At 36.0% G+C, this 118,849-nt stretch overlaps 4 protein-coding genes and 1 long non-coding RNA gene across 6 annotated transcripts; 1 reads left to right on the forward strand and 4 right to left on the reverse strand.

Moving 5' to 3' along the window:
- Positions 1-2,324: 2,324 nt before the first annotated feature.
- On the reverse strand, positions 2,325-17,108 carry LOC136261229 (uncharacterized). Its single transcript, XM_066055207.1, has 9 exons — positions 17,001-17,108; positions 12,734-13,057; positions 12,006-12,266; positions 8,142-8,219; positions 6,037-6,180; positions 5,878-5,920; positions 5,415-5,649; positions 4,810-4,920; positions 2,325-2,724 (listed from the first exon to the last, which is right to left on the reverse strand). Exons 1-9 carry the CDS (start codon positions 17,104-17,106, stop codon positions 2,545-2,547), a joined length of 1,482 nt encoding a protein of 493 aa, XP_065911279.1. The 5' UTR covers positions 17,107-17,108; the 3' UTR covers positions 2,325-2,544.
- An 11,044-nt stretch (positions 17,109-28,152) lies between these two features.
- Positions 28,153-41,338, reverse strand: LOC136261237 (uncharacterized). Of its 2 annotated transcripts, XM_066055213.1 has the most exons (9): positions 41,230-41,338; positions 38,440-38,754; positions 36,757-37,014; positions 33,496-33,573; positions 32,673-32,816; positions 32,517-32,559; positions 32,096-32,339; positions 31,432-31,542; positions 28,153-28,497 (listed from the first exon to the last, which is right to left on the reverse strand). In XM_066055213.1, exons 1-9 carry the CDS (start codon positions 41,297-41,299, stop codon positions 28,321-28,323), a joined length of 1,440 nt encoding a protein of 479 aa, XP_065911285.1. In that variant the 5' UTR covers positions 41,300-41,338; the 3' UTR covers positions 28,153-28,320. The 2 variants fall into 2 exon arrangements, with proteins under 2 accessions (XP_065911285.1, XP_065911289.1); XM_066055217.1 differs by lacking the exon at positions 33,496-33,573.
- Positions 41,339-46,162: 4,824 nt separating this feature from the next.
- Positions 46,163-66,315, reverse strand: LOC136261219 (uncharacterized). The gene is made up of 10 exons (XM_066055196.1): positions 66,228-66,315; positions 62,505-62,819; positions 61,430-61,690; positions 60,108-60,440; positions 59,958-60,044; positions 59,136-59,282; positions 58,973-59,015; positions 57,249-57,492; positions 53,801-53,920; positions 46,163-46,571 (listed from the first exon to the last, which is right to left on the reverse strand). The coding sequence occupies exons 1-10, from the start codon at positions 66,295-66,297 to the stop codon at positions 46,392-46,394; spliced, it is 1,800 nt and encodes a 599-aa protein (XP_065911268.1). The 5' UTR covers positions 66,298-66,315; the 3' UTR covers positions 46,163-46,391.
- Positions 66,316-75,530: 9,215 nt separating this feature from the next.
- On the reverse strand, positions 75,531-83,867 carry LOC136244109 (uncharacterized). The gene is made up of 9 exons (XM_066035646.1): positions 83,519-83,867; positions 82,863-83,120; positions 81,536-81,868; positions 81,400-81,474; positions 79,800-79,943; positions 79,644-79,686; positions 79,227-79,470; positions 78,558-78,668; positions 75,531-75,938 (listed from the first exon to the last, which is right to left on the reverse strand). Exons 1-9 carry the CDS (start codon positions 83,865-83,867, stop codon positions 75,753-75,755), a joined length of 1,743 nt encoding a protein of 580 aa, XP_065891718.1. The 3' UTR covers positions 75,531-75,752.
- Positions 83,868-87,811: 3,944 nt separating this feature from the next.
- LOC136261252 (uncharacterized) lies at positions 87,812-89,454 on the forward strand. The gene is made up of 3 exons (XR_010703825.1): positions 87,812-88,053; positions 88,098-88,219; positions 89,100-89,454. It is a non-coding gene; the product is annotated as an uncharacterized lncRNA (long non-coding RNA).
- The last annotated feature ends 29,395 nt before the right edge of the window (positions 89,455-118,849 follow it).

Below are 118,849 nucleotides of genomic sequence, written 5' to 3' on the forward strand. Positions count from 1 at the left end.
GCATTGTATTGAATGTATACTTTGTACTATACAGTTTACATATCCAAGTATAGGCAGCGATAGCATGCTGTGTTCAGCTATGGTATGGCTTCTGATTTATCTATTATAGGCATGCACACTTGTGCAGCTATGTGATTACAGCAAGTCAAGTACACAGTGGTACAGTTGCTCTTGTGTGAACTTATCATGATATAGAGACTGCCTATGTTTTGTTCTTTTTGCCAAAATCCTAATAGAACATACACCTCAATACCACTCTAGGAAGCTCCCCAACCACAAAAGAAGCCTTAGAAGTTCATTTATATAGGAAGTATAGGCCTACTGGAAAACATGATGTAAAAAAGAACCAGGAAAAGTATTTATTTAAAAAACTGAAATATGCCATTTTGTTCATCATCTTTTTTTTTTTCTCACAGGGCTAGAGCAAAATGTGAGTACTTTTTAGCCTAAAAACTACATAACAATGAGAAGGTAACTTTATAAAACTTTATGGCTAATATAGATGATCATATCTCTGGAACGAAATTACTGATTGAAAACCTAGTTATTTTTTTCAACAAGTCAGACCTTTAATTTGAAACCATGTTTTAATGGTGTAGAACAATGCCTGAGGGAGGAAAAGACAAAAAATGATGAATTTTCAATAGCCATAAAGGTCACCGAAGGTCAAATATGCAATGGTACTATATCCAAAAAGGAATACCACTGGAAGCACATACTATGTTCTATGTTTGATGCTTTTCTCATGAAGTGCACAAAATCATCATACGACATTCTACTATAAATTTTAGGGTGTTTTCAAGCCTTTAAATTGCAAAAATTCTGCAGCTTCTAGGGGTTGCACCTCAGACTCCCTGAAATTCTACTTAATATTACAGTCATACAACAATAGTGCTATGCCCTGTTTGGCCTCTCTGTAGGTCAGGTCTAGTGGCTACAAGCAGAAAAAAATTGGGGCAGTAAAGGATAATAATATTCTATTAATGATTTCATGACAGGAATAAGATTATTCATTTGTGCATAAAAGAATAGGAATGGAAATTTAATGTCAACTTGTATAACAAGATCCTTTATGGAAATTTCTAGCTTTTTGCTAAGAAGTTACAGAACTGATAGAAATTTATATAGACAAAACACTTTTCATACACTACAAAAAAAATTTTCAATTAGATGCAATGTATAAGAAAATAGATGCTCGGAGTTATTAGCTAAGCATGCTAAAAAAAACAATGATGAACACACTGTACTGTATATTGCTACTAATAGGAATTCATATGTTTATTACTTCTTGGTTGATTGTTTACATTTTAGAGAAATGCTGTCAGACCAATTACACAATAGTCACTCTAAAACAACAGACTGATAATACTAATGCAATTTAATAATCAGTCAGTTCTTAGCATAATGATTATAATTATCATAGGTAATAGATACTCAATAGCATAATTTTATCCAGTCTTCTTATTCAGCATGACTTCTTGTACAGCCCAATTAAGTTATAAATGATTATCCCACTGAGGGGGGGGGGGGGGGGGGGACTTTTAGTAGGCCTGCATTAAATGTACCAGCATAAAAAAAGCATAATAAGCTGGAGTGCTATGGCATATTAGGTAATATTTCAAAGTATGGAGTTTAATTCCATGAAAATAGATCGATATTCCCTAATAGAGCAGTCAGTGGAAACTGCAATATATATATAGAACATTCAAATGCATTGTACATAGCTCCTTAGATCGATGCTCTCTAATAGAGTATATAGTCACTTAATAGTGAAATACTGTAATAGAACATTCACCAATTAAAATGTTTCAAGGTAATTATTATATTGTAACAATGTTGCCAATTCAGGAGCATAATGCAAGCATAATAATATAGGAATGCTGTAAAAGCAAAATGGGTGAAAATTTTGGGAAAATTTATGAAACAAAAATTTTCAAAACATAGAAATATTTTCACCCATCAAGAAATATCACAGTAGGAAACATTTTCACTAAAACTGACACTACATATATGCTTTAAATGTTTAAATCATACAGTTATGGTTTGAAAGAATCAGAATGTACATGGTACAGGTATATTTTAGCAGCAGCATATATATACCATTCAATTTTACTAATGGCAACATACTTATGAATGACCCTATATCTTACAGAGAACAGAAACAATACGTACTACAGGCACTGTATTCTTACTGGTACATATATAACCAATAATACTTAAATATTCAATAATGTTGCAATAACAACAGTCACAATGTTAACTTTTTAAAACTATATATTATATTGTACCATAAGTTTCATAGCTTTACGTAAAACAATTAAACTTTTAAAATCACAAATTATTCATTGTAAAGTTTAGACTCAAACTGTACACATCAATGACAATTTTAGTGCTCCTTAAGGCACTATGCCTACTACAGTCACATACACAGACACATACAAATTATAAAATATTAAAACACTATACTGATCATTGGTGGACATGACTACTACAAACTATACGTAATGGCTATATATGCAATTCTAATCATGGGGGCCAATGGATCTATACAACTTGTTCATATGCCATGGATGAACTAATTTTGTTAGTAGTAAGATGTCCATTTCCAGATGTGGCTGTCTGCTGTTGTTGTGCATTGTTGGAAGTGGTAAGGTGTCCATTTCCTGTTGTGTTAGTCTGTTGCTTTTGTACATCATCCGTCTGTTGCTGTTGTACACCATCAACCTAAAGAAATGTATGTTAACATTAATTTTTATGTTTAATTCAATGAAAAAGCTTGACAATATTATTCAGCACACTAAGATTGTCCAAAAATTATTCAATCCATTTCAATACCTTTTGCATTCATGCATCCATACATTACAGTACAGTCCACTTATAACTTCACACATTCGTGGCATTTTGCTCATAGTCCCATGCATTGTTTGTGAGGGTAAAGCAAATGCCACATATGAATAAAACTAAGACCAGGCATGGGTGCACCTAAAGCTACACGTAAAAAGTTAAATGTCACAGCCACACACATGACCATTCCCCCATGCAAGCATGTGCATGTGGTGGTGTGATTGTTACAGTATATATTATTAATTAACATCAAAGAACATATAGACTGGGGAGGTGGCAGCTAATAAATGGCTGCAATGATGTTTATTATTTATTCCCACTATGGACGTTGCGCTGTTTTTGTACCCCAACAAGAAGGAACGGCTTTTGCCGAAATCAATCAATCAATCAATCAATCAATCAATCAACCAACCAATCAACCAATCATGCTATTGATGCAAATTAGAATTTGCAGCCATTTCTTAGCTGCCACCTTTGATGTCACAACTTAAAGGCCACACCTTTTTCACACCTTGGCTGTTCATGTATTTATGGCCCCAAAGCCAGCCACAGACTGGATCACAGGCTGGATTTGGAGTTTGTTTTTACCCACTTTCTTCTTGATTCAGACAAAAATTAATGATGATTGTCTAAGACAGAATAATTAATTGTATTGTTTTATTTGACTTTGGTAATACTATTATAATACTCTAATAGAGTGCACATTTTTTTGAGGAACTCTAATGGAATGCACATAGAATGTTCTAGGATTTTCTTTGATAGATATTTGAAGGTATAAGCTTACACTATTGAGTAGCATTTATAAAGTAGAAATTAAGTGAGGTGAACAGCCATGATAGCAGTGGCTCAGAGGTTAAGACTTTGGGTGGTCAGTATGGAGGTCCCTAGTTTATAAACTCTGGTAAGTTTTCAACCTGGTGATCTACAATTGTCTGATTTTTGCTTTTAAACTCTGTAGCTGCTACTTCTTTGCCTTTCTAACCAATAAAAGGCACTGCTACAGTGGCTAGTCTATGTACATAAACAAAAAATTTTAAGTTATTCCAACTTGTGGTTTACCCTTTAGCTGGGACAAAAGAGTACATTTTATAACAAAAAAAATTTGCAAAGTGTGCAAAAAGAATAATCTAAGCCCCTGTAGACCCCTTAAGAAAGAAAATTAAAGAAAAAATGAAACTTTGGCCACCCATATCTCACAAATGGCTGAATCAAATTTGCTGTGTCACCTACCTTACCTGGTGGACAGCTAAAATACAAAAATGGTATGATTTAGAGAAGGAACCATGGAGTTATGCAGTCATGAAAATTACATTTTCAATTTCTTCCTGTCAAACAACACACTGTGTAATGGGCCAACTTTCTTTGCCGCACAACACACTTCTGTGAGTCTTGATTATTTTAGTCTAGACATTTTTATGACAGTACTTCCCAGACAAAGATTCCAGTACTATGAAGATAAATTCAAGCAGAATGATACATTGCTGATCAACACATACATGTATTACAGAAATGCTCAAATTTATATCCTTTACCAAAATGCCAGAGTCAATTCTGGTTGTTTTATTAGAGTATTAGAGTATGATTGTGATTATACAGCGTGGTTTGATCGTATTGTCATGAGTATTCAGTTATGCTGCAGAAGTCTCCAACATGTTGCTTAGCATTGCTTTGACACTCTTCAAATCAATTCTTGATTATTTTAAAATGAGTCTAAATACTGCAGTTTATGTTTACTTGAGTAGGAGATACTGTAATTGCACATGTTGTGTTAACATGATGTTAGTAGCAATTTAATGCTCTATATGTTGAGTTTTCATCAGTTTCACAGAAAGAGTAAGATTGGATGACTGTACTACAAAGCAATGTTTGAAGATATTACTACACCTTTTAGAAACATTAATTTCCCGGCACGTGTGATTACTGTGTTACATAAACATTAGAGAAAAATGATTCTCTTTGTGTTACCTTTTTTGGCTCACTGTAGGTCCGAGCAACATTAGCTGGTGTCATTCTAGTAGAAAGAGCATATTCAGTTCCGTTAGCAATGGCTTGGTGGGGAACACTTGAGTTACCATTCTATATGGATAAACAACAGGAAAACTACAGTTAGCACAGGACATTTTGGAGTCTTTTGTTAATGCATAGTGTATGTACTTCATTATTGCCCACTTGATTGCACAACTGTACCCAGCCAACAGACTATTATTTTACTGTATGCCAATGTTCCCAAAATAACCACAGTTTGCTGTGGAATATGACACTCCAAGAGTATATATGTGAATTTGACAGTGTTGTACAGTACAGTGGAACCTTGATTATCCAAACACTGATTAACCGAACAGTCAATTATCTGAATGCCAAATTGACTGCTCAATTAGAGTATTTTGTCAACAAGTGTATGCTTTATTACAGTAGTTGAGCAAAGCTCTGTACATAAATGTATGGATGTTCAATTTTTTTGCACTATTCAATAATATGAACACCCTTTCCCCCTAATTAGTTTCCACTGTGCACAGTAATATATGAACAACTGTTAGTCAAAATCCACTTGTAACTACAGAATCACTCACCATAGTTACTGTTTCATATGAACCCAGTGGTACTGGTGTTTCCTCAGGCTTTTCTTTAACAGAGTCACTATTAGACTTGGATGATGATTTGTGGCGGACAGCTTTAAGTGGTTGGGCACAGTTAAAAACTTCACTGTAGTCTTCAATTACACGAGATGTCATTTGTGGCTTTAATACTGGAAGATCAATACTATCTTTTGAAATGCTATCCTTTGAAATGCTATCATGATGAGTACTAAAGTGCACAAGAGATATGTGAATTATTATTAGCACTACGTATTGTTATTGTTATATGTACTAAGTAACTTGTTCACAGTAAGATATATTTATACATTACAAACATTTTGTAACTGATGGAGTAGCAATGCCAAAAAAATCAATGCTTGTACAGTAGTCATGCATGCATCAGCATCATACGATGATATTGAAATATTGATTTAATGCACATAGCGAAGTAACTAACTTGTTTACAACATTATATATCATTTGATCATTTCTAGGGTCACCTGAAACAAACAATAACATCACTAAAACATAACTGTATAATGTGTTACTGTACACACAAGTGTAACACAATGGAAAATTGTCATAAATAAGAAAGTGAACTACATAAATACTGTACCTTTCTTTTTATTATAATAGCTCCAGTACACTAGAAGAATTATAATCAACATGATCATTATCATGGCTATTCCTCCAATAAACCCTGCAATGACACCTCCAACTAGACTAGTACAACTGCATTTGTCATTATCTACTACCCTCCCTAAAGTATTGCAAAATATATTTATCGTGAATAAATAAGTCTATAATACTACATGAGTATTGCTATATACCATCTAAAGTTTTAACTAATAAATAATATCTAATCAAAAACAGCCAAGCTGTAAAAAAAGGTGCGGCCCCCAAAAAGGCCATGGTGAAAAAAGATGTGAAATCCAAGGTGGCCGCCAAGAAATGGCTGTGATGGTAGGTTAATGGTAAAAATTTTAATAACGACAATTCAGGTGAATTTTGTGCCGCTTGGTCTTGGCACCAAATTCACCTGAATTGTTGTTATTAAAATGTAACCATTAACCTACCATCACAGCCATTTCTTGGCCGCCACCTTGGATTTCACATCTTTTTTCACCATAGCCTTTCTGAGGGCCGCACACTTTTTTACAGCTTAGCTGTTTTGGATTAAACTTCATTTCTTTTTGTATTTAGGCCAGCTTTGGGACTTTTTTAACCTATATAGCTGAACTCTCTTCAGTGTGACTTGCAATGTTATGAATCACTACAGCGATAGATTTGTAGCTGAACTCTCTATAGGGTGACTTGCTTCTTGCTGAACTGTCTATAAGATTAACTGTTTGCAGCTGAACTCCTCACAGAATATGGTAATAGAATTCTATAATGGAGTAAATAAATTAGCTGAATGCTCTATTAGGGTGACTGTTCTATTAGAGTATCTCGATCTCGCATTTGCTACACGGAGTTGGCTTTTGAATCATAACTCAGTGCTTTGTAATCCAATTCTTCTATACTACTGCAAGGACTTTCTATGAAGATTATTCCAGCTATACACCGATTTTCAGCTCATTGCTCTAAGCGGTTTGCCTAGTAGGCGTGAAAACTAATATTTTTTTATTCCTAAAAATCGATCGCGTAATTGTGACACAGGTTGGGTTTTGTGTCATATCGCCGTGGTCTTTATCTCGATTCCTTTCAAACCACCAAAAGGCACTCCTACGATGGTTACTCCATCTACATAGCAATTTTCAACTCATTCCATGAAGCGGTTTACCCTGTAGGCGTGACAACAAATCGATCTTGTTTTACGCGAATAATCGGTAATAACTCCTGAATCATTCACCGGATTTGCACCAAATTTGATGCTAGGATTTGCCTTTGTACTCCCCTTCTGTGTGCCATATTTCAAGGCGATCGGAGTACGCGTTTGCGTTTTATAGCAATTTTTGCAAGTGTGCGAAAAGACGAAGAAGAAAAAAAAAACGAAGAAAAAAAACGAAACTTTGGCCACTCCTATCTCGGAAATGGCTACAGTGATTTCCTTCAAAGTTGGAATGGAGACTCCCCTAGCTGGCGGGCAACTCTGCAGCAAATTTGGTTCCAATCGGATGAGTTATCACCGAGATACAAATGTGTGAAAATGACGTTCTCTTTCTTCCTGTCAATATACCCACGGTGTGGCACGCCGGCTTCTTGGGCCGCACGACACACTATCGTGTGTCTTGATAAGTACAATAATTGTACAATACTAAATTAATGTGAGTTGCTTTACTCCTGCTATAAGTACAACCAATATTTTCAACTGTTTTTAGGTTTTTTTTGCAAGTCCATGAAGGTATATATGTGACTTCATTTTAAACTAGTGATACATACAGTACTGCTTGTGTTTTTACACATACATACAACTCGTTAGATGTATTACGTGCAACCATGCAACTTCAAGTGAAAATTCTTGTAATTTTATCTCATAAGTGTCTAGTAAGCAATTCTGCAATCGGGTTTTCAAAGAAAAGCATATGCCAGCATTCCATTTGTACCTTCAGTACCATATATGAGTTAGATACAGTACATTGTAAAGTCATGAATATTATGACCAAAAAACTAATAAATGAATCTACATATTTAAATAAAAGTCTTGCTATAAGAGCCAACATCATATTATACTACTGTAACAGTGTGTGCAGATGATAGTTTTATACTAACAACAATCACCTGTTGGTTGTATCACAGTTGTCATTGGGACATGTACAGTTTTAGTAGTAGTGGAAGTAGTAGTAGTAGTTTTGTGGTCTGTGTATATCATACAGTACGATAGTATCATGCAGTATGATAGTACTGTACAGTAGGGACCACAAAGGAGTAGGCGTGGCCAATGAAATAACATCACCCAAAAACCAGTAGAGATGCGGCGATTATGCCAGCATGATTTCAAGCATAATGGGAATCAAGAATTATGCTAGCATTTTGAGGTGATTATAAAGCTTTAACAGTAGGAAAATCTGCAGATGGCACAATTCTGTTTAAAAAGATCGAGATACTTTAATAGAGCAGTCAGAAACTCTAATAGAACAGTCACTGAATATTATTTATTCTGAAATGAAATACTCTAATGCAGCAACCAGCTAAACAATTCAAGACTATTTGAAGCATGAAAATGGTGATACAGCAATAAACTGATATTATTAGCCAATTATGGTGGCATAATTTTGGGAATAATGGGCAATTCTCAAAAGCATAATAGGTGATTTTTTTAGCACTGCTCAAAAGCATAATGCTCAATTTTTGGAGCATAATAGCCTCATGTCTAAAAACCAGCCTCAATTTTTCCAAACAATGATGAGGCAGTATTGGTTAAGTAAAACTACAATAAGCCCAAACAAGCTTTCAGATCGACCTGAAATGCTTTCAATAAGTTGCTACGGAATTTTAAAATAAAAATTATTTAACGGAATTTTCTATTGACTGACTGTATGACTACCTGACTGCCTGACTGACTGATGCCTTCAGACAAGCGTAACTTGATAATGGCTAAGGCTACGGGCTTGATTTTTTCACTGTTTGATGTCACTTCAGCCTTTTGGCATACCGCAGTACGTAGGATGCATTATTCATGGATTTACTGGTGTCCTCCTTTGTGTCCCATTCATCTTTGCTGACAGCAAAGTGTGGATTTGGTGGTAGCACATGATGGCTTCTCTTCAAAACCGAAATCATCCATATTTTTCATAGTGACTATTTTGATTGTAGAGGTGCTTTTTGAACAGTTCTTGACTTGTACTGCCGTGTAATGGGTTGAATATAGCTAACAACGAAGTGTAATGGATACTTCACTTTTCAGACGATAATTGATATAACTGGGGCATGCAGCGCCATTTCTTTTAGGATGTGTGGATTGCAGAGGTGCTTTTCGAACAGTTGTTGATTCATGATGCTGTGTAACAGGTTGAACATAGCTGACAATGAAGCATAATGGATACTTCACTTTTCAGATGATAATTTATATAGCTGGGGTGAACGGTGCCATTTCAGATGCGGTATGCATGGCTTCACCAGTCATAATAATTATTTACAAAAAGTTAACAAACAAGTGAACAAATATTTTGGAATTTTCAACTAGATTAGGGACCATAGCACATCGATAAAAAGTACTGAAACACTAGCGCACGATATTAGATCACAATAAAACAATAAGAAGTGTTATATCCCTACTGTGCATTTTTATTATGGTATCTTGAGCACAGTAGGGATATAACACTTCTTATTGTTTTAATGTGATTTAATATCATGTACGTACTACTTCAGCTTGTATCGGTACTTTTTATTGATGTGCTATGGTCCCTACTCTAGTTGAAATTCCTAATTATTTTGTGCGCTTGTACACATACAAAAACACACACACAAAGCAAAAGCAAAGCCTATGGCAGCCGTACAAAGCACAGCTATTACCACCTAGTGAATCAGCACTGGAATGCCTGTGCACCACTCCAGCACTTGAGCCTTGTGCAGGCAAATCCTCCCAGGGCAGGGCTAGTAACCTGCAGGAGGACTGTCCAGGTCTCACGGAGGGTGGTCACAGAACCCAAGGTTCCGCAGCAACCTCAATACTGCTAAGCGAGACAAGGACAGTTTGGCATTTGCTTCTCCAGTTAATACCAGGTACCCATTAATGTTACAGCTGGCCCAGGGTGGGCTGCTTCCCCAGTTGACACCAGGCCACTAGGTCCCCATTAACTGCTGGATACACTGGAATAGTGTGAGTAAAGCTTCATGCTCAAGGAAACAACAACAACACCAAAGCGGCATCGAACCTGGGACCTTTTGATCACCAGGAAGATGCCCTAACCACTTGGCTATGCTGCCTCACACACGCATGCGCGCGTGCACGCACACATAATAAATGGAATATATTTGTTAATCCTCACCAATAGGAGGTAATGTGATGGTGACAGTTTTGGTTGGTTGTATAGGAGCCATAGGCATAGATGTATTAGTTGTTAGTACAGTATAACTGGTTTGTCCAGCTCCACAACAAGTATTAATGGCTACAACAGTTACATTGTAGGTTGAGTCATAGGTCTCCATTAATAGTATATGATGTCTGGTCGGTAGTAATTGTTTCACTGTCACCATTTCCATCAGACCAGCTAACTTCGTAAGTTACTGAAAACATGTCCACCACCTCATCCCATTGTACCATAAAAGATGCACATGCTCTTTGTGAAAGTCTGATGTTCGTTGGTTTATCAGGTGTATCTGTATACATGCAACATTTCTTACATTTAGGCCATAACAAAATTTTTTAAACAAGACAGGTCAGTGTTTTAGCAAACCTCCAAATGGACAAACAAAGGATCATGTGACGTCTTCTAATATGGCTGTTGACTCACAAATATAGTGTAAGCAGTACTAATAGAAATCACGATATTGTATAAGTGCAAGCCTACATATATTACAGTGCATGTGTACACATAGTAGCGTAAATCTCAATCATCATCCATAGTTTGTCCTTATCGCTCTAGTTCCCACATGGTGCAACCTATCATCACTCCACTCACTTGGGACACTGGTTTGGTTTTCCTTTAGCTGTGTTGAAAACATCAGGTCTCTAGGAGCATCCTACTGGGTGTAGGAATCTTGAATAGCAGGTGGTGTGTGACCTCAACTATTGTCCAGGTACATATTATTATCGTGACATGTTGCATGCCCATACATTAATTATTCTTCGAATTCAAAGTACGTACTTCAAAAATGAATTCAAACATTTCCACAGTACTGTTGTATTTGGCCTTATTTAACCTAACTTATGTCAAGATTTCATGTAATTCTTATAATATTATGCGAACTTTTAAGCTACATGAAATTGCTTATTGATGCCAATTTATATACGTATTAAACGAAAGACAACAAGAAGCATCTACAACCTTTTTACAACCTAAACTGTTCGGGTAAGATGTGCAGAATTACTTCTAAGTATTTCTTTGTTTCGTTTGACTGCTGATACTGAACCAGGGGGAATAGTGATGGGTGACTTTCAAGCCATTTGTATCTGTTCATGTCCATTCATGTCCTTCCCTTGCTTTAACCTATCTAGGCTCTTTTAAAGATCAATTGGATTGATTAACACTACCTTTCCATTCACAGGCTTTGTTCTCAAAGAGAGGTTCATAGGTTGGGGTAAATTTTGGGCTTTTGTTTTAGATTACAGCCCAATTGTTTCTTCTTTGTCTTTTTGGTTGCTTTTACACAACGTAAAGGAAATACAGTAGAGGTAGGGCTTGTTAACCATAACAGTAACCAATTTAGGCTTAAACAAACACATCCAAGGATATTTTCAGTGAAGCTGCTTAGTACGAATACCTGAGGAATAGCAGTTTCATTCCATAAAATATTCGGCCGATAATGGACGTACGATGATAATTGAGGGTTTACGATACTCCTTATGATTTGTATCATTATATAGTTAGTTTCCTTAGTTACCTAAACAATAATGATCAATGTGTTTCATTTATTTACTGAGCAACTAAAGGGAAGTAGTCTGGATATATTATATACTGTAGTGCACACTTCTGTACTCACCATACACAGTGACAGGATCACTAGTTTCCATCATTCCACACTTGTTAACAGTAGCTACACTCACATTATAATTTACATCACCACTCAATCCTGTTACAGTGTAACTGTTTGTATTCCCTGGAACTGTCCTGTTGTACATCACACCAGTATGTAGGTTAGTCCATATTACTGTATAGTTGTCATTGACAACTGATGATTTCCAGTTAACAGTGAACATTGAAGAATTAATAGAGATCACCTCAAAGATGACTGGTACAATATCTGGAGATGATCAATAGCACTACTATACATTATACAGTGTGCTTCTGTTGTACAGTATATGGTATTAGTACATGTATCTGCATGATTGGGAATGCTTTAAAATTTATCCATTATGCATTGGCATCAAGCCTACTATATTATATTGTATGTATGTTACCACCACTAGAGTGTTTTTTGTTTGCACAATTTTCAGTTAATAAACCTGTTCATAGCCAAATTCTCAGGGACCACTGACCAAATTGTCGAATTGCATCAAGTCAAGCCCATAGCGCTTGTAACTACATGGGTGCAGCAGCAGTTAGAGCATTAGCTTGATAAGTGGTATTCTGATTACAGAATAAATATGAGGGCTACAATCGTGGAATCATTTACAGATAATTGAACACAAATAAAAAGGGTACATGAAATTTGGAAGGGAACTGATACAAGTACTGTAATTATCACATTCTACACTGTATACACTGTACCTGCAGCTGTTACGACATTCATGTATGCTCCATTGCTCATCACATCACTGCCTACTTCAAGCACATACCATCCTTCATCATCAGTTGTGACATTTTTTATTTTCAATGCATGGGTCAATGAACCAAACTGATCATCGAAACTTTCAAACAATGAATACTTTGGTCCTGTTACTAAACGTTCATAAGCACCACTCTGTGTTAATCTCTTCCACAGTACTACATTCTGAGATGAAATAGTGGAGAAATTTCCTTCTGCTTCACAAATGAATGCAGCAGTTTCTCCAGTACATTTTGTGGTATTGCTTGGGTGAGCTGTTACTGTCACTGAAATAAATATTTACAGTGTATTTACTTTGCTAATACCATGAAAACATGCACACACATCTTTACATACTGACTAATTCTTGAGAAACAATACTATTGTAATTCACAGCACTTCATCTGTGCTAAGAGCTCAAAAGCATACACTAAGATAGCACAAACATGCAATTTGTATACTTAACTATATAACAGATATGCGTACATACAGTCAGAAGCTTAAGAGGCTCTTATGAGCCTCTGGTACAGTACATGCCTTTTGGAGTTTGATTTGGTTTTTACACATGTACAATGTACAGTGATTATTTTATTTTTGTGCTAATTTACAGTGTAAATTGATTAATGAACTACTCTATTGGATCTCCTTCCCATCACGTATACTGCATACTGTAGTGGACTGATGTACAGCGTATAGTATCATTTTAACTCACTCAAAAGTGGTAACTAGCTCTGTGTTATTTATTCTACTAAAGTTTTTTTTTTAAATAAGTACTTTTCATTGATATTTTACACTCAAATTACAACCTTAGTACAGCACATAATCGACTGTTAGAACAAACAAATATTTACCACTCTACCTTAACTATGGTAATCAACATAACATGTCAGATATGTAATACCCTGTACATGTCTATTCATTGCTGGATAAAGAAAATTATTGCTACTATACAAACACTCTTCCTGTTTAATAGCTCTGGAAAAATAACTCCCACTAATTGCATTATATTTAGTTACTTAACAACAAAGCTATGCCAATTATGGGTTATCATAACCATCCACTGATGCTTGACAACCACACTCCACATTATATACACATACTAACTACATGTACAAAGATTGAAGGAAACTGGACATTGTGTTCTCATTAATTTGATGTTATTGTGAAACCTATTCAGTAATTATCATGAGGCAATGTATTAAATTTATTTTTATGTAAATCCACTTAGGAAGCCTTTAAACTGAAGCAGTAAGTTTGTTAGTCTCATTCATGGAAATGTTTCCATGGCTATGTTTTGATTCTTGTCCATTCTATGTACATACATATGTATGTACGTCTACCCTACATGTATACACAGTTAGCTGTTCTTTAAGCTATAAATTTAGTGCTTCACTTCAAGGAATTTAACTTATTGGAGTGAACTACCCATTCACTGTACAGTATGTCCCAAAACTTTTGAAAAGTATCAACACCTATTGAGTGTAGCAAACATCACAAGCTAGTCAACAACATGTTACATTCGTTGACCAGGTTTTAATTTAAATTCATTAACAGGTATATACCCAAGTTTATTTTAGTGACATGTAGAAAATTATTCAGTTTGAATTAAGTATAAAAACATTTAAATTTGTGCATGATGAAGCAATAATATTCATACAGCAATTAAATGCAAGATGGACATAACTCTGTGGTATAATGTGTGTATGAACCGGGCAATTTGAAACAGTGGAAATGGAAACTGGAAACGGAAAGTGGAAATGGTCAAATCATCATATAAATGTACTCTAGAGTAAAAACCCTTATTTAGTGGCCACCTCTTAAAGACCACCTTTTTATAAAGACCACTTTGTAATTAGATCTCAAAGATGGCTAATTAAGGCACACTGACCTTACAAGACCACTTCATGGTCACCTTTTATAAAGACCACCTCTCCACATTGTAGTAATACCTAGGTTCCAATCATCGGTTCCATGACTTATCAAAACAGCTAGGTCAGCTAAAAAAATACTACACTCTTAAGGTCATCATCTCTTTATGAGACCTCATTTTTTGTTGATACAATATATAGGCTGTAGTGTACTAGCCACATTTCACTTGCATAGACTAAGGACTTGGCACATTCTGGTACAAACTAAGCAATAATGGTAGATGACTTGAGTGAAGTATGGACCAAAATATGGGAGATGACATTGACATCTTTCTATGAGTCATGAAATACATGTTTGAAGCTTATCAAATATTACCATGTAAAGAGGTGGCCTTTATAAAAGGTGACCACGAAGTGGCCTTACCTATCTATAGAACCTAATTACAATATAATATTTGTATAGAAGTGGTCTTTAAAAGTGACGGTTTTACCGTAAGAGCCTAGCTGTTTTGATAAAGTCATGGAATACATACTTGGAATCGTAGCTATTATTACGAGGTGGTCTTTTTCAGCGGACCATGAAATGGTCTTATAAGGTCATCTATTTTTGAGAACTAATTACAATGTGGCCTTTGTATGGAGATGATCTTTATAAGAAGGTAGTCTTTAAGAGGTGGCCACTAAACAAAGGTTCACTCTAGGGTACGCTTATATGATGATTTGACCATTTCCGTTTTCCATTCCCACTTTCCATTTCCGGTTTTCATTTCCACTGTTTCCAATTGCCCGTATGAACCTGGTAAACACATTATCAAAGAGCTAGTTGGCATCCTATTATTATTGTGGCCAAGCAATATTCATTTTTACAACCTGAGGATAGCTTTCTCTCATTTCAAAACAAACCCATAAAAGTAATGTGAGACACCTATTTGTCAGGTGAATATTTGAAATTTGATGAAGCATATCTAGCAGCTGACCAACAAGTTATGGTACACTACACTGATGAACTGATAATGGTTACCAATAGCTTTATACAACATCTGGCAACAGTACAAATTCACTACATGTATACACATATACGTACATGTTAACAGATAAGCAATGCTACACTTTACAGAGAGGAAACATGACATATTAGTACATGTGTTGTGAATTAAATTGCTAGCCTGTGGTAAAGTTAGAAAAAATAGTACGGGCGACATACGAACATGTGACAAAATACTGTAATTTTACAGTGGTAGCCAGGAGTATAAATATGGTCATGGAGTCGGCGTACATTACAACTTTACCAATCACTAATACGTACTACAAATATAAAATGCACATAATATTCCAACACAAATTACCATGGTCATGTTAGTTTGAATAAAGCCAGTCAAGTGTGCACTGAAACTAATAGCTACATCATCACTATCAAATGAATGCAGAAAATGATTCAATTTAATTTACCTTTTCAATCTGATTTTTTATTGCCATTGAGTTAATAATTATAGTGGTACCACTATTAATTCTCAATCATGCAAAAGCCTTACACTGAAGTACTGTACTTAAAATGTATATACCACAACCAAAATTACACCATACTGATATTATATGAGTGTCCTTGATGATGGTATACACATTGTGTGCAGCATACATACCTCCAGGGGACATACTGTATAAACTATGAATATTCCCAACACTTTTGTACTAATTCCCATACTAGCATATAAAATATTATACTGCATACGGTTTGCACATAGCCAAAACAGTATTTAGCTACGTACTAAAAGATCTCTCCGATATCCCATTGTTTTAACATTCTTCCAAACATTGACTGGTAGTTATACGATATTGCTGAGTAGCTAAGCAAGCAATCAAGCTTTATATAAGTTGGACACATCCAACACATCAATGCGTCGTAATCATCGTGATCAATGCGTCAATGCGGCATTATACAATGTTACAGTCACGAGTCAATTGGAGTATTAAAACTACGTAGCTTGCTATATACAAGTTAATATTTTCCTCGCGTTACCATAGTTTTAATAACAATTACTATAATTTAGAAGGTAGCTAGCAACTTTAACAGTTGTAGCTATAGCTGCCAGGGTTCACAGTGAAATTTGAATTTGAATTCACAAGCTGAGCAATCATGCATTGCCGTTCACCGCAAAATTAGCTCGTGGCTATATCACGCTCTCGAAGAAGCATGTTTGCCTATCAGGTGTGTCGCATCACTGTGTATCTAACAGATGAACGCGCCTTCCCACGAAAATGCATCGTCCGTACACACATGAAAGGATCGTCTCCGAATGACCAAACAGCTCAGGTATTGGACATTCGTCACAAGGTAAAATGCGCCTAAAGAAAAACTAATTACCTTCCCCATTACAGTATCCTATCAGCAAGTATAGGAGGACAACACAGCCTGCTCTGCTCTCGAGAGACATTTCTACGATCGTACTCACAAAGCCGCATATGCGCATGCGCTTTTATGTCATATGATCCGGAAGCACGCAGGTAATTGACCTCAGTGTATAGTCATGTAGTCATGGCGTTGTGACATGTGAACACCATAATTATATGGTCCCACACAATATACGTACGTTGCTAAGCATGTAGCTAAAAACTGTTACCAATGAGCTACAGTATGTATCCACTCTTGCAGCTTACAGTTATAATGGCGGATCCAGGATGGGGCATTTGGGGCAAATGCCCCCCCCCCCCCTTCAAGAAATTGCATACAAGATCGAGATATTCTAATAGAGCAGTCAATTACTCTAATAAAGCAGTCACAATGTTCATGAGGCAGTGTAGCTTACCTATGAAGCTATAAATAGGATTTTATTTTACATAACAGACGTGATATATTTGGTAAAGGATAACTAGCTATTATTGTTGTGACCTTTTTTTTTTTTTTTTTTGGTCTTCATCTGTTTTTCAGCAAGGTGCCCCCCCTTTTTCCAAACTCTGGATCCGTCCCTGAGTTACCTGTGTGTACATGTAGCTAACGATGAGCTGACATTCCTTAGCTACTGTAGCTATACTGTATGTAGGTAGTTTTGGAATTTACTTTGGAGTGTATGTGAAGTCACCGATCATAAGGTAATGACGAACATGGACTCCAGTAACACGTGCCAGTTGTTATGCATCACTACTGACATGATCAACATGGTCACGTAACATTCTTTGTTTTGTACAAGTACATGTACTAAATGATGCGTGACAATTGTTTCTGCCTATTACACTGGTCATACTCAGTCATCTGTTCAAACTTGAAAACATTTTAACTCTTCGGTTAATACCTTAGTACATAGCTAGCTACATACATACATACATCTTCCACTAGGTATTGTAGTACAGAAAATACACTTGAGCATGCAGTGCTATGTGATAAAATAAATACAGTGTATACTGAGTGACTTGGTTATTTGACTTGATCATGATGATTGTGTTGTCATGACTTACTTGAAACCTGGCATTGCTTAACAACCAGTATGTTGGATATATCAACTACTTCATGTAAGGATAACTATGGGATGGATTTTAAAAGTACGCAGTTATAAGCACACTTACAGTGCAGTATTAAAAGTTCATGATGTATTAATGCATTAAAATGTACAGCCATCATGATGGCATGTACCAGATCAATGTAGATTGTCCCACAAGAGACATGCATGCTTCAAATACTACACTACGATACATGTACATACATACTGTGTGTCGTCATTACTTTACATACTATCAGTGGTGATCTGTGTATGTAAAATACCATACGTCATTTAAAGTGCCATACATCGTGTAAAGTACCAGTACAAGAGATTGGTCAACACAAGGTTACCCTTGTATTGCAATGAATGTCACAGTCAACCAAGCATGCTACCTGAGCATGCAACACAAAAGGAAAGGTAATTTACTATCTTTACTGTTTAATCATTCCCTAAACAAAAGTTAGAAATGAAAGTAAGCATATTGTCTATTGGCTAAAAGGTATGTAATCATCCTTAGCTAATTGTTTTGTTGCACACCACAAATGCTGTCCACACTCCAGCATACAGTAGCTACAATATAAATTTGTTTGAAGATTTTTTGGGGGGAAAATGAATAACAACAGTATTATGTGGCATATAGTTTCAGTTCAGTTCAGTTAGCTACATGTAACAGCATCTTCACAGATGTCCACTATGTAACCTTTAGTAACACCGGCATCTTTGAGATTATGATAGTTAATAATATTGCTATGGATTCTAATTGAATAAGAATCACTTCAGTGCCATACAAATGTGAAATAATATCATGTATTCTTGTAAACCACTCCCTTACCTTAGTGTAGGACACTACAACAATGTTTGTTAAGCCAATGTACTACGTACCAATGTCAACAGTTATGATGTGTGAATTAATGTTACTATATCAACATTTGCATTAAATACAGGTAACAGGAATGGATACAGAATCCAAAGAAGAATAGTGTACAGAAGAGTGGTTAAACACTGTAGAAGATTCTATGTAGTACATGAGATATACACAATTATTATGTAGCCACTGAATGTTAGCATTGCAGCCCTGACACGTTTTTAAATAATAATCACTTTGACTACAAAAGTGGAGCTGAAGCAGTACATGTGTTCTCTTTTGCCGGATACTCAACTCGTATAATCCTGGAGTGAGCCTGCATTCATAAACATAGTACAACATCTAGTACTGACTGTATGTAAGTATCCAGCCATTTGAGGGTATTTTAGGAGTATCACCATGGCCAACTGTACTTCCTAACTGTATATAGCTACTTCTCTAGTCCTGTTAGCCCTCATACCACTGTCTTCAGGCTTTTGTTGCCAAATTCAAGACACACCTGGATAGTAATCCATTATGTAAGTATACTTAATAATTGTGATGATTTGATTTCCAAAGTATTTAAAAGTTATTCATTTTATGTTGCAGCTGCCCTTACTGAATAAGCACTTGCAGCTGAAACAACTATCAGATTTAATGGTTTATCTATATTTAACCCATGTGTAATAATATCTAATCCAAACAGCCAAGTTGTAAAAAAAGAGTGCGGCCCTCAAAAAGGCTATGGTGAAATCCAAGGTGGCGGCCAAGAAATGGCTGTGATGGTAGGTTAATGGCAAAAATTTTAATTACGACAATTTAGGTGAATCTGCGTTGCCTCCTCGACTAGGATTCTGAATTGTCATAATTAAAATTTTTGCAATTAACCTACCATCACAGCCATTTCTTGGCCGCCACATTGGATTTCACATCTTTTTTCACTATAACCTTTTTGAGGGGCGCCTCTTTTTTTACAGCTTGGCTGTTTTGGATTAGATTTCACTTCTTTTTGTATTTGTATACCCCAAATCCGGCCTATGGCCGGCTTTAGGGTTTCCTTCTAACTTTTTTTTCTGCAGGAATTGTGGAACAAAGGAAGAAATGTTGTGTACAGTTTTTGTCTGATTAAAAATATTTGTATATTTAACAATGAAAGATAATCATACTGTAGGTAATAAGGTGACTTCTTATACATAACTGAACTGTAGCTGAAAATCCCATTGTTTCTAACTGAACTCTTTTCAGAGTGACTTGTTTCTAGCTGAATTCTCTACATGGTGATTTTTTTCCAACACATATTTCTACAGGGTGATTTGTTTGTAGCTGATCCCCATGAAGTATACTAACTTGTATCTAGCTGGTATCTCTACAAGGTGACTTGTTTGTAGCTGATCTCTCTACAGGATGATTTGTTTGCAGCTGAATTCTCTACATGATGGTTTCTTTGTAGCTGAACTCTCTACAAGGTAACTTCTTCTAGCTGATATCTCTACAGGGTGTCTTGTTTGTAGCTGAACTTTCAACTTGATGGTTTCATTGTAGCTGAATTCTCTACAAGGTAACTTCTTCTAGCTGATCTTTCTACAGGGTGACTTGTTTGTAGCTGAACTCTCTACATGATGGCTTCTTTGTAGCTGAATTCTCTACAAGGTAACTTCTTCTAGCTAATCTCTCTACAGGGTGACTTGTTTGTAGTCGAACTTTCTACATGATGGTTTCTTTTGTAGCTGAACTCTCTACAAGGTAACTTCTTCTAGCTGATTTATCTACAGGGCGATTTATTTGTAGCTGAATTCTCTACAGGGTGGTTTGTTTGCAGCTGAACTCTCTACATGGTGGTTTCTTTGTAGCTGAACTCTCTACAAGGTTACTTCTTATAGCTGAACAGTGATCTTTTCGTAGCTGAACTCTCTACAGGGTGATTTGTTTGTAGCTGAATTCTCTACAATATGATTTGTTTCTAGCTGATCTCTCTATAGGGTAACTTGTTTGTAGCTGAACTCTCTACAGAATGGTTTCTTTGTAGCTGATCTCTCTACAGGGTGTCTTGTTTATAGCTGAACTCTCTGCAAGGTGATTTGTTTGCAGCTGAACTCTCTACAAGGTGACTTCTTCTAGCTGATCTCTACAGGGCGATTTGTTTGTAGCTGAATTCTCTTCAGGGTGGTTTGTTTGCAGCTGAACTCTCTACATGATGGTTTCTTTGTAGCCAAACTCTATGCAGGGTGATGAAGTTGTAGCTGAACTCTCTACAGGGTGATTTGTTTGTAGCTGAACTCTTTACAGGATAGTTTCTTTGTAGCTGAACTCTCTGCAAGGTAATTTCTTCTACATACAGTAGCTGATCTCTCTACTGGGTGACTCATGTCTAGTTGTACACTCTACAAGGTGATTTGTTTGCAGCTGAATACTCTACAGGGTGATTTTTTGTAGCCAAACTCTCTGCAGGGTGATTTGTTTGTAGCTGAACTCTCTACAGGATGGTTTCTTTGTAGCTGATGTCACTACAGGTGACTTGTTTCTAGCTGATCTCTCTACAGAATGGTTTCTTTGTTGCTGAACTCTCTACAAGGTGAAGTTTTCTAGCTGAGCTCTCTCTTATTTCTAACTGATTTCTCTACAGAGTAACTTAGTTCTATTAAACTTTTCGCTGATGACAGTATAATATATAAGGCTATCCGTACCCCTGAAGGTGCTGAGAGGTTACAAGAAGATTTATGTGCATTACAAGAATGGCAGCAGAGATGGCTGATGAGACTAAATGTATCAAAGTGCTTTACCATGACTGCTTTACATCCTAGAAGAAATAAAATGATTACTCCCTACAGACTACACAATCATCTCCTCTCACCTGCTGAACATTACAAATATTTAGGCATCATTATTCAGAGTGATCTGAAGTGGCACCTACATATTCAATCTATCACCTCCAAAGCAAATCAGATGCTTGGTCTGCTTAAGCGTAACTTGAGGACATCATCGATTCACCTTAGAGAGAGAGCCTACCTTAGCTTAGTATGCCCTAAACTTGAATATGCAACTACAGTCTGGAACCCTCATTTAACAACTGACAAGATCGCTTTAGAAAAGGTTCAGAGGCATGCTGCACGATATGTCAAAAGTATATACTCCTATCATGCCAGTATAACACAGATGGTTAACGAACTTAAGTGGGAATCACTTGAGTGTCGAAGAGAACAGCTCTCCTTAACTATATACTATACAACATTCTTAAACAAAATGTCTATTTACCACTTGTACATACCTGAGTTTCATCTGCAGACATCACAGTACCAGCTACAGACCAGATCATGCCATATGTTAAGACTCATTGAACCATTTTGTAACACTGACACCTACAAGTACTCCTTTATACCATCAACATAAAAGCAATGGAACGCACTATCTCGCTACATCTTTGAAGCAGAAAACACTGGCATATTCAAATCTCTGCTACGTAACTATTATTTTGCAATCAATAGCTAACATTATTTATTATATTATATCTGTGTATATTCTTCTGTTTGTGAAGTATTCACAGCAAAATTAAATAATAATAATAATAAAAATTAAAAAAACTAGTTAGTCTAGCCATAGATATTAGAGTAATATCTATGGTCTAGCTGAAGTCTTTACATGGTGGATTTTGGTTGTTAAACTCTCTGAATGAAGCCTTGTTTGTAGCAGTACTTCTACAGAGTAAATTGTTTGTAGCTGAACTCTCTATAGGGTGACCTGCTTCTTGTTGAACTGTCTATAAGATTAACTGTTTGCAGCTGAACTCCCTACAGAATAACTTGTAATGCAATAGAATTCTATAATGGAGTAAATAAATTAGCTGAATGTTCTATTAGGGTGACTGTTCTATTAGAGTATCTCGATCTCGCATTTGCCACACGGAGTTGGCTTTCGAATCATAACTCAGTGGTTTGTAATCAGATTCTTCTGTACTACTGCAAGGATTTTCTATTAAGATTATTCCAGTTATACACCGATTTTCAGCTCATTGCTCTAAGCGGTTTGCCTAGTAGGCGTAAAAACTAATACTTTTTTATTCATAAAAATCGATCGCGTAATTGTGACACAGGTTGGGTTTTGTGTCATATCTCCATGGTTTTTATCTCGATTCCTTTCAAAAGGCACTCCTACGATGGTTACTCCATCTACATAGCAATTTTCAACTCATTCCATGAAGCGGTTTACCCTGTAGGCGTGACAACAAATCGATCTTGTTTTAGGCGAATAATCGGTCATACCTCCTGAACCATTCATCGGATTTGTACCAAATTTGATGCTAGGATTCGCCTTTGGACTCCCTTTCTGTGTGCCAAATTTCAAGGCGATCGGAGGCTGAGTTTGCGTTTTATAGCAATTTTTGCAAGTGTGCGAAAACACGAAGAAAAAAAATCGAAACTTTGGCAGCTCGTATCTCGGAAATGGCTAGAGCGATTTCCTTCAAATTTGGTATATGGACTTCCCTGGCTGGCGGGCAACTCTGTAGCAAATTTGGTTCCAATCAGATAAGGGATCACCGAGATACATAAGTGTGAAAATGACGTTTTCTTTCTTCCTGTCAATATACCCACGGTGTGGCGCGCCGGTTTCTTGGGCCGCACAACACACTATCGTGTGTCTTGATCCCAGTGTGTGGGAAGGAAAATGGAGCAGATCATGATATTCATCAGTCACCACCCATACATTATTTTATATTGTGAGTATCACAATTACATATTATTAAAAGAACAAGAGCATTGTGGAACTTATAACTGTGCATAATTCATACTCAGTTAAATGTACCATATGCTCCTTCCATTGATGTACTATACATACACTATGTATTTGCCTTTCACCTATTGTTTGGTGAGTATACATTGTAGCTAGCTATGAAAAAAAATCTCATTGTTGAAGCTGTAAGCATATCAAATCCTTTTGATGGAAATTTCAATTAGCCTCAACCCTGTACATACCATAGACAATTATTACTATTATACTGTTGTATAAGTTTAAAGTTTTGGCCTTTATTTCATACAGGGAGCATAAAATTTCCTTAAGTTGTCACAGCAAATTATTCTAGTAATATACTGACTTAGACCAACTTTATCATTTCCCAAATACTGTCCTGTCTCAGTCCGTCTTGGTCCCAAGATGGACTAAGACCAACCAAAACAGGGAAGTATAGATCTGTGAAAAGGGGTCTTGCGTATAGCCTTTTCAAATTCCCAACTTTGATTAATCATAACTCCTTATGTTTTTACCCTGTCATCCATGCAATAGTTCTATGTTAAGGGTATGTGACCAAATTTCAGGGTAGTATCATATTCACAAGTGACATTATGGGTAGCCAAGTATATTGTAATTGAAAAGGCTAGAAGACCCTTTTCACAGATCAGGTCATATATTTAGATAATGACAGAGCAGTATTAGTAGGGTATTTTGCTCTGTTGTGGTCAGTGTTACAGCCAACAATCATTACATAATTACATTCATCAATAAAAGGGTGAAATGTTACAGAATCTGTATGGTGAGGCAAATGCTGGCATGTGTAATCTACCCACTGCAATGTTAAGAGCTTACACAATATGAAATAAATTATTACACTCTAACATAATTATTTTAGAAATACAGTAGCTACTACCTATTTTACATTGCCAATTTGTTGCTGACTGATTGAGCTTGGCAAGAGCTACACAAGCTATAAAACTGTACAAAGTTAATTTCACAAATGCTGCGTGTGTACACAAATCATTTTAGAAGCTATTAAGATTAGTTTATTTATTTACACTACACAAGTATAGAGTTAATGACTCCATTAAGTATTTGAATGTAATTTATTGGTCCATAATGATCATCTTTTTTTATGTACAAATATATAGCTATAGTTGAGTTGAGCCATATGATCTTGTAACGATTACACACAATGTGCACACATGCACGCTATTATAATGTGACTGTATACTACACATGCATACTACATATGTATACATATACGATCTACATACTTGTACTGTTCATATGAGAACCACTCTTTAAAGCCATCAGGACAGTATGTGTAATTATAGCATATGGTTACAATCATGGAAAATGTACTTACTGCATGGAACTATGCAATCACTTAACTGATGTTATTTAATTGTCACTTAATGTTAACTTAAATTTATTGACAATATCAAGTATACCGAAGTCATTAAATGCATACAATGTTGTCAAGTCGTTGTGAGGTAGGTGAAGTTGGGTTTGCAAAGCTAGGTTTAAAAGATTTTGGCAGGAACATGCATGCAAATCTTATGTTGCTGTACTGCACCATTTTGTGAAATGAATTATAAAATGTGACCATTTTTACAGGAACATTTTGCATAATTGTTTTTAAACAAAATGTATTAAGCTATCATGATACATGATTCAGAAACACTTTCCCAATGAACTGCTTCATTACCCAGTACAGAAATATCAAATCAATAATAGAATTTGTCTGTCTGTACAAAGAGTTAATACTAATTTTTTTGCAGTTAACTAAAACATGGCTGTTATTATTTTAGCATGAAATGCCATCCTTCATCCTTCACTTGTACATGTACTGTGTAAATGATTCATAGCTAAACTGTACATCTGTACGTAGCTAATATTTAGGTGGATTATAAATGAAATTACATGGCATATTAATACACTGGTATCACATAGATGTATGAATGTTCTAGGAACACTGCACAAGATATTGATGTGCCTCAGCCTACAAACCCACTGCAATGTTTATACCATAAAGTGCATAATTATCATGAGATGACCATGGTGATTGCTTAGTATTTCCTGCATAACCTGTACTGACACTCTGCTAAATGCAATGCAAAAAACCAGCTTGTTACTTTATCCTCACTTGCAAGCTTGGGAAGTGTTTAAGTGTCATACAACCCAGGATCTGGATATCTCTATGTGTTTAATCGGCAGTGTTGGGAGTAACGCGTTACTTATGTAACGCGTTACATAATATTATTACTTTTGTGGTAACAAAGTAATATAACGAAATACTGTACGCTATAAAATAGGTAATATAATGCAAGATACAAATTTAACGCGTTACCTAAGTAATATAGGTACTGTAACGAATCTAATATTACGTAATATTATTACTAAAAGTAACGAAGTTACTAATCTCGTTAGTAATCCGCTGAGTAACGCCTAACCACAACGAAGTAACGCGGCCTACTGAATGAAGCTTATTCACTAGCTTCTTACTTATAACCAAGAATTGCACATTGTCCAACAACCCAATCATGTCACGTGATAAGGTGGTAGTTTCACACCTGACAGCTTAAGGCTGTGGACACAAAGTAATATAATATGTAATATTATTACAGTTACTTTATTTTATGGGTAATATGTAACTGTAACTAAATAGTTCAGTTGCAAGTAATATGTGACCGAATTTGTGAAAATGTACCTTTTTCACACATTTGACATACCAGCAAATAAAATGATGCAACACTTGACTCCTTATACTGATTAACTTACTCTTAGTATCAAAATGTAGCCAGATACTGTAGCTACATTCATTGAAAATTTCAAGCAATTATATGCTATAATCAAAAAGATATGAAGCTATAAACTTCAAAAAATGGGTCAAATTTTGTGTGTGAAAAAGGTACCTTTTCGCAAATCTGGTCACATATGTAATATGTAACTAGTTACTTTTACAAAGTAACTTGCCCAACACTGTTAATCGGTATACATACATAGGCTTGTTTCATTATACTGCCAGTATAATTCAAGCATGCATGATAGGCAAACAAACGTGTAACCACAAACTAAAAGATGAAATTATTTTCAAGGTTTTAAATTGATATACCTGTGTAGAGTGACTGCTGCTCAAGCATGCTACAAAACACAAATAATGCACACAACTGGAAATTTATATCAAAATAATAATTATTATATATTTACTGTTTCTTGGCTGATTATTTACACTTTACACAACCAACTACACAGCAGTCACTCTACACAACAGTCACTCTACACAGCAGTCACTCTACACAGCAGTCACTCTAAAGCAACTACACAGCAGTCACTCTAAAGCAACGTTAACAGACAAAAAATTCTAATGCACTTTAATAAACAGCCAGCTCTTAGTATAATGATTATTATAGATAAAAACCATAATTTTATCCACTTGTCTTATTCAGCATGACTTCTTGTACAGCACAATTAAGGTTTCTTTATAAAAGACTATCCCACTAGGGACTTTTAGCATAAGATGAATTCACAAAATTTTAAAAAATTCATCCATTAAAATTTTATGAAACAATAGTTTTCACAAACGTTGCAAATAATATATTCACCCATTGAATATATCACAGTGGGAAACATTTTCACTAAAGCTGATGCTACATTGTATGCCTTCAATCTTTAATACATACAGCTATGTACGGTTTGGAAGAATCAGAATGTCAGTACAAGGTACAGGAATATTTCAGTAGCATTTAATTTTGCTAATGGCAACATACTTATGAATGACCCTACATCGCACAGAGAACAGAAACGACACCACTGTGTCCTTACTAGTACACATATTAACCATTGATACAGCAAAATAGTATTCCAATACTACCTATTCTAACCCCGTCTTTATTCAGTATTGGAACAGCTATTTTTAAAAAGTCCCTATAACGAGACAAAACGAACCTCAAATCTATGAATGACTCTAATATTATTCACTATTTGGGGCTGTGGTCTGTTTTTTGTTTGAACCAAGGTAGAATTTTGGACTATTAGTTCCAACACCTAAACATAGACAAAATAAATACAGTCAGTATTTGTGTATGAAATATGCTGTTTAATATGCTGCACTTATATTGCTTAAATATTTAATGTGTTGCAATAATGTGTCACAATTTTAACTTTTTGGAACTACATACAGTGGAACCTCAGTTATCTGAACCCCTTGGGACCACGGGTGGTCTATAAGTCTGAAAAGTCCATATCTCTGAAACCATATATAAAATAGCATAAAGAACATTTTTAAAATTTCAGTATTATAAATTACCCTAATAGAACATTCACTACTCTAATAGAGCAGTCATTTCTGTAGTTTGTTAACTGGATAAGTGGGGTCTGGATAACTGAGGTTCCACTGTATACTGTACCATAAGTTCTATGGCTTTACACAAAACATTGTTTAAAATCATATTATTATTATTATTCATTGTAAAGTTTAGAATCATGCAATTTTAGTGCTCCTTGAAGCACTATGCCTACTACAATCACATACACGGACACATACAAATTATAAACACTATACTGACCATTGGTGGATTTGACTACTACAAACTACATATGTACATAATGACTACATATGATCATGGGGGCTAATGGATTTATGCAACTTGTTCATATGCCATGGATGAACTAATTTTGTTGGTTGTAAGATGTCCATTTCCAGATGTGACTGTCTGCTGTTGTTGTGTATTGTTGGAAGTGGTAAGGTGTCCATTCCCTGTCGTGGTTACCTGTTGTTGTACATCATCTGTCTGTTGCTGTTGTACACCATCAACCTAAAGAAATGTATGTTGACATTAATTTTTATGTTTAATTCAATGTCAAAGCTTGACAATATCATTCAGCACACTAAGATTATTCAAACATTATCAATCCATTTCAATACTTTTTATATTCATGCATCCATACATTACAGTACAGTCCACTTATAACTTACACATTCGTGGCATTTTGTTCATAGTTCCATGCATTGTTTGTGTGGGTAAAGCAAATGCCACACATGGATAACGATAAGACCAAGCATGAGTGCACCTAAATATGGGTGTACCTAAAGCTACACATGTATACATGTAAATAATGGAGAATGCCACAACCACACATGTGGGCAATTCCCCAAAGCATGTGTGGTGGCGTGATTATTACAGTATATAAATAATTAATTAACATCAAAGAGCACAATAGCCTGGGGAGGTGGCAGCCAAGAAATGGCTGCAATGATGTTTATTTTTTATTCCCACTAGGGATGTCATGCTTTTTGCACTCTGACAAGGAGGAACGGCTTTAGCAGAATCAACCAATCAATCAATCAACCAACCAATCATGCTATTAATGCTAATTAGCATTTGCAGCCATTTCTTAGCTGCCACCTTTGATTTCACAACTTGAAGGCTGAACCTTTTTTCACAGCTTGGCTGTTCATGGATTTCATTTCTATTTACACACTGTATGGCCCCAAAGTCAATCACAGACTGGATCACAGGTTGGATTTGGAGTTTGTTTTTACCCACTTTCTTCTTGATTCAGACAAAATGATGATTGCCTAAGACAGAATAATTAATTGTATTGTTTTATTGGACTTTGATAATACTATTGTAATGCTCTAATAGAGTGTACATTTTTTTCAAGGAACTCTAATGGAATGCACATAGAATGTTCTAAGGATTTTCATTGGTAGATTTAGGAAGGTATAAGCTTTCACTATTGAGTAGTATTTATAAAGTAGAAATTAAACAGTCATATTAGCAGTGGCTCAGAGGTTAAGGATTTGGGTATTCAGTATGGAGGTCCCTAGTTTAAACTCTGGTAAGTTTTCTTTTCAACATTTTTATCCCACTGTGACTGTTTTATTAGAGTATCTCGACCCTGTGATTTAACAATTGTCTGATTTTTGCTTTGAAACTCTGTAGTTAGTTGCTACTTCTTTACCTTTCTAACCATTAAAACACACTGCTTCAGTGGCTAGTCTACATACGTAAACACAAAATTTAAAGTTATTCCCATTTGTGGTATACCTTTAGCTGCAACAAAGTTCAATGTTTTAACGTGAATAAACATTGCTAAGGACACTTATCAGATGCTTTGCAAACTTAGTACATGAATTCACCTTTATATGTTCTGTATCAACTTTCAAGGTAATTGGAGTATGTTTTATAAAAATGTTTGCAAGGTGTGCAAAAGGAATAATCTAAGTCCCTGTAGACCTTAAAAAAATTAAGGAAAAAATGAAACTTTGGCCACCCATATCTCACACCAAGGAGCTATGCAGTCATGAAAATCACATTTTCTTACTTCCTGTCAAAAAACACATGGTGTGTGTGTCTTGATTATTTTAGTCCAGACATTTTTATGACAGATGTTCAACTTTATAATTTATTATACAGCAGTACTTCATTATCTGAACACCTGTGTGCCAGCTGAATCACAAAAGTGTTCAGATAAGTGAATTTGTTCAGATAAATGAAGCCCATTGATTTATATACAGAGCTGTTGAACTACTCTAATAGAACATACACTGTGACAAAATACTCTAATAGAACATATAAATGTTGACAAAATATCCTAATAGAACAGTCACCGCTGATGTTCAGATAATCGAGGTACTACTGTACTGCCCAGACAAAGATTCCAGTACCATGAAGACAGTGTTGGGCAAGTTACTTTGTAAAAGTAACTAGTTACATATTACATATTACTTGCAACTGAACTATTTAGTTACAGTTACATATTACCCATAAAATAAAGTAACTGTAATAATATTACATATTATATTACTTTGTGTCCACAGCCTTAAGCTGTCAGGTGTGAAACTACCACCTTATCACGTGACATGATTGCATTGTTGGACAATGTGCAATTCTTGGTTATAAGTAAGAAGCTAGTGAATAAGCTTCATTCAGTAGGCCGCGTTACTTCGTTGTGGTTAGGCGTTACTCAGCGGATTACCAACGAGATTAGTAACTTCGTTACTTTTAGTAATAATCTTATGTAATATTAGATTCGTTACAGTAACTATATTACTTAGGTAACACGTTAAATTTGTAAGCAAAGTATCTTGCATTATATTACCTATTTTTATAGCGTATTTCGTTATATTACTTTGTTACCACAAAAGTAATAATATTATGTAACGCGTTACATAAGTAACGCGTTACTCCCAACACTGCATGAAGATAACTTCAAGCAGAATGATGCATTGCTGATCAACATATGTGTATTACAGAAAAGCTCAAATTAAAAAACAAAATCCTTTACCACGTTACCACGTTAAATTCCAGAGTCAATTCTGGTTGTTTTATTAGAGTATTTTCTAATAGAGTACATTGTGACTATACAACGTGGTCTGATTGTATTGTCATGAGTCCTCATTTATGCTGCACAAGTCAACCAAAATGTTGCTTAGCATTGCTTTGAAGCTCTTAAAATACAATTCCTAAAATGAGTATAAATACAGTAAATTCTGTAGTTGATGTTTACTTGGGTAGGAAATACTGTAAATTGCACATGTTGTGTTAACATGATGTTAGTAGCAATTTATATAATGCTCTATATGTTGAGTTTTCATCAGTTTTACAGAAAGAGTAAGATTGGATGACTGTACTACAAAGCAATGTTTGAAGATATTACTACACCTTTTAGAAACATTAATTTCCCGGCACGTGTGAGTACTGTGTTACATAAACATTAGAGAAAAATGATTCTCTTTGTGTTACCTTTTTTGGCTCACTGTAGGTCCGAGCAACATTAGCTGGTGTCATTCTAGTAGAAAGAGCATATTCAGTTCCGTTAGCAATGGCTTGGTGGGGAACACTTGAGTTACCATTCTATATGAACAAAGAACAGTAAAACTATAGTTAGCACAGATCATCTTGGTGTCTTGTTCATGCATAGTGTATGTACTTCACTATTGCTCAAACAGGTTTAGGAATGCAGTATGCTTGATACAACAAACATAAGGGTTATGGTAGAGCAGTCGCTTGAGTGTACAACTGTTCCCAGCCAACAGACCATTATTTTAATGTATGCCGATAATGGACTTGTTCCCAACATAACCACAGTTTGCTAGGGTATATGACACTCCAAGAGTATACATGGGAATTTGACAGTGTTGTACAGTGCATTAAGTATCTAAATACTGATTAACCCAACAGTCAATTATCTGAATTCCAAATTGACTACTCAATTAGGGTTTTTGTCAACAAGTGTATGCATTATTAGAGTAGTTGTATATAAATGTATGGATGTTCAATTTTATGTATTATTCGATTGTATGAACACCCTTTCCCCCATTTAGTTCAGATAATCAAGTTCTACTGTACATGATAATATATGAACAACTGTTAGTCAAAATCCACTTGTAACTACAGAATCACTCACCATTGTTACTGTTTCATATGAACCCGGTGGTACCGGTGTTTCCTCAAGCTTTTCTTTAATAGAGTCACTATTAGACTTTGTCCTACTGGATGCTGATTTGTGGCAGACAGCTTTAGGTAGTCGGGCACAGTTAACAACTTCACTGTAGTCTTCAATTACATGAGATGTCATTTGTGGCTTGAATACTGGAAGATCAATGTTGTTTTTTGAAATACTATCCTTTGAAATGTTATCACGATGAGTACTAAAGTGCACAAGAGATACATGAATTATTATTATTATAAGTCATGTACTAAGTAACTTGTTTACAGTATGATATATCATTACAAACATTTTGTTGCTAAGTAGCAAATACCACATAGTCATGCAAGGATCATACACTCATAAAATGACATGTATTGTACACAGTTAAGTAACTAACTTGTTTACAGCATTATATACTATTTGATCATTTCCAGGTTCACCTGAAACAAACAATAATATCACTAAAATATTACTGTATGTGTTACTGTACACACAAGTGTAACACAATGGAAAATTGTCATAAGTAAGAAAGTGAACTACATAAATACTGTACCTTTCTTTTTATTATAATAGCTCCAGTACACTATAAGAATTATAATCACTATGATCATTATCACAGCCATTCCTCCAATAAACCCTGCAATGACACCTCCAACTAGACTAGTGCAACTGCACTCATCATCATCTACTAGCTTCTCTAAAGTATTGTAAGATATATTTATCATGAATGAAAAGTCTACATATACAATACTACATGAGTAGTGCTATATGCCATTTTAACTACTCAATAATATAAGGGCAACACTAATTAACATGAGTTGCTTTTAATTTCAACATGAACATAACTTACTCCTGCTAAAAGTACAACCATTATTTTCAACCATCTATAGCTTTCCTCAAGCTTTTTTGCTAGTCCATGAAGGTACATATGTAGCTTCACTTGAAACCAGTGACACATACATACACATGATGAAAGGATATAGCAAGTACTACCTGTATTTTTTACACGTACAGCTCACTAGGTGTATTACGTGCAACTCTGTGCAACTTAAAGTGAAGATTCTGGTAATTTTCTTTTACCAATGTCTATAGTTAGCAATTCTGAAATCGGTGTTTCAAAGCAAATTACGTGCCAGCATTCTATTTGTACCTTTAGTATCATATATGAATTAGATACAGTACATTGTAAAGTCACGTGATAACACGAATATTATCATCGCCAAAAAACTAATAAATGAATCTCGTATCTAAATAAAAGTCTTATTACACTACTGTAGCAGTGTATGCAGATGTTCATGTAGTTACAGTTTTATAGCAATTTAGTATATACTGCAACTGAACATCATAATAATTAAGTAATGGATAAAAACAATCACCTGTTGGTTTTATCACAGTTGTCATTGTGATCTGTACAGTTTTAGTTACAGTAGTTGAAGTTGTAGTAGTTGTGTGTTCTGTGTACATATACAACATACATACTGTAGATACAATAGACTGGTACTTGTTAATATTCACCAATAGGAGGTACAGGGGCGGATCCAGGGGGGGGGGGGGGGGGGGGGACTTTGGGGGCTGAAGCCCCCCCTTCATATTTAGGTTTTACTTGATCAATATGCTGAGTATTATAATGAAATTTTGTCTTAGAATAATTATATGATCACTAATAATACAAATACTCATAAAACCACCTTATAAACATCTTTCCAAGGTATTATCAGTAGATTTATGCTACAGTTTATGCAACAAAGACCCGGATCAGCATTGGAGGTGTACAAGATCGAGATACTCTAATAGAGCAGTCAGCTAACTACTCTAATAGAACATTCGCTGGAAACATGTAGTTGGTTCTGTTATGGAATTTTTCCAAATCTGCCTGCACCTATACATAGAATGAAGTGCATTGGTTTGTTTAAAGGGCTTCATTCATCCACTTGTGTAGTTAATATATATGGCAATACTTAATTCAGGTACACAATTTCCATTGAAAATGCTCTCAGATTCAATCTTGTATTGTTCAAATTTCAAAATTTTCCACGTTCAACATTATTATTCTAACATGCACCTATTCAGTGTTGCACAATTGTGAGAGGGGTGCATCATGTACTTGGTTGTCTATACCTACCCAAACTTTTCCATTAGCAAAATGCTTTAGAGAGCCATACCTATAATCTAAAGGCAGTATATGAAATATCTACAGGCAGAAAATATTATGAATTTTATGTGGAAATGTCTCCAAATTGCAGTATTTTAGCATCTATTTTTCAAAAATTTCCTGGGGGGCATGCCCCTAGATCTCCCTAGTTCCAGCATGCTGGGAAGTGTGCTTTGCACACCTCTACCCAAGAGATTAGTATCTTGAGTTAGCCCCCCCCCCTCCCCCCCCCCCTTTATAAATCCTAGATCCACCCCTGAGGTAATGTAATGGTAACAGTTTTGGTTGGTTGTATAAGAGCCATTGACATAGATGTATTAGTTGTTAGTAGAGTATAACTGGTTGGTCCAGCTCCACAAACAAGTATTAATGGCTACAATAGTTACATTGTAAGTTGTGTCATAGGTCAATCCGGTAATAGTGTATGATGTCTGGTTGGTAGTGATTGTTCCATTGTCACCATTTCCATCAGACCAGCTAACTTCATAAGTTACTGGAAACATGTCCACTACCTCATCCCATTGTACCATAAAGGACGTACATGCTCTTTGTGAGAATCTGATATTTGTTGGTTTATCAGGTGTGTCTGTATACATGGCAAACATGTACAGCATGTTATTGTTTTAGCAAGCCTCCAAATAAATAGAGATCGTGTGATCTCTTTCATAAAAGTGCTGTAAACTACTAAATATTGTGCAAGAAGTCACAAGTTAAGAAAATGGGAGAAAAAATGGTGCTTCTTCACTTTTAGCAAAAGTCAGGTACAACTGAAACAATTATTTTTGACCTGCTGGGTCTTCATGGAGGTTACAATAACGTATGGTATTATAATATTGAATATTAAGCCCGAAGCCCAAAGATGGCATTCTCTATAATATATGGTATGTATTATTGTTTAATATTTGCCTGAACAATGTGATAAATATGTAAGAAAACCAGAGTGCCACACCATTGACTGAAAGAAAGAAAACACAATTTTCATGCATGCAAAGTTCCGTGGTCCCTTCTCCAAAGCATATATTATTATAGCTGTCTGCCAGGTAGAGCAGGCCACATTCTAAACTTTGATTGACATTGCTCCAGCTATTCCAGAGTTATGGGTAGCCAAAGTTTGATTTTTTTTCTTCCCTTCTTAAGGTGTTCAGGGGCTTCTCCTTCTTTTTGTACACTTTACAAAAATTATTATAAACACACACTCTTTACTACCCAAATTCCTTCAAAGTGGGTGTATAAATTAAGGTGAGTTCAGGCATCACATTTGAAGCTAATCTGACTAATATACACAGCATTATGCAGTAGTGTTATGGAAGATTATAATTTTTATGTAAGAGTTTCTGTCATAGCTATAGGGAAAACCAGATGTAACTAAAATGTAGAACAGACTGGAAAACGGACTTACAAACAAACTGGCTCATAAAAACCTAAAACATGGATTTTCCAGCATATAACAGTATAGCATCCCAAAATCAGTTCAGAAACCTTTGAATGTGACACTGGAGATGATATGAAGCCCTGCACATAAAACTAAGTCTTATGCAAGTGATAAGTAAACTTGTCACTAGTGCTGTAAACAAGATTAAAATCTGTAGCAACCATCCTTTGCCAGCTGGTAGTATGACCTTGAAGCCTGACCATTACCAGCCGTCACCTGTTAACAAGTTTTGAAGCTTATATCTTGGCTTGTTTACAGTCTTAACTTGAAGAGTACTCTTTATTGTGTACATAAAGAATGAAATTCGTATGTGCAGAGCTTAATGTCAGCTCAAGCAGGCTTTGAAGTGGTGTTCAGAGGTTTATTTTCTGTCATTGTAATGCTTGATATTGTTTCCAAGTGGCTAATTGTGGTAAATAGACAAGTTACTGCCAGTCCGTTTGCAAGTTTGTTTTCCAGTCCATTCTGTGTCTTAGTCACATCCTACAAAACCACTTCAGGAAATAATTTTAAAATAGTGTGTACATAGACTAACTATTGGAATGCAATTCTTTTAAATCAAAGTAACAGCTACAGAGTTACAAAGCAAAAACCAAACAAAAGTATGATCATGGGACAGAAGTACTCTAATAGAACAGTCACAATGGGTAAAAAGCGTAAAAGGAAATGTTGAAAAAGTTGCCCAGAGTTTGAACTAGGGACCTCCACACCTAACACCCAAATCCTTTAACTACTCAACCACTCTATCATGGCAGTTCACCTAACTTTATTTCTACCTTATAAACAAAAAGTCGGGTTAGATCTACTTGCACTGATCTAAATCTGGAACATTCTATGAGCATTGTATCATAAAGCGTGCATTCACAGCTATTGTTAGCATTAACATCATTTCAACCGTTTCTTGGCTGCCCTCTTTGGTTTCACATCTTTTCCACACAGGCTTTTAAAGGCCGCAGTCTTTTTACAGCTTGGTTGTTTTTGAGTGTATCTACTTACTGGACAGACAGATACTCAGTCTGGAGTATGTTACATAGTACGCATTTCTTTACTCACCATATACAGTGACAGGATCACTAGTCATCATTCCACACCTGTTCACAGCAGCTACACTCACATTATAGTTTACATCACCACTCAATCCTGTTACAGTGTAACTGTTTGTATTCCCTGGAACTGTCCTGTTGTACATCACACCAGTATGTAGGTTAGTCCATATTACTGTATAGTTGGCATTGACAACTGATGATGTCCAGTAAATAGTGAACATTGAAGAATTAATAGAGGTCACTTCAATTATAACTGGTACAACATCTGGAGATGAACAATAACTGTCACCATTATAAATCAACACCATAATGTGCATCTGTTGTATATGGCATTAGTGAATGTGTCTACATCTAAGCTACAGTACAGGGTGCACCACTGATACATAAAACGAACAATAATAATACATTCTCTTCTGACGATATGCATCACTCAATTGCAATAAAGGACAGTATACACATACAACATATTTGATATCTCAAATCCAATATTAAAACTTTAGTAATAGTAATGATCATAGCAGTTATGTCGTAACTCTATTCTGTGATGTGCTGCATGGTTCAAATAAGAGATTAATATCTGTCTCTACTCTGATATTATACTAGAAATTATGCTGGCATATTATACTCAAATTCACTGGGATTGGGTGTGTATTGTATGTAAATGTACATGCATATAGTATATGTGTATACAGGGTCGGACCCCAGAGATTTTGAGTGGTCAGGCCATTCATGGACTGCAGTGGAGGTCATAGTCATGCACACTACTTCTTTTTAATCTGATGTGATATTATATCTACTATCATGTGATCCTCACTTGCATGTATTAGCTACAGCGTGCATCAGCATGCTAAGCTAGTGATGTCTGGGGGGATGCTCCCAGAAAATTTTTTGAAAATGCCTGTTCTGAAATGGTAATTGGAAGCTATTTTACATACACAGTTTCTTTCTGCTTTTCTGTCAACACCAAGAATATATCAAGATAATTTTGTGCTACTATATACCAATTAATTCAATTTCATATATAGCTAGTAGCTAAGTTTACCTTCATGATACAAAGTGAGTTTAGTTATTTTGAGATACAGCATCATTTTGATTGTAATTGTTAATGTATGTATGACATCCATTATCAATTAGCCTATTATGCAATGCTATGTAGATGGCTCACTAGAAAGTAATTTGAAGACAATTAAACATGGACGTAATGGCTTAGTCCAACCAGTGTAATAAGAAAATTAAAATTGTAGACTGAATGCTCTATTAGAGTATCGTGATGACTGTTCTGTTAGAGTATATTGCAATGACTGCTACAGAGTATCTTGATCTTTTTGCAATCCAAGTGGCTGAAAAGTGGTCCGGTCCCATGTGTAAGTGCTTTCATGAGTGTAGCAATGCATACATGCAGAGTCTGTGTGTGTGCGTGCATGCATTTTTATCATGCTCTAACCACATGGATTAGAGCATTAGCCTGATTAAGCAAAATTCTGATTGCAGATGAGCTAGAGGTGCATACGTATAGTAAAGTATAGAGGGAACCATCATGGCTAAACATGAAATAAATAATTATATGATTGAACACACATGACAATTAATGTTAGTTACAGTATGTATATGTTAATAACATACAACTGCAAACAGCAAGCGCGATTAAAAGAGAACTGAAACAAGAATTATATCACATTCTACACTGTACCTGCAGTCGTTATGACATTAAGGTATGCTCTGTTGCTCATCACATCACTGCCTATCTCAAACACATACCATCCTTCATCATCGGTTGTGACGTTTTCTATTCTCAATGCACCTTGCACTATAGTACGCTCAACATCAAAACTGTCAAATACTTTATACCTAGACCCTGTTGCTAGCTGTTTGTAAACACCACTCTGTGTTATAAATTTCTTCCATACTAAATCGTGAGAGGACAAATTTCCTTCAGCACGACATTGGAATACAGCAATTCCTTCAGTACATTTTGTAATATTGACTGGGTGAGCTGTTATTGTCACTGAAAAACAGTATGTTTTCTACATATAATATACAGTACAAATCATGCACACACATTTTATAGTGACAAAATTCTTCACACCTTCACAATGTTCTATGGCTGTACATTTAGAACCAAGCCACTCTATCTTAACTAATTATGGCAATCAATATAACATGTCAGATATGTAATACATGTCTATTCATTGCTAGATAAAGAAATCATTACTACAAAACAAGCACTCTTCCTATTTAATAGCTCAGGAAAAATAATTCCCACTAATTGCATTACATTTAGTCACCTAGCAGCAAGGCTATAACTATTATGGGCTATCATAACCATCAACCAGTGATGCTTGACAACCACACTATGCATACATATGCTAACTACACATGTAATGATTGAAGGAAACTGAACATTGTGTTCTCTATATATTGTTATTCTTGTAAATCCTTTGATATCATTGTGAAGCCTATTCAGGAATAATCATGAGACAATGTTATTTCTATGTAAATCCACTTAGGAAACTTTTACACTGACATAGTAAACAGTAGTTTGCATCATCATTCATGGAAATGTTTCTGTTGCTATGTTTTGATTCTTGTCCATTCCATGTACATACGTATGTACGTAACTATGTATGAGCTTGTCTAATGCAACTACCCTACATGTATACACAGTTAACTGTTCTTCGTGCTATAAATTTAGTACTTCACTGCAAGGAATGTAGTCTATTGGAGTGAACTACCCATTCACTGTATGTCCCAAAACTTTGAAAAGTGTCAACACCTTTTGAGGGTAGTGAACATCACAAGCTACAGGTAGTAAATAATGTGTTATATTCGCTAACCAGGTTTTAGTTTAAATTAGTTATATACCCAAGTTTATGTTAGCAACATGTAGACACACACACACACACACACACACACACACACACACACACACACACACACACACACACACACACACACACACACACACACACACACACACACACACACACACACACACACACACACACACACACACACACACACACACAAAGCCGTTCGCATCCTACTGTAGTGGTCAGGTAATATACATTTTTATCACTCAAGGATACAAAACAACCCATATAAGTAATGTGAGACACTTATTTGTCAGCTGAACTTGATGAAGCATTTCTATCAACTGACCAACAAGTTATGGTACACTACACAGATGAACTGATAATGGTTACCAATAGCTTTATACAACATCTGGCAACAGTACAAATTCACTACATATATGCACATATACGTACATGTTAGATATGTAGTGCTACACTCAAAATCCAAGAAGAAAACATGACATATTAGTACATGTTTTGTGAATTAAATAGCTAGCCTGCGGTGAATGCTAAAATAATAGTACGGGTGACATATGAACATGTAACAAAATACTGTAATTTTACAGTGGTAGCCAGGAGTTTAAATATGGTCATGGAGTAGGCGTGCATTACAAATTTACCAATCACTAATTAAAATTACTACAAATATAAATATCCAACACAAATTACCATGGTCATGTTCATTTGAATAAAGCCAGTCTAGTGTGCACTGAAATTAATACATCTCATTATCAAATGAATACAGAAACTAAAGGATAGGAATTGCAGGGTTTCCCAAATAGGTTTTAATTGTATAGCAAATAATACATTACAGAATGGCATATAATCGTATTTCTGTGGTGTATGGAAGTACCATACAATGACTAGTGTTTCAATGTGTCATCACACACACACACACATACACATTTACACTTGTGTGGCTGCCTGATTAACTAATTATTCGGTTTAAGTTAGCAATACCTTTAGCTACTCTCCGATTTTTTGTTGTCATTGAGTTAATAATAGTGGTACCACTATTAACTCTCAATCATGCAAAAGCCTAGCATTGAAGTGCTGTACTTAAAATGTACCACAACCAAAATCGCACCATGCATATTGTATATGACTGGTGTCCTTAATAATGGCCATTGTGTGCAGCATAGTGACATACCTGCAGACATACTGTATAAACTATGAATATATTCCCTATACTTTTACCCATATTTGTGGGGAGATCTTTTAGTGCCGCTAAATACTGTTTTGGCTATGCCTGTGTGCAAACTGGTTTTTCTGTATGCAGTAACTCGGTTCTTCCTGAGGCCTATTTAAATTAGACATTTGCTATTAGAATTTTGAAGTAGCTACAGTTGAATAGCTGCCAGGGTTCACAGTGCAATTTGAATTCTCAAGCTGAGTGATCATCGTTCACCGCAAAATTGATTAATTGTTCCGTCGCTACTACCCTCTCGAAGAAGCATGTTCACCTACTCAGTTCTAGAGGTGTGTCGCATCATCGTGTATTTAACAGATGGACGCGCCTTCCGAAACGCACCGTCCACCGTACACACATGAAAGGATTGAATGACCAAACAGCTCAGGTATTGGACATTCGCCACAAAGTAAAATGCGCCTAAAGAAAAACTGATTACCTTCCCCGTTACAGCATCCTATCAGCAAAAGTAGGAGGACAGCACAGCCTGCTCTGCTCTCGAGAGACATTCCTACTGAGTACGATCGTACTCAGGCTCACAAAGCCGGATATGCGCATGCGCCGGATTTTATGTCATAATCACGCAGGTATTAAATTGGCCTCAGTGTACAGACGTTTTCAGGTTGGTTGTCAGCGAATGGCAACGAATAACCGTAAATTCATTTACGAATTACTGTAATTCTACAGGAATTCGTTGCACGTGCGCAGACAACCAACGTGAAAACCTTTGTACCCCAGTATAGTCATGGCGTTGTGACATGTGAATACCATAATATTATTCCACACAATAAATACGACTTATACGTTGCTAAACATGTAGCTAAACTGTTACCAATGCGCCACAGTATGTAGCCACTCTTGCAGCGTATGGTTACCTGTATGTAGCTAATGAGCTGACATTTCATAGCTATACTGTATAAACCTAGCTGTAGGTAGTTTTGGAATTTGATTTGGAGTGCATGCAGTGTGAAGTCAGGTAATGACCAACATGAACTGCAGCGACGTGTGCCAGAACATATGAGTTGTTATGCATCACTACTGACATGATCAATGTGGTCATGTAACATTCATTGTCTTGTACAAGTACATGTAAATGATGTGTGACAATTGTCTCTGCCTATTAGCTACACTGGTCACACTCAGTCATCTGTTCAAATATGAAAACATTTTAACTCTTCAGTTATTACCTTAGTACATACATACATGGCTACATACATACGTTCATCCTCCATTAGGTATAGTATATATACACTTGAGCAGTGCTATAAACTATTGATTGACTTGGTTATTTGACTTGATGATTGTGTTGTCGTGACATACTTGAAACCTGACATTGCTTTACAACCAGTATGTTGGATATATCAACTACTTTGTATAAATGAGATGGGTTTTAAATGTATGTAGCTATAAGCACACTTACAGTGCAGTGTTAAGAGTTCATGATGTAAGAATGAATTAAAATGCCATCATGATGGCATGTATAACGCTGGAGATCAATGTATGCTGATTGTCCACAAAGAGTCATGTCATGCTTCAAATACTGCACTATGATACATGTGCACACATACTGTATGCTGTCATTAGTTACATGCTGTCAGTGGTGATCTGTGTACGTACATCATTTAAAGTACATCATTTAAAGTACAGGAGATTGGTCAACACAAGGCTACCCTTGTACTGCAAGCCAAGCATGCTACCTGTGAGTGAGTATGCAACACAGAAGGAATGGAAATTTACTATTTTACTGTTTAATCATTTCCTTAAACAAACAAAGGTTAGAAATGAAAGTATGTATTGTCTATTGGGTAAACACTACACAGTATGTAATTATCCCTTACCTAATTGCTTTGTTGCACACCACATGCTGTCCACACTCCAGCACAATATAAATTTGTTTGAAGATTTGTTTTGTTTGGGAAAATGAATAACAACAATATTATGTGGCATTATAGTTTCAGTTCAGTTAGCTACATGTAACAGCATCTTCACAGACATCTTCACAGATGTCCACTATGTAACTTTTAGTAATTATTATACCAGCATCTTTGTGATTAATACTGCTATGGATTCTAATTAAATAAGAATCACTTTAGTGACTTTCACCCATACAAATGTGAAACAATATCACTATTCTTGTAAACTACATACTCCCTTACCTTATAATTAGTGTAGGTCACTACAACAATGTTTGTTAAGCTGGTGTGTTACCAATGTCAACAGTTATGATGTGTAAATTAATGTTACTATCAACATTTGCATTAAATACCAGTAACAGGAATGGATACAGAATCCAAAGAAGAATAGTGTACAGAAGAGAGGTTAAACACTGTAGAAGATTCTTTCTATGCAGTACATATGAGAAATTCACAATTGTTATGTAGCCACTGAATGTTAGCATTGTGATTTACAGCCATGACACAGTTTTAAATAATAATCACTTTGACTACAAAAGTGAAGCTGAAGGAGTACATGTGTTCTCTTGTCAGATACTCAACTCGTGTAATCCTGGAGTGAGCTTGCCTTTGCAAACATAGTACAACATGTACTGACTGTACGTAAGTATTCGGGCAGTGGGTGTAGCCAGCCATTTGAGGAGTATCACCATGGCTAACTGTATATAGCTACTTCTCTAGTCCTGTTAGCTGACATACCGCTTCTTCAGGCATTAGTTGCCAAATTCAAGACCCATCTGAATAGTGATACATTATGTAAGTATGCTTAATAATTGCAATGATTTGATTTCTAAAGTATTTAAAGGTTATTCTTTTAAAGTTGCAGCTGCCCTTACTGAATTGCAGCTGAAAAACAACTATCAGATTTAATGGTTTATCTATATTTATACATGTGTACCCAGTGTGTGGGAAGGCTAATGGAGCAGATCATGATATTCATCAGTGACCACCCATATTTCATTGTGAGTCTAGGCTAGTATCACTATTAACAAAAAAATAAAGAACAAAAACTTTGGGGAATTTATAACTGTGCATAATTCATACTCAGTTAATTGCACCATATGCTCGACCCATTGATGTATTTACCTTTCACCTATTATTTGGTCAGAGTACATTGTTGCTAGCTGTGTATATAGAATATTATTGTTGAAGCTGTAAGCATATCAAATCCTTTCGATGAACATTTCAATTAGCTTCAACCCTTTACATACAGTAGACAATTATTACTATTATACTGTTGTATAAGTTTAAAGTTTTGGCCTTTATTTCATACAGGGAGCATAAAGTTTCCTTAAGTGTCACAGCAAATTATCCTTGTAATATACATACTGAACTCCACCATTTCCCAAATACTGCCCTGTCTCAGTCCATCTTGCTGACCAAAACAGGGAAGCATAATTGTGACTGAATCTGTAAAAAGAGGTCTTACATATAGCCTTTTCAAATTCCCAACTTTGATTAATCATACTTTAACTCCTTGTGGTTTTATTCTATCACTTTCAAAATACACCATGCAATAGTGCTATGTTAGAGGTATAATGTGACTAAATTTCAGGCTAGTACCATATTCAGAAGTGAACTTATGGGTAGCCAAGTACATGTTGATCTGGTCATATATTTAGATAATGACAGAGCAGTATGTTTTTCTCTGTTGTGGTCAGTGTTACAGCCAACAATCAAAATGCATATTATACATACAGTACGTGCTGTGTACAGTCATCAATAAAAGGGTAAAATGTTACAGAATATGTATGGTAAGGCAAATGCCAGCATGTGTAATATACCCACTGCAATGTGAAGAGCGACATGAATTATTACACTCTAACACACGTTAGAAATACAGTAGCTAGCTACTACATTGCCAATTTGTTGCTGACTGATTGAGCTTGGAAAGAGCTACACAAGCCATAAAACTGTACAAAGTTAATTTTACAAATGCTCTCTGTGTGTACACAAATCACTTTAGAAGCTATAAGATCAGTATATTTATTATAGACTTAATGGAATTTGAATATAATCTATTGGTCCTAATAATCATCATTTGTATGTACAAATATATAGCTATAGTTGAGTTGAGCCATCTGGTCTTGTAACCATTACACACAATGTGCACACATGCTATTATATAATGTGACTGTGTACTACACACACTACTTATATGATATACGTACATACGATCTACACACTTGTACTGTTCATATGAGAACCACTCTTTGAAACCAGCAGAACAGTATGCATAATCATATGGTTACCAAAACAATCATGGAAAATGTACTTACTGCATGGAACTATGCAATCACTTAATGCCATTTAATTATCACTTGCTGTCACTTTAATTTATTGGCAATATCAAGTATACCAGAGTCATTAAACAAGTACAATGCTGCCAAATCATTGGAAAGGAGGTGAAGTTGGTTTTGCAAAGCTATTATAGGTTTATATGATTTTTGCAGGAACATGCATGCAAATCTTATGTTGCTGTACTGCACCACTGACATTTGCGAAATGAATTATAAAATGTGACCATTTGTACAGGAATATTTAGCATCATTGCTAAACAAAATGCTTTAAGCTATTATGATACATGAATCAGAAACACTTTCCCAATGAACTGCTTCATTACTCAGTAAAAAAAACCTAATCAATAATAACATTTGTCAGCATGTTTGTACATAGAGTTAATACTAATTTTTTTTTGCAGTTAACTAAAACTTAGCTCTTATTATTTTAGCATGAAATTCCTTCCTTCACTTGTACATGTACTGTGTAAATGATTCATAGCTAAACTGTACATCTGTACAAAGCTAGTATGGTGAAATAAAAATGAAATTACATGGCATATTAATATACTGGTATCACATAGAAGTATGAATGTTCTAGTGACACTGCATGTACAAGACTTTGATGTGTCTCAGCAGCCTATAAACCCATTGCAATGTTTATACCATAAAGTGCATAAATATCATGAAATAGCTATGGTGATTGCTTAGTATTTCCTGCAAATATATTTAACCTGTACTGAAACTCTGCTAAATGCAATTCAAAAACCCAGCTTGTTACTTTATCCTCACTTGCAATATTGGGAAGTGTTTAAGTGTCACACTTAAATATTTAATGTGTTACAATAACATGTCACAATTTTAACTTTTTGAAACTATAAACAGTGGAACCTCAGTTATCCGAACCCCTTAAGACCAGGGGTGGTCCATTAAGTTTGAAAAGTCCATATCTCTGAAACTGTGTACAAAATAGCATAAAGAACATTAAATGTCAGTATTATAAACTACCCTAATAGAACAGTCTCTATTCTAATAGAACAATCATTTCTGTAGTTCAGTTAACTGGATAAGTGCACGTGGGGTCTGGATAACTGAGGTTCCACTGTATACTCCATAAATTCTATGGATTTACACAAAAACAATCTTTAAAATCATCATTCATTGTGAAGTTTAGAATCATACATATCAATGACAAATATAGTACTTCTTAAAGCACTATGCCTATACCACAGTCACATACTGTACATGGACACATACAATAATTATACAAAATACTAAAGCATTATACTGATCATTGGTCGATATGACTACTACAAACTACATATACATAATGGCTATATGTGCAATTCTGATCATGGGGACTAATGGATTTATGCAACTTGTTCATATGCCATGGATGAACTAATTTTGTTGGTAGTAAGATGTCCATTTCCAGATGTGACTGTCTGCTGTTGTTGTGCATTGTTGGAAGTGGTAAGGTGTCCATTCCCTGTTGAGGTTGCCTGTTGCTGTTGTACATCATCCGTCTGTTGCTGCCGTACACCATCAACCTAAAGAAATGTATGTTTAATTCAATGTCAAAGCTTGACAATACTATTCAGCACACTAAGATTGTCCAAACATTACCAATCCATTTCAGTACTTATTATATTCATGTATCCATACCTTACAGTCCAGTCTACTTATAACTTCACACATGCATGGTATTTTGCTCATAGTGCCATGGTTTATAAAGCTAAGGCCAAGCATGGATGCACTTAAATATGGGTGTGCCTAATGTGTACACACGTATAATTACACATGGAGAATACCTGTCACACGTGGGCCATTCCCCCAAGTATGTGTGATTGCATGATTGTTAAAGCATATTATAATTAATTAACATAAAAGCAGCTAAATGGTGTAAAAGGATGCGGCCTCCAATTGCCTGGGTGAAAAAAAAGTTGCAAAATCAAAGGTGGCAGCCAAGAAATGGATGCTATGATGTTAATGCTAATTAGAAATTTGCAGCCATTTCTTAGCTGCCACCACCTTTGATTTCATAACCTTTTTCACTGAAGGCCACGCCTTTTTTACAGCTTGGCTGTTTTTGTGTGCATGGATTTCATTTCTAGTTGTACTCTATAATATTATAGCCACAAAACCAGCTATTTGGAGATGGAGGATTTGGAATTTATTTTACCCACTTTCTTCTTAATTTAGACAATATGATGATTATTTAAGAGGAGGAATTCTAATAGAACACACATAGAATGTTCTAGGATTTCCATTGGTAGATTAATGAAGTTATAAGTTTTTACTATTAAGTGAAATTTACAAAGTAGAAATTAAGTGAAGTGAACAGCCATGATAGCAGTGGCTCAGAGGTTAAGGATTTGGGTGTTCAGTATAATATAATGGAAGTTTGTGGTTTTAACGCTGGTAATTTTTTTCAACATTTTTCATCCCACTTAACTGTTTTATTAGAGTATCTCAACCCTGAGATTTAGAATTGTTTGGTTTTTGCTTTGAGACTCTGTAGCTGTTACTTCTTTACCTATGTAACCATTAAAAGGCACTGCTATAATGGCTAGCCGACATATGTACACACCAAAATTAAAGTTACTTCAATTAGTGGCTTATCCTTTAAAGTTCAATGTTTGTTTTGCGTAGGTAAATGTTCACAGCATCATGGACACTTATCAGATTCCTTGCAAACTTATTACATGAATTCACCTGTATTATGCTCATTATCTGTACCAAATTTCAAGGTAATCAAAGTATATGTTTACATTTTATAACAATTTTTGCAAATTGTGCAAAAAAATCTAGGCCCCAATGGACTCCTTAAGAAAAAAATTAAGAAAAAAAGAAATTGTGGCCACCCATATCTCACAAATGGCTGAAGCAAACTCAATCAAATTCGCTGTGTGATGTACCCTACCTGGCATACAATTATATGCAAAAATGGTGTGCTTTGGAGAAAGGGGCCATGGAGCTATGCAGTAGTGAAAATCACATTTTCTACACATACATGTAGTGTGATGCGTCAACTATCTTGGCCACATAACACACTACCGTGTGTGTCTTGATTATTTTAGTCCAGACATTTCTATGACAGATGTTCAGCTTTATAATTGAATGAGGTCAGTGGAAAAAGGGCATTTTAGTCTTTCCGTTTTCTAAAAAATTAGAATGGCTTGTTTTAGTGATGTGAATAATGCCACCACATACATAACAGAATTTTAAAGTTTATGGCAGTCTCAAATTAATTTTTAGTGGATTTACAATAATTCAACCCAAAATTCTGTTTAATGCCCACTACGTGGTTAACTAAATAGTTGTTTTTCAAATGGCATTTATTCCCTGTTGCCGCTGGCCCCTTCAATTTATATAGTGCTGCCCAGACAATGACTCCAGTATCATCAGATGAAGTCAAGCAGTGGCATAGCCAAGCCAGGGCATTGCCCGGGCATCAGACTTCTTTGCCCCACCATCAGTTCCTAGAGTAATTATAAAGACGTGGGCTGGATAGCTCGAGATTTTGCTAAAGTTACTTAACTAGTCACTGCACAACTTATACAACATTCACCGTGCCATTTTCGCCGATGGTTTCCTTCTTTTTGGCTAAACAGAGATGGGGTTATCCAAGGGATTTTCCCTACGAGTAACTTGATTGTGCACAAATAGAGGAGGCAATAAATAGAAGCAAGATCACGTGATTACAAAAAACCGCGCAGCATTGTGGCAAGGAGTGAAGGACAAAGAATTGGTTTCACTATAGTGGGCTGGACGGTTTACATTTGGATTAAGTGATCACACGGAAGCTATTGGTATGGTCAAAACTTGAGAGGCAAAGCAGTCTAGAGGTATTTGCTGTTAAATTAGCACCCATCTATCCCTGTGGATATTGCTCAGTTCAAACGGTATGGAGTACTTGTTCAGTCAGCAATTCTTTTCTTTTTGTTTCCACTTTTCTAGGCTAACAACTAGTGGCAGAGCATAGTCATCACGTGATAGAGCGCCTCGTGCTTTAATTCAAGAATCTTTGTAGTCTGGTATTAAGACACATGTAGCTAGATGTATGTAATATGTTAGAAGGCCAATAGCTAGCTAGGCATTCGCTTCTATTAGGTTGATATTAGTCATCTTGCATACAGTAGTGTAGGATGATACATAATGCATTAAAAATGTTATATTGATGTCCATATGAAGATGGGCATGTGTACGTGTGTTACATAGGAAATGGCTTGCCCACCCATTGCCCAGGCATGGCGAAAAGTCTGGCTACGCCACTGAAGTCAAGCAGAATGATGCACTGCTGATCAACATACGTATTTAACAGAAAAGCTCAAATTTAAAAGAAAAACCTTTACCAAATTTGCATTTTTCTATTGGAGTATATTGTGACTATACAACATGGTCTGATCAAGACACACGGTAGTGTGTCGTGCGGCCCAAGAAGCCAGCGCGCCACACCGTGAGTATATTTACAGGAAGAAAGTAAACGCGATTTTCACACCTTTGTAGCTCCGTGATTCCTTATCCTATTAAAACCAAAGTTTCTACAGAAATGCCGGCGAGGTAGGGGAGTCCACATACCAAATTTGAAGAAAATCGCTCCAGCCATTTCCGAGATACGAGCGCCCACAGTTTGGGTTTTTTCTTCGTTTTCTTCTTCTTTTTGCACACTTTGCAAAATCCGCAATAAAACACGAATGCGTGCTTGGATCGGGCTGAAATTTGGTACACCTAAAGGGCTCATTAAGGCGAATCTCAGTACCAAGTTTGGTAGGAATCCGATGAACATTCACGGAGTTATGACCGATAATTTGTGTAAAATAAGGTCGAAGGTCTGTCACACCCACAGGGTAAACCGCTTGAAGGAATGAGCTGAAAATTGCTATGTAGATGGAGTAACTATCGTAGGAGTGCCTTTTTGTGGTTTGAAAGAAATCCAGTTAAAGGCCATCGAGATATGACACAAAACCCAACCTATGTCACAATTACGCGATCAACTTTTATGAATAAAAAACTATTAGTTTTCACGCCTACCAGGCAAACCGCTTAGAACAGTGGGCTGAAAATCGGTGTGTAGCTGGAATAATTATCATAGAAAGTCCTTGCAGTAGTACAGAAGAATCGGATTACAAACCACTGAGTTATGATTCCAAAGCCAACTACGTGTAGCATATGTGAGATCGAGATACTCTAATAGAACAGTCACCCTAATAAAGCATTCAGCTACGTTTATAACTTACTCCATTATAGAATTATATGGCATTGCAAGTTATTCTGTAGGGAGTTCAGCTACAAACAGTTAATCTTATAGACAATTCAGCTACAAATATGTTGCTGTAGAGATTCAGAACATTATAAGTCACACTGAAGAGAATTCAACTATAAACAAGTCACCTTGTAGAGGAGTTCAGCTACAACAAGTCACCCTGTAGAGAATTCAGCTACAAACAAGTCACTGTGTAAAGGGTTCAGCTACAAAAAAGTTAACTAGTAGAGAGTTCATCTAGATCAGCTACAAACAAGTTACTTTATGCAATGTTCAGCTACGAGTAAGTCACTCTGTAGAGAGTTCAGCTACAAACAAGTCACTCTGTAGTACAAACAAGTCACCGTTGAGAGAGCGTTCAGCAACCAATCAAAAAACCACCATGTAAAAGAGTTCAGCTATACAAACAAGATATAACTCTATAGAGAGATCAGGTAGAAACTTAACAGATCACACTGTAGAGAGTTCAGCTAGAAAAAAGTCATTCAGACTGAGTAGAGAGATAAACTAGAAAACATCACCTTGTAGAGAGTTCAAATCACGCTGCAGATAGTTCAGCTACAAACAAATCACCTAATAGAGAGATCAGCTAGAAGAAGTCACCTTGTAAAGAGTTTAGCTAGAAAGAAACTACCATGTAGAGAATTCAGCTATGAACAGATCATCCTGTCGAGAATTCAGCTAGAAACAAGTCATCCTGTAGAGAGATCAACTAGAAGAAGTTACCTTGTAGAGAGTTCAGCTACAAAGAAACAACCATGTAGAAAGTTCAGCTGCAAACAAATCAAACTGTACAGAGTTCAGCTACAAACAAATCACGCTGTAGAGAGATCAGCTAGAAACAAGTCACCCTGTAGAGAAATCAACTAGGAGAAGTTACTTTGTAGAGAGTTCAGCTCCAAACAAACCATCTTGTAGAGACTTCAGCTGCAAACAAATCACCCTGTAGTGAGTTCAGCTACGAAAGGATCACCCTGTAGAGAGTTCAGCTAGAAACAAGTCATCCTGTAGAGAGATCAGCTAGAAGAAGCTACCTTGTAGAGCGTTCAGCTACGAGAAGATCACCCTATAGAGAGTTCAGCTAGAAGAAGTCACCTTGTAGAGAATTCAGCTGCAAAGAAACCACCATGTAGATAGTTCAGCTGTAAACAAATCATCCTGTAGAGAGTTCAGCTATGAACAGATCACCCGGTAGAGTTCAGCTAGAAACAAGTCACCCTGCAGAGAGATCAGCTAGAAACAAGTCATCCTGTAGAGAGATCAGCTAGAACAAGTCACTTTGTATGTAGAAAGTTCAGCTACAAAAAAATCACCCTGTAGAGAGGTCAGCTACAAACAAACCTCTCTGTAGAGAGATCAGCTAGAAGAAGTTACCTTGTAGAGAGTTCAGCTACAAAGAAACCATCATGTAGAGAGTTCAGCTGCAAACAAATCACCTGTAGAAAGTTCAGCTACAAACAAATCACCCTCTAGAAAGATCAGATAAAAGAAGTCACCCTGTAGAGAGTTCAGTTACAAAGAAACCACCACGTAGAGAGTTCAGCTACAAACTAGTGACCTTGTAGAGACATCAGTTACCTTGTAGAGAGTTCAGCTACAAAGAAACCATCATGTAGAGAGTTCAGCTGCAAACAAATCACCTGTAGAGAGTTCAGCTACAAACAAATCACCCTCTAGAAAGATCAGCTAAAAGAAGTCACCCTGTAGAGAGTTCAGTTACAAAGAAACCACCACGTAGAGAGTTCAGCTACAAACTAGTGACCTTGTAGAGACATCAGTTACCTTGTAGAGAGTTCAGCTACAAAGAAACCATCATGTAGAGAGTCAGCTGCAAACAAATCACCTGTAGAGAGTTTAGCTACAAACAAATCTCCCTGTAAAGAGATCAGCTAGAAGAAATTTCCTTGTAGAGAGTTCAGCTACAAACAAATCACCCTGTAGAAAGATCAGCTAGAAGAAGTTACCTTGTGGAAAGTTCAGCTACAAAGAAACCATCATGTAGAGAGTTCAGCTACAAACAAATCTCTCTGTAGAGAGATCAGTTAGAAGAAATTACCTTGTAGAGAGTTCAGCTACAAAGAAACCATCATGTAGAGAGTTCAACTGCAAACAAATCACCTGTAGAGAGTTCAGCTACAAACAAATCTCTCTGTAGAGAGATCAGCTAGAAGAAATTACCTTGTAGAGAGTTCAGCTACAAAGAAACCATCATGTAGAGAGTTCAGCTGCAAACAAATCACCTGTAGAGAGTTCAGCTACAAACAAATCTCCCTGTAGAGAGATCAGCTAGAAGAAATTACCTTGTAGAGAGTTCAGTTACAAAGAAACCACCATGTAGAGAGTTCAGCTACAAAGAAATCACCCTGTAGAAAATTCAGCCACAAACAAATTGCCCTGTAGAGAGATCAGTTAGTAGAAGTTACCTTGTAGAGCGTTCAGCTACAAAGAAATCATTGTGTAAAGAGCTCAGCTGCAAACAAATCACCTGCACTGAATTCAGCTACAAACAAACCACCCTGTAGAGAGATCAGCTAGAAGAAGTTACTTGTAGATTGTTCAGCTACAAACAATTCACCCTGTAGAGAGAGCAGCAAGAAGAAGTCACTTTGTAGAGTGTTCAGTTACAAAGAAACCACCATGGAGAGTTCTGTAATAAGTATATGTATTATATATATAATTTGTACATTTACTGATAAAATCAGAAATATTTTAAGTACATCTGCTTCATCTTTTCTTCTTCCTGTGGAAAAGAAAAAAAGACAGGTTAAAAAAGTCCCAAAGCCAGCCTATGGCAAGCTTTGGGGTATACAAATACAAAAAGAAGTGAAATCTAATCCAAAACAGCCAAGCTGTAAAAAAAGTGTGCTGCCCTCAAAAAGGCTATGGTGAAAAAAGATGTGAAATCCAAGGTGGTGGCCAAGAAATGGCTGTGATGGTAGGTTAATGGTTAAAATTTTAATAACGGCAATTTAGGTGAATTTTTTGCCAAGACCAAGCGGCACAAAAATTCACCTGAATTGTCGTTATTAAAATTTTTTAAAAAAATCTACCATCACAGCCATTTCTTGGCCGTCACCTTGGATTTCACATCTTTTTTCACCATAGCCTTTTTGAGGGCCGCACACTTTTTTTACAGCTTGACTGTTTTGGATTAGATTGTAATGTCACGAGTCTTCATTTATGCTACACAAGTCAACCAACATGTTGCTTAGCATTGCTTTGAGGCTCTTCAAAAACACAACTCCTAATTATCTTTTTAAAATGCTTTGATATGAGTAGTTACTGGGTAGGAAATACTGTAAATTGCACATGTTGCGTTAACATGATGTAGCAATTTATACAGAGAGAGCTGAAGCTCTTTATGTTCAGTTTTACAGAAAGAGTAAGATTGGATGATTGTACTACAAAACAATGTTTGAAGATATTACTACACCTTTTAGAAACATCTCACAGCATGTGTAAGTACTGTGTTAGTAGCATAAATTGATTCTCTTTGCAATATATGATATATACCTTTTCTTTTTCTTTTGGCTCACTGTAGGTCCGAACAACATTAGCTGGTGTCATTCTAGTAGAAAGAGCATATTCAGTTCCATTAGCAATGGCTTGGCGGGGAACACTTGAGTTACCATTCTGTATGGATAAAGCTACAGTCAGCACAGAGCACCTTGGTGTCTTGTTAATGTATAGTGTATGTGTTTCAATACTGTTGATAAAGTTAGGAATACATTATGCTTGATCCAACAAATAAAAGGATTATAGTAGAGCCATCACCTGATTGCACAATCATACCCAGTCAACAATCTATCTGTCATACAGTACGATAGTACTGTACTGTATAAGGCCACATAAAGTTAAGTTTTAGTTTCTCATCCCCGCCCGCATCATATTTTCACAGCCGCATTAACATTCTTTGCTTTCACACATGATCCAAAACCACAAACTACACGTGCTTTATAGAAACTCAAAATGGCGTTTGTGTTAGTGCAAATCAAATGTTCAACGAAAGTTTTAAAATCGTGGTATGGATGTTCATTTCTGGAGTCATCTACTCTAGCTAATTTGTATACACATTATTCTGCTGGACAACTCGACAATAGTCAACCTCTGTCGGAACAGTACACCAATGCAATGGTGAAATGCCAAGCTGGCAAGGACAGAGAAGAACTAAGATGTGTTAGTAGTGATATATGTGTTGGACAAATAGTATCTTCTGTTGGAAAATACATTGAATTTAATCCGCAAGTTGAGTATTTACTACTGTATTTACAACATATGTATTGTCACTACAGGTGTACTTGTAATTGGTTTCATCACGTTTTAGTTTTTTCAAAGTAAAAACAGTTCATTCATATTTTTAAAAAAAATTTACATAATTGAAATACCCCCTGCCCTCGTCAAACTTTTGTGGGCAGGTGGATGAGAAAGTAAAAATTAACTTTATGTGGCCTAATAGGGACCACAAAGGAGTAGGTGTGGCCCACAAAATAACATCACCCAAAAACCAGCCTCAATTTCCCTTGATGACAATGAGGCAGTATTGGTTAGGTAAAACTAAGCCCAAACAAGCTTTTAGATTGACCCGAAATGCTTTCAGCAAATTGCTATGGAATTTAAAACAAAAAATTTAATGGAATTTTTTCTGACTGAGTAACTGACTGACTGACTGATGCCTTCAGACAAGTGTAACTCGATAACAGCTAAGGCTATCAGTTTGATTTTTTCACTGTTCGACGTTGCTTTGGCCTGACAGGTGCCTTTTGGCATACCGCAGTACATACAATGCATTCTTCATGGACTTACCAGTGTCCTCCTTTGTGTTCCATTCATCTTTGCTGACAGCGAAATATATCGATTTGGCGATAGCATGTGATGGCTTCCCTTTGTAATGGAAATCATTAGGCCTGTGCCTAATATGCCAGCATAATTGTGAGAATAATAAGTCACTAATTTCGTGAGAATAATTCTGGAATAATAGGATGGATACAGGAATAATTTTAGAATTAAGAGGCATGCCTATTCTTGATTAGCTAGATGAAAGTACTAAACTACTAAGAATGATAGATAGCTGGCATTATTATACAAGTGCTGGCTGAAAGGAGCTGAAAAACCTCTAAAAGATTGATATTCTCTAATAGAACGTTCAAATACTCTAATAGAGCAGTCAGATCTTTTCATGTTAACAATCTGCAGACAGTATCAGGGATTTGACTGCATGATTATCTGAAATTCTGAACCTTGTACATCTTATACCAGTGTATCTTCTTTAAGTCTTTCAACGAACATAATGATATCATTATCCACTAAACATAGCGTGTAGTTATAGCTACAGCGTTAATGCACTGATACTTGAAAACTCTTTTTTATACTCCCAATAGCTATTTTATGTCTGTTATAATGGCTATAACAATTATGTGTAAGGTGGAATGCTTCATTAATTCTGACAAAACTACTTATATCAGCATCTTGAGAATTAAGCGACTATAGCTACAGAAACTAAGTGAGCATTATTATGGAATAATAGCCTAGATAAAAGAATAAAAATAGAATAATAGGAGAAAATTTTGGGAAATTCTGGAAAGGATAGCTAATAGGTAAATTTTTGAGCATATTAGGCTCAGACCTAGAAATCATCCGTATTTTCATAGTGGCTATTTTGATTGCAGAGATGTTTTTTGAATAGTTCTTGATTCGTACTGCTGTGTAACGGGTTGAACATAGCCGACAATGAAGCATAATGGATACTTCACTTTTCAGATGATAATTGATATAGTTGTGCATGAATTGCAGAGGTGCTTTTCAAACAGTTCTTGATTTGTGCTGCTGTGTAATGGGTTGAACATAGCTGACAATGAAGCGTAATGGTGCTTCATTTTCAGACGATAATTTATATAGTTGGGGCGCATGGTACCATTTATTTCTTTTGGTATGCGTGGATTGCTGAAGTGCTTTTCAAACAGTTCTTTATTTGAACTGCTGTGTAACGGCTTGAACATGATACTTTGCTTATCAGACATAACTGGGGTGTGCAGCACCATTTCCTTCTTTTGGTATACATATATTGCAGAGGTGCTTTTCAAATAGTTCTTGATCCGAAATGCTGTTTAACGAGTTGAAAATAGCTGACAATGAAGCGAAACAGATACTTCACTTATCAGACGATAATTGATATAGCTGGGGCACATGACATCATTTCAGATGCAGTGCACATATGCGTGGGTTCACCACTCAAAATAATTATTTACAATAAAAAGTTAACAAACAAGTACGCAAAAAATGAAATTTTCAACTAGAGTAGGGACCATAGCAAATCAATAAAAAGCACTGAAACAAGCTGGAGTAGTGTACAATATTAAATAACAATAAAACAGTTAGAAGTGTTATATCCCTACTGTGCTCAAGATACCGGACCATAATGGGAATGCACAGTAGGGATATAACACTTCTTATTGTACTGTTATTTAATATATATCATGGACTACTCCAACTTGTTTCAGTACTTTTTATAGATGTGCTATGGTCCCTACTCTAGTCGAAAATTCCAATATTTTTGTGCATTTGTTTTAATATTAGTGTTGTATGTTGATAATGGCACTGTTTCCAACATAACCACAGTTGATTTGGGTATATGACACTTGAAGAGTATGTGAATTTGATAGGGTTGTGCAGTACAGTGGAACCTCCATTATCTGACCACTGATTAACTGAACAGTCGATTATCCAAATGCCAAATTGACTGCTCAATTAGAGTATTTTTGTCAACAAGTGTATGCTTTATTAGAGTAGTTCAGCAAAGCTCTGTATATACTGTAAATGTATGGATGTTCAAGCTTTATATAATATTTGATTATATGAACACCCTTTTCCCTTAATTAGTTTTTGGATAACCGAGGTTCCACTGTACATGATAATAATGAATAACTGTTGAATAAAATTCACTTGTAACTACAGAATCACTCACCATAGTTACTGTTTCATATAAACCCAGTGGTACTGGTGTTTCCTCAGGCTTTTCTTTAATAGAGTCACTATTAGACTTTGCCCTACTAGATGATGATTTGTGGCGGACAGCTTTAGGTGGTAGGGCACAGTTAACAACTTCACTGTAGTCTTCAATTACACGAGATGTCATTTGTGGCTTGAATACTGGAAGATCAATGCTGTCTTTTGAAATGCTATCCTTTGAAATGCTATCCTTTGAAATGCTATAATGATGAGTACTAAAGTGCATAAGAGTACATGAATTATTATTATTATTATATGTACTAAGTAACTTGTTTACAGTACGATACACTTTACAAACATTTTGTAACTAGTGGAGTTGCAATACCAATAAATCAATGCTTATACAGTAATCATGTGAGCATCATTATGCTATATTACATATGCTGAAATTGCAATAAAGATCTATACTTATTGAAATAACTAGCACTGCTACCTGCAGGACTATTTCATATTCAACCTTCACCACAGTAACCTGAATCTTTGCATTGGGAATGAAGCATTAAAGATCACGTCCTAAAGTAGCATGCATGGTGATATCTTTTGCATGAACCTTATTCCACAATCATGCAAGCCTAATTGTTAAAATGATGTAAACATGCAGGTTAACTAAACAGCAGAATTGCAACATGACATGTGTTATGTGGTGCTGTCCTATCTGCAGGCACTGTGATAACATGATCAACAAAGAGTATTTAAAGCAGTACTGTTTATTGTAGCTATACTGCAAGCAAAGGTTTGAGTTAACATACAGGTGAACACTTCCTGGCTAATCGTGTTTATAATGTAGGCAAGTAGTTAACATTGCAAAGAATTGGAGTTAAAAAGAGAAGGCACTTACTCTAATAGACCACATGAGACAAACACACAGACAAACAAACATGCACCCAATTGGCCTTCCCATGCCTGCATCACATGTAGAGTCCATATGCTGTAAAGCAATACCCGGATGCTATGAACTCACTATGAGAAATAAAAGTTGATTTATAAAAACTAGTGTATGCATCAAAAAGGTACATAAAATGAAAAAAAGAAACGTGGTGGGATTTGAACCCTCACCCTACACAGCAGTAACTGCAACAACTTCAGGGAAGTGCATTATCAGCTGAGCTGTTTATCATATGGCTAGCAATGGAATGCAGCTGAAATTTTCTCTACATCATGGTCTTCAATGTTCTGTAGCAGACAAAGCAATGCATTTAGAAGTTTGCAATAAACTTTGTGACATAGCCAGATGGTGAGTATTTCATGTGAATATTGTGTTGATACATGCACAGATTGCCACGTAAGCATCATCAATAGTTGACATATGGAAAAGTGTGTCATGGAAAGGTGGCACTGAGAAGAAAAAAAGTTGTAATGTGTAGGAATCGAGCCCTGGACCTTTGGGTTAACAGTTCTATGAGCTAACGCTTTTGCTTGTTGTTCGTGGTTTTGACAGGAATGTAGTTCAAGTTTTCCTCTACACCATCACCTTCAACACTTTATAGAGAACAAACGAAAACATGTTTTGTAACAACAAACTTGGAGTTGCCAGACGATGAGTGCTTAATTTCGATAAAGTCCCATGTCAATACATGGTTTGGTGGTTGAGTTAGCAGCGTCACAAAGCAGATGGACAGACAGACAGACAGACAACTTTTCAGCTTTATATGTACAGATGTACACAGTGAAGTAACTAACCTGTTTACAGCATTATATACCATTTGATCATTTCCAGGTTCACCTGAAACAAACAATAATATCACTGCATAATGTGTTACTATGTAATACAGCATCGTAGCAATGTATGCACAATGGGAAGAGCATAATATAAGTATCACAGAGAACTACATAAATACTGTACCTTTCTTTTTGTTATAATAGCTCCAGTACACTAGAAAAATTATAATCACTATGATCGTTATCATACCCATTCCTCCAATAAACCCTGCAATGACACCTCCAACTAGACTAGTACATCTGCACTCGTCATCATCTACTACTAGCTTCCCTAAAGTATTGCAAAATATATTTATCATGAATAATACTACACCCGCACATGAGTAGTGCTGTACACCATCCGAAGTTTTATATAATTAATTAATATAAGGGCAACACTAATTAAAGTGAGCTGTTCTTTATCTCAACATGAACATAACTTACTCCTGCTACAGCACAAACACAACCAATAATTATTTTCAAGTTTTCTGTTGGTCCATATGTGGCTTTTCATTTTAAACCAGTAGCACATGCATATGATGCAGGGACGTAGCAAGTACTGCTTGTATTTTGTTACACATTAAACTCATTAAGTAGATTGCTATGTGCAACTTGAAGTGAAGATTCTGTTATATTTCACCAGTGCTTAGTGAGCAATTCTGCAATCGCTTTTTTGCATTTCCCAATATTAATTTGCATCATCTTATACCTATCCAGGGTACTTACAGGGTAGTAATGCACCACTCAACAACATGATAGTAAAGTCATGTAATGATATGAATATTATCATGACACAAAAAAAAAACTAGTAAATGAATCTAAATGAAGGTCTTGCTAAAGGAACCGACATCATATACTACTGTAACAGTATGTGCAAATTAATGTCCATGCAATTGCAGTTTTACTCTAATTTAGCATATAATATACAACTTAACAACTTATGAAATACTTGGACAACAACAATCACCTGTTGGTCGTATCACAGTTGTCATTGTAACATGTACTGTTTTAGTAGTAGTGGAAGTAGTAGTAGAAATTGTAGTAGTTGTGTGTTCTGTGTACATACAGTATACAAACATATTATCAATACAATGTATTGGTACCTGTTAATACTCACCAATAGGAGGTAATGTGATGGTAACAGTTGTGGTTGGCTGTATGGGAGCCATTGACATAGATGTATTAGTTGTTAGTAGAGTATAACTGGTTGGTCCAGCTCCACAACAAGTATTAATAGCTACAACAGTTACATTGTAAGTTGAGTCATAGGTCAGTCCATTAATAGTGTATGATGTGTGGTTGGTAGTAATTGTTCCATTGTCACCATTTCCATCAGACCAGCTAACTTCATAAGTTACCAGAAACATGTCAATCACTTCATTCCACTGCACCATAAAGGACGTACAGGCTCTTTGTGAAAATGTGATGTTCGTTGGTTTATCAGGTGTATCTGTACACATTGTAAACATGTAACATTTCTTACATTTCCTTCTTACACAGCTTTACATCAACCATTATAAAATGCAAATGTGTAACTTGATTTTCTTGAATTTTAGTACACGTTAAGAATGTATTACAGCAAATCACATACCAACAAATCTGATAAAGATCTATGGATGATTATTTGCATTAAGAAAGACTAACTTGCTATGATGCTTACAGGGTAAACCGTGTATGGGAATAATCTAAAAATCTGTAAATTGTGGGGTTAAGATACTCTAATAGAACAGTCACTGCTATTGCAAATAAATACAGACATTCCTTATATAGCCATAATCATGAACAAGCAAGTACAAAATTAGAAAACAACTAAAATTTAGTTACTGTATGTAATTGGTTATTGCATAGCTAGATCCTGGTATCGGATATCCTGGTATCCTGGCACAGTCACCAAGGGGGGAATGTGAGCAGAAATGTTGAAAGTAAGTTGCCCAGGGATTGAACAAGGGACCTTCACTCCTAACACCCACATCCACAACTACACATCATAGTTGCTCATTTGCACTTTAAATTAATCATATTATTAGTAATGATCTGAAAAATAAATTACAAAATTATTTTGGAATCAGTTTCAGCTACACCTGTTGTCAGAATATATGACTGCTCCAATAGCGTATCTTGATGCAGGAGGAGCTAAAGCTGTTGTTGCTATTCTGAGATGAGTGGGGAACTATAAATCACTTACTGAACAAATAGATCTAAATCTAGAACATTCTATGAACATTGTAATAGAACCCCTTAAAAAGTTTGCATTCACAGCCAATGGTATTAGTCTTAACATCATTTCTTGGCCGCCCCTTTGATTTCACATCTTTTCCACCCAGGTTTTTTAAAGGCTACAGTCCTTTTATAACCTGGTTGTATGTGAGTGGATTTACTTACTGGACAGACAGATACTCAGCCTGGGGCATGTTACATAGTACACATTTCTGTACTCACCATATACAGTGACAGGATTACTAGTTGCCATTATTCCACATCTATTCACAGCAGCTATACTCACATTATAGTTTACAACACCACTCAATCCTGTTACAGTGTAACTGTTTGTATTCCCTGGAACTGTCCTGTTGTACATCACACCAGTATGTAGGTTAGTCCATATTACTGTATAGTTGTCATTGACAACTGACGATGTCCAGTTCACAATGAACATTGAAGAATTAATAGTGGTCATCTCAGTGATGACTGGTACAATATCTGGAGATGATCAATACCACCATTATAAATCAACACCATAATGTGTATCTGTTGTATATACAGTAGCATTAGTGAATGTGTCTGCATATGAATACTATTACTGTATACTTGGGCTTTGCCAGCACATCCAGTCTTTTTAGTTAAGTCTATATACAGTATCTAAGTTAAAGTACAGGGTGTACCACTGTTACATGATCAATAATTCTATCAAACATTCTGTTCTGACAAGATGTGCTACTCAATCTTAAAAGAAACACTATTATAGATTTGACATCTCAAACCCAAATTAAAACTTCAGTAACGATCACTGCAGTTATGCCACAACTCTAACTAATTCTGTGATGTGTTCCATGGTTCATTATATGATTTTAAAGAGATTGTGTGTCTTATATTCTGAGATTATAGCAGAAATTATAGTGGTATATTATACTCAAATCCACTGTGATTGGGTGTGTTTTGTATGTACATGTAAATGTACATGCATACTTTATCTGCGTGTACATGCTTTCATGTGTGTAACAGTACATACATGTGTGTGTGCATACATGCACTTTTGCCTATGCTTTAACCACATGGGTGCAGCAGCCGGTAGAGCATGCATTAGCCTGATAAAGCAAAAATTCTGATTACAGATGAGATATGCCTACACTAAAGTATTAATGGAGAACAGTGGACAGTAGTGAACCATCATGGCTAAAGACAAAATCATGGTTAAACGTAAATAACTAACTTACATGTTCAACATACAATTGCAAACAGCAAATGATTTTAGATGAGAACTGAAACATTCACTATAACACATTCTACACTGTACCTGCAGTCGTTATGACATTAAGGTATCCTCTGTTGCTCATCACATCACTGCCTATCTCAAGCACATACCATCCTTCATCATCAGTTGTGACATTTTCTATTCTCAATGCACCTTGCACTATAGTACGCTCAACATCAAAACTGTCAAATACTATATACCTAGACCCTGTTGCTAGCTGTTTGTAAACACCACTCTGTGTTATAAATTTCTTCCATACTAAATCGTGAGAGGACAAATTTCCTTCAGCGTGACATTGGAATACAGCAATTTCTTCAGTACATTTTGTAATATTGACTGGGTGAGCTGTTATTGTCACTGAAATACAGTATGTCAACATATACATATATTATTAAGCACTGATTATGCTTGCTATAATACAGTGTACTTACTGTGCTAATACCATAAAAGCATGTACACACACACACACACACACACATCTTTTGTAAATTAAATAGCAAGAAACACTTGGTCACACACCACTGCAATCCATCTGGCTCTACAATGCTACTGTACATGTTGCATATACACAAAAGTAGTACACACATGCAATTTGTATAACAGATATAAAGTAACGTCTTTTTGTAGTCTGATTTGGTTTTTGCACATGTACAAATGCAGTATTACAAGTGGTCGTCTACCTTTTATCTAGCGTTATAGTACAAAATATGGTAATCATTCTAGCAAAATTGAGTAATGAAATACTGTGTCGCATTCCCTTCCTATCACTTATACTGTAGGTGGACCGATGCACAGTGCATGGCATCTTTGGACTATATAAATAAAGTGCTTTTCATTAATAGTTTACACTTGAATTACAAGCCTAATACATATATCAGCCATTAGAATTCATTTTCACATGGACAGTGACTTCATCACAATGCTATATCTACAGTATACATTTATAATTAGAACCAAGTAAATACTTATCACTCTACCTTAACTAATTATGGCAATCAATATAACATGTCAGATATGTAATACATATCTATTCATTGCTTGATAAAGAAATCATTACTACAAAACAAGCACTCTTCCTATTTAATAGCTCAGGAAAAATAATTCCCACTAATTGCATTACATTTAGTCACCTAGCAGCAAGGCTATAACTATTATGGGCTATCACAACCATCATCCAGTGATGCTTGACAACCACACTGCACATACACATACTAACTGCATGTACAAAGATTGAAGGAAACTGAACATTGTGTTCTCTATATATAGTCATTCCTTTGATGTCATTGTGAAACATATTCAATAATTATCATGAGACAATGTATTAAATTTATTTTAATGTAAATCCACTTAGGAAACCTTTAAACTGAAGTAGTAAGTTTGTTAGTCTCATTCATGAAAATGTCTCTGTTGCTATGTTTTGATTCTTGTCTATTCTACAGTACAGTATGTACATACGTACGTACGTAACTATGTATGCACTTGTCTAATGCAACTACCCTACATGTATACACAGTTAACTGTTCTTTGTGGTATAAATTTAGTGCTTCATTTCAAAGAATTTAACCTATTGGAGTGAACTACCCATTCACTTTACAGTATGTCCCAAAACTTTGAAAAGTGTCAACACCTATTGAGTATAGCAAACATCACAAGCTAGTCAACAACATGTTAAATTTGTTGACCAGGCTTTAGTTTAAATTCATTAACAGGTATATACCCAATTAGGTAATATTTAGTTTGAATTAAGTATAAAAATATTTTGTGCATGATGAAGCAATAATATGCATACAGCAATTAAATGCAAGATGGACATAACTCTGCATGTGGTGTATTGTGTGTATAAATCTGGTAAACACATTACCAAAGAGCTAGTTGGAAATTATTGTGGCCAAGCAATATACATTTTTATCACTTGTGGATAGCTTTCCCTCATTTCAAAACAAACCCATAAAAGTAATGTGAGACACCTATTTGTCAGCTGAATATTTGAAATTTAATGAAGCGTTGGTATCAGCTGACCAACAAGTTATGGTACACTACACTGATGAACTGATAATGGTTACCAATAGCTTTATACAACATCTGGTAACAGTACAAATTCACTACATATATGCACATATACGTACATGTTAGAGTTACATTTTGAAAACCAAGGGGGGGAAACATAACTAGTACATGTGCTGTGAATTAAATAGCTAGCCTGTGGTAAGTGCTAAAATAATAGTACGGGCGACATACAAACGTGTAACAAAATAATGCAATTTTACAGTGGTAGCCAGGAGTATAAATATGGTCATGGAGTCGGCGTACATTACAACTTTTAATTACCAATCACTAATCAGTTAAATTACTACAAATATAAAATGCACATAATGTTCCAACACAAATTACCACAGTCATGTTACTTTGAATAAAGCCAGTCAAGTGTGCACTGAAACTAATACATTATCACTATCAAATGAATACAGTAACTGAAGGATATACAGTAAATTATCTATAGAAATTGCAGGATTTTCTAAATAGGGTTAAATTGTATAGCAAATATAATAATACATTACAAAATGGAATATAACCATATTCCTGTGGTGTATGGGTGTACAATACAATAACTCAGTGTTTCAATGCAACACACATGCACATTAACACTTGTAAGGCTGCCTGCTTAACTAATGATTCGGTTTATTTATTTATTATTAACACTTTACAGTGACCAGCACTGAAGGTCTACAGCAACATGTGCTGCAGCCTTAGGATTACCTAACCTAATTTCAAGGACTTAGATTTAATGAGACTTAATGACTTATAACTGGAAAGGTGTAACAGAAAAGGGGACAAAGTAAGGAAAAAAATAAATAATATGAGTGTCCTTAATAATGGTATGCACATAGTGTGCAGCATACATACCTGCAGACATACTGTATAAACTATGAATATTCCCAACACTTTTGCACTAATTCCCATACTAGCATATTAAAATATTCTACTGCACACAGAAAAAACCAGTTTGCACATAGCTAAAACAGTATTTAGCTACGTACTAAAAAATCTCTCCGATATCTCATTGTTTTAACATTCTTCCAAACATTGACTGGTAGTTATACGATATTGCTGAGGAGCTAAGCAAGCAATCAAGCTTAAGTTGGACACATCCAACACATCAATGCGTCGTAATCATCGTGATCAATGCGTCAATGCGGCATTATACAGAGAGAGAAACCATCAGTTTTATTGATGAAAAACATAGTAACAGTATAATTATATCCTCGGACACATGCATGCTACCACAAATAGGGCAATATAAGCTCCACAAGTGGACATGTATTACAGTCACCAGTCAATTGGAGTATTAAAACTACGTACAGTAGCTAGCTAGCTATATACATGTTAATATTTTCCTCGCGTTACCATAGTTTTAATAGACAAATACTATAATTTAGAAGGTAGCTAGCAACTTTAACAGTTGTAGCTATATAGCTGCCAGGGTTCACAGTGGAATTTGAATTTGAATTCACAAGCTGAGCAATCATCGCCGTTCACCGCAAAATTCGATTAATTGCTCGTGGCTATCACGCTCTCGAAGAAGCATGTTTGCCTATCACTTCTAGAGGTTTGTCGCATCATTGTGTATCTAACAGATGAACGCGCCTTCCCGCGAAAATGCATCGTCCGTACACACATATGAAAGGATCATCTCCGAATGACCAAACAGCTCAGGTATTGGACATTTGTCACAAGGTAAAATGCGCCTAAAGAAAAAATGATTACCTTCCCCATTACAGTATCCTATCAGCAAGTATAGGAGGACAACACAGCCTGCTCTGCTCCCGAGAGACATTTCTACGATCGTACTCACAAAGGCACATATGCGCATGCGCTTTTATGTCATATGATCCGGAAGCACGTAGGTAATTGACCTCAGTGTATAGTCATGTAGGCATGGCGTTGTGACATGTAAACAGCATAATTATATGGTCCCACACAATATAAGTACGTTGCTAAGCATGTAGCTAAAAAATGTTACCAATGAGCTACAGTAGCTATATGTATCCACTCTTGCAGCTTAGCCACTCCAATTGGTAATTATATTTCTGGTCCACCGCCCGCATCCTTTTTTGGAGAATGTGAAATTTCAGAAATACATGTCTAACATGGATAAGATTCCCGCATTAGCTTTCTGAAAAAGCCTGGTTTTCAGAAACAAATATTGGGCAGCAACAAGTATGCTAAATCTAACTATCTAAGTGTCATAATTTGTATTTTATTTATTTTTATTGGTTAAATAGGGCAGACAGTCAAGGCTGATTAGGCCCTACAAGGTACACGTTTTCACTGATAAAATACTACCTTTTAGTAAGGTAGTATTTTATCAGTGAAACTTGCAAGAAATGGGCTGAGTGCATAGTACGGATCGATATACTCTAATAGAACAGTCAATAGATTTTAAAAAAAATCTCTAATTGAGCAGTCACTTCATTGTTGCTCTGTTGCTGAATACCGCCCGCCCGCACCTAAAACTGTTTTTCAAACATAAATTTACCAATTGGAGTGGCCTTACAGTTAGGCCCCTATTTGATGATTATTAGTTTCTCATCCACCGCCCGCATCCTTCTTAAGCTACCGCGTGGTAAGCCATCATTTACTCTGTGCATGCTTAGAAGAACACGTGATACCAAACTGTTATAATTTTTTGTTGATGAACGCTACAATGCGCTATATACTGTTGTTTTCCTTAGCAAATTGCTGCAGTGCCAGTTGCAATCGTGTTCTATCGACTTCATCAAAGCAGGCTTTCAGTTGACTGTCGAAAAACAGTTGGCGACCACGAAAAGTAGAAGCAGCTGCTGAAGGAAATGTTTGTAGTAAGAAAGAAAGACAATTTGGACAAGGTCTGTACATCAGTATGTTAATATTATAAAATAATGGCATAATGGTAATACCCTCCCGCCCGCATCATAATAATTAGAAAAGCTGGATGAGAAACTAATAATCACCAAATAGGGGCCTTACCTGCGTGTAGCTAATGATGAGCTGACATTCCATAGCTAGCTATACTGTATGTAGGTAGTTTTGGAATTTAATTTGGAGTGTATGTGAAGTCACCGATCATAAGGTAATTACCAACATGGACTGCAGTAACACGTGCCAGGACGACGTGCGAGTTGTTACGCATCACTACTGACATGATCGACATGGTCATGTAACATTCTTTGTCTTGTACAAGTACATGTAAATGATGTGTGACAATTGTCTCTGCCTGTTACAGTGCAGTGGTCACACTCAGTCATCTGTTCAAACTTGAAAACATTTTAACTCTTTGGTTAATACCTTAGTACATAGCTAGCTACATACATACATACATCTTCCACTAGGTATTGTAGTACAGAATATACACTTGAGCATGCAGTGCTATGTGATAAAATAAATACAGTGTATGAATTGAGTGGCTTGGTTATTTGACTTGATGATGATTGTGTTGTCATGACATACTTGAAACCTGGCATTGCTTAACAACCAATATATTGGATTTATCAACTACTTTGTATAAATGAGATGGGTTTTAAAAGCATGTAGCTATATAAGCACACTTGCAGTGCAGTATTAAAAGTTCATGATGTATCAATGCATTAAAATGTACGGCCATCATTATGGCGTGTACCAGATCAATGTAGATTGTCCACAAGAGACATGCATGCTTCAAATACTGCGCTGTGATACATGCACATACATACTGTGTGTCGTCGTTAGTTACATGCTGTCAGTGGTGATCTGTGTATGTAAAATACCATACATCATTTAAAGTACCGTACATCATTTAAAGTACCAGTACAAGAGATTGGTCAATACAAGGTTACCCTTGTATTGCAGTGAATGTCACAGTCAACCAAGCATGCTACCTGAGTATGCAACACAAAAGGAAAGGTAATTTACTATCTTTACTGTTTAATCATTTCCTTAAACAAAGGTCAGAAATGGAAGTATGTATATTATCTATTGGCTAAACAGTATGTAATCATCCTTAGCTAATTGTTTTGTTGCACACCACAAATGCTTTCCACACTCCAGCATACAATAGCTACAATGTAAATTTGTTTGAAGATTTATTTATCTGGGAAAATGAATAACAACAGTATTATGTGGCATATAGTTCAGTTCAGTTAGCTACATGTAACAGCATCTTCACAGATGTCCACTATGTAGCCATTAGTAACACCAGACCTTCAGTGCTGGTCACTGTAGAGCATTAATACAATAATACAATACCAGCATCTTTGAGATTATGATAGTTAATAATATTGCTATGGATTCTAATTGAATAAGAATCACTTCAGTGCCATACAAATGTGAAATAATATCATGTATTCTTGTAAACCACTCCCTTACCTTAGTGTAGGTCACTACAACAATGTTTGTTAAACCAATGTACTACCAATGTCAACAGTTATGGTGTGTGAATTAATGTTACTATCAACATTTGCATTAAATACAGGTAAAAGGAATGGATACAGAATCCAAAGAAGAATAGTATACAGAGAGGTTAAACACTATAGAAGTTTCTACAGTGTATGTAGTACATATGAGATATTCACAAATAATTATGAAACCACTGAATGTTAGCATTGTGATTTACAGCCATGACACAGTTTTAAATAATAATCACTTTGACTACAAAAGTGAAGCTGAAGGAGTACATGTGTTCTCTTTTGCCAGATACTCAACTCATATAATCCTGGAGTGAGCCTGCATTCGTAAACATAGTACAATATCTAGTACTGACTGTACGTAAGGATTCGGGCAGTGGATGTAGCCAGCCATTTGAGGTTTTCAGCCATTTGAGGAGTATCACCATGGCCAACTGTACTTCCTAACTGTATATAGCTACTTCTCTAGTCCTGTTATCCCTCATATCACTGTCTTCAGGCCTTTGTTGCCAAATTCAAGACACACCTGAATAGTCATACATTATGTAAGTACAAATAATAATTGCGATGATTCAATTTCCAAAGTATTTAAAGGTTATTCATGTTGCAGCTGCCCTTACTGAATAAGCACTTGCAGCTGAAACAACTATCAGATTTAATGGTTTATCTATATTTAACCCATGTGTACCCAGTGTGTGGGAAGGCAAATAGAGCAGATCCTGATATTCATCAGTCACCACCCATACATTATTTTATATTGTGAGTACCACAATTACATATTATTAACAAAACAAACGAAAAAAAAGAATGAGATCATTGTGGAACTTATAACTGTACATAATTTGTACTCAGTTAAATGTACCATATGCTCCACCCATTGATGTACTATACATACACTATGTATTTGCCTTTCACCTATGAGTGTACATTGTAGCTAGCTATGAAAAAAAAATCTCATTGTTGAAGCTGTAAGCATATCAAATCCTTTTGATGGAAATTTCAATTAGCCTCAACCCTGTACATACGGTAGACAATTATTACTATTATACTGTTGTATAAGTTTAAAGTTTTGGCCTTTATTTCATACAGGGAGCATAAAATTTCCTTAAGTTGTCACAGCAAATTATTCTAGTAATATACTGACTTAGACCAACTTTATCATTTCCCAAATACTGTCCTGTCTCAGTCCGTCTTGGTCCCAAGATGGACTAAGACCAACCAAAACAGGGAAGTATAGATCTGTGAAAAGGGGTCTTGCGTATAGCCTTTTCAAATTCCCAACTTTGATTAATCATAACTCCTTATGTTTTTACCCTATCATCCATGCAATAGTTCTATGTTAAGGGTATGTGACCAAATTTCAGGGTAGTATCATATTCACAAGTGACATTATGGGTAGCCAAGTATATTGTAATTGAAAAGGCTAGAAGACCCTTTTCACAGATCAGGTCATATATTTAGATAATGACAGAGCAGTATTAGTAGGGTATTTTGCTCTGTTGTGGTCAGTGTTACAGCCAACAATCATTACATAATTACATTCATCAATAAAAGGGTGAAATGTTACAGAATCTGTATGGTGAAATCTACCCACTGCAATGTTAAGAGCTTACACAATATGAAATAAATTATTACACTCTAACATAATTATTTTAGAAATACAGTAGCTACTACCTATTTTACATTGCCAATTTGTTGCTGACTGATTGAGCTTGGCAAGAGCTACACAAGCTATAAAACTGTACAAAGTTAATTTCACAAATGCTGAGTGTGTACACAATGCAAACTACTTAAGCTATTAAGATCAGTTTATTTATTTACACTACACCATTATAGATTTAATGGCTCCATTAAGTATTTGAATTAATTTATTGGTCCATAATAATCATCTTTTTTATGTTTTATATAGTACAAATATATATAGCTATAGTTGAGTTGAGCCATATGGTCTTGTAACCATTACACACAATGTACACACACGCACGCTATTATAATGTGACTGCATACTACACACACTACGTATACGTACGATCTAAATACTTGTACTGTTCATATGAGAACCACTCTTTAAAGCCAGTAGAACAGTATGTGCAATTATAGCATATGGTTACCAATACAGTTATGGAAAATGTACTTACTGCATGGAACTATACAATCACTTAACGTTATTTAATTGTCACTTACTGTCACTTTAATTTATTGACAATATCAAGTATACCAAAATCATTAAACATATACAATGCTGTCAAGTCATTGTGAAGGAGGTGAAGTTGGTTTTGCAAAGCTAGGTTTATAAGATTTTGGCAGGAACATGCATGCAAATCTTATGTTGCTGTACTGCACTATTGACATTTGTAAAATGAATTATAAAATGTGACCATTTGTACAGGAACAGTCGTTTGTCTGGCCACAAAGTTGTGTACTCGAGGAGATACAGTAAGTTGGACACATCTTTACTTGAAAGAGCTTTGCTGGATGGTATATGGACAGAGATTTTTGATCAGTATGATAAGAATGTTTCTACGGAGGTTTTCACTATTATTATGAATTAATTGCTAGATACTTTGGTTCCACGGAAGAGAGTCAGAATCAAACAACGTTGTACTCCTTGGAGCAGAGATTCTGAGATTGCTGCAGCCAGGCGTCAACGAAATTGGTTTCATCGTAAAGCATTAAAATCAGGATCAGTGGAACATTGGGCTGTCTACAAAAGAAGTCGTAATAAGGTTACTACTATGGTGCATTTAGCTAGACAGCAGTATTTTTCTGACGTTGCTACAAATTTACTCATAATTCTTGTAAATTTTGGAGGGGTTTCCAGCATTTATCTTCCCGTCAAAAGGCACATGTCACTACCCTTGATGTTTCATGTGTTACAATTAACCAACATTTTCTTACTGTTGCAGGAAAGACTGTTGCTGACCTGCCATCTTCCTCTATTTCTCCATTGTCTTATATAGATTGTGCAGATGTACCAGATTTTTCTCTATCTGAAGTTCATGTAGATGATGTTTTTCAGCACATTCAAGCTTTAGATATTCATAAAGCTGTAGGAATTGATGAGATTCCAACAAGGTTTGCTAAAGCTGCTCCTTATTTTATGGCTGTGATTTTAACTAAACTAATTAATATGAGTATTTTGACGTGTACTTTTCCTGATTTGTGGAAAACTGCTATTGTTACCAGTTCAAAAATCCAAACTAAACAATTTTTTGAGTAATTTTCGGCCTATCTCCGTCTTACCTGTTGTTTCGAAGATTTTGGAGCGACTTGTTTTTGATGCAATGGTTGGTCATTTACTCAAATATGAACTTCTTTCTACAAAACAATCTGGTTTTCGTCCTGGGAACTCTACACAGGATGTTTTGTTATGTGTTACTGATTTGTGGCTCAAAGCAATAGATGATGGAAAGTATGTTGGTGCAGTGTTTCTTGATTTAGCTAAAGCTTTTAACTATGTTGACCATGAGATTTTGCTTAAGAAGTTGACATGCTATGGTGTTAGGGGAGATGCTCTCAGGTGGATGCAGAGTTTTTTGTATGGCAGATTTCAACGGGTTTCTCTACATCGTACCTTGTCAGCTAAGGGTGAGGTTAAAGTTGGTGTGCCTCAAGGCTCTATTCTTGGCCCGTTGCTATTTTCCATTTATGTTAATGATCTTCAAACTGCCATTACTGATGTTGATGTCAATTTATATGCTGATGATACAGAGTTGCATTATTGCCATAGTGACTTCAGACAGCTGGAGTGCATTCTACAGCGTGCTGTTACACAACTTTTTATATGGTTGGTTGCCAACAAGTTGAAACTGAGTGTTCCAAAGTCCTCATCTATGCTCATTGGGACCCGACAACATATTTTTGGGAAAATCCTACACCTATCACTTGACAGTTTACCACTAAAACAGATTTCTACTGTGCAATAGTTAGGAGTTTATATTGACCAACATTTAACTTGGCACCAACATATGGAGTATGTTTTACGGAGGGTTCGTGGCAAATTATATTCAATTAATCGCCTTAAGCCACTCACTCCTACTGTGATGAAATTATTATATCAGGCCCATGTTTTACCAATAATTGACTATTGTGATGTTGTATGGGTGCCTACTAATGCTGGCCATCTTAAGAGACTGGAAAGACTTCACTCACGGTTTTCATCATATGACTCTGTCAGATCTTCTGCATTTAATCTTACTTTAGTTGAACGTTACAGATTTCATACTGCCATACAAGTATACAAGATCTTAAAAAGGCTATCACCCTCCTACTTACTGTCCACATTCAAGTCTGCTTTATCCGTCACAGGTCGTGTAGGGCACAATGTCCATCGCTTGTATGTACCTGCTGTGTGATTAAACTATGGCAAACACAGTCTATATTATTGTGGTACAACTATATGGAACAGCCTGCCTACCTCAATCACCAAGATGAACTCATTAAATAGCTTTAAGCTAGCTTATTAAAGTCATATTTAATTAATTATATGTGTATATGTACCTATATTGTTTTGTATGCTTGTTCAGGGCACAGCTGAAAAACAGCTTTTGCTGATCACTGCTTGAAGGTTCTTAGTTTACTAATTTGTTAAGATGCCTTACTGTAGTTATACTGATAGTAAAGTGTCAGTAAACTTAAGTATATGGAACATAATTATTTTACTAAGTTTTAAACTCTCAGTAAAACATCAGTGAATGCGGGTTTACTGAAAAACTACTAAAATAACAAACAATTAACTGTTCCATATACTGGGGATATACCACTGTAGTAAACTAAGATACTTCAAGCAGTGGATGCTGTCTACCTGTTTAAATAACATTTTTAAAAAAACAAAAAAAATTTTTTTTTTAAAAACAAAAAAAAACAAAACATTTTGCATCATTGTTTTTAAACAAAATGCATTAAGCTATCATGATACATGACACAGAAACACTTTCCCAATGAACTGCTTCATTACCCAGTAAAGAAATATCAAATCAATAATAACATTTGTCTGTCTGTACAAAGAGTTGTTACTAATTTGTTTGCAGTTAACTAAAATATGGCTGTTATTATTTTAGCATGAAATGCCATCCTTCATCCTTCACTTGCAGTTAACTAAATATGGCTGTTATTATTTTAGCATGAAATGCCATCCTTCATCCTTCACTTGATCCTTCATCCTTCACTTGTACATGTACTGTGTAAATGATTCATAGCTAAACTGTACATCTGTACGTAGCTAATATTTAGGTGAATTACATGGCATATTAATACACTGGTATCACATAGAAGTACGAATGTTCTAGGAACACTGCACAAGATATTGATGTGCCTCAGCCTACAAACCCACTGCAATGTTTATACCATAAAGTGCATAATTATCATGAGATGACCATGGCGATTGCTTAGTATTTCCTGCATATTAACCTGTACTGAAACTCTGCTAAATGCAATGCAAAAAATCAGCTTGTTACTTTATCCTTACTTGCAATCTTGGAAAGTGTTTAAGTGTCACACAACCCAGGATCTGGATATCCCCCTGCATTTAATCGGTATACATACATAGGCTTGTTCCATTATACTGCCAGTATAATTCAAGCATGCATGATAGGCAAACAAACGTGTAACCACAAACTAAAAGAAACAATTTTTAAGGTTTTAAATTGATATACCTAATGCTCAAGCACGCTACAAAACATAAAAAATTATCAAAATAATAATTATTATATATTTACTGTTTCTTGGCTGATTGTCTACACTTTACAGAACCAACTACACAGCAGTCACTCTAAAGCAACGTTAACAGACGAAAAATACTAATGCACTTTAATAAACAGCCAGCTCTTAGTATAATGATTATTATAGGTTAGATGCTCAAAACCATAATTTTATCCACTTGTCTTATTCAACATGACTTCTTGTACAGAACAATTAAGGTTTCTTTATAAATAACTATCCCACTAAGAACTTTTAGCATAAGGTGAATTCACAAAATTTAAAAATCACAAAAAAATTTCATCCATTAAAATTTTATGAAACAATAGTTTTCACAAACTTTGCAAATATATTCACCCATTGAATATATATATGACAGTGGGAAACATTTTCACTAAAGCTGATACTACATTGTAAGCTTTCAATCTTTAATACATCCAGCTACAGTTTGGAAAAATTAGAATGTACAGGGTACAGGAATATGATATTTCCGTAGCAGTATATACCATTTAATTTTGCTAATGGCAACATACTTATGAATGACCCTACATCTCACAAAGAACAGAAATGACACCACTGCATCCTTACTGGTACACATATTAACCATTAATATACTGCACTTATAGTGCTTACACACTAAAATATTTAATGTTGCAATGTGTCACAATTTTAACTTTTTGAAACTACATACAGTGGAACCTCAGTTATCCAAACCCCTTGGGACCAGGGGTGGTCCATGACTCTGAAAAGTCCATATCTCTGAAACCGTGTATAAAACAGCACAAAGAACATTTTTTTAAATTTCAGTATTATAAACTACCCTAATAGAACAGTCACTACTCTAATAGAACAATGATTTCTGTAGTTTGTTAACTGGATAAGTGGGGTCTGGATAACTGAGGTTCCACTGTATACCGTACCATACGTTCTATGGCTTTACATAAAAACAATGTTTAAAATCATATTATTATTATTCATTGTAAAGTTTAGACTCAAGCTGTACATATCAATGACAATTTTAGTGCTCCTTGAAGCACTATGCCTACTACAATCACATACACGGACACATACAAATTATAAAATAGTAAAACACTATACTGATCATTGGTGGATTTGACTGCTACAAACTACATATGTACATAATGACTATATATGATCATGGGGGCTAATGGATTTATGCAACTTGTTCATATGCCATGGATGAACTAATTTTGCTGGTTGTAAGATGTCCATTTCCAGATGTGGCTGTCTGCTGTTGTTGTGCATTGTCGGAAGTGGTAAGGTGTCCATTCCCTGTTGTGGTTGCCTGTTGTTGTTGTTGTTGTACATCATCCGTCTGTTGCTGTTGTACACCATCAACCTAAAGAAATGTATGTTAATATTAATTTTTATGTTTACTTCAATGTCAAAGCTTGACAATATTATTCAGCACACTAAGACTATTCAAACATTATCAATCCATTTCAATACCTTTTTTATATTCATGCATCCACACATTACAGTACAGTCCACTTATAACTTACACATTCGTGGCATTTTGTTCATAGTCCCATGCATTGTTTGTGTGGGTAAAGCAAATACCACACATGGATAACGCTAAGACAAAGCATGAGTGCACCTAAATATGGGTGTACCTAAAGCTACACATGTATACACGTAAACAAATGGAGAATGTCACAGCCACACATGTGGGCCATTCCCCAAAGCATGTATGGTGGTGTGATTATTACAGTATATACACAATTAATTAATATCAAAGAGCATATAGTCTGGGGAGGTGGCAGCCAAGAAATGGCTACAATAATGTTTATATTTTATTTCCATTAGGGATGTTATGCTTTTTTGCACTCCGACAAGGAGAACGGCTTTAGCAGAATCAATCAACCAATCATGCTATTAATGCTAATTAGCATTTGCAGCCATTTCTTAGCTGCCACCTTTGATTTCTCAACTTGAAGGCTGCACCTTTTTTCACAGCTTGGCTGTTCATGGATTTCATTTCTATTTGCACACTGTATGGCCCCAAAGCCAGCCACAGGCTGGATTTGGAGTTTGTTTTTACCCACTTTCTTCTTTATTCAGACAAAATGATGATTGTCTAAGACAGAATATATTAATTGTATTGTTTTATTTGACTTTGCTAATATGTGACCGAATTTTGGAAAATCACCCATATGGGCGCATTTGACACCTAAAATATTTAATGCTCAAATCACAAACTTTATAATGCAAATCTACTTGTTGATGGTTTTAAGTCATTCTCGATACCTTAAATTACAAGAAAATACTAGAAATATTTTCAAAACTGTGTCCTGCTCATATTAGCAACCCACTAAACATGAAAATTCTAATTATTTCATGCGCGCCCATATGGGTGATTTTCCAAAATTCGGTCACATATTATTGTATTCTCTTATAATAGAGCGTACATTTTTTTTGAGGAATTCTAATATAGAATGCACATAGAATGTTCTAGGATTTTCATTGGTAGATTTAGGAAGGTATAAACTTTCACTATCAAGTAGCATTTATAAAGTAGAAATTAAGTGAGATGAAAAGCCATGTTAGCAGTGGCTCAGAGGTTAAGGATTTGGGTGTTCGGTATGGAGTTCCCTAGTTTAAACTCTGGTAAGTTTTCTTTTCAACATTTTTCATGCATTTTATCCCACTGTGACTGTTTTATTAGAGTATCTCGACCCTGTGATTTACAATTGTCTGATTGTTGCTTTGAAACTCTGTAGTTAGTTGCTACTTCTTTACCTTTCTAACCATTAAAACACACTGCTTCAGTGGCTAGTCTACATACGTAAACACAAATTTTAAAGCTATTCCCATTTGTGGTATACCTTTAGCTGCAACAAAGTTCAATGTTTTAATGTGAATAAACATTGCTGAGGACACTTATCAGATGCTTTGCAAACTTAGTACATGAATTCACCTTTATATGTTCTGTATCAACTTTCAAGCATATTTTATAATTTTTTTTGCAAAGTGTGCAAAAAGAATAATATAAGCCCCTGTAGACCTTTAAAAAATTAAGGAAAAAATGAAACTTTGGCCACCCATATCTCACACCAAGGAGCTATGCAGTCATGAAAATCACATTTTATTACTTCCTGTCAAATAACACACGGTGTGTGTGTCTTGATTATTTTAGTCCATACATTTTTATGACAAATGTTCAGCTTTATAATTTATTATACAGCAGTACTTCATTATCTGAACACCTGTGTGCCAGCTGAATCACAAAAGTGTTCAGATAAGTGAATTTGTTCAGATAAATGAAGCCCATTGATTTATATACAGAGCTCTGTTGAACTACTCTAATAGAACATACAATTTGACAAAATACTCTAATAGAACATACAAATGTTGACAAAATATCCTAATAGAACAGTCACCGCTGATGTTCAGATAATCGAGGTACTACTGTACTGCCCAGACAAAGATTCCAGTACCATGAAGATAAGAATGATGCATTGCTGATTAACGTACATGCATTACAGAAAAGCTCAAATTAAAAACAAAATCCTTTACCAAAATTCCAGAGTCAATTCTGGTTGTTTTATTAGAGTATTTTCTATTAGAGTATGTTGTGACTATACAACGTGGTCTGATAGTAATGTCACAAGTCTTCATTTATTCTGCACAAGTCAACCAACATGTTGCTTAGCATTGCTTTGAAGCTCTTAAAATACAATTTCTAAAATGAGTATAAATACAGTAAATTCTGTAGTTTATGTTTACTTGGGTAGGAAATACTGTAAATTGCACATGTTGTGTTAACATGATGTTAGTAGCAATTTATATAATGCTCTATATGTTGAGTTTTCATCAGTTTCACAGGAAGAGTAAGAAAGATTGGATGACTGTACAATGTTCAAAGATATTACTACACCTTTTAGAAACATTAATTTCCCGGCACATGTGAGAACTGTGTTTACATAAACATTAGGGTAAATGATTCTCTTTATGTTACCTTTTTTGGTTCACTGTAGGTCCGAGCAACATTGGCTGGTGTCATCCTAGTAGAAAGAGCATATTCAGTTCCGTTAGCAATGGCTTGACGGGGAATACTTGAATTATCATTCTGTATGGATAAAGAACAGCAAAACTACAGTCAGCACAGATCATCTTGGTGTCTTGTTCATGCATAGTGTATGTACTTCATTATTGCTCAAACAGGTTTAGAAATACAGTATGCTTGATACAACAAATATAAGTAGAGCTGTTACGTGAGTGTACAACTGTTCCCAGCCAACAAACTGTCATTTTAATGTATGCTGATAATGGACTTGTTCCCAACATAACCACAGTTTGCTGGGGCATATGACACTCTAAGAGTATACATGAGAATTTGGCAGTGTTGTACAGTGCATTGATTATCCAAATACCGATTAACCGAACAGTCAATTATCTGAATGCTGAACTGACTACTCAATTAGGGTATTTTGTCAACAAGTGTATACATTACTGTAGTAGTTGAGCAAAGCTTTGTATATAAACATATGGATGTTCAATTTTACATACTATTCGATTGTATAAACACCCTTTCCCCCCAATTAGTTGAGATAATCAAGTTCCACTGTACATGATAATAATGAATAACTGTTAGTCAAAATCCACTTGTAACTACAGAATCACTCACCATAGTTATTGTTTCATATGAACCCAGTGGTAATGGTGTTTCCTCAGGCTTTTCTTTAATAGAATCACTATTAGACTTTGTCCTACTGGATGATGATTTGTGGCGGACAGCTTTAGGTGGTCGGGCACAGTTAACAACTTCACTGTAGTCTTCAATTACACGAGAGGTCATTTGTGGCTTGAATACTGGAAGATCAATGCTGTCTTTTGAAATGCTATCCTTTGAAATGCTATCATGACGAGTACTAAAGTACACAAGAGATACATGGATTATTATTATTATTTATGTCCTAAATAACTTGTTTACAGTATGATATAACATTAAGAACATTTGTTGCTAAGTAGCATATACCACATAGTCAAGCAAGGATCGTACACTCATAAAATGACATGTATTGTACACAGTGAAGTAACTAACCCATATATATCATCATATACTATTTGATCGTTTCCAGGTTCACCTGAAACAAACAATAACATCACTAAAATATTACTGTATGTAATACAACATCGTAACAATGTATGCACAATGGGAAGAGCATAAGTATCACAGTGAACAACATAAATACTGTACCTTTCCTTTTGTTATAATAGCACCAGTACACTAGAAGAATTATAATCACTATGATCATTATCACGGCTATTACTCCAATAAACCCTGCAATGACACCTCCAACTAGACTAGTACAACTGCACTCATCATCATCTGCTAGCTTTCCTAAAGTGTTGCAAAATATATTTATCGTGAATAAAAAATCTCCATATACAATACTACACGAGTATAGTGTTATATACCATTTTATAAGGACAGCACTAATTAATGTGAGTTGCTTTTAATTTAACTTACTCCAGCTAAAAGTACAATCAATATTTTAACCCTTTTTAACTCTCCTCAAGCTTTTTTGCAAATTCATGAAAGTATATACAGTATGTGGTTTCATTTTGGGGAGTTCATCAAATCCTATGGATAAGGGAGCGTGTAACTCCATACACTACCAATACTATGGGCAAAATTCAAACACGGTATCCGGTGTTACTATGTATATAATTGGTGACATCATTAATACGCGCAATAGGAGTATATACACTGAATGGGCTGCTATTCCACCGTCTTGTGTGAAGGTAGCAAAGCTGCTTCAATAGGAAGATTGTCGAGTCGAAGGTAAAGCTTGGAATAATCAAGCAGAGTAGTTCTGTATGATTATCGACTGTAGAAAGACTGTCCTGCTAAGCCTGTGCTATCATTCCTCCATCATGCCATTGCACTTTGTTTCCATAGCTTTCCTTTGTTGAAGCGGAAACGTGACGTGTTCGAGCATGCGCCTCCGCATAATATCCTAATTAGGAAATTTTAAAAGTTCCTTATAGTACACGGCAGCCATGTTTGAATTGCACTCTTTATGAAGTTACATGCTCCCTTGTCTGTAGGATTTGATGTGCACCTGTTTTAAACCAGTGGCAGGTACATACATATGATGGAAGGATATAGCAAGTACTGCTTATGTTTTTTACAAGTAAAACTCAGTAGATGCATTAGTGCAACTGTGCAACTTTAAGTGAAGATTCTGGTACACCAATGTCTAGTTAGCAATTCTGCAATTGGATTTTCAAAGGAAAGTACTTGCCAGCATTCTATTTGTACCTTTAGTATCATATTTAAATTGGATACAGTACGTTGTAAAGCCATGTAATCACACGAATATTATCATGGCCAAAAAAACTAACAAATGAATCTATGTATTTAAATGAAAGTCTTATTATTATCATTAACACTTTACAGTGACCAGCACTGTTGCTATAAGAGCCAACGTCATATGTGACCGAATTTTGGAAAATCACCCATATGGGTGCATTTGACACCTAAAATATTTGATGATTAAATTACAAACTTTATAGTACAAATCTACTTGTTAATGGTTGTAAGCCATTCTCAATACCTTAAATTACAAGAAAGTTCTTGAAATATTTTTAAAACTGCGCCCTGCTCTTATTAGCAACCCACTATACACGAAAATTCCAATTATTTCATGCACGCCCATATGGGTGATTTTCCAAAATTCGGTCACATATTATACAGTGTATGCAGATGTTCATGTAATTACAGTTTTATATAGTAATTTAGCAAATAATGCAACTGAACATCGTAATATTAAGTAATGGATAACAACAATCACCTGTTGATTTTATCACAGTTGTCATTGTGATCTGTACAGTTTTAGTAGTAGTTGATGTTGTAGTAGTTGTGTGTTCTGTGTACATATACAACATGCACACTGTAGATACAATGGACTGGTACTTGTTAATACTCACCAACAGGTGGTAATGTAATGGTGACAGTTTTGGTTGGTTGTATAGGAGTCATAGGCATAGATGTATTAGTTGTTAGTAGAGTATAACTGGTTGGTCCAGCTCCACAACAAGTATTAATGGCTACAACAGTTACATTGTATGCTGAGTTATAGGTCAGTCCAGTAATAGTATATGATGTCTGGTTGGTAGTGATTGTTCCATTGTCATCATTTCCATCAGACCAGCTAACTTTATAAGTTACTGGGAACATGTCCAACACCTCATCCCATTGTACCATAAAGGATGTACATGCTCTTTGTGAAAATGTGATATTCGTTGGTTTATCAGGTGTGTCTGTACACATTATAAACATGTAACATTTCTTACATTTCCTTCTACATCAACCATTATAACATGCAAATGTGTAACTTGATTTTCTAGAACTTTAGTACACATTAAGAATGTATTGCGGCAAATCACATACCAACAAATCTTATGAATAATTACAGAGCTATAGATGATTATTTGCATTAAGAAAGACCAACGTGTTGTGGTGCCTACAGGGTAAACCACTTATGGGAATAATTTAAAAACTGTAATTGTGGGGTCAAGATACTCTAATAGAACAGTCACTACTATTGCAAATACACAGACATTTTTATATACCATAATCATGAACAAGCAAGTACAAAATTTAAGAACAATTATCAGTATTAGTTACTGTATGTAATTGGTTATTGCATAGCTAGATCCTGGTATCAGATATCCTAGTATCCTGGCACAGTCACCAAGGGGGAAAAATGTGAGGAGAAATGTAGAAAATAAGTTGCCCAGGGATTGAACAAGGGACCTTCACTCCTAACACCCAAATCCTCAACTACACATCTTGGTTGCTTATTTCCACTTTAAGCTATGCTAAATTAATCATATTATTGGTAGTGACCTGAAAAATAAATTATAAAAAATACAAACATTCTGAATCAGTTTCAGCTACACCTGTTATTAGAATATATAACTGCTCTAATAGCATATCTTGATGCAGGAGGAGCTAAAGCTGTTGTTGCTATTCTGAGATGAGTGAGGAACTATAAACCACTTACTGTATAAATAGATCTAAACCTAGAATGTTCTATGAGCATTGTAATAGAACCCCATTAAAAGTTTGCATTCACAGCCAATGGTATTAGTCTTGACATCATTTCTTGGCCGCCCCTTTGATTTCTCCACCCAGACTTTTTTAAAGGCTGCAGTCGTTTTATAACCTGGTTGTTTTTTGAGTGGATCTACTAACTGGACAGACAGATGCTCAGCCTGGAACATGTTACATTGTACACATTTCTGTACTCACCATACACAGTGACAGGATCACTAGTCATCATTCCACACTGGTTCACAGCAGCTACACTCACATTATAGTTTACATCACCACTCAATCCTGTTACAGTGGAACTGTTTGTATTCCCTGGAACTGTCCCATTGTACATCACACCAGTATGTAGGTTAGTCCATATTACTGTATAGTTGTAGTTGGGATCTGATGGTATCCAGTTAACAGTGAACATTGAAGAATTAATAGTGGTCACCTCAGTGATGACTGGTACAACATCTGGGGAGATCAATACCACTATTTTAAATCAACACCTTAGTGACCGTACATAGTATTAGTGAATGTGTCTGAATGATTGGGAGTACTTTAAAATGTACCTGTAGAGCATTGGGCATTACCAGCACATCCAGCCTACTGTATTGTGTTGTATATATGTTACCATTACTAGTTCCATTTACACAACTTCTAGTTAAAACACACTATCTAAACATAAAATGCAATTTCATTACAAGTCTGAATTACAGGTGAGAAATGCCATCAGAAATATAAACATGAGGGTTACTATCATGAAATCACTAACAGATGACTGAACACAAATGATTAATTATATGTTCAACATACAAAAGGTATTCTAGAAGAGAACTGATACAAGCATTATATCACATTCTATACTGTACCTGCAGCTGTTACAACATTCAGGTATGCTCTGTTGCTCATCATATCACTGCCTACTTTAAGCACATACCATCCTTCATCATCAGTTGTGACATTTTTTATTATCAATGTACCAGTCAATGAGGCAAACCGATTATTAAAACTTACAAAAGATGAATACTTTGATTGTGGCATTAAACTTTTGTAATCACCACTCTGTGTTATAAATCTTTTCCATACTATACTATTCTGAGATGCAATAGTGGAGAAATTTCCTTCAGCTAGACATTCAAATGTAGCGGCTTCTCCAGTACATGTTGTGGCATTGACTGGTTGAGATGTTACTGTCACTGAAATACAGTACATCAACATATACACATAAGCACTGACAATGCTTGTACTTACTGCTATATAATAACATAAAACATGCACACACATCTTTACATAGTGACAAATGTTCGAGAAACAACAGTACTGCAATCAACAACACTTTATCTATGCTAAAATGTTGAAAGCACATGTACACCAAGATACATAGTGCACACACAAGTAGTACAGCCAATATACACACGGTACTGCCCAAGAGCAATGTTGCACTTGCTTGCATGCACAACTTTGCTCGAGATTTAAAAAATCACTAATTAAGGCGTGTGGCAACTGTTTCGCTTGTGAGACAGCGTGGCAGCTGTTTTGCTCATGAGAATTGCAAATGAAGCCATTGCCACGCCCTTTAATTATCATTTTAAAAATCTTGAGTTAAGTTGCATGTGCAAGCAAGTGCGACGTTACGCTTGGGCAGTACCGTATGTCTTTTTGCTGGGTTTTACACATACACATGCAACATTCAGAATGTACAAATTATAATTTTTATCTTTTGTGCTAAGGTAGGATATGCATGCTATATTATTCGAACGAAAAATGATCAGCGGCGCGGCGCTTCCAAAAAAAGTTGATGGTGAACGACTATCGAAGGTTTACGAAAATTCCATATAAAAGTACTGGGTAGTGAATGCGGCTCGAAGTATAACTCGCCTTTTAAGCTACAAGCAGACTTTCTGTTGTCGTGAACGATTACCACAAGGTCACGAAAAACTCATATAAAAGTATGGGCAGTGAATGAATGTTCGAACTGGAACTCACCACTAAAGCCACGGGCCAGCTTCTTCTCGCCGGATGTACTACTTCTTAGGCAGAAGGATATGTCACTTAGTAAGAATTGCTCGTAACTGATCTACCGTCCATGTAATGAATCGATTCGCATTCCGTTCACCGTCATGACGTATGAAAAAATCACGTGTTCATTAGAATGTATTCGGCAGTGCATATCCTCTATTAGTAATCATTCTGCCAATTGATTAATGAAATACAGTACTATGTGACATCTCCTTCCTATCACTTACACTACACGTTACTAGTGGACTGATATTACTACAACATTTGTTATCTTTGGACTCACTCAAAAGTGGTGACAACATGTTGCTATATTTATTTCACTATTGTTTTTTTTAAGTACTTTTCATTATAGTTTGCATTTGAATTATGACCTAGTAACATATATCAGCCATTAATATTCATTTTTACATAGACAGTGACTTCACAATGTAACACACATAGCTATAATATACATTCAGAATCAAGCAAATATTTATCACTCTACCTTAAATGGAAATCAATATAACATGTCAGATATGTAATACATATCTATTTGTTGCTGGATAAAGAAAATCATTGCTACTAAACAAGCACTCTTCCTGTTTAATAGCTCTGGAAAAATAACTCCCACTAATTGCATTATATTTAGTCACTTAGCAACAAGGCTATAACTATTATGGGCTATCATAACCAACATCCAGTGATGCTTGACAACCACACTACACATGCACGTACTAACTACATGTACAATGATTGAAGGAACCTGAACATTGTGTTCTCTATACAATTATAGTCATTCCCTTGATGTCATTGTGAAACCTATTCAATAATTATCATGAGACAATGTATTAAATTTAATTTAATGTAAATCCACTTAGAAAACCTTTAAACTGAAGCAGTAAGTTTGTTAGTCTTATTCATGGAAATGTTTCTGTTGCTATGTTTTGATTCTTGTCCATTCTATGAACATACGTATGTGTATGAGCTTGTCTAATGCACCTACCTTACATGTATACACAGTTAACTGTTCTTCGTGGTATAAATTTAGTACTTCACTTCAAGGAATTTAATCTATTGGAGCGAACTACCCATTCACTGTACAGTATGTCCCAAAACTTTGAAAAGTGTCAACACCTATTGAGTGTAGCAAACATCACAAGCTAGTCAACAACATGTTACATTTGTTGACCAGGTTTTAGTTTAAATTATAACAGATATATGCCCAAGTTTATGTTAGCAACTTGTAGGTAATGTTCAGTTTGAATTGAGTATAAAAACATTTTATGCATGATGAAGCAATAATATTCATACAGCAATTAAATGCAAGATAGACATAACTCTGTGGTATAATGTGTATGAACCTGGTAAACACATTACAAAAGAGCTAGTTGGCATCCTATAAAATTATTGTGGTCAGGCAATATTCATTTTTACCTCTTGAGGATAGCTTTCTCTCATTTCAAAACAAACCCATAAAAGTAATGTGAGACACTTATTTGTCAGCTGAATATTTGAAATTTAATGAACCATATCTCGCAGCTGATCAACACGTTATGGTATACTATGCTGATGAACTGATAATGGTTACCAATAGCTTTATACAACATCTGGCAACAGTACAAATTCACTACATATATGCACATATACGTACATGCTAACAGATAAGTAATGCTATACTTTATTGAGAGCAAACACAAATTAGTAAATGTGTTGTGAATTAAATTGCTAGCCTGCGGTAAAGTTAGAAAAAATAGTACGGGCGACATACAGCATGTGACAAAATAATTTTATAGTGGTAGCCAGCAGTATAAATATGGTCATGGAGAAGGCATACATTACAAATTTACTTATCACCAATTAAAATTACTACAAATATAAAATACACAATACAAGATGCTCATTTGAATTGAAGCCAGTCAAGTGTACACTGAAATTAATATCATCATTAATTATCAAATGAATACTGTAACTAAAGGGTAAGTTATCTATAGAAATTGCAGGATTTCCTAAATAGATTTATTATTATTATTATTAATGTTTGACAGTACAAATAAGGTACTGAGAGCCACTGGCAAGTGCTGCCAGGGACTCAAACTAAAGAAAGGAGGAATACAAAAATAAAACAATTAGGTAAGTTCTCTGTGCAAGGGTGTCATCGACGCTATGACCCAGTGGCAACAAGGGCAGTTTTAATGAAAAGAATGCACATTAGTATCATCAAAATTTTGAATAAAGTGTTTCCACATGCAGTTATAGAGTTACGCTTGATAATGCAAATAGGAAAAGATAAATCTAGTTTAATTGTATATCAACTAATAAATATTTGAATACACACATTACAAAATGGCATAATCATATTCCTGTGGTGTATGGGTGTACCACAAATACAGTGAGTCAGTGTTTCAATATATCACTACACACATACACATTAACACCTGTGTGGCTGCTTGGTTATAACTATTAGCTAACTTAATTCACCTCATCTCTCAGATTTTACATACAATGTTAATAATAGATAGGTGCATTAACTCTTGAAATCATCAACCATACAAAAGCCTAGATGCTGTACACTGAAATACAGTATGTAGTAAAAATGTCACAAAAATTCATCCCAATAGCTAATACAAATGCCCTTGATAAATGTACACATATATGTGAATATAGTTTTATTATTTATTTTTTTGAATATTCCCAGTACTTTTCCACTAATAGCTACTTGCACATTAAAATATTTTCACATGCAGTATGCAATGAACTATGAATATAGTATACTACCACAATCCCAGTAGTCTACTGTTACACTGAGTAGGTGGAAAATGTCTAAACATTTTGATCATACAGTAAGCAACTGTTGCGCCTCTACATTATCGATGCCACAATATGATGATTTCAAACTCACTAAAGTAAATCATCATACTATTTCAATGTTAAAAGGTAGCTAGCTACTACTAAAGATCTCCCCATGTGTGTCCATTATTTTAATCAGGCCTCGCGTGACCATACTGTAGTTTTACATGTACTGTAGCTAGTGGCCATGTAACTTGTGCACAGTTGGAGGGCAGCTTCCTGTACACAGCTAAAAGCTAGAGGTGCCCGTCCTGAACCCTATCAGAACTGGCTAGCGAATTCAGCAGTTGTATAGCTGCCAGGGTTCACAGTGCAATTTGAATTTGAATTCTCAAGCTGAGTAATTATCGTCCACCGCAAAACTTGATTAGCTAGATCAATTGCTCGTCGCTATCACCCTTTCGAAGAACCATGTTCACCTATCAGTTCTAGAGGTGTGTCGCATCATTGTGTATCTAACAGATGAACGTGCCTTCTGAAACGCACCGTCCAACGTACACACATGAAAGGATCGTCTCCGAATGACCAAACAGCTCAGGTATTGGACATTCGTCACAAGGTAAAATGTGCCTAAAGAAAAACTGATTACCTTCCCCATTACAGCATCCTATCAGCAAGAGTAGGAGGACAGCACAGCCTGCTCTTCTCTCTGGAAACATTTCTACGGTCTACAAAGCTGGATATGCGCATGCGCTTTTATGTCATATGATCAGGAAGTACGAAAGGTAATTGCCCTCAGTATGTCCCAGTATACATGTACTATGGTGCTGTGACATGTGAATACCATAATTATGATCCCACACCTCGTCCCACATAATATGAATACGTTGCTAAGCATGTGCACTGTTACCTAGCCACTCTTCAGTGCAGCTCACCAGGACCTAATAACTGTGTGCCGGTATAACATTCCATAGCTACGTAGCTGTACATGTCTGTAGGTAGTTTGGGAATTTGATTTGGTCTGTATGCATAGTCACTGATCATAAAATGAAGCGCAACAGGAACTGCAGTAACACTGCCACTCAGGACGTGTGAGTTGTTATGAATGACTACTGACATGATGGACGAGGTCATGTAACATTCTTTGTTTTGTACAAGTACATGTAAATGAATTATCTCTGCCTATTACACTGGTCACACTCAGTCATCTGCTCAAACATGACTGAAAACATTTCATCAATTTGTTATTACATTCGTACGAACATAGCTACTGTATGTATATACATGTATCATAGTGCAGTATTTGAAGTATGACATGTTTCTTTGTGGGCAAGCTACATCGATCCCTATAGTGTGATACATGCCATCGTGATGGCATTTTATTGCATTGTTACATCATGAGCTTTTAATGCTACACTGCAAGTTTACTTGTACATAGCTACATACTTAAAAATCCATCCCATAGTTATACAAAGTGTGTAGTTGATACTGTATGTTGTTATTAAATGCTGTCAGTGCACTGTAAAACTGATGTGTCCACAGGACACCAAAATGTCCCAATATGGACACCACTGGTGATAATTGTGTCTGTATTGGGACATTTTGGTGTCCTGGGGACACTTCAGTGTGGTGATCTGTGTATGTACATCATTAATTTTATTAAAGTACACAGGAAATTGGTCTTACCCTATGAATGTCACTGTCAACTGGTCACCCAAGATAATAACAACTATGTACCTGAACATGTAACACAGAAGGAATGGAGATTTACTGTTTAATTATTTCCTTGAACAAAGGTTATAAACGAAACCTTATATGCATTCTTTATTGGGTAAACAGTATATAATCATTCCTTAGCTAGTTACTTTGTTACACACCACAAAATTACTGCTGTCCACACTCAAGCACTGTGCTCTAATGTACATAACTACCATTTGTAGGACTATGGACATTATGTTCATATGTTTGTGAGTCTGTGTGTGTGTGTGTGTGTGTGTGATGTTCAGAAAATAAATAACAACAATCTGTGGTAATTTCAGTTCAGCTGCATGTACGCATCTGACAGTACATTATGTAACCTTTAGTAATACTGGCATCTTAGTGGTTATGATAAGTTAATAATATTATTACTATGGATTCTGATTGAATTAAAATGAATCACTTCAGTGACTTTCACCCCACACATGTCAAACAATATCAGGTATTGTTGTAAACTACTCTCTAGTGTAGGCTTACCACAACAAGCCAGTGTACTACCAATGTCAACAGTTATGATGTGTGAATTAATGTTACTATCAACATTTGTATTAAATACAGGCAACACTGAGGAATGACAAGAATAGTGTACAGAAGAGCAGTTAACTGAACACAGTGGAAGAAACGTCTACGTGGTACATAATAAGCAATTATTATAATGTAGCTTACCTAGCCACTAAATACTAGCATTGTGATGTACAGCCATGACTCATCACACTGTTACTCATCAAGCAAACACCCCAACATCAAAAACATATAGGCTCCTTCTATCAAAGCCTGCCTGGTATGGAGTGCTTTGGATACTGTCAACTCATATAGACTTTGAGTGATTCTGCATTAATTTTGTAAACATAGTTGGTACAACATGCTCATAGTAGCTACCGACTGTACATGTCCGAGTATTCAGGCAGTGAGTGTAGCCAGCCATTTGAGGGTTTTCAGAAAGTGTCACCATGGCCAACTATACTTTCTAACTGTAGCTACAGCACTTGCAGTTACAAGGGCTCTTGGTTTGTGACTACCTGTAGCTAGTCCTGTACTAGAACTCTAGTCCTGTCAGTACATATACTGTCTTCAGCTGTTGTTGCCAAATGCAAGACACACCTGAATAGTGATCCATTATGTAAGTATGTTTAATCATTGCAATGTTAAGGTTATTGATTTTAAGTTGTAGCTGCCCTTAATAACCGCATCATGTTACTTGCAGCTGAAACAATTATCAGATTTTGATAGTTTATCTATATGTAACCCATGTGTAATAGTATCCCAGTGTGTGGGAAGGCAAATGGAGTGAATCATCAGTCACCACCCACATTTCATCCTTACTTGAGTCAATTAGCAAAAAACAAGAGCTTAGTGGAACTTATAACTGTACACAATTCATATTCTTAAATTCCCCATATGCTCCTCCCATTGATGTACACCTGACTGTGCGTACATACCAGTATGCTAATCTTGTATTTGCCTATTTGGTGAGTGTACATGTATACATTCAGTTGTAGTGGCTAGCTATGTGTGTTATTGTAGATGTGGTAAACATTCAATTAGCCGCATATATACCATAGACACACTGTTGTCTATAAAGTTTTGCTATACTGCTGGGGAGCATCAAATTTCCTTAGGTGTGTGGTCAGTGTTGTAGCCAATAATCAAAATACATACATAACGGTATGCACTGTATATGCATACATGGTAGGCCATCAATAGAGGGTAAACTTATGTTACAGAAGCTGTAAGCACTAGCATACGTGTGGCAGTATCACAGTTTTGATGACAGCAATATGCTCATTCCAATGTGAAGAGCTTACACAATATGACATACTCTGCTACATAAACCATAAAACTGTACAAGTAAATTTCAATATCAACCACAAATGCTGTAATGTGTACACAAATTATTTAGAAGCCTTAATGTTTCAGTTTACTTGTTTACCCATTAGCCACAAGTTTAGACTTAATGGTTCCATTAAGTGTTTGAGAATATAATGGCTCCATTTATTGGCCCAGCCTGCAGCAGTGGTAATCATCTTTTTCATGTTCCACTGCGTACAAATATAGTTCTATTGAACTGAGCCACATGCTTGTAACCATTACACACATGTACATACACACTGTCTATCATAATGTGACTATATACTATGATCTACTTGTGTTGTACCTGACTGTTGTTCATATGAGAACTACTCTTTGAAGCCAGTTGTGTGGCCAGATATGTGGTTACCAATACAATCATGGAAAATGTACTTAGTGGAATCCATGCAGTTCCTGTCACTTTAATTTATTGGCAGTATCAAGTAAACTGAAATCATTAATGTCAGGTCATAAAATCAGGCCACTATTTTAATGGTTGTTGAAGCCATATTGTTAACCAAAACATGCAGTTGTCAGTTCAGGTATGTATATCAGAGAAAACCTGTAGCTACAATGTTCCATGCACCTAACTGAATGGAACACCATACCAAATAAAGAGCAACTTAAAACCTTTTAACATACCTAATACTTGACAGCTTGACAGTTTGGCTTAACAGTTTACTATTGGAATAGAATGTACACTTAGTAATCGAACTAATGACTAAACACATTAGTCTGGCTATGTGCAATGTGTACAGTATCATAGTCAGTATCAGTAGTGTAATGAATATCCATATATGGTGTGTATGTACATGCACATAGCATATACATCGCCAAGTATGTACAAATGCAAATGTGTAGGAGGTACTTCAAAGATTTTTAGGGATCATCCATTATTTAGAGTACAGAGAGTACACTAGGAGGGAGGGGTAAATTCACCTGTACGCTATTTAAAATGTAAAGACAAAGATAATATATTTTGATTTAGCCCTACAGTGTCTGGTGTTGAATTGACTACTTCAGGAGAGTTAACTATAGTGTACACAAGACTATAAATAATTAAAATTCTTTCACTGCCTACATTCTGATAACTCAGAGGATAAAGCTATGTAGCATCTGAGCAGATGCAGTGACAAAGAGCAAGCAGATGCAGTGACAAAGAGAAAAATAAAACGGATTATTCATCTACAATAACACAATATAGCATCATCATAAAGTGCACTCTTGGGTACGAGGGATGGGGTAAGTAGGAAAATTAACTCAACACACATTCCGGCACCTAGGTTACTCAATTTTTAATGTAGGTAAGCAATCCTTAATAGAACACGCTGCAGACAAACAAATATCTAATAGTACGTATATCTATGCTTGCCCATGCAATGTGCTGTAAATTTACTATGAATGTAAAATGATCAAGTGCTACACAAAAGAGGTACAGTTATCACTATGATTTTGTACACAAAACCAAAACATAATTTTTTAATAGCCCCTTCTCCCCCCTAATTTATATAGCTACATATCTACTACGGTGTACTCTCCTTGTCAAACCCTGCTCCACCCCCACATGGCTGAAAATGGAAAATAGTATTGTAACTAAATACAGTCATTGTCAGTTGAAAACCCAGTTTTGAAAAACATCAAAATCCACAAAGAGAACTTTAAACATGTAATAATCAGCCAACCACCATAATTATACAAGAAAGCTCTTGTTACAGTAGCTGGCGTTGGTAGGGATGCATCAACCAGATAGCTATGTTTATAATAAAAAGAAAGAAAAACCTACTGTATGCCACAAGCCTGCAATGATTTGAACTTGCAACCTGAATCTGGGAATAGGTATGGCTATAAACACATATGCTCAAATTCGCACGTTTTCGCTGTCAGCGAGTTTATTTATTATTACTGTGTAAAACTCACAGGATGAGAATGTAATTATACAGTTTGTGGGAAAGAGGTGAGCAGATAACTTGTTCATATCAACTACTGATTGGGGTAATTTGTTCCATAATTTGATGTTTGAGGGTAAAAATGAGTTCAGACAGGATTCAGCTCTAGAAAAAGAATTGAAAAATGTTAATTGTGTCCATGGGGTAGTCAATGAATGGGGTGTGAAAGTTATAGAAGTCTCAGCCAGTCCATGTATATATATATATAATATTGTGGGTTTAAATATTTTCTTTGTTCAAGTGATGGCTACTTACGTTGTTCTAACATGTTAGTTACACTGCTGTAATAGGAAAAATCATTTATAACAAATTGAGCTGAACTCTATTGCGGTATTACACCTTTTCTATATGGCATATCTGATCTAGGGCACCTAAAAAAGATTTCACTGTAAAAATGTTTTGTTTTAATGGCTTTACTACATATTTCATTGATGTGTTCTTTCCATGTTAGATGTTTGTCAATTATAATTCTTATAGGTACTTTGCTTATTTATTTTGCTGAATTCCTTGGCCATAAATGTGGCAACAATATTTCATGTAGTTCTTTTTCCTTGTTATAGCTAGGTGTACACATTTAGTACGGTTTAGCTAGGTGTACACATTTAGTACGGTTTAGCTAGGTGTACACATTTAGTAGGGTTTAGCTAGGTGTACACATTTAGTAGGGTTTAGCTAGGTGTACACATTTAGTAGGGTTTAGTACCATTTTACATGTGTTTGCCTGATTTTCCGAAGTGAGAAGATCATTTTGAAGGTATGTGGTGTCAGTATCCCTCTATATATACATCATCTGCATAAAGTCCAATGGTACTTGTAATGGATTTAGTAATGTCATTGACGTAAATGAGAAGTAGTATAGAGGTGCTAGTACAGAGCCTTGAGGTACTCCAGAAAGAATAGGATATGAATTGCTTGATTTGCCTTCAAGGAAAACTGTGATTGACCTGTCAAGTATCCAACATAGCAGTTTGCCATTAACTTCTGTGAAAGTTTGTCACACAGTTTTCTGTGGGAAACCTTGTCAAAAGCTTTCACAAAATCAAGTAAGTTCTTGCGTCAAAACTACCTGAAGCTCCAAGTATGTACAGGTAATTGTGTGTCACACAATCGACCTGCGTGAAAGCCATGTTGGGTCTTGCTTAAGACATTATATTTGTCCAAGTCAGAGAAAATAATGGAATAAATGATGTGTTCTAGTGTCTTGCTACAGGTGCTGGTTAGTGGTATGGGTCCGGAGGTAGCTATAAAGCTGGATTTGTTCTGATCCCTTTCATGTTTTGTGTAATTTTCAGTGCTGATTTCCAGTCTTGGGGGAGTTCACCTTGGTCAAGCGAGACTTGAAAAATATAAGTAAGCTGTGGAGACATTAATAATATGCTGTCTTGCAGCTTCTTCAGTAATCCAGGGGGAATCCCATCTAGTCCAGATGCTTTGTTGGGATTGATTTGTGATAATAGGTTGAAGACACCATCAACTTCGACTGTCAGTTATGAGATGTCTGGAGATGGGTTGCCAGTAATACATGGAAGGGGAATATGATCTTCAATAGTAAAGACTGATACAAATTGGTCATTTAATGCGTTAGCTTTAGTTTCACTGTCAGTGTGTGTTAATAGTCTAAGAATGTTCTTTTTCATATTTTTGAAATACCTCAAGTACATTTGTTAGGATTATCAAGAAGAGATATGATGTAATTGTAGGGGGAACTACAAAAAAGTCTTTGAATTTCGTTCTTTAGGTTATATTAAGCTGACCAGTCTTCGCTTGAGTTTTTCTGCGGGTTTTTGTTACATCTATGCTGTTTTCTTCTTGACAGCCATTTAATGTTACGGGTGAGCCAGGGTGGATGATTATCAGTACTAGACTTTCTCTGTGGGATCATATCATACATGATTTGTATAGAGTTTCATATTCATCCCAGAGCTTGAGTACATTAATGGGAGTATTGTGGTCATAGGTATTGAAGAACATATCAACGAATTGGAATATGTAGTTATTGATAGGTTCAAAGTCTTCACTGTGCAATGATATACCTTTTCTTGGTGTAGATGAGTATATTGCAGTAAGAGATGTGAATTCATGGTAACTTTATTGTCAAGTATTACCTCACAGGATTCAATGGTTGAGAATGATTTGTCACATGAGAAAGACGTCTAGTATGTTGTTATTTCTTGCAGGACTCTGAACTATCTGAGAAAAGCTATGACAAGTACCAAAATCTGATTACAAAGTGTTATTGGGTAGCAATTGTCTGTTACTGAGCTTGTAGACCATTCTATGTTAGGGAGATTTAAATCTCCTCCAATCCAAATAGGAATTGAGGGAAGGTTTTGGAGGTAAATAATGTTGTGGTCTGCATATGGATCAGATGATAAGTTGAATATTATTTTAATATGCATTTATATTACTTTCTATGAGGTACCAAAACAATAAACCTGGGCAGGTGAATAAATTCTGCAAACATTTGCTGAAGTTAATATGTAGCTACAGTACAAATTTACCTTTTTAAGTAAAAATGTAGAAAATCATGTTATTTGCATGATAGGACAGTACTGTACATTGAGGAGTTTTGTTCAATGCAGAAAGAGAAAGTAGACTTGCACATAGGACAGGTACCAATGCTAGTTGAAGTGAAGATTAGCTACCTACAGAATCTGAGTGTCAAATAATATAAAGCAGTATACTCAAGTGTGAAATAATAAAAAAAGAATATTCAGCATTTACCTTTACAGAAACCAGGAGTTCATAAGCCCATAGGGCGAGGAGTATACAACGACCGTACCGATAGTGCAAAATGGATAATCTAAATTAACGTAGGAGTAGTGGCATGGCAACGAGCTTTACTATAAATAAAATTGCCTTATACGGAATTATTTCAACCGCATTCACGTAACCCTTGGTCTCTTAGGAGCATCTATCTGAGAGGAGGGCCGTTTCACCTGAGAAGACGTACAGGGCTCTTTATCTGCCATTCTCGCGCAAAGAAAACAAATATACCTGTAGACTATACGGTATATCGAATAAATAGATGGTTACTATTATTAGATGCAGGGTTGCTATGACAGTGGATCGCCTACGTTAATTTAGATTTCGCTATTTGGTCGTTGTATACTCCTTGCCCTACGGGCTTATGAATTCCTGCAGAAACAATAAACAGACTAGTCAATCAATGTGTGTGCAATCTATAAATAGACTGCATGGACATTGCTATGCTTACTGAAGAGTTGTATGTTAACTTAGGCCACTCCAAGTCATACCTTAGTTTCTGGTCACTCCCAAGCATACAAATGGATGCGGGCGGGCGGATGATCAGGACTTCAGGACTATAGATTCGCTACTGTGACAATATACCGTATGGTATTATTATTTGCTCAATTTAGCAAATTCATATTGATTTTGTTTTTAGTCAAACTTAACCAACAACATAAGTAGTTGTGCTTCGGCAAAAAATGCACTAGGAAAGTTGTTGATGGATCATGGCTAGCTATACACTGATGTATAGCATTTAAGTATATTTATTTATTTATTGAGAATATACTATAGGAAATGTTTTGCTCATGTAGCTACTTATGCTTTCCAGGTGAAATAAATGTCTCATTAGCTATGTCAGGAAAGTATTACTATGACTTATAGCTAAGTTGTTCAAATGATCATGATCCAAAATGAAATTTAACTTCTATTTTCACATCAGAAATTCTTCATTCAAATGTGAAGTCTTAGCCCACTAGCTATGCGTTTCCAGCCTTCTATTCAGTAAGCCTTGAGAAAAGTAACTGTCAAAGTTTTGAGTCATTGAGTGCTCCAGACTAGTGTTTTTTAGTGATCATCTGGGAATGTTTAAACTATAAGGGTTTCTACTTGCCAATCTAATTTTAGTTATGGAAAAGTTTTAAGTTTAATTAAGCTCACCGAATGTTGCCAGCTTTCCATACCCCTGTAGTGTTCAGTGATAAGGAATTTGAAGTTACTAGACTAATCATTAGAGGACTACATTTGAATTATAAAGTTAAAGCTATGGCCCATCTGCATGGGCTAGTAGTTAATGCTACTGAAATTACTTTGGTTACAGAAGCATTAGTAACAGTTATAATCTGAACAGCTATATAATCAAGGACAAAACTAGCTATAGTTAGAAACATTTTATTAGTGTGGCATATATACCTAATATTAGAGTTAAGAGTAGTGTGACTGCTCTATTGGAATCCCTGACTGGTCTATTAGAGTATCTCGATCTTTTGCAGTAAAAAATAAGTGTCTTGCTGGGTCACATGCACTTAAGCACCTGTAATATTAATAATAGTCCTCATAAACTAGGGTTCCAGGTTTACCATGCGGGCGGGTGACCAGAAACTAAGGTTTGACTTGGTGTGGCCTTATTGTATGTTAACTTGCTGTATCTTTTTGACGATTAATGATTGACTAATCAGCACTAGCTTGAGAACAATTTGGTAGCAGAGGATGGTTGAAGAACACCAGAAAGAGTTGGAAGAAGATAATAAGCATGCAGTACTGAAATCCAACAAGCAATACTTATTTTTGCTAGCTGGCTGCTACTAAAGATGTGTGTCCATTATTTTAACTCAGGCCTCGCGTGACCAGTTTTACATGTACTGTATCTAGTGGCCATGTAGCTACATGTAGCTAACTTGTGTACAGTTGGAGGGTAGCTAGTTTCCAGTACATAGTTAAAAGCTCGAGGTGCCCGTCCTGAACCCTATCAGAACTGACTAGCAAATTCAGCAGTTGTATAGCTGCCAGGGTTCACAGTACAATTTGAATTTTCAAGCTGAGTAATTATCGTCCACCACAAAACTTGATTAGCTAGATCAATTGTTCGTCGCTATCACCCTTTCGAAGAAGCCTGTTCACCTATCAGTTCTAGAGGTGCATGTGTCGCACCATCGTGTATCTAACAGATGAACGCACCTTCTGAAACGCACCGTCCAACGTACACACATGAAAGAATTGTCTCCGAATGACGTATCAAACAGCTCAGGTATTGGACATTCGTCACAAGGTAAAATGTGCCTAAAGAAAAACTGATTACCTTCACCATTACAGCATCCTATCAGCAAGAGTAGGAGGACAGCACAGCCTGCTCTTCTCTCGAGAGACATTTCTGCGTTCTACAAAGCCGGACTCTAGTATGTGCATGCGTTTTTATGTCATATCTAATCTCGCGTGGCCAGACCCTTTCCACGCAGCCACTTATCGATTGGAGATTATAAGCGGCGCGCTACAAGATCAGGTGATCAGGAAGTGCGCAAGGTAATTGTCCTCAGTGTATTATAATCATTGCGCCTGTGACATATGAATACCATAATTATGATCCCACACCTCTTCCCACACAATATAAATGAGTTGCTAAGCATGTGCACTGTTATCTAGCCACTCTTCAGTGCAGCTCACCAGGACCTCAACTGTGTACCCGTATGACATTAGCTATACATAATGCACTTGTCAATTTCATGCCCCACCCCACCACCCCTAGGCGTCCCCACACCCCAGGTGGGGATTTGACATTGCTTCTTGTCCCCACCCCTGGGGCAATTGACAGTTGTCCAATTTACTGATAGATTTTCGGTAGTTGCATTTCTAAACAATACAATCGCACTTGCTATAATTTTACTAGCTACAGGGCACTAGTCGTATGCATGAAATATGCGCTTGGTCATCCTTGAGGTGTTGTCAAATCCCCTACTATGGGGGTGGGGACATAGTGGGGATTTGACAGCCGATTTTGCCCCAGTAGTGGGGGAATTTGACACCACGATTTGTCAAATCCCCTGTATTCCCTCACCCCTCCCCGGGGGTGGGGGGAGGTGGGGTATGAAATTGACAAGTGCACAACTATAGCCTGTAGCTAGGTAGCTTGGGAATTTGATGTGAACTGTATGAGCAACATGAGCTACAGTAACACGTGCCACCCAGGACATGTGAGTTGTTATGCATCACTACTGACATGATCGACGTGGTCATGTAACATTCTTTGTTTTGTACAAGTACATGTAAATGAATTGTCTCTGCCTATTACACTGGTCACACTCAGTCATCAGTCTGTTCAAACACGACTGAAAACATTTCATCAATTTTTATTATGTTTGTACGTACATAGCTATGTCTTCTATCAACAATAACAGGGCGGAATATACTCTTGAGTAGTGTTGCTGCATAATAAAATAAGTTATGACTGTGATATTCATTGCTGAATCTCCTGTGTTGGTACTTTACACAGATCACCACTAACAGTATGAACATATAAGTAACGATGACATAGTGTATGTATGTATGTACGTACGAATGTGTGCGTGTGTGCGTGCGTGTGTATGTATGTATGTATGTACATGTATCATAGTACAGTATTTGAAGCATGACATGTCTCTTTGTGGGCAAGCTACATTGATCCTTTAGTGTGATATAGTGTAATACATGCCATCGTGATGGCATGTTACATCATGAGCATTTAATGCTACACTGCAGGTTTACTTGTAGCAAGGTAAATACTTAAAAGCCCATCCCATAGTTATACAAAGTACGTAGTTGATACTGTATGTTGTTATTAAATGGTGTCAGTGCAATGTAAAACTGAAGTCCCACCAAAATGTCCCATACGAACACCACTGGTGATAATTGTGTCTGTGTTGGGACATTTCGGTGTCCAGGGGACACTTCAATTTTTACAGTGTGGGGATCTGTGTATGTACATCATTTAAAGTACACACTACCCTATCATGTGAATGTCACAGTCAACCATCCATAACATACGTAATAACAACTACCTGAGCATGCAACACAGAAGGAATGGGGATTTACTGTTTAATTATTTCCTTGAACAAAGGTTATAAACGAAACCTTATATGCATTCTTTATTGGGTAAACAGTATATAATCATTCCTTAGCTAGTTACTTTGTTACACACCACAAAATTACTGCTGTCCACACTCAAGCACTGTGCTGTGATGTACGTAGCTACCATTTGTAGGACTATGGACATTATGTTCATATGTTTGTGTGTGTGTGTGCGTGTGATGTTCAGAAAATAAATAACAACAATCTATGGTAATTTCAGTTCAGCTGCATGAACACACCTGACAGTACATTATGTAACCTTTAGTAATACTGGCATCTTAGTGGTTATGATAAGTTAATAATATTATTGCTATGGATTCTGATTGAATTAGAATGAATCACTTCAGTAACTTTCACCCCCACACATGTCAAAAATATCAGGTATTGGTTGTAAACTACTCTCTAGTGTAGGCTTACCACAACAATGTTTGTTAAGCCAGTATACTACCAATGTCAACAGTGTGAATTATATGTTACTATCAACATTTGTATTAAATACTGGCAACACTGAGGAATGACAAGAATAGTGTACAGAAGAGTGGTTAACTGTATACTGTGGAAGAATTGTCTATGTGGTACATATGAGCAATTATTATAATGTAGCTAGCCACTAAATACTAGCATTGTGATTTACAGCCATGACTCATCACACTGTTACTCATCAAGCAAACACTCCAACATCAAAAACATACAGGCTCCTTCTATCAAAGCCTGCTGGGTATGGAGTGCTTTGGATACTGTCAACTCATATAGACTTGGAGTGATTCTGCATTAGTTTTGTAAACATACGTAGCTGGTACAACATGTACATAGTAGCTACCGACTGCACATGTCTGAGTATTCAGGCAGTGAGTGTAGCCAGCCATTTGAGGGTTTTCAGAAGTGTCACCATGGCCAACTATACTTTCTAACTGTAGCTACAGCACTTGCAGTTACAAGGGCTCTTGGTTAGTGACTACCTGTAGCTAGTCCTGTACTAGAACTCTAGTCCTGTGATTACATATAGCCATAATACTGTCTTCAGCTGTTGTTGCCAAATTCAGGTCACACCTGAATAGTGATAAGTATGCTTAATAATTGCAATGTTAAGGTTATTCATTTTAAGATGCAGCTGCCCTTAATAATCACATCATGTTATTTGCAGCTGATACAATTATCGGATTTTGATGGTTTATCTATATGTAGCCCATGTGTAATAATATCCCAGTGTGTGGGAAGGCAAATGAAGCGAATCATCAGTCACCACCCACGTTTCGTCCTCAACTAGTATAGCAACTAGCAGAAAAACAAGAGCTTAGTGGAACTTATAACTGTACATAGGTCAAATTCTTAAATTCATAATTTACTCCTCTCATCGATGTACACCTGACTGTGCGTACATACCAGTATGCTAATCTGTGTATTTGCCTATTTGGTGAGTGTACATGTATACATTCAGTTGTAGTGGCTAGCTATGTATGTTATTGTAGATGTGGTAAACATTCAATTAGCCGCATACCATAGACATACTGTTGTGTATAAAGTTTTGTTATACAACTGGGGAGCATAAAACTTCCTTAGGTGTGTGGTAAGTGCTATAGCTAACAAGCCAACAATCAAAATGCATATCCACTGTATACACATACACATACATGGTAGGCCATCAATAGAGGGAACACTTATGTTACAGAATCTGTAAGCGCTGGCACGTGTGTGGCAGTATCACAGTTTTGATGACAGCAATATGCTCATTCCAATGTGAAGAGCTTACACAATATGACATACTCTGCTACACAAACCATAAAACTGTGCAAAGTAAATTTCAATATCAACCACAAATGCTGTAATGTGTACACAAATTATTTAGAAGCCTTAATGTTTCAGTTTACTTGTTTACCCATTAGCCACAAGTTTAGACTTAATGGTTCCATTAAGTGTTTGAGAATATAATGGCTCCATTAAGTACTTGAGAATAATTTATTGGCCCAGCCTGCAGCAGTGGTAATCATCTTTTCCATGTTCCACTCCGTACAAATATAGTTTTGTTGAACTGAGCCACATGCTTGTAACCATTACACACATGTGCATACACACTATCATAATGTGACTATTTACTATGATCTACTTGTGTTGCACCTGACCGCTGTTCATATGAGAACTACTCTTTGAAGCCAGTTGTGTGGCCAGATATGTGGTTACCAATACAATCACGCAAAATGTACTTAGTGGAATCCATGCAGTCACTGTCACTTTAATTTATTGGCAGTATCAAGTATACTGAAATCATTAATGTCAAGTCATAAAATCAGGCCACTATTTTATGGTTGTTGAAGCCATAATGTTAACCAAAATGTGCAGTTGTCAGTTCAGGAATGTATATCAGAGAAAACCTGTAGCTACAATGTTCCATGCACCTAACCGAATGGAACACCATACCAAATAAAGAGCAACTTAAAACCTTTTAACATATCTAATACTTGACAACTTGACAGTTTGGCTTAACGGCTTACTATTGGAATAGAGTGTACACTTAGTAATCGAACTAATGACTAAACACATTAGTCTGGCTATGTGCAATGTGTACAGTATGTGAAATATCCATAATTATTATGATATGGTGTGTACGTATATGCACATCACACTATGTACAAATGCAAATATGTATGTATACATATTTTAACAGCTGTACGCTACAATAACTACATGAATTGTAATCTGTTGCGATTGACAAAAGACTTCTAATCTAAAGTGTGGCTGAGATATTAATTACAAAATATTACATAGCTGCACGTCAGCTGTGTGCATAGAATGATGCATCTAGTTCTGCTGAACTTGATGGTGGAGTCTTGATCCATTCTTTTACACTGACAGTACTTGTACACGCACATGTACACACTTATTTCATTTCAGTTTCCCGGTAAATACAATCCCAATAGAAAGTAGGCAATGAAGTTTCCAACAATGTCATTTCAAGTATCTCGCTATCATGATGTACTGATTATATGTTGCTGTATCAATGTACCACCTTTGGCAGCTCTTAAGTTCTTACCTCTTAGCAATATACTTTTTTGGTGTTAGTATTATGCTCTTCGCATGCAAAACACAGACCCAGGCATTGCCGCAGGTATGTACCACCCCATCATCCATTGTAATTTTTACTGATACTATATACTAAGGACTCACTAGAAGGCTATAAAGCCTGCAAATGCAAAGATCATAATCTTGACACCACAACACTGTTGAATGTAAGCAGGAATATAAACTTGGACTCAGTGTGTGACCTGATGTATACCTGTACTCTGGCAACATGCAAATACAGTAGACTTACATACCCACTCAGTACTCTAGCTTTCCGACCATTGGGGATGCTGTTTCATAATGCCCTCATTTTTTCACAATTGTTTCAACCTGACAGTGACTAGCTCTCAACTCCATGACCACTAGAAAATCACCATTTACGTAGCTTATACAATAGTACTCGATTAAAATGTGATTTATGCCAACACAATTAACAGATGCCATGATAATAATACCGATGCCAAAAGTTAACTTGTTAACTGATCTGCTGTGTCACTATGTAAGAAGCTACTGTAAATAGTCACATAGCCCCACCAAACTGACTTCTTGCTGCCCTTAATGGTATTTACTGAATCGTAAGCCTTTTCAGTGATAGTAATCTGAGTTATTATGTTCAGTATTGATTCACTACATAATTTGCTGTATGAATAAACCTCATTGCATCTATGTATACAGTTTCTAACAACCTTTCTAAAAACCACACAGACTTTCAGATAGCCTTTCTTCTCTGTTCTACGTACTAGAAGTACATGCACTAGCTGAAACCTTATACACATTGCATCAAGAGTGCAATTCCCTCCGAGCTCTTTTAGATACAACAATAACAATAACAATAGCATCTGCCTAAATATTTAAAAGATTGTGATTTTCTCAAAAATTACTAATCAAAGCTATATGTAGCAAAATTCTAAAGCAGCAACTGGCTAAAAGCTATATGTACACTTTATCCATCACAGGAAAAATCCCAGACTAATATTAATTTATTTTCTGGTGCACATGCATGGCTGTTACCTCACTTATTTATTTATTTATTGATTAGCAAAACCCTTAGGGGTAACACGCTAATGTACAATTACATTATTAAGTAAATAAGTACGACCTAAATGTGTCTGTATCGAGTTCTTTTGTGAATTATCAAGTTGTTTTGTTAAAGGATCAGATTGTTTTGTACACTTATTAGCTCATAGACATTTAGGATAATTATTAGTTTAGTTTCCTCCTCCATCATTCATGTTGTTGTTGGTATGAGCTAAAGACATTTCTGTGTAATCCTCTGGTAAACCTCTCAGCTTAAATGTGTTACCTGCTTTTGCCTTTTGTTGAAACCAACTGTTGCTTTCTCATGGCATATGCCTGGTATTGCAGTTATTTACCTTCGTGACCTTCCGAGAACTTAGCCACTTCTTTTCTATGGTCTCACCAGTTAGTTTTGGGATTTCTTCTTGAATTACACGCTTCAACCAGTCCACAAAATGCTGATGTCACTTATACATACATACATGTAAACAAACAGATCAAGAGCATTAGCCATCAATAATTATAATTTTATTGATAATTTTTGGGACTAGAATAAAAAAAACTACTTCCATGTTGGCGGAATAATTAGAGAAGTATAGTTAGCCAAATTTAACACAATGAGAGAGAGAGACATCTGGGAATTATTTTTAAGAATAATGAAATGGTGAAAGATTTCATTGAAACATTGACAATTGAGCTTACACAGTCACACAAACTTCTGGTACCTACAGGACAGAAATTAAAAAAAAATAGCTCCATATATTTAATCATACCTTAATAAATTAGCAATCACCCAAGGTTTTAATTCTAATGTACACATCATGTACACGTAAGTGCCTAGTTTAAGTTACAATAATGATTAGTGCTAAGTTACAATAAGTGCTATGCTACAATAGGTGCTAGGTTACAATGAGTGCTAAATTACAGTAAGTGCTAGATTACAATAAATACTAAATTACAGTGAGTGCTAAGATACAATTACAAAGTAGGAGTTGTTAATTGTTTATTAAATGTTTCAAGGTCTATGGTAGATTGTTCCATTGGGGAATAGTTCTGGGTAGGAATGAATAGAGATACGTGTTTACTGAAGATTGTATATGATTACATTTCTGATGTGATGGGCTTGGGTAGCAGTTTGATTTAATGATGGTAGACAGCGATTTGGGACAAGTAATATGTAAATGAATAACAATCTTGTACAATAGGATGAGGTGTGCTTGCTTTCTACATTCTTGAAAAGATGGCCAGTTAACATTTTTGTGATACTGTCACGGTGGTGTCTGTTTCAAGGCTTATTTAAGACAAAATGAGCAGCTTGATGTTGAATTAGTTCGAATTTAGACATGTCAGTTTGGTGGCGTGGGTCCCAGATGGCACAACAATATTTGATAGGTGGCAGCAGAAATTGTTTGTAGGCATATTCTTTGAAGTATTTATGACAGCTAGGAATGTAGATTTCGTCTTAGGAAACCAAGTAATCAATTCGCTTTGTTGCATACGTAGTCAATGTGATCATGCTATGAAAGTTTATTGTTCAGGTAAACTCCAAGATAATTAATCTTTTCTACTGCATATATACATGAAGACACATACCCAATGATACAATGTAAACCACTGAATTAATAACAAGTACTTAATAAAAGATTTAAAAGATCATCCATTATTTTCAACATTATTTTTTGCAAGAGTAGAAAGAGTATGCTAGGAGGGAGGGATAAATTCACCTGTGCACTATTTTTATAAAGAAATAATTCGTAACGTTTTTAAATTTAGCATGCACTATATAAAATAATTAAAATAGTGTTTATTTAGAATTTTAAAAAAAAGGTAAATCACAATCTAAATGACTGCTTCAGGAGCTTACTATGCAGCCAAGTACATATACAGTGTACACAAGGCTATAAATAATGAACATTGTGACACTGCCTATACGTTCTGATAAATCAGAGGATGGAGCAGCATGTAGGCAGATGCAGTGAGGAAAGGAAAACAATAGCATGGATTATTCACATAGCTACAATATACAATTATAACATCAACATTTTATTATTATTATTATTATTTATTATCAACATAAAGTGTATCAGGGCCGCCCAGAGAAATTAGGGGGCCCAGGGCAAAGATCTAGAGTTAAAGAGGGGCCCCAGAGGCAAGGAGGGTTCCACTCTGAATCACAACTTCAGCCTATAACTGTAAGTCAAAGACCAAAAAAAAAAAGGTCATTAGAGTACATGTTGACGATGACAATAGCTGCCCCTCACCAACCATATCTCCTGATTTATAACTAAATACATAGCTTGCTACACTGACTGTTCCTCTGAAGAATGCTGTGACTGCTCTATTAGAGTATATCGATCTTTTAAACAGGTATTCAAGGGGCCCCTTTCCCCCAGTTGCCCCACCCTGTGGGCAGCCCTGAAGTGTACTCTTGGGCACGGGGATGGGGTAAGTAGCAAAAATAATTAATTCAACACACATTCCATTACCCAGACATTCCGTCACTTATAAAAGATAGGTACTTACGTACTGTAATAGAACACGTGCAAACAAACAAATACAAGGGGTAATCACTTCCGTACCGCCAATTGATGCGCTCGCGACCGGGATCAAAAAGTTTGATCGCCAAAATATTATTATTATTATTATTTGTTTACTGTACAGAAACTTCCATATGGAGTATATAGTACAACAGATTAAATTAAGAATAAATTATAGTGATTGTACTTAGCTACAATTAATACATTGTTTAAATGTGTTTAAGGTAGGTGATTCCACAGCACTGCTAGAATATTGCCTTGATCACTTGATTTCATCTATTTAAGAGCCTTGATTCTCGTAAAAGCTTAGTAAATTCTCGTGTTTCCCAAAGTTAGCTTTCCAAGGGTGCTTGATCGCCACTTTTCCGAACGCCTTGATCGCTTGATTCAGTGCAAAAATACCACTTGATCGCTTGATTAAATCTTGATCCCGGTCGCAGGCGCATCAATTGGTGGTATGGAGGTGACTACCCCTTGAAATATGCAAGGGTATACACCATAATAATTATGTGCTGTAAAGCTACTATGAATGTAGTATGAGCAAAACGATTAAGTGTGTACAAAAAAGTATGTATATAAAAGAAAGTAAACCCTATGCCATAAGCTTGATTTGAACTTGCAACCTGAACCTGGGAATAGGTATGGCTTAAAATATATTGTGCACAAATTCACTATTTGTGACCGAATTTGACAAAACAAGGCTTCCACACACATCCACTTTTATGACTGAATCACCATAACTCAAAGTAGGAGCATGCCATTAGTTTCAATGTTTGACCTGGAATTGTACAATGCTATGGAAAAATGTGTAAAAATTGTAGGTCAATAGCTTACTGAGTAGTCAGGTTACAGTTGGTTAAAGTCAGAAAATTGGATGTGTGTGGAAGCCTTGTTTTCTCAAATTCGGTCACATTTTTGCTGTCTGCAATTTGGATATTATTTTAAGGTATATTTAATTTGGTCTTACTTTTCTTTGCAATATCATTGACTAAGAGGTAGAGTAGCAAAACAATCAACCTGGGCATGTTAATAAATTCTGCAAACATTTGCTGACATACGTACCTTAAGTTAATTTACCTCTTCAAGTAAAACATAATGTACCGTAGAAAATAAAACTGTGTCACTTGCACGGTAGGACATTACTGTACAGGAGTTTTATACAGAAAGTGAAATCGGCCCTGCACATAGGACAGGTATAAATGCTAGAGCTTCACAATTCTAAGCACATTGTCATCACTGACTGGTACTGTTGGTATTCGGTATTATTATTATTATTTGTTTGTACTGTGCAGAAATCACAAATGATTATAACGCACAGATATAATTACTTAAGTTGTTACAAAAATTATCCAGGGAAGGGGAATTAACTATATAGGGGGGAAGGGGGTTCCAAAGTTTAATCACAGAGGGGGAAAAGGAAAATTTATACGAGTCAATGTTTGTCGTCAGTTGCCTGTAGTATCCTTTTCTTAATCGCGAATCATTAGGGGTAAGTATCTTTGGGGATATCAATAAGATCATTAATAATTTTATACATCATTATAAGTTTAGCTCTCTCTCTTCTTTGTTGTAAAGGAGGTAAGTTAAGTGTGCTTAGCATGTTAGTAACACTAGAGTAACTTGAAAACTCATTTAGGCAAAATCTGGCCGCTCTTCTCTGTACTGCTTCAATTCTTTTAATATTATTAAAGGTATGGGGATCCCATACAGATGATGCATATTCAAGCACTAGCCTGACCATACTTCTGTAGCAGTTACATTTCACAGTGCTTGGACAGTGGCGCAGGTTTCTGTAAATAAAGGCATTGATTTGGTTAGCTTTATTGGTGATTGTTTGGATATGGTCATTGAAGGTAAGTTTGTTGTCGATGGTGACCCCTAGATATTTGGCAGATGGAACTTCCTTAAATAATGGGAGAATTTTCAATATAATATGTGTGCAAGATAGGATTGTGTTTGTTTGTTACTCTCAGGAAATCACATTTCAGAATATTGAATGTCATCTTCCATCTGTTGGCCCATTGAGCAAGTAGGTCTAAGTCCTGTTGTAAGCTTAAGCAGTCAGCAATTGATGTTATTCAAGAATACAACAATACATCATCTGCATACAGTTTGATCTAATTGTGGATGGAAAAAGGTAGGTCATTAATATAAACCAAAAACAATAGAGGGGCAAGAACCGTGCCTTGAGGTACACCAGAAAGGACCTAGGTGGTATAACTTTTGTGGTTATCTAGAATAACGTATTGTGATCTGTGACTCAGAAATGATTTTAACCAAGATAGTAGTTATCCTTGTACTCTGTAATGTGCTAGCTTGTGATACAGGAGCGAGTGAGAAACTGTATCAAAAGCCTTACTGAAATCTAGTAGAAGGATGTCGCATTGTCCCCTTTGATTCAGACATTCAGCAAAATCATTCTCTGTGGAAATCAATTGAGTTTCACAACTTCTTCTCTTACAAAGTCATGCTGTTCATCACAAAGCGTTTGGTGGTGTTCTAAGTGTTTGGATATGGCAGAATAAACAATGTGTTATAGAATTTTGGAACAAATACAAGTAAGGGATACCGGTCTGTAATCGCTTGGCTCAGTTTTACTTCCTTTTTTATATATCGGAACGACTGCAGCAGTTCGCCAAATATTTGGTAAGTGACCTTGGTCTAATGATGTTTGGAAAACAATTGTTAAACAGAAGCAATGCAGCTTCCTTGAGGAAATGAGCAGGTAAATTGTCTGTTCTACTAGCTTTGTGTGGTTGGATGTTAGTTACTAATTGGGCCACTCCTTCAACATGGACTGTTAATGGTGATATTCTAGGCAAAGGGATGTCATTTACCTCAGGTAAGTGGGAAGTGTTGTTGCATGTGAAAACAGATGAAAAGTAATCAGCCAGCACATTAGCTTTGTCCTTAGAATCAGTAAACGTAGTTCCTTGGTGGATAAGAAGGCCAATTCCAGTATTATCTTGTTTTCTACTTTTGATGAATGACCATAATCTTTTGGTAACTTTGCTGCTATTAGGGTCTATCAGGGAAGAGATGTAATTATTGAACGCTTGACGACATTCTCTTTGGCATTGTCTTTTAAGGTCATGATATTTGGACCAGTCTAAAGGGGAGCCAGAAGTACTCCAGTTGTCTGTAGCGACTGTAATCTAGTAGAGCGCCATGATGCAAAAAAAATGGGCATTTCGTGCAATTTGTGATAAAATCATGAAACTTTCCACACAAATTACACCCCTCAAGAAATTTATTTTTTTGATATAGTGCCACTGCAGGTTTGACCTTTGGTGAGATTTACAGCCATTTTTACATTGCAAATTCACACCATTTCTGTATTAATTTTTTACACTGTTCATTAAAACATGGTTTCAAATTAAAGGTGTTGACCTAAGAAAAAACTTGGACTTTTTTTAAAGTAAATAGCTCATTCCACTCCAATAGTATGACTTACCTATAATTTCATGGATAATATAAACGGTCATAACTTTAATTTGAAACAAAATCACTGACCTATTGACTTCAAATAAAAGTTATAGGTTGTTACTTTAAGCAAGACCATTAATTTGAAACTATGTTTTAACCATGTAAAATAATGTCTCAGAGAGAAAAAGGTAAAAAGGATGAATTTCCAATGCAAAGATGGTTGTAAAGGTCATGCACTAAACTGTGTTGGCACTATAATATTTATTATATCAAAAAATAAATGTCATAAGGAGTGCAATTTGTGTGGAAAGTTTCAGAATTGTATTTAAAATGACACAATGTTTTGCACAATGCCACTCTAGTGACTCTACTAATCTCATGTGCCACTCTACAAAGGATCAATATTGTGTACAGGGGAGGTGTAGGCAGTGTTCAAGTTGGGATAATTACTTTTTAAAAAGTAACTCGTTTCTTATTGCAATTACTTTAAAACTATTTAGTTACAGTTACGTATTACCCATGAAATAAAGTGATGATAACATCATAAATTATATGTACATACAATACAACTACAATGGGCCAGGAGTCTAGTCTCAGGGCCACCAAGTTACTAAAAAAGTAATAATATAACTGGAGCCTTGGCAGCAATTATATCAAAAGTTCAACATATCAACCACATCCCATGATGCTGAAGCCTGCAATCATCCTGTATGAAGAGGAGATGGCATACACTGCTAAGTTTAACAGTCACTGGCTGAGACAGCCAACTTCAACTGTCACAAGATCAACTGAAAATCCACCATGTTGAAGGTTCAGCAGAAACTAGCACAAGATCAGGTCTGCTTAGAGTAGATATGATATGAGGTGCAGGGTCACCTGGTAACCAGAAAGATCAGTGTACATGTAAAGCCTATAAATAAAAAGGTGGTAAATGCTTTTTTAAAGTTGTGAACAAAAACCTGCAAAATGGAGCAATGACATCAAATGTATCTCCCTTGATCAATTAAGTACAATTGGGACAACCAGTTAAAACATGGTTGATTGTAGGCTGAGTAGAGTGACAAAGGGTATATACTGGACTAATGATTATATTCCAGTGAGCCAGGTGTTGGTAAGGTGTCACAACAGGCTTGCAATAAGAAAGAAATTTGCTTTTCAGGTAAACCATACATCGGGTTTTTCCACAGGAGGAATTCTTGTTCTAGGATAACTATATCCTGAAATTTATTTTGTATACAGTCAATGATTTGAGAGTAGAATTCCAATAATCAACATGAAAGGAACATGAACTGCTACAAGCCTTACTCTTAAAAGTAGATGAATGAATGTTAGAAACTGATGTCTTAGCAGCAGAAAGTGCATCAAAAACAACACCTGGTGCATCCTGAAAGTCAGTCGATAACAGAGACTGACATAATACAACAATCATTGGGTTAACAGAGCGTTCAATAGCCAGGATATAAGAGACTCCTTGAGATGAGGAAAAATTGGAAAATCTAAAACATCAGGATGAAAAACAGTTCCTGGAGTGCAGTTACAAGGAAAATTTAATCACTGTTTTACAAACTTCAACACAGATGATTGGGTGAATCGAATGGATGTCACTGTAAGCCTCTCCACAGCAATATAACATTGCATGAAGTACAGATGTCACAAATTTTAAAGATAGCTATAATAATATTACATATGCATATTATATTACTTTGTGTGCACAGCCTTAAGTTATCACATGTTTAACTACTGCCTTATCACGTGACATTTATCACGTGACATGATAAATGTGTAAATCTTGGTTATAAGATAGAGAAGTAAATGGTCAGTAAGCTTGGTTCGTTAATTTGAGGCTTTTTTCCAAAGCTAATTATAGTGGTCTTAGTATCCACTTGTCAAGCTGTGACTTTACAGCCTGCTACAATTCCTCTGATGTTGACGAAGTCTGGGCCATTATCAAACTTCATATATCCACTGCCATGCCAGATGGCACTATTCATTCCTAATTATAAGGTAAATCTACATATCCATGAGTACCCAAAGTGGTTCACTCCTTCAATATGTCATAACATCAATCGCCTCAATACGCTAAGAAGAAAAGTAAGAAAGAATTCCCAGTCTCAGTGCAATGTGCATAACACAACATTTAACAGAAGCTGAAGCCACTCTACAACAACAAATCCAAGATGCATAGGTCAACTATGAATCTCAACTCATTCACAATTTTGCTACTTCTAGAGATCCTAAACTGTTTCACCATCTCAAGAGTTTGTCGAAATCCAATCATTTACCTACCTGTATGTTTTCTGATACCAACAAAGCTGAATGTGACCTCGACAAAGCCAACCTCTTTAACAAGTACTTTCACTCCGTCTTTACTCGTAGCCCATTTATTCTACCCAGCATTGAAGATCTTTCCACACATCAAAACCCTATCACTACAATCAAATTTTCTGTTGCTGAGGTCTATGAATCACTGATCTCACTCCACCTGAAGAAAGCAGCAGGCATCGACGACATTGGTCCCAAAATCCTGCAGTGCTCTGCTCCGGCCTTAGCTCACCGTTGCACCACTTGTTTTCTCTAAATGTACACAACCATGAAATTCCAGCTGAATGGAAAATTTATTCCATTGTGCCTGTCTTCAAGTTTGGTGACAAAACTTTTATAAGCAACTACTGTCTCATATCCCTATTGTGCATCACCTCTAAAGTTCTGGAACGACTGATCTACAACCAACTGTTCAAGCACATTTCCAGCAACATCTCACACCGCCAATTTGGCTTTCAAGAATCAAAACCTACGCTTCAACAGTTACTAATATATTTCCATGATCTTGTCTCTAGTCCTGATGAAGTGGACACAATTTATTTGGACTTTCGTAAGGCAATTGACTGTGTCCCTCACAATGAACTGTCGGTTAAGCTTCACTCTATTGGTGTTGCTGACTCCTTGTGGCAATGGTTTGCTGGCTACCTCAAGTATACATACAGTAGGTCTCAGTGTGTACTTGTTAATGGTCAGTGCTCAGGTTTTTACCAGTCATTTCTGGGGTACTACAGTACAAGGTAGCATTCTGGGGTCATTTTTAATATATATAAATGATCTCCCATCTGTCATCAAGTTTGCTCAAGCATTTCTATTCGCTGATGACACCAAGTGCTACAAAAGAATTAAGGACATTGTGGATGTTCTTCACCTACAAGAGTCAAGAGGACATTGATTCTGTTTTTTCTTGGAGTATAAGAGACAATCTACTACTTAATTTATCCAAGTGTGTATTTTTACAATTTAATCCTAGTCAGTGTACATCTTATCACATCAACAACTCCACAATATCACCTTCCACTTCCCACAAAGACCTCGGAGTCTTCTTTTCATCTGATTTGAAGTGGAGTTGTCATTTTGAATACATCATTGCTAAAGCCCTCAAAACTCTTGGCTAACTCCACAGACAGTTAAGTACTCTAGTAGTAACTGCATTACAACTAAAAGATACTATACATCCATAGTGCAATCTTGTTTACTATATTGTTCACCTCTTTGGAGGCTTCACCTTATTAAAGACATTCTTTAAAATTACTTGAGTGTATACAGTGGAGAGTCACTAAGTTTATTCTTAATGACTACACTTCACACTACAAAATCTCGTTTGATCAAGCTTGGAATGCTACTATGTATACGACTTGCCGACATTTTGTTTTTATTAAATCACTTAAGTTCACTAATAATAGCTTCAACATACTCAATTTCATATCTTTTAGTAACAATCCTACCAGATCATGTGGTTCTAAACTTCATCACAAGTATTCTTCTATATACCAAATTGATGAATAACTTCTACTTTTACATATTACCCAGATTATGGAATTCTCTCCTAGTAATTAATACCTCTCTCCCTATTCAGCAAATCAAAAGACAATTAAAAACTTATTTTTGGAATCATTTTGTCAAGCATTTTAATGTAAACAATAATTGTACCCTCCTGTCCCTCCATTACTTGTGTCCCTGTTGTAAGTTCTCCTGCCCTGTAAATTTTAATCATTTATGAGCTAAGTTTGTGTTTTTGTATGTTGTTAACATGTACAGTAGTTAAGTAATTAACAGTAATTAGTTTGGACAGTTGGCACCTGTTGCCATCTGACCCTCAATACCACCACACTTTTTGTACAATGAGAGAGAAACCATCATTGGTGATGAACAAACAAACAAACAAACAAACAAAAAAATGACAATGTATACAAAAATAACTATAGCTAATTAAGTGAGTGAGTGAGTCCTCAGACACACACTACCACAGAGAAGGCAATAGAATGCCCACAAGAAGGATGGGGGGGGGGGGGGGGGGGGGGGGGGACTAGTTACAGCAACACACACAAAAAATGAAACTACAATAAATAATAGAGTTGACAACATTCAAGCATCTTCAGACCATTACATTTTAATTGTATAATCTTGCATCTGGTGTTGTCTTTACAATAATAAATAAACAAATAAATAATCTGATTAAATGGCAAGCAAAAAGAGTAACATTGTTGTTGTCCTCCAGACAATAAAACAATTAGAATGTTGACTGTTCTATTAGAGTATTTGCCTGTATTCTGACGATTATTTAGCTTTCAACAGTACATTTTTGATGACTGCATGAATTAGGACTAAACCTGAGAGATGCACTTTTGTTAGTGAAGCAACAAAATTGTACTTATGTTACATTTCTCTAATGCTACAACTAAATTTTACTGCAAACTGCAGCTCCTTATTATAGGGGCCCGCCGATTATGCTGGCATAATAATGAGCATAATGGGTGCCTGAAAGCATTGAGCATAATAGGCAGAACACTTATGTATTACCATAAATTCTTGGTTATCAAATACATATCACAGAAAAAGATTGATATACTCTAATAGAACAATCAGAGAATAATCAGACAGCTGACTGTTCTATTAGAGTATATCGATCTTTTCTGTGACATGCACTAGAAAAACATAGGAACTGAGATATAACATTGAACGTAATTTGGTAAATATTGAGCATTAGTTTAAGCATAATAGGCAAAAGTACAGCATAGCATAATAGGTAAAATAATGAGCATAATCGGCGGGTCCTTATCCTTATTATATAGTTATACAACGGTCACGAGTGCTCTGCCTGATATAAACGAACGAGCCTGAGGGCCGTTAGGCCCGAAGGCAAGTGCGTTTATACAGGCAGAGCACGAGTGTACGTTGTATAACTGCTATGTACCACTCACCTAATAGGTGGGGAGAGTGTCACAAGACAGCTGTAACACTTATAAAGGCCAGGTTTCTAACATTGATTGTGGGCAACCGAGCCGGACGTTGCGATGACGTTCCCCCTGCAGTACTGCAGCCACCTGAGATAATGAAAGTACGCTATGGGTTATATCACTAACCTGCATTCGCTGTTCGACTCTCATTATGTAGTGCTCAACATGCCAGCGTGATCACTCAATCGTCATATAGACTAAGCGCCAGACTAATCGCCATAGTGATTCCCTCGAGCGAAAAAAAGTAGCTAAATAGACGTTTTAAGTAAACAAAACCTAACTACTAAACGATACTAGTCTAATTCTTACTATTCACACTGGCTAAACTCGAATCTGGTGGCATGACAAAACTGGTTACCACAATCGAACGTAAAGGTTAGTATTATTTAGAATATATTTGTTTTATTGAGTCATTGTCGAAGTGGACTACAGTTTAATCTGGGCTAAGATGGCACCAGACTAGTAAGGTGTATAAGTACGTTTATATATATGTAGACTAGAGTTGTGGCCACCCGTGTTGGCTTTTTCGATCGCCATTGGCTGCTTGTAAACATTATACGTATTGGTGACGTTATGGCCCACAATCGACTTTTACATGTCAGGCTATAAAAGAATTCGAGTGATCTGTGAAGTGTCCTTCCACCTATTAGGTGAGGTGTCGTAGTGGTCTTCGCCACCGGCACTTGTGCTATGCTACATAAAACCGCAGCCAGTGCAATATCTGTATATTGCACTGCGGTCGGTGCATTATACCTTATAATGCACTCGTTGTGGTCTACAAAATCGCAACCAGTGCGCACTCGTTGTGGTCTACAAAATCGCAACCAGTGCGTTATAAGTTATAATGCACTCGCAGACCGCAGTGCAATATACAAATTATGGCACTGGCGGTGCCTTTGAACTGCCCACGCAGAGTGGTACATAGCTACATATTAACTGTGTGTAAATTACAGGTAATGAGTACATGCATGCAATACATAATAACTGTGTGCAATGTGACTTGTATATTAATTCATATACATCATGTACATGATGAATGTACGCTTACCAGATTTAACCATTATGTTAAGTAAGATTAACATCAAAATAATGAGCCTTAGAGGTAATTATCGATAATTCTCCACTGCAACACACAGTTATGCACTTGTCAATTTCATGCCCCACCTCCCCTGGGGAATACAGGGGATTTGACAAATCGTGGTGTCAAATTCCCCACTATTGGGGAAAAATTGGCTGTCAAATCCCCACCCCTTAGTAGGGGATTTGACAACACCTCAAGGTTGACTAAGCGCATATTTCATACATATACACCTGTAACTAGTAAAATTATAGCGAGTATGATTTCATTGTTTAGAAATGCAACTACCGAAAATCGGTCAGTGAATTGGACAACTGTCAATTTCCCTAGGGGTGGGGACAAGAAGCAATGTCAAATCCCCACCTGGGGTGTGGGGACGCCCGGGGGTGGGAGGTGGGGCATGAAATTGACAAGTGCATTAGGTTGTACATGTTATGAAAAAAAATAGCACAGCAAACAGGTTGATTATCTGGGTGACTTCTAATTTCTGACTGGGCTCACTAAATCAGTGGGAGCTTTCTATGGTAGGAGCTACGTATAGAGTTCCATGAATCAAGTACACATATATACTGTACTCAATGACGGATTAGACCATAACTCCATGAAACTTTCTATTATGCCTGCCTCATAAACTGGAAAAGTCCATATAGAGTCAAACAAAAATTGCAGGTAAGTCGCTAAATTTCAAGCGATCATGATAATAACTAATTAGAAACCTGTGAGAAGGCCATTGAAAGTCTCTTATAAAAGCTACAAGGAAATCAAAACTTCACATCAAAACTTCAATAAGTGAAAATTCTTATAACTACTGTATCTGGACCAGCGATGATTATACTCTCACAACATCTGGCCTGGAAACTGGCTTCTTCTGCATTTAAACAACTTGATCGTGAGATGGTCCCTCAGTCCGGCATCAACATCAATCACCAAGCTACAAATAAAAAAAAATATACAGGAATATAGCATTGTAGACCTCTATATAGCTACAACATACACACATCTTATAGCTACAGAGAACTCAAGCATGTTAAAGTGTTGAGCCGATGTACAGTCAAATTAACTGCCGCCCGCCACTGCTAATGCACCACATACCTTTCATCATTATATTATTATACTTATTACTGTGCAGCAATCAAAAGATTATAATGCTCAGGTGTGATCATAAAAGTTACTTAAGTTATTACAAAACTCATTAGGGGTAGAGGAATTAATCACATCAGCAGGGAGTTGGTTCCATAATTTGATGGTTGATGGGAAAAAGGAAAATTTGTATGCATCAATTAGAGTCATTGGTTGGTGATAGTAGCCACTCCTTAAACTTGAAAGTTTAGGGGTAATATCATCTGTAGGCACAATTAAATATCCATTAATTATTTCAGTAAAAAGTACTTAATTTAGCTTGGGTTCTTCTTGCCTGTAACAATGGTAAATTAAGAGAAGACAACATGTTAGTAACACTTGAATATCTTGAAAAGTCATTAAAGCAAAATCTAGCAGCAGTTCTTTGGATTGATTCTAGCTTGTTTATATTCAACAAGGTGTGGGGATCCCAAGCAGATGCATCATATTCAATGATTGGATGAACCATAATTTTGAAACAATCACATTTAATGTGAGTAGGACATTCACGTAAGTTATGATACAAAAAGTTGTTTACTTGTTTGGCCTTGTTGGACATGCTCATTCCATGATATTAGGTTGCTTGAAATTGTTATGCCAAGGTATTTGGTATGAGAAACTTGGGTAATAGGTACAGCTTCAATGCAGTAATTAAAGACAGTGGGGTTTTTCTTATTGGTAATTCTCAAGAATTCACATTTGCTGGGGTTAAACTCCATCTGCCAAATACATGCCCATTGTGCGAGAGCATCTAGGTCTTCTTGTAATGCATGACAATCAGATTCAGATTTAATGTAGGAGTAGAGTAATACATTATCAGCATACAACTTTACTTTAGAGCGTACTCGAGAAGGTAAATCATTTATATACAATAGAAAGAGCAGTGGGGCTAGCACCGTGCCTTGAGGAACTCCCGATGACACTGGGGTTGGATGGCTCTTTTGGTTATCTAGTATGACGTATTGTGATTTATCGGTTAAGAAAGATTTAAGCCAAAGTAGTAGTGCTCCATGAATTCCATAATGGTGAAGTTTTTGGAAGAGGCGTGCATGAGGTACATTGTCAAAGGCCTTACGGAGATCTAACAGGAGGACATCACATTAACCCTTCTCATTAAGACACTTGGCAAAATCATTAATGGTGGTGATCAGTTGTGATTCACAGATTCGTTTCTGTCGAAATCCATGTTGCCCATCACATAAAACTTCATGGTACTGTAAGTGTTTGGTAATACTAGAATATACAATATGTTCTAAGATTTTACAGCAAATACAAGTTAGGGATACTGGCCTATAATTGCCTGGATCGAATCTGGCACCTTTTTTAAAAATTGGGACAACTGCTGCTGTTTTCCAAATGCTTGGTAAAACACCTTGATCTAATGACGCTTGAAAGATAACAGTAAGGATTGGTGCAATCTCATATGCAACTTCTTGTAGGAAATGTGCTTGAAGATTATCAGGTCCAGGTGCTTTGTTCACTTTGATGTTAGATAATAGCT

Source organism: Dysidea avara, chromosome 1 (genome assembly GCF_963678975.1).
Source record: "Dysidea avara chromosome 1, odDysAvar1.4, whole genome shotgun sequence".
Taxonomy (NCBI): domain Eukaryota; kingdom Metazoa; phylum Porifera; class Demospongiae; order Dictyoceratida; family Dysideidae; genus Dysidea; species Dysidea avara.

Excerpts from the sequence above, each read along its gene's own strand:
- LOC136261219 (XM_066055196.1), bottom strand. The coding sequence starts at position 66,297 with ATGTCTCTCGGGAGCAGAGCAGGCTGTGTTGTCCTCCTATACTTGCTG. Across the intron at positions 61,691-62,504 it reads TAATGTCATAACGACTGCAG|ATATTGTACCAGTCATCACT; the intron begins GTACAGTGTAGA and ends GATCATCTCCAG. Across the intron at positions 57,493-58,972 it reads GTATATAATGCTGTAAACAG|CATTTCAAAGGATAGCATTT; the intron begins GTTAGTTACTTC and ends TCATCATTATAG.
- LOC136261237 (XM_066055213.1), bottom strand. The coding sequence starts at position 41,299 with ATGTCTCTCGAGAGCAGAGCAGGCTGTGCTGTCCTCCTACTTTTGCTG. Across the intron at positions 33,574-36,756 it reads TGATCCTGTCACTGTATATG|AACACACAACTACTACAACT; the intron begins GTGAGTAAAGAA and ends ATATGTACACAG. Across the intron at positions 32,560-32,672 it reads CTATTATAATAAAAAGAAAG|GTGAACCTGGAAATGATCAA; the intron begins GTACAGTATTTA and ends TGTTTGTTTCAG.
- LOC136261229 (XM_066055207.1), bottom strand. The coding sequence starts at position 17,106 with ATGCGCATATGCGGCTTTGTGAGTACGATCGTAGAAATGTCTCTCGAG. Across the intron at positions 13,058-17,000 it reads AGGATACTGTAATGGGGAAG|TGACAGTAACAGCTCACCCA; the intron begins GTAATTAGTTTT and ends TATTTATTTCAG. Across the intron at positions 4,921-5,414 it reads CATATGAAACAGTAACTATG|AATGGTAACTCAAGTGTTCC; the intron begins GTGAGTGATTCT and ends TTATCCATATAG.
- LOC136244109 (XM_066035646.1), bottom strand. The coding sequence starts at position 83,867 with ATGTTGATGTACTGTATTTCAGTGACAGTAACATCTCAACCAGTCAAT. Across the intron at positions 81,475-81,535 it reads CATTACATTACCACCTGTTG|AACACACAACTACTACAACA; the intron begins GTGAGTATTAAC and ends ATATGTACACAG. Across the intron at positions 78,669-79,226 it reads CATATGAAACAATAACTATG|AATGATAATTCAAGTATTCC; the intron begins GTGAGTGATTCT and ends TTATCCATACAG.